The 139,538-nt window shown below is 42.0% G+C and overlaps 5 protein-coding genes across 9 annotated transcripts; 3 read left to right on the top strand and 2 right to left on the bottom strand.

Moving 5' to 3' along the window:
* Nucleotides 1–17,950: 17,950 nt before the first annotated feature.
* LOC119654464 (hyaluronidase Tab y 2.0101-like) lies at nucleotides 17,951–55,998 on the top strand. Of its 3 annotated transcripts, XM_038059879.1 has the most exons (6): nucleotides 17,951–18,460; nucleotides 22,274–22,347; nucleotides 49,439–49,585; nucleotides 54,589–55,194; nucleotides 55,259–55,555; nucleotides 55,620–55,998. In XM_038059879.1, exons 3-6 carry the CDS (start codon nucleotides 49,491–49,493, stop codon nucleotides 55,714–55,716), a joined length of 1,095 nt encoding a protein of 364 aa, XP_037915807.1. In that variant the 5' UTR covers nucleotides 17,951–18,460; nucleotides 22,274–22,347; nucleotides 49,439–49,490; the 3' UTR covers nucleotides 55,717–55,998. The 3 variants fall into 3 exon arrangements, with proteins under 3 accessions (XP_037915807.1, XP_037915808.1, XP_037915806.1); XM_038059880.1 differs by lacking the exon at nucleotides 22,274–22,347 and having other exon boundaries at nucleotides 17,951–18,247; XM_038059878.1 differs by lacking the exon at nucleotides 22,274–22,347 and having other exon boundaries at nucleotides 17,953–18,460.
* Nucleotides 48,082–74,369, bottom strand: LOC119654465 (snRNA-activating protein complex subunit 1). Of its 3 annotated transcripts, XR_005249824.1 has the most exons (8): nucleotides 74,197–74,369; nucleotides 63,729–64,022; nucleotides 63,250–63,670; nucleotides 63,072–63,187; nucleotides 62,959–63,005; nucleotides 49,210–49,260; nucleotides 49,065–49,148; nucleotides 48,082–48,982 (listed from the first exon to the last, which is right to left on the bottom strand). XR_005249824.1 is itself a non-coding variant. In XM_038059882.1 (6 exons), exons 1-6 carry the CDS (start codon nucleotides 74,325–74,327, stop codon nucleotides 49,223–49,225), a joined length of 1,047 nt encoding a protein of 348 aa, XP_037915810.1. In that variant the 5' UTR covers nucleotides 74,328–74,369; the 3' UTR covers nucleotides 48,082–49,222. The 3 variants fall into 3 exon arrangements, 1 of the variants encoding a protein (XP_037915810.1); XR_005249823.1 differs by having other exon boundaries at nucleotides 48,082–48,693; nucleotides 48,749–49,260; XM_038059882.1 differs by having other exon boundaries at nucleotides 48,082–49,260.
* An 84-nt stretch (nucleotides 74,370–74,453) lies between these two features.
* Nucleotides 74,454–75,223, top strand: LOC119655480 (protein Dr1). Its single transcript, XM_038061380.1, has 2 exons — nucleotides 74,454–74,658; nucleotides 74,709–75,223. Exons 1-2 carry the CDS (start codon nucleotides 74,563–74,565, stop codon nucleotides 75,153–75,155), a joined length of 543 nt encoding a protein of 180 aa, XP_037917308.1. The 5' UTR covers nucleotides 74,454–74,562; the 3' UTR covers nucleotides 75,156–75,223.
* On the bottom strand, nucleotides 75,164–76,290 carry LOC119655479 (DNA-directed RNA polymerase II subunit RPB3). The gene is made up of 3 exons (XM_038061379.1): nucleotides 76,096–76,290; nucleotides 75,476–76,038; nucleotides 75,164–75,416 (listed from the first exon to the last, which is right to left on the bottom strand). Exons 1-3 carry the CDS (start codon nucleotides 76,179–76,181, stop codon nucleotides 75,238–75,240), a joined length of 828 nt encoding a protein of 275 aa, XP_037917307.1. The 5' UTR covers nucleotides 76,182–76,290; the 3' UTR covers nucleotides 75,164–75,237.
* A 42,753-nt stretch (nucleotides 76,291–119,043) lies between these two features.
* On the top strand, nucleotides 119,044–119,677 carry LOC119655500. The gene is made up of 2 exons (XM_038061401.1): nucleotides 119,044–119,194; nucleotides 119,270–119,677. The coding sequence occupies exons 1-2, from the start codon at nucleotides 119,113–119,115 to the stop codon at nucleotides 119,569–119,571; spliced, it is 384 nt and encodes a 127-aa protein (XP_037917329.1). The 5' UTR covers nucleotides 119,044–119,112; the 3' UTR covers nucleotides 119,572–119,677.
* The last annotated feature ends 19,861 nt before the right edge of the window (nucleotides 119,678–139,538 follow it).

Below are 139,538 nucleotides of genomic sequence, written 5' to 3'. Positions count from 1 at the left end.
TCTCGCATCAACACCTGCATCGCGGATCACTTTTTACAGGGCCAGGCTAATAAGGATGCCAAATTTCAAGGAAATCTAGCTATTAACGCCAAAGTTATAGCAGTTCAAACTTAGCAATTTCGCAGGAATTTACTGCTTCATAATGCGTCATAATTAACGAAAATAATTGACATTCGCGTGAAATATTAAAGTCGCATTTATAGAGAACCGACTTCTTCCAGCCCTTTTTAAAGTTTGTGTGAAACAAAACCTTATTAGAATCGAGTCGATGTCTGTCTGACCGTCTGTCTGTCTGTCACACGCGATTTAGTCGGAAACGGCTTGACCGATTGTCACGAAAATTGATACCAGTGTGTGATCTACTGTTCCCTTTACATGCAGTAAGTATATGTGAATGGAGGGTGCAACATTTGTTTTCATAAAATTTGGTCTTGGGGTATCAGATGAAAGGTCTCAATTAGTACTTTTCAAAACCGGTTCCATATTTGATATTGGGTGAAACATAGGAGAGTGAGGACTCAAAAAATGATCCATAAAAAGTGTAGCAGGTCTTGTTCTCAGAATCTATCCAACCGAAAAATCTGAATAAAATCACAGTGGTGAATTTCTACGAAATCTAGGCCTCAAAATACATCCGATTCCGATATCTGCACAAATAAAGTTAATAATAGCATATTTTTTTATTTTAAAAATTTAACCTGCAACCACCCAGAAGTACAAAATTTGGCAAAGATGTAAGGAATAATATAGTGCACAATTTGGTCAAGTTTGAAGAAAATCCAACTATTATTAAGAAAGTTAAAGGGGGCGAAACTGTCATTTCTTGTGAATTTCATGCACTCTACAACCTGCATGACGTCATCATCGTATATCAATTCCTCAATACCACAATGAAATCAGTTCTTATGAATGGGGTCGCAAAGAATTATTTTGTTTTAGGTTTTAGTCATTTGTATATGAATATCAATTACTCCAAACAGACATGTGTGTATGTAGGTATATAATATATGTGTGCTAATGAAGTTTACGGGTAGTGTCTAATTATATATATATATATTTGAATATTAAACCAGCCATATTTAATATACGTACTATATATGTACATATGTATCCTTTTGCGCATGAAGTAAATCGGAAAAATGGGTGCGATCAATGTGTGTACGTGCTTATATATGTATAGTATTCGGAAATAGGCAGTTTGTTTGTTTGGGGTGAGAATAATATCAATGTCTGTAATATGTAGGTATCATCATCATCAACGGCGCAACAACCGGTATCCGGTCTAGGCCTGCCTTAATAAGGAACTCCAGACATCCCGGTTTTGCGCCGAGGTCCACCAATTCGATATCCCTAAAAGCTGTCTGGCGTCCTGGCCCACGCCATCGCTCCATCTTAGGCAGGGTCTGCCTCGTCTTCTTTTCCTACCATAGATATTGCCCTTATAGACTTTCCGGGTGGTATGTAGATATGGCTTGTAATTAGGAAGGATTATGTTGGATTTGTAGCTATATACGGATAGAAAAATGTGCATTGAAGTTTCTTACATAAGACGAACACAAAACCTTTATATCCGAAGCGCGAGCTTCCGGTATTCCTACTTGTTTGCATTATTTGTATATTGTAGGTTAAGTTCTTCACATTTGCTAATAATATTAAACTCCGAGTGTGAAGCGTATGAAGTTGACTATCGTCAATACAGTATTTCCATCAAATGATTTATTTATTTAGGGCAATGGAATTTTTAGCTATGTGACACGGAACTGTCATGCACTGAGCGCTCCTCACATCTTTTTCTTCAGCTTTTGTCCCGTTCACAAGCGGGGTCGGCTCGTCATGATTGGTTTCGGCACTTTATCAAATGGCTGATCTGGATGTAATAGCGAGGCTTTTAAATCCCAATCAAGCGTATTAAGCCACCGTTGTTTCGACCGGCCTTTTGGTCGCTTAACATCTTGACAAGTGAATTCTCGTTAGCGCGAATTGCGTGACCATGCCATCGAAGACACTTCCCCCGCAGTTTTTCCACGATCGGTGCAACCCCATGTCGATCGGGGGTATCGTTATTTTCGATGTGATCAAAGCATGCCGCGCCACTAGTCCAACAGCAACATCTTCGTCTCCATTACCGCAAGACGCCGTTTATTACCCTTCATAGTCGACCAACACTCAGAACCATACAGAGCGACAGGACGGACAACATTGCAGTAAATTTAAGATTTGAGATGTTCGCTGATACGTCGATCGCAAAGAACACCAGTTGTGGAACGCCACTTCATCCAGCAGCAATACGCAGTTCTCCATTGGCTGATAGCATTGACCCGAGATATTTAAATCGCTCAGTGCTGGGCAGGTCACTGCCGTTGAAAGAACTAAGCGATTTAAATATCTCGAGTCAATGCTGTCAGCCAATGGAGAACTGCGTTATGCTCCTCACATAGGGAAACACAAAACTTTTTATACCTAAAGCGTCAAGCTTCCAGTTTCCCGACTTGTTCTACCTGTAAAGTCGCTTTTGTATTTCGACGGAGTTCGTGATAGGCCTCTGCGCGTGCCCGCGTTCTTTGAGTGTTTGAGTATGCAGCATTCTTCCGTTTCGTTGTTAGCTTACATTCATCGTTGAACCAGCCGTTCCAACTTTTTTTTGCGACTGGGGTCAAGTATGTTTGTGACTGTATCAATGATAACGTTCTTCAGGTGATTGATCATTTGTTGATGCTTCATCTCCAAGATCTTTGTAGGCGACGGTTGTTGCGGCATCTATCCCCCGATGTTACGGATTGCCTTGTTTTGGATGGCTTCAATATTCACTCTGCCCTGGTTGTCAGAAACGATCCTAGGCGGTGTTGTAATACGGCCCCCCTATATGTTCTGAAATTCATCAAGACTGAGAGCAAGCGGCGTTCGATTAGCACGTGGTCAATTTGGTTAGAAGTTATCCCGTCTGGAGAGTATGTTCGTGGAACGCTTTCCATGCAAACCAGGCACTTCCAACGGCAATTTCGTGTAACACTGTTAACTGAATAATCCGCAGTCCGTTATGATTGGTGTTTTTATGTAAGCTATGGGATATCTATGTAAAAATTCAGTCGTGCTAGTGGTCAGTTTTTTTAAACGAAAATTGAACAGTATTGGTAGCCTACCCATGTATTTGTCTTCCAGTGGAACTTCTGATTGTGGGGCTGTTGTTTCACCGCCATCAATCACCCTTTAAAACGAAACGAGACATATTGATTTCTGTATAGTTAGCTGTTAGACTATTCAAGGTCTTCCACTGGCTGGCCAATCATCACAATTTTTGCTATTTGGTTATCGGCCGTGTTTTGTATTTGATAGATACATTGAAGACCTTTACTCCAGTTCTGTTACCTTTATTTCTACCATAGTTAACATGTGCTCTGTCGGTCGCAAATTATTAAAGATTATTAAAGCACAATCACAATTTTATGAGTTTGTTGATTATGGCTATTTTACAGTACCGCGGTTCCTTTGAAATCGTAAGCGTTTTAGCCCATTGAAAGTTTCATTTTATATTCTCCTGCTGTTATCTCAAACTTGTAAATAAATCTTTTTAAGTTGTCCTAATCTTCAGTAATCAAAACTACATTCTTTGATCATCTTTCACCAGCAATGATGTAGGCACCGTACATATTTAAATATTCTACAGCCCTAACTGCTTTGTCATGCACTTTACGACGAAATCCATCAACTGCTTTGGGAAGATCGGGAAAACAAATGTTGGACAACTCACCAAATTGAACTAAATTTAATGACTTCGTATAAATTTGTGCGAACTTCAATCTGGCTGTCCTTCTGTCTATCTCTATGCAGCAATATAGGCCACGGCATAATGTACCACACTGGAAAATCTGGTAGTAAGTCTCTATTGTTGGAAGTAATTAGTAATTAGACAGCCCACCAATCGAAAAATTAACTTTTATTTTCTAACCTTCTTTGCATAATTGCAGAACATATTCAGGTAATTGACAATAGATAAAGGCGTTCAGATTAAATTAAGATAAAGATCGAATTGAATAAAGCCACTTTTTCGTAAGTATTTTCCCTTTCTATCTTCATTGTGAGCTTCTTTACGCCTACTAAATAATACCTTATCCTGTTGTGAAGGCAGGCAGGACTTTTGGATCAAGATCAGAATGATTTCCACTGTGCATCCTATTGCAGTGATCACATCAACACTTTTTGGATCATAGTGGAGAAAAATGGGGAGATCCCGCTCGGCGTGCTCTTCATTGATTTCAGAAAAAGTTTAGATAGTGATATTCAGCAGCATATTTGAAGTGCGGTACGCAGGAAAGACTATAATGAACACCAAGGTTCAACACACACACAGGTGCTTCAACACATATTTGGAATATTAGCAATTCTTGACCGGTCAAGTTTACTCGAATCTGTATGCAGTTCTATTAAAGTAGCCGAAGGTTCGCCGCAAATACTGAAGCTCAACTGATTTGTCATGTCGGCACACACTTACACGCCTTTGTGCTAATCATCCTCAGGAATATGGGAGTTTCCTTTTAGCCACTTCAGTTTCTCATATGTAATCTTACAAACTTCCACATGTCCTTTAACCAGAAGGAAAGCGAAGCTAAAATTGAAATATAATATTAGAAAATCACGCGATCAACCGCGCGCATGGAGCTATAAAACTCGAGATTCGAGTGTCGCGACCGAGAGAAAGGACGAATCACATTCTCGATCGATGCTTCCCCGCCTCAAATCTTCATGAGGCACGACCTTTGGGGTTCGTACCCTTTCTTGGTATCCTGAGCCCTTAAAACTGGAGGAATTTGGAATTTGCAGGACTTAGGGAGGATAAGATTAATACAACTCAAATGGAATCGAATGTTGAACGCTTCATACGAGATATGAAAAGTTTTGTGTTTCCTTACGCGAGAAGCTTTGAGTATATGACGCTAGCACACAGTTAGTCATTCAATTATGTACTCAAGAGCCATCTACACAGATACCTTTTCAGCAAATTTCCTCTCAATAAGAGCAACAGTAACTCAGAAAATACGTGTAAAAGCAAGGCAGGATAGAACAGGGAAACAAATAAATAGAAAACGGACAGACAGATAGACAATGAACCGATTTTGATAAGCTTGTACACAAAAGATTAAAAAGGAATGGTGAAAAGTAGCGTCTTCATATATGGAACACTATTATGATATTCTTATGTCAATTATTCTTGTTAATTATGACATCAGCATCTTATTTCTGTGACTTTTTTTTTCAAATTTTTGGTTGCGGTTGTTTTCCTGCCTCATTTAAAGTTTGTACATTTTGACCCTTTACTCCTCTATTTTGCAATTTCATTCGAAACTAACTCTGTTTATGAAAGTACTAACTGCGACCTTTCATTTGATATCTCACACGCGCACATTACGAGAACAATTGTTACCCCTTTGTATATATGCAGATCCCCATTTAAGCTTTACACAAATTCATATCGACTTAAGGTCATCGCGCAAACTGGTGACCAATAGTCGATGGTGCAAAGGCAGCATAAAAAAAACCTCACCCCGCTCTGCGGGCAACAGTTTCAGTACTCGCCGAAGCACTATTCTTCACCATTCGACTGAAATTTCCGTTTCGTGACGAATTCCAAAGAGCGTGTTTATATATTTCGGAAATAGACCCTTTGCGTAGACCGGACATTCTTAGGCTCTATGCATTTCCAGCAACTCAGAGAATTCAACCTTACACCAATGATGACATTGTGGTGATATACCACTACTGCAACTACAACCACTTGTGTATTATGGTAGAGTTGTGGCTGTCATGTTGCACGGTCAGAAGATTTGCTTTCGTGTTATTGATTTGAGTGATCCAAGAGATTCACCACACTGGAACGTCGGCGCGAATCGCTAAGGCAAGACATTGCTAGACTGACTCAAATCAGCACTAGCAATGTCAGTAGAAGGGGACAGAGCAGAATCCTATCGCCAGCGAAATACCCTTAGTTGAGATTCTGGACATACTAAAAAAGAAACTTTCTGTCGTATCCAGTGTGGTTGCGATGATATGGACGTATTCAGAACAGGCACGAAGAACCAGCCGAGCCGTTTCAGGACACTCAACCAATCTCAACAGAGAGTTCAGACAGTACAGTTTTAGGTAACATGGGCAAAAGAATATTGAAATATTGACTGCCTAGCATGCTAAGCATACCGATTAAATTACCGCCAAGGGTATCCACCATGCCACTATCCCGATCATAAACTTTGCGGGTATTAAAGATGAGGAGTTTCGACGAGCCATAAACAAGTCAAAAAACTAGAGGCGCCTTGGTCTGGATCGGATGTAGATTTTCTGGTAAAAAAAGTTCACAAGTGCACACTATCGGCACTATCACATAGCATAAACCAGGCTATTAATCGGTCCAAGGAGATTTCACCTTCCTCATTGTGGAGATTGCCTATTAGGTTGTTGCACATGAAATGGCCGATTTGGCAATCAAGTGAAGTTGGTTCCGATTTTGCTGTATCAAACCACCACCAGTTGGCGCTATATTTAATCAAGGAGTCATTTGTTTTGACCATCGTTGTAATAACAGTGAATAGAAAGGAAAAAAGGATAGAAAAGTGCCAAGAACGTATACTTTTCCTGTGTGAGTTCAAACTCGGTCATAAAGCAGCGGAGGTGACCAGGAACATTAACAGTGCATTGGGAGCTGATACAGTAAGCGAACGAACCATACAGCGGTAGTTCGAAAAATTCCGGTCAGGCGACGTAAACCTTCAAAGTGAGCCACGTTGACATCCAGGACCATCGATTGACAACGATGAGCTGCGTTTGCTAGTCGATTCCGACATACGTCAGTCTGTGAGAGACATTGCAGAGAAACTGGGTCTACACTATTCGACAGTTTCCCGGCACTTGCAATAACTTGGAAAGGTGAAAAAGCTGGACAAATGGATTCCGCAGTTTGCAGTTCTTTACTCTCCCGCAACAGAAGCGATTCTTTTTGCACAAAATAGTGACATAAGATGAATATTATACAACAATCGTCGCCGATCAGCACAATGGTTAGATGCTGATAAGCCACCGAAGCATATGCCGAAACCGAGCCTCCATCCGAAGAAGGCAATGGTGACTGTTTGGTAGTCTAAAGCTGGAGTTATCCACTATTCTTTTTTGACACCTGGAGAAACGACAAATGCGCGGAAATACTGTGCCTAAATCGAGTATTCAACGGCCGAGATTAGTCAAGAGAGATGGTGTGATACTCCTTCACGACAATGCACGACCCCATGTATCCAGAACAACGGTTCAAAAGTTGAACGAATTGCAGTATGAGACTCTGCCTCATCCACCATATTCACCGGACCTTTCGCCAACCGACTACCACTTGTTTAAGCCTTTGGATCATTTTTTGGCGGGAAAACAATTTAGGAATGAAGAGGCTGTCAACATTGCCTTCGACGAATTTATTAACACCCGACAGTTGGGCTTTTACAAAACTGGCATACATCCTCTTGAATCTCGCTGGGAGAAGTGTTTTGAATCGACTGGCACCTATTTTGATTAAATAAATAAATTTTGTACAGTTACAGTCGTTTGAAATTTAAGTACCGAAACGGTCATTTCAGTTGCAACAAACTAATACCTCGTCCCAAAACAGACAAGGTGCAGGGTCCGAAGACGCAGGACCAATTACTTGCTTATCATCCTTCTACAAATTCATAATGTCCTTTATTCATTGAAACAACAGTGTAAACCTCGAGACCAACAACATTCTGTCCGAGGAACAGATGAGCTGCCAAGGTGCAGCAAGCGGTTGGCGCATTATCTAATCGGTAGTTGACAACTAGAGACCAAAGAAATCTCTTTAGTTGCTATATCTATTACGCAAAGGCTTTTAACAACGTCCGGCACAGCTGCCAGTGTGGCACCGATCCGCATCTTATAAAGTTATTGGCGACAGTCATGAATGAGTGGCATACCACCTTTCTAATGCGTTCCTCATGGTACCATCAATTCAGAGCCGATCCGCATGCAGAAAACCCCCTTTCATGGCTACTGACTTTTGCTAGAGTGCTTGCTTTCGAAATCCAATATAGTCTACGTAGTAAATGCGACATAATTGATGTATTATACTTAGATGTCATCAAGTTATATGCTGATACTTATGAGTATTTTAAAAGTCTCTTTCACATAGTAGGCATCCAACCGTGATGCTCGGGCGAATTTTGGTCTATTCAAGTGTCGAATTCAAGCGATTCGCAAAGTCATCACGAACCGCATGCCGAAAATAGCAAGGGTGACCTCCACATCCACGTTATAACCGAGATAAACTATTATAAATATTTACTAATTTTGCAAGGAAAACTCCGCCATGCTACTTACATAGTATGCTGGTCCCAAGCCCAGGTAAACGAAGGGGGTTTGAGACAACGTACTCTGTACTATCCACAGTAAAACAAAAATAAATTGCTGAGATCAGGGAAAGAGGTAAATAGAGTATAGTTGGAGTCATTCCACTATGTTAAATCCTACCTGATCTCTCTTGGTGACAGGTCCCGCGACAGGCCGACCATGCATACAATGTCATTACAAACAAGATGATTGGATTGAGTCACAAGCCTCGGAGAAATGCTAGGGCGTCCACCTCAGTCAACGCGGCAGGACGGGCTCCGGTCCTGTCGAAATCGAAATCAAGGGTTCTTGACGCATGGACGGCGTCAGGACGTAAGCAAGTTAATCCGAACAAAACAAATACGTGTCTGCACGCTAAATGTTGGTACCGTAATTGGAAAGACCGAGGAACTCGCAAGAGCCATTCGGAAAAGGCGCATTGATATCTGCGCTGTCTAAGAAACTTGATGGTCTGATGCGAAAAGCTGTGACATTGGACGCAAACGCGATAAAAATGTCTACAAATTTCTCTATTTTGGTAGCCCACACACTCAATATGGTGTTGGCATTGCCATCTCAGCGGGTTTCCGTAATGCCATTAAAGGAGTTGAACGATTTGATGATCGGCTGATGAAGCTCACCATTATATCAGCTGATCACACTATTCACTTCTCCACCGCGCACGCACCACAGACAGGTCAACCTGATGCCGAAAAAGATGCCTTCTGGCAACTTCTCGATGAAAAGACTTGTCACGTGCCTGCTGACAACTATATCGTCATGAATACATGGCTCATCAAATGATTGTCTCATCTTCCTACATTTTATAGTGGGAAAAGTAAAACGCAAATCGACTATATTCTCATAAGATGCCGACATTTTACTACTGTCACTGATTGCAAAGTCGTTCCCTATGAGACCATCGCACCTCAACATGGGCCGTTGATTGCCGTCCTGCGAATTAAGCCACCGATAAAATAGCGTGAGGCACGCACTGGCCCGCGGCGCATTAGATGGTGGTGATTTCGTGAGAAGAAAGAGCAAATGATCTCACTTACGCGATTACCGACCATTACGAACGTGGAAGAATCTGGATGGGGATTTAACAGCCTCGAGATTGCACCCAGATCAGGCATTCGATAGAGCCAAATGGCGAAACCGATCACCACGAGTTCGAGTTGGTGATTTGAAGAATCTCTCCGAATTGCTGCAATGTATGAAGCTTGTGCTGAAATCGCATCTCCGGGGGAAGAATAAAATAAGCGCACTGCATGTGTTCGCTATCCCTTCACTTCAAATTCCCAATTCTTCACCCAAATTCTGCTGTGGAACGGATGAACCCGCGTGGTGACATCAGAAGTAGGAGCGTGGTTGACGTTGCCACACTACATTGCCCAAGTCGCGTGGCTGCCACCAACGCATATGAAAAGGTCATAACGAAAGAGCAGGTAGAGAACGACCAATGCAGCACGTTAGAGACGTTGAACCATTTCGTTAGTGACTGCACTGTTATGGTACCGATGCAGTGCACGGAGAGCACAATGTTGCATGTAAGGTGATACATCAAAACCCTACATACAAGCATGGGCTAACCATGAGAAAATGTCTGGTCTACCGGTAAGAATCGCAGGCAGTACTCCATAGATCCCCTTACCGCATGTGTTGGGACGGAGGTAGCCGGTCAAAGCTGTGCCATTCCACTCTCAATATTCTCAATTTGTTCACGTAATGTGAATGAATTCTCGCATTTTCTTGTTTGATTTTGGTTATCTAATATTTTGCGACGGGGAACGTCTGACTAATGAACTGTGCTGGCACATTGGAACACATGCTTGTCAACCAGCTCACTGGGCAACTAGGTTTTCAAAACATGTTCAAGGAAAGACCAAAAGACCAAAATCAATGCAATTCTTACAATCCTTTTCAGGATTGAATTGAGTTTCTCATAAATTAGAAGTTACTATAATTGATTCATAAGAATATACAGATCAGATTAGATGGTCGCCAATTTATCTCCAGGGGCTGCATTAATTATATGGTATAGAAAAGCTTTAGTTGCTATAAATTTATTTGCACGAATGTGAACTACTGACTTTGTTGATCTCCTCAAAATTTTAGTTTAAAAACGGAAAAATTTGTTAATGATTGATCTTGAACTTGAACCGTGTTCAATTTTTAAAACATTTTAGGGGAGTTCAACGTCCCAACGTTTATTTTTTTACGCAAAAACTTAGACATTTTACAGGTGGACAGTGTCCAACACTTTGCGGAGGAACCTTGACTTTGATATGCTAAAAAGTTTAAACAGCGGAAAAAATACGAAAGAAACACTGAGCAAGCTACGATAAATTCCTTACATAAGGTCGAGTAGTCAATAAGTCTTGTGATTGAAACTTAATCTCCGCACTAAGCACCTGGTAATGTGTCATGTTAGTTTGTTTGAAAGCACAATAATGCAAACAGTACATGTATGTTCATTCCAACCAATCGAGTACTGAGAATAAATATGTGCGGATGGGAATATGCTCCATGGGAATGTTAAACCGTTCTTAGTACTCGCACGGGATTATAGACACCACATGAAATCTAAACAATAGGAGAGTGACTAGTTGAATAGCGAACATTCAAAAGATGATGTCAATCAATCTTAGAGTTATAGTAAGAGTTAACAGATCAGACGTTATCTTAATCGATCTGCGTTAAACTGCTTGACTTCGGCACAATCTATATGGAAAGCCGTAAATACTTGGCGTGATCGAAGTGTCATCGGTTACTCAATCGATAGGAGCTCCTAAGGCTGCAATAGTTGAAATACCGGTTTTACTCGTATTTGACTCATGCGTGCCACACAATTAAGTAATTTAGTATCAAATGCAACAATCTGTCAGGAACGCAGCTCAAAACATATTAGTAACGCAAAATATGTAAGTTTTGCATTACTAGAGTTTATGTGGTAAACCATTCCTTAAAACAAGCCAATGCAAAAATTCTGAAAAACTAGTGGTTTTATATAGTTTTTCGTAAGAATGTAATTGGTATACTTCGGTAGAAGGGAAAATATTTTACATTTGCAAAATGTTCTGGAGGGAAAAAAACCATTCACATTTCATTGAATCAAAGCGCCTGATAGGATTTTCGTCCATTCTTCTAACAAAATATAGTATTCACTAGCAAAACACGCCCTTGACCATCGTAAGAGAGAGAAGGAGATTTGTGGAATTCCGCAGCTTCCACCACCTCATAAATGGTGACACATTGTTCGAGCACAGAGTCTGACAAATGTGAAGCGTGCACCGTAATAAATGAAATTTGTTGCCGCTCTAGTCAGAGGAGCAAAAACTGCCATAAATAATTACGATTTTGCCATCGTATACTGAATCATAAAAAAAGTGGCCGCAGATCTTTCGATGGTTATGCAAGGCACCTTAACGGCAGACTCCTCATCCATGACGACGAGCAGCTTAAAAAGTGAAGGAAACATTTCACCACGGCTCTCAGTCACATCGCATCCTCCCAGGCTAGTCAGTCTTATCAATTTGGTTGGGATACCGAATTTTCTCATGGTCGTGTACAGTTTTACCCTGGCTATCATAGGCATCCGTCCTAGCATGCTAGCGCAGAATATCTTATAGGACTCAGCAACTTGATACTTCTAAAATTCCTGCAATGCGTAATATCTCCTTTTTTATGTATGGGACAGATAATGACCCTTGCCAATCGTGAGGCATTGATTCGCTGTCCCACATTTTAAGTATGAGGTGATGAACTGCTTGGTATAGTTGGTCGCCTTCATATTTAACCAATTTGACTGTAATTCCATCGACTTCCGGCGGTTTATGATTTTTAAGCCGTTGAATTGCACGGACTGTTTCTTCTATACGTAGTGGCAGTATATACCCGTTGTTTTCAGTTGGCGGGACCTTCAGCTTGCGATATGCCTGTTGCTGAGCAGTTTCTCCCACATTGCCTTTTTTATCTATGAAGTCGCTCCTCCACTCGAGGGAGTTCGTGATACGTCACTGCGCGTGTCCGCGTTCTCTGAGAATGCAACATTAGTGGATGTAAAATACCATGTGTTTCTTCAAGGTAAAATTCCTGAGGAATTTGAAGTACAAACCGGAGTTCGACCGTGTCGCCGACACTTTACTTCTTGTTATCGGTGTCGTTGTCCGGAGGACTTCCATAGACCACCACATCCTTTGTCCAACACCTCAATTACGCTGATAGCTTGTGCTCACTCTCACCGAGTCATGGGCCTTGGCCAAATGACGCCGGATTTGAAAAGAGAGAGGTAAGTAGAGTCGGAATGAAAATAAACACCAACAAAGCCAAGGTTCTCATTTTCATGGGTCAATGCACTTCTCCTATGCATTAACGGGCATAACATCAACGGTATCAATCAATTTATATGTGTCGTTTCTACCGATGGTGACACCTAGCTTGGTGTCGTCCGATGTATTAATAGGTCTAAATCTGCTTTCACTGTTTTGTCTAAAATAAGGAAATGTAGATACCGCAACATCAAGTTGTAGCTGTTTTGCGCCAATATTGTCTCTGTGCTGTTATCTGGGAGTGTCACATGGCACCTTCGTTAATACCTGTCTCCGTCGTGCCATCGGTGGCACCTAGCATGCGAAAATTTCGAACCGGTAGTTCAGTGTACGGCTACTGGTAGATGTATTAATTAGGGGACCATAGTGGCAGCGGATAGGTCACATCCTATTAAAGGGCGACGTATACATTGCTGGCTATGACATGCTATACAAACCATTCTTCTCCCAGAGTGGAAAACGAGTGGTTCGCCCTGGAATCACACCTCGAACATGGCAAGTGCAAGCTTCTCGGAAAGAACTGGAGAGAGACAAGGTGTATTTAGTCGACTAAAGAATGATGGCGGGTAGGCGACGAAACGCGAATTTACCGGTCCGAACGACATCCGAATGACTTCGTTAAAAGATCGAAAATTGAAGTCAAGGCTTTGCATATTTTTTTGAAGAAACCGATGGTTTATGGACGATATATAGCAGCTGAATGGTCAATTACAATTTAATGGTTAATTATCACATTTTAATAATTGCGATTTTCTCGAAACTGAATGTTGGAAACCGGCTGCCACCGTATCCAACGAAATACTGTGAAATTCCCAGAACCTGTTCAGAGCATATGTATTTCTGCGGTTCGCAAACTATGATAATTGCATTGCATCATTTTGTGTGACCCCTCTTTGTGGAGGAATATTAGACATTTTTCGTTGAAGGCCAATTTCCTCTTGGTGAAGTGTGGGTAAAGTTTGTTCAAATATGAATTCAGATGAACCCCGCCACATACTATGTCACGATTATGTAAAGGATATTTCGGAAAGCATTGAACGTTGTGGGATTCTAACTGGATTGATGACAAGTAATGTCTGTTTATTCATAATCCACTGCAGAAGACCAAAGGGCGGTTAATCGCTTTCAATAACGTGAGATTATCAATCGGTGTCAAAGGTACTGCCACAGTACCCTACTTCACCTTTGATGTGGCGGACAGCCCCAGGAGTTTCCAGATCCTGGGGAATCTTCTGTGCAGAGTTGATGTGATTCAGATCACGAGTAATTAGTGACGTGTTTTCTGCGGAGGGAGAGGAAACATATAAAACTTCCCCTTGTTCTCAGAGGAAGGTTTTTTGTCGCAGCGTAGTCATGGAGGCAAGTCAATAATCGTCCGAGTGCCGTTTTAAAGACGAACCGAAGCTGAAAAAGCAGAATGCGACGAGAGAACTAAAGGTAATCCCTTTGGCGGCCTACCAGCGGTGCATTGACGAGTGGGTGAAACGCTGGCACACATATGTTGCTTCATATGGATGTGATTTTGAAAATAAAGTCGTTTTTATTTCATTTATAAATTCCCGGTTCTTGTTTCTCATAGTGTATACAAGGTTTGGTGATTTTCTTATGTCAAGAACTCTGACTGTTCCACTTTAATATGATGTTGGCAATCTCTGAATACATATAAAAAACTCGCTCTGACATACTAGAATTTGTTAACTATAGTAAGCTTTGAACCAACATTTTCCAGTATCGTGGCCTCTGTTACGATTTGTATTTTTGAAAACTAAGTACTAATCCATACATTTAATTTGTGCGATTGAAATACAAACAAAAAGTCAACCACTTTAAATAAGGTTTCTTTTTTTTAACCTTAAACAGATGATTAAGCAAATGTTTTTGAATGGTAGGACACGTATCTATGTTAGCACGTTTACTGTCTGTTCCGAAATACTGACAAAGTTACAGTAGTGCACAAGTCTTTCCTGTTCCCCTGCCTCGAATTGGATGGAATTTATTTTATCGAAAGCATAAAAGTAAAGACTCCATCTTTCAAAACTACTAACCCTAGCAGAAACCTCAACAATTAACTTTATCTAAGACTTAAACTAATAATACTATATTTCACACTTGTTGATCGGTATTGTGGCCTTTGCAGGAAAGATTACTCAAGAACCTCCTACCGCCCTTGCTAATTTATGTTAACAGAGGAGTGGAGCTTGGACGACGGGAGAAGAGTGTGATAAGTGTGTATTTGATTTACCAAAATTATTCTGCTACAAGTCCAGCAATTATTTGGAATTAGTAAGTTCGAAAAGTGAATAATAAAGTAGATTGATTGTAGTTTGTGATTACTAGTAAGTAACATTTTTTCTCCATTATGCCCATCCTTACGTAAATGTAAAGAATCAGCTCATAATGATTAATATATTTTAATTTTAAAGAAAATGATTAGTGCAAGCATTTATATATCACAGAATAATGATAAAAATTGTTGAATGCTAAAAACTCAAATAGAAAGTCATGGAGGCTTTACAACTTCATGACTTTCTATTTGAGTTGAAAAAGTTACTGGCCGTACAGAAGCGGTAGCACGAGGTTGATTGTTGATATCACTAGCAGATACGCTACTTTATTAAGGCACTAACAGAGTGGAACACCCAAGCTACAAGTAGGAAAGCCATATTGGAGAAGTTTGATAAAAAAATAAGAAAGCCCTTGGAATACCAGAAAACGGTAAAGAGAAAAAAACGTTGTCACCAATTCATTCATCATCTGTATTTTTGCTGAAAAAATGTCTTAACACCTGAAGAATAATACACTCAAAGGATTCAAATGGGGAAAATATCCAAACACTTACATTTTGAATTTTGGCGTAATCGCTCTTTGTTTAATGCGAACATACCAAGTTAGCCAAATGAATTCAAGATTGACTTGAAATTTTAACCATATATGTGTAATTACATTCTGCACAGAAGTAAATGATACATTCGTTAAATTTCTTTGATAAATCCCGACGATATTCGGCCGCAAACCTTCTAAAAAGAAAGCGTCTGAAAAGAAAAATTGTGTAGCCGTCATTTTCTTTTGCAGTACTTTCAGAAAAAAAAAATTATTCAGTCTATTATATATAAAATTAAGCCCTTTCATCAGAAACCCCCCAAGCCCCTTTATCCGAATTTTAATTTATTTCATTGTCACGCTGCAAAAAAATGCGGTTGTTTATTAAGCCGCTACAATCTAACTCCTTAAACTCAACGAAGAACAATGCATGTGCATGTGATTTTGTACCAATAGGTGTAACTATTTCTGAGAAAATAATTGTGACAGACAGATAGACAGTAAACCGATTATAATCAGGTTTTGTTTTACACAACCTTAAAAAATTAACCGGTTCTGACAGAATCCATCAATACTCAACCACTGCAATGCACACTTTCCTTTGTGCTCAAATCCAATATCTTATTAGACCTAAACATCAACGCTCCAATTATTGTCTATTTACAGAGTATAAACAGGCTTTCGAATCAGTGTGGCAGTACGGGCTAGTCCATAAACCCATTCCACTGTCACTTTCGCAGTGTGATCAAGGGTGTTAAATGTGGCCAATGCAGAGGGATGCAAAGCGGGAACTAACCTACCCTCTGTCGATCAAGCCTTCGAGGTGTCTCTTAATGTGTTCCAGGATTATTTGAACCATTATTTTTGCAACGACACGGAGCGCGTAGATATCCCGCCAACTGTCGCACTCAATAGAGGTGGCTTTCCTTGAAATATTAACGAACGGTTTTCCATGTGAGTGGATCTCGCAGATCTACAGAAACTGCAGGAGTAGCAATAAATAGTTCCACAAGATGACGGTCAAGCCCAGCGGCTTTACTCCGTTTGAGTGCATTGATGGGCGAGATGATTTCTTTTCTGTTTCGAAGAGCAGTTCGTATCCGCATCTTACGGTAACTAGCCAGTTTATCCACAAGAGACGGAACTACACATAATGTGATATGGTCAAGGACCGGGGTGAAGTGAAGTGTTCCTCCTCCTGCTCATCATTCTGGATGAGAAATCACCGTTCACTACCGTCACAGAACCATCGAACCACATACAAGTTCTTTCGTGATGCAGTATACAGTTCTGAAATCACTGCTATCCGCAATACGACGCCACGCTCGTCGTGGCTCGCAGTGATCAATAAAGCCTTAAATTCCTTCCGTTAATCAACCTGCATGCTCATAGATATTCTCAGGCGAGTTACTTAGGGTATCTATTTGGGTATCCGATGAGCAAGATATCTTTCCCACTGTCGGTCGATAAATAATGAGTCAAATTTAATTTTTATTATTTTTTTTCCGCCACTGTATATGAGCTTTATGTTACTAACCGTCCAATGCAAACAATAGAGAAAAACAAAAAAAAGCAAAGGGTCTCTAAGGGACCCCATCTTGGTAAACACCGGTAGGAGCTTGATATATTAAGGGTTAACCAGCTCACCTATAGGAGAAACTCTGTCAAAAATTAAAACACAGCGTAGAGCAGCGCGAGGGGCTTTTATAGTAACCCCGTATTGGTAAAGTGAAGTAATCTAAAACAGTTAGCAAATGTTATAAGGTATTCAATTTTATTAGCATTTCAATAGTAATGAACTTATTTTTATTAATTTGTAAAATGGTTTTAAACGCATACCTGGTTTATAGAATAAAACTTCCCTGTCCCATAAATTTTTCCCAGATCTAGGTTAATAAGGTTTTATTGTCTATGTCTACAAACGCGGTACCTGATTTCCTGATAATTCAGTCGATTGTGTTCATATCTTAGTAGTAAAAGACAGTTGATTAGATTAGGTCTTGCCCAATCTATACAATAATATTTACTTGTACACTTCGCAAACAAATCGTGGAACGCTTTACTTACACATTGTGTATACTATAATATATGTATGTACGTAAGCAATGTATTCGACGATTCGTTAGCTTTTCCTTCAATCAACCGTAACTGAAAAAAATTCATAAATGACGTGATGCGTCCTTGAAACTCTTCCTCAAGGCCTCGGTTGATGCGTCGTTGTTAAACTTTTCCATTTCACTGCATCCATCATCAGATGCAATACCTGCCCCATTGATTTGTGCGTTCCCACATGAAGTGGATTGCGCGCCAAGACCGCGTAGTAAAAGCGAATTGTCCAAAAGCCAAAGCATTGCAATACCCCATTGTCTGGGGGCTTTGTGAACGGATGTCAAACACATGGGGACAGCGACTTCGGCAATTCTTTGTTTGTACTTTGTTCTGCTCGAAGCTCATAAGCACTTAATCGCGTTAATTATGTGGAGCTTTTCCCAGTAACGAAATTCAGCAACTTAACTCACCTATGAGCCTACTGGGACTGACCACGGAACTATGGGGTTTCGGCGACAGCTAACGAGCTGCCTCTAGCATACCATGCTAGACAGTAAGTAGTCAACGGCCGTAAAAGTTTGAGCGTTTCATATTCGCTCCAGCAAAATTGTTCCCTTGTACATTTACGTACAATTAGTTGATTCCGGATTATCTTTGAGGAGCATATAGAGGTAAACAGGTGTGACAGAAAAGTTTTGCATTCAAATTCGGAAAGTATTGTTTGGCCTTCCATACTGAAACCCGATAGTGCGAACGAACTATGTGGTGCACATTTTGATGCATTTTTGTATAAAATGAAATGCAAATGAACATTGAGTGGCAGTTTATAAAAAAAGTGTTGTGAATCAAATATTGGAAATTTACTAGCCTAGCGCAGATACAAGGTATGAAAACATGTTTCTAAACCAAATGGATATTATGCCAGTTTTTCTATCTTGAATATCTCTTGATAATGCACTCGTTCGCTTCTTTATAACTTTAGTTGGTGTAGAGGAAACTCTTTTATAATGTGTTAGTGTTTTTCGAAATGAAAGGGAATCTTCATTCCCTCCCCTCAAGTCAGTTCCAATTCTGAATAGTGTCCGCAAGATCTGAATTCTTAACATGACTAACTTACCTTCAATAAATAGATTTGCTCATTTTCCATGAAGCAGAAAAAATCACAGTACACACTTTGAGTGTTCGTTACCACCCCAAAACTAGCAGGTTAGTTTTAGTTTTCATATATGCTGCTAAAACTATTACTCCCAATCTTCAACTCACTCTTAAATCAAAATTGAAAGCGGATTAGTAATTGCTTCAAATACGGTTTATTGAATGTAATTGAGATACAAAGTTCTTTTAGTGAAATATTTAATTTATGTGGTCCTTAAAGCGAAAACCAATAAAAAGCACTCAAATCAATATGAATATACGAGTAAATGATGGTGCTTGAACTACGTTAAACCACCTAGATGCACTGGTTTGTGAAATTCTAAACGCTCATTGCAGCAACTAACTGTTGAATATATCGCTAGGCCTAGTGGGCCTGGACAATCCAGATGGGAGAGCTAGTTTAGTTTGGTTGAGTTTAGCTTAGTGTAGATTGAAGGGCTAACTTTGTATTTCTATTTAAAAGCCGATACCTCCTTACCGCTTGCATCCCGCCGTCTATCCAAATGCATACCCTACTGAAAAATCTTTCCTCCACTCACTCATGTGATAAGTTAATTGGTTTAGAGTCAGAGTAAAAGGACAACAATGATTTCTGCCTATATGAATTCCCTGTTTTTCAACAACATTGTGTACCATTCCTCCTGGGCAGTCTGTTTTTAGTCGGTAAATTCAAATGGCTGAGGAGCCAAAGCGCCAGTTCTACTGCGCTGTGATAGATTTAATCTATCCGTCTAAAATTGCTAAATTGCTTGCTAAATCGCAATCCCATCTCTAAAAAAGTTTCCTACTTCTGTAGGGTAGATATTTTGCCAAAGACTGTAATATTATTTTTAACCCTTAACCGATATCGATATTTTTAGTTACGTTGTTGGTATCGTAGGACCAAAATGACCAAAATTAAAAAAAAATCAAATAAACAGTATTTTATGTAAAAATTAAGAGTAAAATCTGCATTATTATTATAATAAAATAATAATCCCTTTTTAAAATACAAACCAAATGTTTGTTACTTTATCGTAGATCTTTCATCACATATTTACTTATTACTGACAGTCTTCGATTTTGAGTGTGTACTTCTGATAGATGAAAAATTTTAGCGAAAACGAAGCTTTAACTTGAAATCTGGAAATTTTAGCGAAAACAAAGCGATTTCCTTTGAATATTCTTAATAATAATAATAATCCTTGGGACAACAATTCATACTGGATGGCCTTGAAGTGTGTTAGAGCACTTCATTCATTCAAGACCGTAACGGTACACTACAATAACACTGTAGGAGGCAATGTGATCAGCACTGTGCTCGACTGAGATTATTACCCTAATTTGACTCTGGTACTCATTCACAGCTGAATCGACTGGTGTCCGACATCAAATCACGATACAAATTTCACTGTCACCAGTGAGATTTGAACCGCGACCTCCCGTACGACAGCCTTGTGCTCTACTACTCAGCTATCCGGATCTTAAAACTACTTTTATTTAACATTTAGGACATATTTCCGTCTTCACTAGCATACACGATTTTTTGAAATATATTTGTATTTGCATCATTTTGGACATTGTGAGACTGTTTTTTGTCGTTTTTGCGGTTACATACTGGCGGATGGTAATGCCTCCTTTTTCGTTCAGTAAAATGGTGGATGGTAGTGCCTCCTTTTGCGTTCACTAGTTGGTAAAAGTGAAAACCAAAACAAGTACAATATTATAGGCCACAATTTACTTGATATAGTTTGAAATTATTGCTAAATAAAGGATGTGTGCTAATAATTATTATATATTTTGATATCCTTTCGCTTTAATAACAGCTTGAAGCCTATTTGGCATGGATTTAACCAGCTTTTGTGTAAAATCCTGAGTAATTTTCTGCCATTCTGCCAGGAAGTCTCAAGAAAGTTTTCGTTATTCGAAATCTTATACTTCCTTATGCTTTTGTCCAAAATTGTCCATAAATTTTCGATTACATTTATATCAGAAGACTATGCCGGTGACATTATGTGCGACCAGTTCCAAATCAACCAAGTTTACATATTTCCGGACTTATGCTTCGAATAATTATCTTGGTAGAAGCCGAAATCTCTCTGTACGCCCAGTTTTTCGGCACTTTGCAGTATTTTTTTTTAGTATAATACATCGAGGTAGTGCAATTAGTTCATTGTTCCCCCAACAAAAACTACGCTACCAACTGCGGCTGCTAGCATTTAGGCCCAAACCCAAATATGAACATTCCCATGCCTTACAGTAGTTTTGAGGTTCTTTTTGCTCAGATCGGTAATTGCTTTGCGTCGGTCATAAGACATTCCATAGGAGCCGAAAATGTTAAAGTTTCACTCCGCAAAAATTGCGATATTTTAAGACGAACAATCATTATTTATGTGCTCCCTTGCAAAGGCAAATCGGTTTTTCGTATTTATTATTGAAATACAAGGCTTCTTTCATGCTGCTTTTCAATCATGGTGGCACAGCACAGGTCGGACTGTTTCAGGACTGAACGACTTTCCCGGTTCATCGCGAACTTCACTAGCCAACTCCAAGAGCAGATAGCTTGGGGTTTACTCTGATTTTTCGGATAATTCAACGCTCGGCTGGCTCGCTAAAAATGTTCTGCCCTTATTTTCCAATAACGTTTTGTATACAAAGTGCTCAATTATTTATTATTTAATTATTAATTTATTTAAGTATTTAGAAATACTTAATGCTTAAATTCAGCAATTTTGGGAACACTGTATTTTTCAAAGCGGTGAATTACCAGTTCACGATCCTCCGTTGTTGTACGACGAAAAAACTTAACAATAGCTGTACTGAGGGTTCCCAAATTATTGAAAAAGTGTGATGTTATAATAACAAACAAACACAACAAAAAACTGGTTAACAGAAAATACCTCTGAAGTGCTGGACAAACGAAAGCTTTTTTACACTGAAGGAGATTGTATCAAAAAAGCTGTGAGCTGAAATTCGCCAATCTACCTAGAACATCGATCCTGCATGCCATAAATAACAATTTTTGCAATTCCCTTTATTCGAAACTCGTCTATTGAATATGTACCTGCACATCTGCATTTAAAATTTGTCGATAAATCTCCTAGCTTCGATGTTACAGTAACATGAAATTAAAAACAGTGACGGTATCAAAAAAACTGGAAGCCACGGTAGATGCGACTGTAACGGTTAATATACTGATCGCTTTTCATAGCTTTTTCTAAATTAAACGCTTTTTACAAAATTAACCATTTGCATCAATTTTTGCCTCCAAAATACCCTAAACCGACTGGACGTGTTATTTCCCTTTTCCACAGAGCTAATTGTACTGTAAAAGCTATTCACATGGATAATTACACCGTCTTCCGACCAACTAACTTTTTCCATCTCTTCTCTATCACTAATAAGTTGATCGTCACATAATCCCCTTCTACCGAGGTCATTATCGCTCTCAAAATCAAACTTTCCAGAAATGCACACACTGCGTGGGCATTTAAATTTCGTGACATTTTTGTTTCAAATTAATGAAAAAAACTAAAAAAAGCCATTTGTATTTCTGTTTCTAGCAAAGCCTAACCGCCCTACGTTGGACAACCATCTCAGCACGTGCTGTAATGAGATTACTTAGATGAGTTTGGGCGTAAGTTAAAAAAATGTCAATACATATTAAAGCAAAAATGCATACGGTGGGTCCATTTGGATGGTTGGTCTCATAGTGGGAGTACCATGGGGGTTGTGGTTATGTTCAAGCTAACAGAGGTCTTTGGGCGTCGCCGTAGTGTTGCGTTGCCGTACTCCTTAGTTTGGTAAAGATTTAGGTAGGTCTTCCATCCACCAGTATGAATAAACTGAACCTTGCGACCGCACGATTTCAGTTAGGGGTTAACGTTTCTTCTTTCTTTTGAAGACTAAATGGATGTAAAGATATTACGTTTATATCATGTAATTTCGAACATAACAATATTTTTACGACTTTTGAGTCATCTTGCGGTTATACATCTCTTAAAACTTAAAATTGTAGCAAATCTCGATGTGACAACATCCTGTTACTTCCGTTTGTTAGCTAGCCCAGCAGCTATCTTCTATGTAGTTTTTATGGAAATGTCCCCATGTCGTCGTTAGATTTCCCAGCTAAGTGATGAGTAAATCGGTTAGCATTCGTGGTAGATGTTGGTGGCGTTGTTTTTGTTTTGTTCCTTTGTGGAGTGTAGGACACCACCACAATCTTTTTTCATTCTTTTATTTTTTTCCTATTTAATATTCAATTCAGACTGCAGTTTATTTTCATTATCATAACACTTAAGGGGGAAGGTCTCTTTAAAACCTGAAAAAGTAGTGCAAAACATAAGAAATCACTTTAATATATACTTAGGGTATTGTTTAAAGGTACAAACAAACAAACAAATGTTTACAACATTGAAAATCGAAAACTAAAAAAGCTACTCAGGGTGATGTACGTGCGTGTCGCCGCAGACGTCCTAATTGATGAGCACGATCTCAGCCGAAATTTTCATCCAAAATCACAAAACCAACCACTTCTTTTGTCGTCGATTAACTAGGATCTTCGCGAAATTCGAAAATTAACTACGAAAGCTATGAGGCTCTTAACAAAAAAATTGAATTTTCACGACGAATTTTAGATTATTTGTGCGTTAAAAATGGTCTATAAATGTTCAGTTTTCAAAAATCCTAGTTTATATAGAGTGGTGTTTTATATCCTTGAAAATGAATGCTACATCATGCAAATCCGTTCACTAGTTTTCAGTAACCTTGCACGCCAATTTAAAAACAAGTCGGAATACCGGAAGCTCGCGCTTCGGGTATAAAGGTTTTGTGTTCATCTTATGTAAGAAACTTAAATGCACATTTTTCTATCCGTATATAGCTACAAATCCAACATATTCCTTCATATTTTTCCAAACTCGAGACATACGTACATATTACAGCCATAGATATTACGCTCACCCTAAACAAACAAACTGCCTATTTCCGAATATTTTACACATATATGCACGTATATAAATTGATCGTACCCATATTTCCGATTTACTTCTTATATCTATTTGAATTAGGCACTACCCGCAAATTTCATTAGCACGCATATATTATATACCTACATACGCACATGTCTGGTTGACAAATAATTAAAAAAATAAAACAAAATAATTCTCAAACTTGACCAAACTGTGCATTATTCATTACACGCATGCCAAATTTTGTACTTCTGGGATGAACATAAGAGGGGGGGGGGGGGGCGGCGGAGTGCCGGGTAAATTTATAAAATGTGGAAACATACTATTATTATCTTTATATGTGCAGATATCCGAACCGGATGTATTTTGAGGCCTAGATTTCGTAGAGATGCACCACTGTGATTATTTTCAGATTTTTCGGTTGGATAAGTTCTGAGAACGAGACCTGTTACACTTTTTGTGGGTCATATTTTAAGCCCTCACTCCCTTATGTTTCTCCCAACATCAAATATTGAATCAGTTTCGAAAAGTACTAATTAAGACCTTTCATTTGATACCCCACATGGCTACATTCTGTGAAAAAAAATTTGCACCCTCCATTCACATGTATGGGGAGCCCCCCTTAAACTTAGCACAAAATGGCGCCACTTACTGCATGTAAAGGGAACACCAGATTACATACTCTCAACAATTTTCATGACAATCGGTCTAGCCGTTTCCGAATAAATCGAGTGACAGACAGACAGACGGACAGACAGACAGACAGGCCAGTGAGGAGTGGCCAGACCTCCCATCAGGCGCGACCCCAGCTGGCGGATAGGGGCATACCTATTGATGTGTAAATACGTGTTCATGCACTTTTCTTTTTTGATTGTGCATGGGCTAGTGTTTGCTCATCTCTGGTGCGCGGACCAAAATGGCTATGGGAAGGATACCCAGAACATAAAACCACCATGGAAGACGAGAGAAGGAGGAAACTTACGGTGCAGGGGCTCGGAACCCCAGTACCGGCGGCTTTTGGGAGTGAGCAAGCGGGCTCCCCGTCGTCGATATCCCTCGACCGCAGTGCCTCGGTGGTGGACAACTTGGCCACCTTGGCATATAATGCTACAAGTGATTTGGATCTGGAGAAGGAAGTATTCAAGTACCAATAACAAGACCAAACAAAGATGAACTAAAAGCAGCTTTTTGGACAACAAGAACCGTGACAACACCCACCGCACATGTTCAAGATGCTCGACAGCAGGAGGTGCTCCAGGAACAAGGAAGAGATCCATTCAAAAGAAGCTCATCAACTTTGAGACCTCCACCAATGCCAAAGACGATGAAGGATAAAGTACAGGCCAAAAGTGAAGGACCATGTAAAAGGAGTAACCCTGCCGGGACTTATAGGGAGCAGAGTCCCGATCCGGAGGAATTACCCTTCACCCAGCTTGGGGCAAAAATAGTTGAGCTGTCCGAGTTTATCAAGGACAAGCACAACGTGCACCAAGCCATAAAGAATATGGTGAGGGCCATTAGAGTTCTCTATAATATATCACAGATGGAGGAAAAGAATAATAAGAACACGCCGAACCCCGCTGTGCCAACAGTATCACAAGTGACGCCTAACCGTACTACCATCGAATCCCAGCGAAATAAGCGAGTACGTGAAAAAGAGGGGGATCCTTTAAGTAATCAGCAGGCGCCTAAGAGAAAAAAAGGCGGACAGGACATCCGGAAAACCAACACCAACAGGTCAGAAGGAGGAAACCGTACAGCGAATCTAGGAAACTCGACCAGCGTTGCGAAGCCTAAGACCAGCGAAAACGATGGATGGACTAAAGTTACCAACAAAAAAGCGGAACGAAAGGCAAAAGTGCGAACTCGTCCAGATGTAATTGTTATCTCCAGTAAGGGCAATCTGTCCTACGCGGAGATACTCAAAAAGGTCAAAGCGGATCCCGACCTAAAAGATCTGAGCGGAAACGTAAACCGAATCCGAAGAACCCAAAAAGGGGATCTCATGTTCGAGCTGAAAAGATCCAGCGTGGGCAAAACTGATGACTTTCGCACTCAAGCGAAAAACTCACTTGTGGAGAATGCCGCAGTGCGTGCCCAAAAACATGAGATCTACCTTCAATGTAAGGATCTCGATGAAGTAACATCGAAAGAAGAAATTTGTATTGCTCTGAAGGAGCAATTCAAGTTGAAAGAACTCACCGAGGAGTCTATTGTGGGCTTACGAAAAGCCTATGGTGGTACTCAAACAGCCACAATACGAGTACCAGCGGAGGCAGCACAGATGTTATTGGCTGCCGGAAGGGTTCGGATTGGATGGGTTGTCTGCCGTTTAAGGGAACAAATTTCACTGAAGAGGTGCTTTAAATGCCTTATGTTTGGGCACTTCGCGAAGGCATGCACCAGCAGCATTGATCGATCCGATCGATGCAGAAGGTGTGGGGAGAAAGGCCATATTGCCAGAGAGTGCAATAGGGACCCCAAGTGCCTATTGTGCGAAGTAAAAGAGGGACAGGATAACCGGCATATTGCCGGGAGTGGTAAATGTCCAGAATTTAGGAAGGCGCTCACTGCAATGAGAAAATGAGGTTTATTCAAATAAACCTGAATCATTGCAGGGTCGCTCAGGATTTACTTGAGCAGGCCACGTTCGAATCTGTGATGGAAATCGCCATCATAAGCGAACCGTATAGACACCGTCACGGTGGCATATGGGTGAAAGATTCGACTGGTGGAGCGGCGATATGGGCTTGCGGTCGACAGGCCATACAATGTACTGCAAGTCAGGCAGGCAGTGGCTTCGTGTGGGCGAAAATAAGTGGTGTATATGTATACAGCTGCTACGCCCCGCCAAGTTTGACACTGTCTGAATTCGAGCAAATGCTTGATAATCTTGTTCTCGTCGCGAAGGGACGAATTCCAAAGGTGATTGCTGGTGATTTCAATGCTTGGGCCCTAGAGTAGGGTAGTAGGGAATCAAATGCTAGGGGGCGCAGTTTATTAGAAGCTTTTGCGCAGATGGACATAGTTTTGGCTAACGAAGGTGCTGTAAACACCTTAGAGAAAGGGGGATCAGGCTCGGTTATAGACCTGACCTTTGTCAGCCCTTCGCTGGCGCGTGGTATGTCCTGGTGCCTCAGCGAACGCTACACCCACAGCGATCACCAGGCAGTTTTCTTTGAGACATGTGTCGAACCTCAGGGCAAAGAGCTATCATGCCCGAAACCGAGAAAGATTTCAGGCTGGTCTGCAAAATCTTTGGATGAGCAGAGCTTCTTAGAGGTGTGGTTGGATCAACCTGATATAGCAGGCGCCTCTACGGAAAGAGCTGTCTATCTGGCTCAATGCATCGCCAAAGCATGTGACGCGTCCATGCCTAGGAGGTGCGCATTCCCCTGTAGAAGACCAAACTACTGGTGGAATGATGAACTGACCGGCCTTCGATCAGCCTGCCACCGAGCGAGAAGAGCGGCTCAGAGGGCGGTAGATAGAGTCGATCAAGGGCAGAAAGAGTGCGCCTACAAGGCAGCCCGCAAAACCCTCAAGCTCGCCATCCAGCGAAGCAAGAGGAAGCTCTGTTCAGAAGCGGACGTAAATCCGTGGGGGAGAGCTTATGGAATCGTGATGGGACGATTTAGAGGCCGTTCGTCTCCGCAGATCACGTGCCCCGCTCTCTTGTTGAAAATCATCCAGGGGTTATTCCCCCAGCAAGAGGAGAACACCGACACATTCCAACCACCTCTGAATGTGACGGCAATCCCGCCAGTCACCAGAGACGAGCTCCTGGAGATCTGCGGCAGAATAGGAGACAATAAAGCACCGGGTCTGGACGGAGTACCGAATAAGGCCCTTAAGCTTGCCGTGAAATCCAGGCCGGACATGTTTGCTGAGTTGTTCGAAGCGTGCATGTCCGAGGGAATATTTCCAGCGGTATGGAAGCGGCAGAAGTTGGTGCTTCTGCCTAAGCCTGGTAAACCACCAGGTGAACCATCCTCATACCGACCCATATGTCTTTTGGACACGGTGGGGAAAATGCTAGAGCGGGTAATCTATAATAGATTACTCCCAGTAGTTGAGAGCCAAGGCGGCCTTTCAGATCGGCAGTATGGATTCCGTAAAGCCAGATCAACCATTGATGCCATCAAATTGGTTACTGGCTTGGCCGAAGATGCAATCCACGGAAAGGGTAGTACCAGCAAATATTGCGTGGTAGTAACCCTGGACGTGAAAAATGCATTCAATTCGGCCAATTGGAATCTAATCCGGAAATCCCTAGCGAAGGTTGGTATTCCCGCGTACCTCGCCGCGATTGTCGATAGTTATTTAACTGAAAGGAGGCTCTGGTATGACACTGATGACGGACCGCAGGAGTACGTCGTTTCCGCGGGTGTCCCGCAGGGCTCCGTATTGGGCCCACTACTGTGGAACATCATGTACAACGATGTACTTAATCTTCCCCTTCCGGAGGAAGCCACAGTGGTGGGTTACGCTGACGACATTGCACTGGTTGTTGTCGCAAAGCATCTCGAAGATGCTGAGTTATACTCAAGCGAGGCAATCAGTGCTGTCAAATGCTGGTTGGAGAGCTCTGGTCTGACGCTTGCGGAGGAAAAAACAGAAACGGTCCTCATCACCAAGCGCAGGAAGAGAAATTACGCCCGTGTTAGAGTCGGGAATCATATCATCACTTCCAAGCCGGCCATCAAATACTTGGGGGTGGTGATAGACAGGAAGCTCAGCTATAAGCAACACGTACAGTATGTTTGTGATAAATCATCCACTGCCAGTATGGCCCTGGCCAGGATGATGCCGAACGTGGGAGGGCCACGGCATACCTCTAGGTTGCTTATAGCCAGGGTGGTGACCTCAATCATGCTCTATGCGACCCCAGTTTGGAGCGAGGCGTTGCGGATGTCAGTTAACACTAGCAAACTGAATGCAGTCTACAGGAGGACAGCTCTGAGGGTATGCTCTGCCTTCAGGACTGTCTCAGATGATGCAGCATTCGTCATCTCTGGAATAATGCCCATTGACATCTTGGCAGATGAGATAGTGAATATATACCATGCGAAGCCAATCTCTCCCTTATTGCAGATGAAGAAGGCTGAGAGGGAGAGATCCATAAATAGATGGCAAGAGCGGTGGAAACGCTCGGGAAAGGGTCGGTGGACTCACAGGCTCATTCCTGCCATCAAGGAGTGGTTGGAGAGACGACACGGTGAGGTTAATTATAATCTCACCCAGTTTCTCACGGGACATGGAGGATATCTCCAATACCTTCACAGGTTTAAATTGGAGACCTCACCCGACTGTCCAAATTGCGATGGAGTCCCAGAGGACCCAGAGCATGTATTCTTCCACTGTCCGAGATTTGTGGAAGAAAGGAGGAACCTAGAGGAGACTCTAGGAGAGGTGCTGGTACCAGAAAATCTGGTGCCGAAAATGCTAGCACATCAAGAGAATTGGGATGCGGTCAACTCCATGATCGCATCAATTCAAGATAAATTGCGAAAGGCAGAGGAAAGGAGAAAAACGCGGTCACGTGCGCCGCGTATAGAAGAAATGGGATTAAGCTAGAGTGAGCTGACTCCGCCCCGTGATGTAATACCTTATGGTGGTTCCGCGGGGCAGGGAGGGAGTCGGGGGTGGTTTTAGTGGGTAAAAATCCCACACGCTGGTGTGTCCAGACCAGTGTCTGTTGAAGATTTCCACCTCCTCAAAAAAAAAAAAAAGAAAGACAGACAGACAGACAGACAGACAGCGTCTCGATTCTAATAAGGTTTGGTTTCACACAAAACCTTAATAGTAATAATTTATGCGTAGTAGGCTTAGTGTATTGTTACGCATGTTGAATCCAGGCCGAAAGGTTAAGTGGGTATATATTCAGAACAGCTAAGCCGGGTAGACCAAGCATTGCGCCCCCCGAATGTCTGCCAGCACAAGTTCCGTAAAGTTTCTATAAGCTTCTGCAACAAAAAAAAATAAGCTTTAGACTGCGAAGCGCTAAATCACTCGTCATTCGGCCTGCATCTTGGTCCATCTAATGTTCACCTATTCATATTGACGCAAAATTCATTGATGGAACGAAGAAGAGAGAATGCTCACCAATTCATATTTCGGTTTAAATTCCTTTAGTGAATTTTTTTTTGGGAAGCCGTTGGTGTTTTACGTGCAAAGAGGCAATAAATCGGGAAACCGGAAGCTGGGCGCCTCAGGTATGAAAGGTTTTGTTTGCTTCTTGTGTGAGTATATTTGAGTGTAAAACTATCCCATTTGTACGTAGCCCTTTAAGAATATGCATTTAGCATATCAGATTTAGCACTTCGAATTGTAAATTTACACAATAAAGACAACTTTGAGCTACTGTAACTTTGTTACTAATAGTATGATTTTGATTAAACTTGGAGATAATATGCTTCATATTATATTTTATACTACTAGCAACTTTTATAACTCCGAGATAAACTTAAGGGGGGTTTTACTCAATTTTCCCAAAAATATGGTAATATACTATTATTAACTTAATTTGCACAGGTATCGATATGGAGAGTATTTTGAGACCTGGGCACCGTATAGAAGCAGCTGCATGATTTTTTCCAGATTTTTCGGTTGTGTAGTTTCTCAAAATGGCTCCGTTAAAAAAATCATCACTTTCCACCCCTCCCACTCTCCGCCTTTTTAACAAATCTCAAACTAAGACCGGCTTCGAAAAGTACTAATCGAGACCTTTCATTTGATACCCCACATGACCATATTTGGTGAAAAAAAAATGTAAACCCCCCCTTTTACATGTATGGGACCCCCCCTAAATCTCAACGTAGGAGGATATCACTCCCTGCATGTCTGGAAGTCCACAGTTCCCACCTTCTCACCAAATTTCGTGTCAATCGGTATAGCCGTTTCTGAGAAAAGTACCTGTGACAGACAGACAGCCAGACGGACAGACAGACAGACATTGAATCGATTTTTGTAAAACAAAACCTTAAAAACCAAATGGCAAAAACAGAGTTTGGTTCAACGTCTCAATTTGTAAAGTTTATAATAGAGTTTATCACATAGAATACATGAAACGCGCATTTCTTTCCAAGCAAATGATTACTTCTCCCAAACAATTTCAAAAGTACAAAATTGTTTGGGGAAACGTGTCAATGTAGGCAGGCAGCTCAGTGTAAATACTATCATAGATACATTTTTTTGTAACGACATTTTTATTTCATTTTATCTTTCTGGAATAGAAACTAACAATAAATTTTCAATCATACAACTAAAATTAAGATGTATTCCTCTCCAATGTTGTAGAATACGGTATTTACAAAGTGAAACTGTGGCGTGTCTACATAATGTCCTGTTGCTTCATCTATTTTCCAGACAATTTAGTGTCTGTAGTGGACTGACAATAGGCTGTTGAAATAACCACCTCGCTAAGGGGTTAGGATGGGAAGCTAATCTTCCTTTATACTTCATCACTTGCTATGGATTCTCTTTTTTTATTAACCCTGAGTAGACTTTTTAATACCAATTTAGTGCCTTTGTAAGTTCAACCGCTACCTCAGTACTTTTTCTCATTTTTCATTACCTATTAATTAAGTAGATATTTTCCAGTACGTTTCAACATGAACTGAAATGAAATTGCCAAATATTAGAAAAGTTACGTTTTCTGAATTACAAAATGACCGAAAAATTGATCTGGTAAAGCTAAGCTGACTGTCGCCACTTCATGAAATAGGCCGAAATTCGCATATCGCAAGAACAAAGTAGTGGTTTCGGTGAATGCAGTCCACCACATAATTAAAGGTCCAAATTAACCCCCCAAATTGGTCATATTGAACAACCCCCTGCGGAAGGTGTTTAAAATCCCATGATATTGGAGCAGAACGTTGCGCCATGCATAGACAGATTCACTTTAGAGTAGAGTATTGTGATAGCGAAGTTTCGACGGGTCGGAACAAAACCGAAAATAACCAAGAAAACAGCCTACCTATGTAGAAGAGCGTGCCACAAAATTCTTAAATGTTTAGTATTCAGTTTTCTGTTCTGGGAAAAGTAAATACAACATGTTAGAAAGCAGTATGTCTATAGGTAACTACGGAATTTAAAACCCGTGACATACATGCAAACGTCAATCATGGTGACGTCAACTTGGGCCGCCAAAGCGACCAGAGTGAACTGATTGGCATTTATTGACTAGAACATGAGAAGGAATTATACTTTATTATGTTATGCCTTAATTAGTTACCTTAAGCATAGAACAATCATTTGTCTGTCAGCAGGAAAACGACCCCAAATACACTTCCTTCTCGGCTTGTTCTATACCAATTCTATATGCTTCTCCAATCGGTAAACCTTAACCTAGTTGAACATCTGCAGCATTTGCACGAACGGCCATAAACGGTACAATTACTCAAATAGTAACTTCTATAAAGCTTTGTAGGAAGCTGGAAACGAAATTTCCCCCGATGTAATTCAATACCTTTCTAATCCGATACATCGTTGTTTTTACAGCGGTAATTACAGCGGTATACATAACATTAAAATTGAAATGGAAATTCTAATTTGGTTAGTTTTTGATTAGAATCGGTTCATTTTTTTCTTGTTGTGTTAATACTTTTTTTTCACTCAGTATGTTCATTTTCTTTGCCTTCTTTGTGTGATCTGTATTAGATGGGAATATACGTTTTGGTCTTTTCATCGTATCGTATCGTATCATACGGTGCGTTTTTCAATCTCCTCTCTCCTAGGACAAATTTTCACAGTGTATAAACAATATTGTTAGTCACATTTCTCGATGTGCATATATATGACACAAACTGCACCAACCACTGAGGTGAGATTTTTTCTTTTCGCTTGAGCCTTAGTACGCTCATGTAAAAGCATCATTTAGTGCCTTATTGTCACATTTTTTGATACCATACTTTTTCGGCTTCCAGCAACACTGTGCTGAACTCATTTTGAAGTATCCGGACGTGTTAACATTTTGCAAATACCAAATTGCATCAGCGATCATTTGTAGTATCCTCAATTCAGTTCGTTGTAGCACCTCGATAATGAGCCCCAGATTTAAATTTTGGCATTATGACAGCTATCTAGAACAGGTGTTTGTACTCGAATTGCAGATTAGAGACTTCATTTAGAAGCCAATGCATGTTTTTATTTCCAGTAGAGTTGCAGTATTTTTGTCTCGATGTTTCCTCTCTATATCCAGGTGCATATAAAGATACTTCACCTCATTCTGTTGGGGGATTATTACACCACTTATTGACAACTTAGCGCAATTCAGTCGTTTTAGATAACGCGACAAGCCCTTCTTTTGCTCATGCGGATACTCTAACTTTTAGAAAGACCTTTTCAATATAGATATTTTGATGCAACCTGAGGATCGGAGTGCTCAAAACGCTAGTATTATCTGCAAACATCGAGGTTGTCAGATTAGAGTCAGTTGGTAGATCCAAAATGAAGCCCTTGGTGAACTGCAACTTAGATGTTGTAGTCGCGAGACGTGAAGTTTTTGTATTTCACACTGAATTTCGGCGTCCAGAGGAAAAATTCCAAACTTCCATGCAACTGTTCTGCAAGCAACTTTATTTAAAAAATCAGTTTTCTGGGCTCCATTTTGTCGAAGGCTTGCGCCACAACTAAGAAGACCACTGAGCAATACTTTCAATTCTCCAATGTACTCATTACCTCAAAAAATGTTGTAAACTTGTTGATTGTACCACAATTCTCTCGAAAGCTAAACTGGTGCTGAGGAATCACTTTATTCCCACTATATATTATGTGAATTTCAAAACTGGTAGTTTTTCCAATACTTTGAATAGCAGAATATAGCCTGTAAGTTGCAACCTTCAAACATTTAGGAATCATTGTAATTTGTCAAGCCTTGGATTGGAAATTCCCTTTATTATGTGAGTGATTGCCATCCCCGATATTTTTTTCAATATTTTTCCCGTAATGATGATATGCCGTGGAGCTTTCTTTTGATACAGTTGCTTCTTAATGACTCAAACTTGGCTTATGATCGAAATGAGAAGCTTCTCTTACTTTTGGAAGTACCGTTTCTGGGTGCTTTGCAAATGCTACCCTTTTTCGGAATTAGTTGCCGTCTGCTGATCTTAGTGGCTCATACTCATACTTTAAATAGCTTTTCACAGGGAAAAATCAGTTCATCCTTGAGGACTTCATAGACTTACATGGGACGATTGTTCTCTTTTTTTTGGTTTCAAGATAAGTGCGCATGCCATAGTCTTCTCAACTTGCGTTCGATTTGGACCAGTTGTAGTATTCTATGCGGTGTACTACTATTTGGCAGTTTGACGGAACGGGGGCATGAAGTAGAAAGCTAAGCAGTAAAGTCAATATTTTATTGTATTCCAACAGGGTTTTGTCAATTTTACCATTGGTTTTGAAGAGAGTGTTGATTTATAGATAATAGATAAGTATTTATATATAGAGTGTTGATTTATAGATAAGTATATATTTGTATTTTCAAATGGTCTGAAAATAGCTACCCTGAACTTTTTCTTTTAAATTGAAAATTTACAGTATATATTTAATTCAAATTGGTTGTTTTTTCAACTGTTTGGAAATGTTAGAACCAGTTACCTTATTGAATTTTAAACGAAGAAAGCAATAATAAAAAGACCATTGCAATATTGAATTAGTTTCTCAATGCTATTGGTACATGCTGGAAAACTAGAAACAAGACTTTTGATCGCCCAATTTTAACCCAGGCATTGCCGTTTTCAACTCTTCAAAGTTGTTAAAATCGTCCATCCTCATGTAGGGGGCCACACATCCTTCGCAGGGTTCTTCTCTCGAACGCGGCCAAGAGTTCGCAATTTTTCTTGCTAAGAACCCAATTCCCCCCGGAATACATGAGGACTGGCAAGATCATAGCCTTATACAGTAAGAGCTTTGACCCTATGGTGAAACGTTTCGAGCGGAACAGTTTTTGTAAGCTGAAATAGGCTCTGTTGACTGCCAACAACCGTGCGCGGATGTCGTCGTCGTAGCTGTTATCGGTTGGGATTTTCGACCCTAAATAGGCGAAATTATTAACGGTCTCAAAGTTGTAGGCGCCTATCTTTATTCTTCCCGTTTGCCCAGTGCGGTTTGATGTTGTTGGTTGGTTGGATTTTAGTGCTGACGTTGCCACCATATATTTTGTCTGCACACATTCATTGATGTGCCCAAGATCTCGTGCCGTTTGCTCGATCTGGATGAAGGCAGTTTGTACGTCTCGGGTGGTTCTTCCCATAATGTCGATATCGTCAGGATAAGCCAGTAGTTGAGTGGACTTAAAGAGGATCGTTTCCCTCGCATTTACCTCGGCATCACGGATCACTTTTTCCAGGGCCAGGTTAAAGGGGACGCATGATAGGGCATCCCTTTGTCTTAGACCGTTGTTGATGTCGAATGGTCTTGAGAGTAATCCTGCTGCTTTTAACTGGCCTCGCAGATTGGTCAGGTTCAGCCTAGTCAGTCTTATCAATTTCGTCGGAATACCGAATTCTCTCATGGCTGTGTACAGTTTTACCTTGGCTATACTACCATAGGCGGCCTTAAAGTCGATGCAAAGATGGTGTAACTGTCCATATTCTAACAGTTTTTCCATCGCTTGGCGCACAGAGAAAATCTGTTTTGTTGCTGATTTGGCCGGAGTGAAGCCTCTTTGGTATGGGCCAATGATGTTCAGGGCGTATAGAGCTATCCGGCCTAGCAAGATAGCGGAGAATATCTTATAGATGGTACTCAGCAACGTCATACCTCTATAATTGCTGCACTGCATGATATCTCCGTTTTTATGTATAGGACAGATGATGCCTCGTTGCCAGTCGGCAGGCATCGATTCGGTTGAGCATAGGTTGATGAACCGCTTGGTGGAATTGGTCCATCCATATTTCACCAATTCGGCTGTAATTTCATCGGCTCCTGGCGACTTCTGATTTTTAAGCCGATGAATTGCACGAACTGTGTCTTCTATACTTGGTGGTAGCAGTATTTGTCCGTCGTCTTCGTTGACGGCACCTCCAACTCGTCGATGTTGTTCAGCAGTTCATCAAAGTGCATGCAACCATGAAAACCCCAAATATGTTCAGTTTAAATATTCACAAAGTTATACCTGAAGCGCTAACCGTCCGTTTGTTCACTTCTCTTTTCTTTCACATGATTCTTATAATTAGTTAGACCGTGGACTAAATGTTCTATTATCGTTAGAAGAGTACTATTGAGCCCAAATGGTACAAATTCACCGATCTTCTTAGCTTGTTAACTTAGATGATAATTTGGATCACGCGAAAACTTTTTGATAATTACATGCCCCGGTTTCAAATTCTGGGTTCATCTTACTATACAGCACCAAGTGTGATAATTATAAAATTAAATTGAAAATAAAATAGAAAAAAGAATATCTATAATAAGAAAAGAAAAGATAAAAACCTCCGTTGAAACCTTGAAACCTAGAATTGGAATTTTAACCAAAGTAAGAGAGAGAGCGATTCGACACTCCTTAGACTGATTGATCGGCCTCTTTAATAGTCTGTCCATCAATGAAGAATTCAATGACTTATCAGACTGGAAACCAAGATTTTGTTGCTAATTAGCTTCAGTCGGGTTTATATTTATTTTTCCCCAAAACCATGGAGTTGGCGCCAGAATCTGGAAACACCAGACACACACGACCCATCATAAGAAGAAATAACGCCGGTGTTTTGCTATTATAGTATTATATATCCACTAGTCTCGCGCGTACACATCATGCAAACAAAAGTGTTCATCCATAAAATTGCCAACTCTTTCCAGACAAACATTGACACACATATTTAGCAACTATGAACGATCCGATTTAATACTTATTGCTGCCCAATAAGAAACCCATCGATTTCATGGTACGTTCTTTGTTTGATCAATGTGCCTCCATAGATAAGTAAACGGAAGCCGCAGTCACCACAATGTGTCTTTCCATCAAACCTTCAAATAAGGTATCAATAAGGTATCACATTAGTTCTTGTTCTCTTCAGCCTAGACTGCTAGCTAGTCTGAATTAATTTCAGACACAATATGGACCATGTAAACTGTCTATATTCGTATGCCTAACTGACCACTGCTCGTCTACGAGAATACACTAGCCTTGTGGAGGTTTTGCGGTATATAAATAAACTGCGTTAACTGAAGAACTTATTACGACTTCATAAAGAGTTACGTAGTAGAGCGACTATATATTGCAGGAACCTAGTAACGAATTCACTATCAATTTGCCTCCGATTGTAATTTATAATCAACGTCAAAGCGCGTTGCAATTAGCGAAGTTCAGTCCCTTGAGTGTTATAATGACAGATGTTTAATATGATTATCTAAAAGGAAACGAGTTATGATTATGAAGCCAAGATACTTGCAAGAAGTGGAAAAGCTTGTTTATTTATTAACCCTAGGTTGGTATGTGGCATAGAAGAGCTCATTGAAGCACACTGAATCCTTCAGGCGTAAACTGATATATAGTATGGACCTCTAACTTCTCCTTTCTCCGGCGAGGAGTTTTGCAAGTTGCCTCCGCCTATCGTGCGGCCTTACAGCAATAATGGTGTAGGAGTTACTCTAATCACTCTACAGGCTACTGAAGAGAAATAAGGAAACCGTCGCTTGTGAAAAGAGAGGCATTAGAGCACATCATTTCAACGAGGCAATGTGTTCAGCATTGCCCTCGCCTGGAACCATTACTCTGATTTGACTCAGATACTAATTCACACTTAAGTCGAATGCAGTCACCACAAAATCTTGCATCGACCAAGGAAATTTAAAACGGTACTTTCTATTCCAACAGATTAATAAACAACCCACTAAGCTAACCGGACCCTATATCCTTTTTTATATCTACCTTTTAATTAGTTTCATTGAAGAAACAGCTGAACCGTAGGTAATAATAATGCACGCTACTAAGTTTCTAATACATATTAGTACTCTGAGTTAGCAGTCTGAGGTGAATGGAGTTTTAAAATTGATTTCTGTTTTTATACGGTATAATAATGTATTTTATTGCCAACTCTTCCGGCCCAAATTGTTAATTAACTTGTCCCTATGAATAACTAACTTTCCAAACCTGTGACGGATTCGAAGTAGTCGATTTCATACAATTTACCCAGTTAAATTAGCTGAAAACCGCTTTCAGCACTATTGTCACTGTTAATCTGATTTACACTAGAATATTCCTGGCCTCTTTATTATTATAAGTGTGACCAATAAAATATGAAAGCATCTGCATGCGACTGAGACGCTTACGTAGTATGAAATCGCACATCTTAGAGTGATTAATCAGGTGCTAACTACCATAATGCAGTCTACTTGTATGCCTCAGGGAGTATCAACAAATTTAGCGTTTCATTCAGAAAGAGCCGAATTTAAAAACAGAAAGCTGTGAATGAATTAGCACATTAAACTTTTGGAGAGAGAAATGTGGGTTAAATTAGGAATGTACATATGTATGTACATATCGTAACCTCAACATGAAAGTGTTTTCGATGGCCAGAATAGCGACAGCTATTTAACCTGGAACTGCATGTATAATTTATTGGTATTTTATGGCTCAATTTCTATCTCCAATTAATTAAAAGAGAAATGAAATTCTGCTTTGAGAAACAAAAGCGAATTAGAACATAAAACTTGTATCCTTAACAAAGTAAAGAAATAAGACACAGTTATAAAATAACTAAAGCAAATTTTACGCAGCTATCATTCATTCTTTAAAACATTGTAAACATTTTCACATGCAATTATGTACTTAAAGTGAGAAATAGAAATATATGTATGTTTTTAATTCTGCTGCTGTGTATGTTGTTTTGTGCAGTTTGTTTTAAGTTGTTTTCTAGAAGACAAAATTTTCCCAAAACGGCCAATAAAAATTTTGATTCGAGGAGCAATTGTCCCCTTCCTCAGTTAGTTTTAGCCTTTGTTAGTAATATTACCTTTTCTTTTAAACTTTTGAATATCAGGTTTTGGGTTATGCTTTAGGTCTCTTCATCATTTTATGATACTAGCATGCATCTAACTGTTTCGTAAAGTACTAATTAATACCCTTCGTTTGATACCCCATCCGACTATATTTGGAGAAAAATAATTGTGTCCTCTCTTTTCGATTGTATAGGAACCCCCTGTCCGGATAGCAGTGCGGTTAGAGCACAAGACTGAAGCTCGCGGTTCAAATCTCACTGGTCGCAGTGGGATTTATATCGTGATTTGAAGTCGGATACCAATCGACTCAGACTCATGAGTACCTGAGTCAAATCAGGGTAATAATTTTGGGCGAGCGCAATGCTGACCACATTGCCTCCTACACTGTACTGTAGTGTACCTTGATCCAATATGGATTGTTGCGCCAACGATTTTTATTATTATTATAGGAACCCCCCGCCTAAATTCCGCACAAAATCATCCCCTATACTTTATGTGTTGAATTTCATAGTCAGCATATATCTACGAAATCTCACCTCAATAGGTGTATTCGTTTCCGTGTATGCTATTAGAGAGCCTTACCGATACCGCACTCCGGTGAGATTTCATACAAAGAACCACTTAAGATGATTGCCTTGGAGACTTCGGTTTGATCACCCTCCTTGTGCGCGAGGACGATATTCCCCCACGGCTTTATTATATGACTCGACAGTCAGACTAACCTAAGTCAGTTTATAAGAATCCGGAAGCAGGGTCGACGTCGACATACTGCTGGCAGTAGCAGATGAAATGTAAAAGCAATAATGAGGCTGATACAATAGTTTCTGAGAAAAGTGCATGTGACACGTGGGTGCATGGGGGTTTAACGTGAGTAGCTGCCGTGCAAGCATAATTCCACGATCTTCCTGGAACACGAATTGATTTGGCCACCATAATCGGAGCCCCGTGGTGACTGGCGCACTTGTAGATAATGTAAAGCTTTATCTTTCTGATAATTAATCATTTGTTTAGATGTTAATTCACTTTATTTTTGTTCTTTAACGGTCGGCCGCAACAGTCCACCCCCAGGTGAAATCAAAGGGGATTTCAGCGAGGAACCAGACGCATAGCTCTCTCAAGTCGGCTACTGCAAGTCAAAATGGACGCGTCGCGCGCCTCTCCTCCTGCTTGGGTTTTCTTCCTGGAAGAAGGATTTTAGTCGACCGTCTTGACCATGCTACTGACGTTGAGGCTGGGCACGTCACTCACAGTTTTCAGAGGTTGGCGAGTGGTGTTGTGTGTGAGATTTGCAACAAATTCTTCTCGATTGGCTGTCCGGAGGGGAAATAGAACGAATGACAGGACCTGCGACCAAAAAGGGTTGTCTTGGGTCATTATAGCGGCCTTCAACGTCCCGTGCCACGTTTCGAGCATCCTATTGCACATCGAGTAGTATGCGGCTATTCAGTGGAGTTTGAAGCCAAGGAGTTTGCCTAACTATTAAAAAAGGGAGGGCTCAAACTGCATTTCCTGTTCGGGGGCCGACAAAGGGCCTCAGCAAAAGATTGTAATGTCTTTCAGAAATATAGCCTCAGACCACCGCTGAACCCATCAATAATTGTGAGGCAATATCTGAAACCGTGAGAGTCTTGCAAAGGGTCAATTAAATCGAGGTGGCTTGTGTGGAAACACTTGGTGGACGGAGGGAACATGCCTACCCCTTTCCTCATATACTTTGTAGTCTCACAATTCTGGCATGCGCATGCGCCTGGCCCAAAAATTATCTGAGATCTTGTAGTATATACTGGATGTTGAGACCAAGATAGGAAACTCCCTAAATGTATATTTGCAGTTGGTCCTCAGGCTCTGCAAAACTGCGTAGTGCTTCTGTGCCTCGACAATTGCCGGAAAATCGGCGGTGGCGGAGATCTTGACCTCTGTAACACGTCACAAAGCGTCAGCAACTATGTTATATTTTCCAGACACGTGTTGAATGTCGGCTGATAAACCTCAAGTGCCGAAGTTGCCGAGAGGATGCTTTGTCGGCTTCTGTATCAAAACAAAAGTGAGTGTTACTTGCCATTAGGAGGAGAAGAAGTCAAGAACCTTAACCTATGCTTAAAATTACTTAAAGAGGAAAATTTTTACGTTATAACTTTAAAACGAAGTTTATTGCCGAAAGTAACTCCGAACTCTTGGGTGGAGTTCTGATATGGTAAGGAATGTCGGTTAAGAAAATAGAAGAAGGAAATGAATGAGGATTTAAAGGGGTCATCCTGTGTGAATGCTATCTTTTTCGCTTTTTTTTAGAATTTTTTTGTAAAGAACTGGATAAAGATACAAATACGAATTTTGCACCATACATTTATTGATATCTTGAGCGTGCATAGTAATTTTCCCAGGCCGGTAACATAGTTCAGTTATTGAAATACACAGCGACTTATACACCCTTCTCCAAAAAATATGTTTTTCTGCTGCCGTGGTAGAGGGCGCTGTGACCATCTTAAAGAGAAAAAGTAAACGGCATTTTAACGTGCGGAATTAACCACAGTCCACAAACTAGGATTATTAGAAAATATTGAAAGCTAAATTTTTGGAGCCTTGTTAAACTTTTTTTTTGTAAATTTTGGTGTTTTATCAACATCCAGTTTCGAAAAAAGACGCATTTAAAAAGTAAAATGTAATTTCTAACCATAAAATCATAACTGACCATGAATCTGCTATACCTCTTTAAGAGTCACATGTAAATCTTGTCCCTTTTAAAGAATTCATTCGAACGCAATTCGGGCCGAAAGAAACGCGCTTTATTATAGCGATCGGCATAAACCTGGCATGTGACATATTACCTGTTTAACACTGTAACTTCCGAACGACTCCGAATATAAAAAAATTACTTTGCCCATATTTTCTACACTATATATAGACACAATGGATGCAAAAAAATCGTTTCTTCAAATCCGACACACGAGATGACCCCCTTAAGCAAGAAGCACGTAGAGTAACACTTTTTGACGATGAGCGCTAACCCATTAGCAGAGCACCAGCAAATGAGAGTGTCTAGATTTGATTGATTATGATGAGTCTCTCTCCACAGCCAAGAAAATGATTCTTTTCTAGGCATTTGTTGAAAAAGAAGAATGGGGGAAAGGAGTTGCACTGACCAGTTTTACGCAAAAAGGGGTTTGGAAGAGCGTCCTAACCGGGTATGACACAGCAGGATATATCCACTAATGGGAGGGAAGAGAAAGGAGGAAAGGAAACAACAACTGAGGAAAAGTAGCAGCACAGCAAATCACAAGATAGTTGAGGGGAGTAAGCAGAGAAACCAGAGAATTTAATGGACCGAGGAAATAGCTGGACCAGAGGACCAGAAATGTTTGAGGGTTTCGCGCTCCAATGAGTCTTCAACACTTTTCAGATATTACTTTCTAGATTAACGCAGAGTTACAAAAAAACCACGTCAGCATAGGTTCTAGAGGACTTCAACTTCTTCCACGCAGTGTTTTTGACGAAGTTTTCTGCGGAATTCACCAGTGAGTGCGAGGCCTATCCAACACAATTCCTGAAATGTAAAGCGCAACTTCACGCATTGAGCCAAGGGGGCCAATCGCAAATAACTGGGCCAAGAGCAGTTTGCAAGAATCCGCAATCAGGGTCGACGTCGACATGCTGCTGGCAGTAACAGATGAAATATAAAAGCAGTAATGAGGCTGGTACAATAGCAAACTACTGTGAGGCAAGACTTCCTCTCAAAAACCATCTATGAAAAGAGAGATGAAATGCCCATAATCACTGAGTCTTGTGTCAACAACAACCGCGAGCCCTGGGCTAGGGATGCAACTTTTAAGGCGACAATATAAACGGGTGAAAATCAAACCATCCAAGAAATTATTAAGTTCCCGGGAATCGGATTCTTCAAAGCAGAAACAGCTGTCTGTGTTCCAAGCACGACGATGGTATAATGCGAGCGAATTCTAGGTGTGGTACTTTCGAATGAAAGAAGTCGAAACCCGCAAATCATATCGGACAATATCCCTAAATTATTTATGACTTTCTCTAAACCTTCCGGCAATTTTTCAGTCCCGTGATTGGTAAAATTGGAAACCAATTTTGGAATTCAAAAGTCGCCGAAATAGGTGATAATCGGATGGTGTGAAATTCATTGCTTGCTAGCCGACCTCTTGAATGCCCTTTTTTGTCACATTTGCTATGTAAGGTCACGCATTGTCATGCTGTAAAATCACTTTGTATGTCCGATCTGATCTGTTGTGAATTCCTGTTTCAAGCCGAGGGAGTCGTTAACAGTGAAGTTGCGCAGACATTCAATAATGTTTCGAAACAGTTCTTAGTAAATGACACCGAGTTTATCCTACCATACGCACAATATCGTCTTCTCTAGATGAGGATCTTGTGCACGAAGGTGAATGAGCAAAAAGGCGCTTCGATTTATTATTTTCGTTTAAAAGTTTGGTGATATCAGCTTGATATTTCATAGTTCTGAACCAAAAAATTCAATTTGCTTTCTTCAATTCGGAAACTTTAGGCTTGGTGCTTGCAAACCCCAGAAATGCACCCACTTTACGGAGGGCATACTCGGGCTTTATAGCCGACTAGACATATGCCAGTGCTACTTTAGCGATGCAGGTTCATAAATAAATGAAAATGGGCTATGCACGGGGTGCGTCCTCATGGATAGAGCTGGAAATCAACTTTGATTGGTGAAATGTAGGACAAATAATGAGATGCATAACGAAAGCATGTGACGTTGCCATGCCGAGACGGCGAATTCTCATTAATAAGCCATCAAGCTACTGGTGGGACAAAGAAATGACAGATTATGTACAGGTTTTCAAACAAAAAGGCTCTGCCAGTGTAGAAATAGGAAGCATACGCGAATATTTAAAATAAACTAAAAGGAGCTATAGTACCAATAAGTGGGAATACTTGAAACAAGTTGCCGTAAAGGCAACTAAACCCCTGAAAAATACCGCATCTTCTTCTCGATATAGTGATGGCGCTCTTCCCACCGCATAAACGAGACCGCACACAACAGAAATAAGCTTTGGATGCCTGGTTCTTATTATGTGTGGCAACTGAGGAAGAACTTCCGATATAATAAAATCCTTCCCCCCCTTCCGAAATACGCTGCTAAGACCAAACCCGTAGAGTTCCCCCCGGAAAAGTTGCGAGAGAGGTGTCTTCGATGGTATGGTCACGCAATTCGTGCTAACGAGAATTCACTTGCCAAGATTGGTCTGAACATCGAAGTCGATGATAAACGACCAAAAGGCAGGCCTAAATAACGGTGGCTTGATATGCTGGATAGGGATTTAAAAGCTTCGAGATCAGGCATTCGATAGAGCCAAATGGCGAAACCGATCACGATGAGCCGACCCCGCTTGTGAACGGGACAAAGAAGGATAACGTTCCTGAAATTGAAATCGAAACTCCCGGTTGGACAACAGATGCGAGTAATTAATGATTACAACAGAACTTGGATCATCCTAAACTTTGGAAATCACATAGTATATTATCATCATTTTTACTTGCAGCACCGTACTTCTAGCTTCCGGTTTGTACATGGTAGTTTACTTTTCTTTTAACCGCAATGTTTACATCGGTTATGTACACCAAATAAATAAAATTCCGGAATAACAAAATAATTTTATGGGAAAAAACTAGAAAGTAGTAATTCAAATGCATCTAATTTGGGACAAAGACGTTTGGTGATATTTTTTTTCCTTCCGACTTTGCTAGACAAGGGAATCCCGTTTTCTTTCCCGTGCGCGTAATTGAGATAACAGCTCTACTATAGACGTGTTTTTATGTGAGTCTTTTTTTGCAATCACTGGAGCGCTATAGAAGTAAGCAGCTGATATATGTATGTATTATGCCATATCAATTGGATTCATGTTGTTGGTATAAATTGATGAAGTGCTACGAACCGTTAGTGTTCTTATCATTATTCACTTGCCTAATAGAGCAGGCGATCTAATCGAATTATGTTTGCACTAACACGGTTTCCTTGAGAACCTCGAATAAAAACGTTTCGGGCTTTTTGAACATCAATCACATTGTTCGTTTTTTGGCTTAATCGGTTTGGATTGCAGGGCAGGGGCGATCTCATCAGACGCTAATTCGAAACCTGACAAGGGTATGATTATATCGATCGAAAACGCCTAGCTTGCACCTAGACTGGCCTCAGCTTATATTGGGTTGGGGGGAAAGAAATGTCGTATTTGTGAGCGAAATTTGACGCTTTATTTAACATACTTAGAATTAACCGATTTAAGTCAAATATGCGCTGTTTTGTTCGCAAACTTATTGCTATTTAGAAGGCAACTTCATTATCCCCTCCTTATAAAACCCTCCTCCTTATTTTCAAAAAACTCAGACAGCCAGTTTTCGCAAGCCTCTTTTGAGGCCAACTTAGTAGCACCGAGAGCGTTTTGCATGGACCGGAAGAGATGGTAATCACTGGGTGCCAAATCCAGACTGTACGGTGGGTACGATAGGACATCCCATCTGAGCTCCCGTAGCTTCTGGCGGACCACCAAAAATGTGTGTGTGCGTTGTCCTGGTGGAACAAAACACCATTAGTATTGACCAATTCTGGTCGCTTCTGGTCAATCGTCTGCTTCAAACGGTCGAGTTGCTCACAGTAGAGAAACGAATTGAGGGTCTGGCCATAGTTGAGCAGCTCATAGTGGATGATTCCCTTTCAATCCCACCAAACACACAGCAAAACCTTCCTGGCTGTCAATCCGAGCTTGACGATGGCTTGGGCCGGCACGCCGTGCTTGGACCACGATCTTTTTCGCTTGAGGCTGTCGTATGTGATCCACTTTTCATCACCAGTTACCATCCGCTTCAAAAATGGGTCGATTTCTTTCCGTTTCAGCAGTGCATCGCAGGCGTTAATTCGGTCCAAGAGATTTTTTTGCGTCAACTAATGTGGCACCCAAATATCCAGCTTTTTGGAATTCAATCTTCTGCAAATCGTTCCAAACGGTTTTATTGTCTATACCCAGTTCCTGGCCAATTCAGCGAATGCTCACGTGTCGATCTACTTGGCTGATTTCGACGATTTTATCGGTTTCTACGACGATTGGCCTACCAGTACGGGGTGTATCTTCGACATCCATGACACTAGAACGAAATCGATCGAACCAACGCTGTGTTGTGCGAATCGTTACAGTATCGGGCCCATAAATTTCACAAATTTTTTCGGCCGCCTTCGTTGCATTTTTACCTCTTAGGTAGTAAAAACGTAAAATATGACGAATTTCTTGCTTGGTGGACTCCATCTTTGACGAGCTATAACTTGAGACTAAAACATACGATCACAACACTGTCAAAGAGATACTTATAGCACAGATTGTCGTCTTCAAATCGCCGTATAGTATGACCCGATGCGATACATACAACACAAGATATGTTTAACTGTCGCCATCTATTGACAAAATATGACATTTCTTTTTCCCCAACCGTATACAATGAAATTTTGTTTGGGAATGGCTTAGTCTGAGCCCGCCATTTGAGTGCTAGTTTGAGAAGCAACTTGCTTCTTCTGTTTAGTGCACGAACCACTCTTTTTTGGGTATATGCCCAAAAAAAACGAACAATTTTTAAAAGTATGGGGCACATCCTCAAGAATGTGTGCCCGTGGGTTAAACAAAAGACAAGTTGCTTTTCAAACTAACGCGGCCGCAGGACAACTCATTTTTAAACAAAATTTTATCGATCACATTACTCAGAATTCCTTTTACTTTAAGAGCAGCTGCAAGTAACCTGTTATTATGCGCAGTACCATATTTGTCCGATGAAAGACTGCACAGGCTCCTTTCTTAACGTTTGCAACCTTCTGAGCCACTCAATGTACGCAGAGTGATAGTTGACGGGTGCAAAGGTTCGTTGAGGTTCTCCACCGACTCCAGTGTCATCCTCAAATGTTCCAGGAGAATTCCTAGGAGATGTATTCCCAGCCCGATAATTTGCGGTTGGCCCCCTTGCGGGAATTCCGTGGTAGTTGTGCCCATATCGCGGGCAGAGCTTCTTGTAGGTTCAAACGTGAAGTTGTGTTGTGCAGCTCTGGGGCCGTACACTTTAATTACAGCAAGATATGTCATAAAAAATGCTCTTTTCTCGGGTGGAAGGGGTTCGATGAACGGACGGGATTTATTGCTAGTGATGGTGGAGCTCCAATACTGGGCGAAATACCGGGAAGTTCAATGCTATATGCGACGTGACAAAAATGGGTTGTTGTGCTGATCAAGGAAGCAGAGGCTGGAGCAGATGACAATGATTACAAAACTGTATACCGCATCACAGTGGTCCTGTGCGGAGCGTTAACAGCCGGCTCCCTATCCACGATGGCGAGCAGCTCAGTTCTTAACCATATCACATCAAGGGACAGGGACCGCTCGTCCAAATAGAACAGAAATCATCTCAGCTATCAATGAATTTAAACTAGTGGATGAAAGACCTACCTAAATCTCTACCGAACTAAGAGGTACGGCACCCGTGTTGAAACGCCGAGGCTCGAAGATCTCCGTTCGCTTGAACACAACCGCAACCCCCATGAAACTCCCATTAGGGGGCCAACCGTCCAAGTGGACCCACCGTCCGCATTTTTTTGTTCTAATATTCATATTTTTAAGGTTTTTTTACGGGGAGGTTCAAAAGAGGGGTGTAAATTTTTTATATATAGTCATGTGGGGTATCAAATAAAAGGTCTCGATTAGAACTTTCCGAAGCCGGTATTAGTTTTTACATTTGTTAGATAGGTGGGGAGGGCGGAGGGTCGAAACTGATTATTTCTTTAACGGACTCATTCTCAGAAACTATCCAACCGAAAAATCTGAAAAAAATCAAGAGGCTGCCCCTATATGGTGCCTAGGCTCCGAAATACCCTCCATACCGATATCCTTTCAAATAAAGTTAATAATAGTATACTAACATAATTTTTAGTAATTGGCTACAAAAGCCTCTTAACTTCGTCCTTGCAACAATATAGGGGGTAATATGGAGCCTGATCTTACCAAGTTTCGTGGAAATCGCACTACTACTAACAAAGTTATAATAGGTCAAAGTTGTTGCTTCTTTGCAAATTCGGAACTTTGAATGTCAATATCACCTGAATGTGGATATTCTCACATAATATATACATATATGATATTACGTGCTAAGTACTAATGAGGCAAAGGCACACGTCAATGTCTTTATAAAAGAAATATACAAAACCTTCCTTACCTGAAGCGTCCAGCTTCCGGTTTCTGGACTTATTTCTAATTGGAGTCAGTTTGGACTCAGGACACCAATTACTTAGCTAAAAATATCAGTTAAGCGTTAACACCATTACTTTGATATCAAAGTCTCTTCGATTTTTTTTAATAATTGAAATGAAGTCAATGACATTTTTTGTTTGAAGTAGTACCAAGGAAAAAGCCAAGGCGTACATTCACACAACCTTAGTGCTGAATTAAAACAATATCCTATTCGAATCACTTACCTAGCTAGAACAAACGCTACATTATCATATAATAGCCAATCTCCCACCACGTCCTTGATGTTTTCTGCATTTTCAACTTCTACACGATCTAGTTAGTGAAAATTCAGAAAGACCTGGGTTGGATTGAGTTCTTCAATTAACTGAAAATTGTACGTACGAAAGCGTCAGCTAGAAACTTTAAAAGGCCTGTAGCACATTTGGTGAAGAGATAATAATAGAGACTTTTTTCAGCATTGGTAGCAACGCCAGAAATAGCTAGCTAATTCAACTTAAGACATAATCCAATCCACCTGTCGAAGTTCACTGCTTTTGTTGTCTTTCACACATTTTTAAATAAATTGACACTGACCTCACAGTTTCTTCTGTGTATATAATTACAAAATTCATAAGGTGTATGTACGCAATATACTTCAAAATTTAATCCATTTCCAAACAGTTAACCTACGAGTCCATTCATGATGTGATAGATACCTAGATACATGTCCAGCTGATGTGAATTAAGTATTTGAATTGACTTGGGAACGTTGTCGTACAGAACGAATTTTCTTTTCAAATCACATGTTGAAAACCATAATTTCCCATGCTGCAACGTCAAAGTAAGTCGATTAATTGTAAACGTAAACAAGCAAACATACAACCTCAAAACCTGCAAATCATTTAAAAACACGCGCACCTTAAATTTCAACAATAATAAAAACATATTCCGCACTGTAAACAATGCAATGAGCAAGAACAAGGAACGTCAGTTATTAATCTATTTTTGATTACAGTCTAAGCCATTCACCGCTTGTTTCGAAACACGAAACAGAAGCCATTGACTGGGTTTTTGTAGTACTATCCACTCATGTTTATCTCCGATAAGAAATTTCATGCTTAGTAAAAATGAAAACAAATTATTTTTTTGATAATTTCTTCCATATCGCACCTGTATCTTTACAGATTGCATAGAACTACCTTTTTATCGCTATTTTGTTTAAATGTGATGCTGATCGAGTTAGGTGATAAGTATCCCTGATGGCTTATGTACGCATAGAGGACCTACAAAACTTAATCATTAATCTATCTAATCACGTATGCAGATCTATGTAATTCTAGTGACCGACAAAAAGACTTCATATCGCGGGCATAGCTACGTCGCTCGTGCTTGAATCTGCAATGAAACACAATGAACACTTTATTTTTTCTGTTGGGGCCATTAGTCACTAAACAAGACATGTCTATTGATATATTATAAACAGTATTAGCGAAGTAACCTAGTAAATATGAAATATATAACATTCTAGTTAATAGAAGAAATAAACATATTTTTTGTCAATTATTTTTTTCAGCTGAAATAAATTAATCGCTGGAAACTTACTGGATTCAATCCATCATAAAGATATGAACACGAAATGGTATTCAAGGCGTTCTAGACCGGAACTTTTAATCAGTGTGCTACTTTTTATGACGGTCGAACCTGTCCTAGGATATGGAATGTGAGTAGATGTCCAATCAAGATATGTTGACGAAATTAGGTCTTTGAATAGAGTTCGATTCAATTAAGCTAATTACGAATTAGTGCGACAAATTTGAAAAGGTGCAACTAATGACAGTTACAAAGATATCTAAAGCTATTAGTTTTTCCTAAATGCTCTTCTTGTTGATACAATTGAAGTCCTTCTCGAAATTAATGAATGATATGCAGAGTGTTGGAATGCTCAATTCAGGAGAATTCAAAGCGGGATCTCGTCCGCCCTTTTGATCCGTCTTTAACTTATCACATTGGCCAGAAATTAAAATGTTTCGATGATCTACACTACTCCACAAAATTATATGAACACGTTGTTAAAACTAATTTCTGTTAATTTAATTGAAGTAGTTGGATAATTTTTGTACAAGTTTAGCACAATATACAAACATAATTACTATAATTATACGTCGAATTATACGTCCGAACAGTCATATTTTAATCAGTCAGATCTTTTAGTAACCTTGCTTTACCAAATCATTTGTCTTATAGTCTCAGGCAGAACAGCGAGCTCGAAATTTGCATTGAATGTGACATTTACCGCCAATTTTTGAACCCGTAATAACTGTGGTACTTTGCGAATTCGTTAACAACATCATGACTGCTTTTCTTCACAATCTACTAATTAACACGTTCAGATTCATGATAAACAAAAATCTCAGCTTTTTCAGCATCACTGAGGGGCTTACCTGTTCCTATCTATCTTAGTACCAAAGGATATATAGCCAGCCCCAAGCCCGGTTCCGAAAAGAGTAAAGAGCTTCAGTCTCAATAGCTGGACGTCACTGCAGCGTCTCAGAGGGTAAGTGATGATGGTGCACGAACTTGGCAGTCTTGCAAATTACTCACTGAGAAAGGTGTTACCACACCTGGCAGTTAGGTATAAAATGCAGGTCTATCAGATGAAGCGAAAGAGAAATCTAAGGCATGGTACGGATAGCTGGTGGGGATCGTCTGACTGGGTCGGGTTCCCGTAATAGACAGCACGGCGTCGAAATCGCTGATCATGAGGCGGTCCGACGTCTAGCCGCGACAATGACCAGGAGCATAGCTCCGTCTACTGTAGCTATTTCGGGACCACTTCAGCAGGTTCGTGTGGAATGAAGTGGATTGACGGAATGAACCTCTTTATCATCCGCCCCTAAAACGAAATAACAATGGTGAGGGCACGTACAGCATCTTACCAACTCTTGTTAGACCAAAGATTCGTCAAGCGCTTCCCACAATACGCACACGTGACTGTGTAGCGGATTGCAATCCCTGTCGCACAAAATTATTGGTTTGAGTGACCGACGAGATCCACAGTGCAAAATTAATCTAGAATTTGTGGGTGACTCATTGTGACAGCAGTTTTTTTCAGATCACTCAACGATCCCCAACCGAGCGACCAAACAGTACAATTTTTTATGACGGAAACAAAAGAGTATTGGGGAGGAATCCAGAGATTACCCACCCAGCATGCTAAGTGGAATCCTGCCGAAGGCACTCGCCATACCACTATACCGGGAATGAGTTTGGTGGATGTTACCGAGGTTCGATGAGCCATAAATAGCTCGAAGAACTATTGGGGCAGAATTTATAATGTAAAATGTTCACCAGTACACATGGTCGGTTGGCACATAGCATAAATCAGGTCAAGAACCAGCCTGAGGAATTTTCACCTTTCCTCACTGCGGGGATTGCCTTGCCCCTAAGAAGGATACGATGCAGAACCCCACAGACACAACACCGATTACTTGCTTACCAATACTCTACTAATTGACGTCCATTATTAGTGGAAGGGTCAATGTGCAACTCGAGACCAACAATATTCTGTCTGAAGAGCAGAAAGTTCTGAGAATGTGTCTGTGAAAAAAATGACCATTTTTCAACCCCTTCCCCCCTTGCGAATTAAATGTCAAAACTGAGACCAATTTTGAAAAGTACATATGATACCCCATAAGGCTATATTTCATGTAAATTTTTTTTTACATATGTGGAGACTTCCCTATAAATTCGACGTAGAACGATGTAATTCACTGTATGCATCTGTGTTCACAGTTTCCACTTTCACCCAACCCCACCTTTATTCTGTTCAGCAGCAGAGTCGGCTTGCCTTGATCGGATGCGCAATTTTGCTCTGTCAGAGGGCTGATTTGGATGCAGTAGCGGGGCTTTTCAATCACCATCTAGCGTATCAAAGGTATAATGGAAAAGGATGCTTTCTACGAACAATTGCACATAGTTCAGGGAAGGCTTAATAACGGTGATATTGTGATTGTGATGGGAGATCTGAATGCCAAGCTGGGCTCTGATAACACCTTGCTCGGACATGTGATGGGGAAACATAGTCATGGCAATCGAAACGACAATCGTGGCAGGTTTGTGCAGAGAGGCGCTGACATTGTCCTCGAAAGGGATCGGCATCCGATGGTCGCTTATGTTCCTTAGCGTGTTGCGTCGCACAGAGTTGGAGAACTGCGACCGCCCAAGTTCAATATCAACCGCTTGTACGACCCCTGTGTCATTCGACAGAGGGAGAGCCACCATGCTGGTCGGACGGCATTGGGCTGCTATCGTAAATGCTCTTTTCTCAGGTGCTACACACGTCATCGGCCACAATGGCTGGTAAAGCCGCCAGGCTTCACGACCTCTCCCCAGAATTATTTTCGTTATACCTGCAATTACTGCAGATCTACCACTTCCACCCGTACATAAATCTGGGAAATTCAAGACCTCTCACAGAGAGTGGATAAAGTGGAAGATCGTTAAGAATCAAAGGGCATTCGTTTTGAATGTGACAACTGGAGGGGTATCTGCGTCTTCACTGCCGTTGCAAAGATGACTAAAATAATCCTGGAACGCATCAAAGAACATTTCGAAAGGTTGACCGATAGAGAGGAGGCTTTTTTCTGCTCCGCACATTAACACCCTACTGATCATTTTAGAACAGTGCGCACAGTTTAGATCTTCACTGCACCTGCTCTTCATCAATTTCGAGAAAGTGTTCGGAAATGTGAACAGGCAGTGTATTTGGAGTGCTCGATGTAGGACGGGAATTCCGGAGAAACTAATAGCTATTATCAGAGCAACATATGTTATGATAGCGCAAAATGTCACGTGTTGTACAGGGGTAAAATCTCGCAGGATTTTGAAGTCCAAAGCGAAATCCGCCACCTCTCATTTTGCATATTTAGGAAGCGATGTTGCCCGACGCATTAACAGCGCTAGATCCGCTTTCGCTGCCCTGTATAAAATCTTGAAATTCAATTATCTCAATACCAAGATCAAGTTTAGACTATTTTGTGCTAATGTCCTTTCTGTGTTACTATATGCGAGTAGCACATGGAAAGTGAACTCCAATGTTACTCAAAAGCTCTAGGCCATTGTCATCACCTGTCTGCGTCGTATCATCTGAATACGCTGGCATGGTACTATCTCAAACCAAGAACTTGGTGGGCGCACAGCCCTGGTAGTCGTACGCACTGTGATCGCAAAGCGAAAGTGGCAGTGGCTAGATCACACATTAAGGAGGGGCGACAATTGCGTTGCTGGCTACGCCATGCAGTAGAATCCACTCTCCCAAAATGACCGATAAGTGGGTCGCCATAAGGGCACTTGGCCTAGAACAGTAGAGGAGTGAGAGCGTCTCGAGAAGTCGTGGAGGAACTTTAAATATGAATTATGAATAATTACAAAAATAAAGTGTCATGAACATTTACGAAAACAGAGAATTCAAGGAAAATAGAATGTAGGTGTTTGTGTCTGTGAGCGTATTACCAATATACCCCATCGGAAAAATTATCCTGGGACACTTAAAAAGTTTGATTGACTGAGAGCAGGCTGTAGGTATTTCGAAGAAACTAATAGCTATGATCGGAGCCACATATGATGGTGTAAAGTGTCAGGTGTTGCATTGAGGTAAAATTTCTAAGGAATTTGAAGTTCAAAACGGAGTCCGGCAAAGTTGCATTCTGTCGCTGTTATTCTTCGTTGTGAGCAGCAAGTGAGCCTGTTTGCATAATTAGCAGCAACCTGAGTTACCTGCAAACGGCCTTAAAAGGAGTTCAAAGTATGATTAAGGAAAAAGTCAACTCCAGAAAGACTCCAGGGTATGATTTAATCACTTCTTTCATGTTGAAGTCATTGCCAGTAAAAACCCTTAAATTGCTGTGCTACATCTTCAATGCAATCTTGGGAATCGGATATTTCCCAAATTGTTGGAGGAATGCAATTGTAGCTATGATTCTAAAACCTGGAAAAGATGCCAGACGCTTCACAAAAAATCACCACTTCCTCTGAATTGTAAGTTGTTGATGTACAAGCCTTTATGGACTTATGGGATTCAACTATACTGCTCTGCCAAACCATCTAACATTAATCAGATTCAGCGGTCTCAATCTAAAATTTTGAGATGTATATCCGGCGCTCCGCAACGTTGATGTCCATAAAGACTTGGAGACCAATACAATAGTAAAAGGAATTGAGTGCTGAGGTGTCTGCACTAGCATCAGTTTGAAAATATTGCTCTTTTTTTTAAACAATTGAATTAATATTGATCACCACTCTTCGCAAATTTGATGTCTAGCTTAATTTAAATTTAAAGAAAAAATGCAAAAGTAAAAAAAAGAAAGTTATACTTTTATGCTAAAACATAAAATTCCCAGTAATGGCACGGGAATATGTAAATAATTTGTTAGTTTCAAAAATTGAAATCTATTTGAAGCTTCCAATGTATAGTTGGAATTAAATAATATTTACTCAAAAAAAACTACCTTGTCCACTAATTCCAAAGACAAGATAAATTGCGAAGAGTACTGATTGGGTCCTTCTATTTGATATTCCATTTATTTAAATAGATATATATAAAAAAATAAAATAAATTTAATTTAAACTGTGAAATATACTCCCCATTCTGCATGTATGAGCATTCCCTCAGTCATCTATTTACGCCGAGTTATTTCACTAATTTTATATAAATTAATTTTTCAGTGATTTCAGAGTGTACTGGAACATACCGACATTTATGTGTCTAAAATACAATATGTCCTTTGAGAATAGTACAAAATCTTATGGAATTATACAGAACCAACATGATGATTTCCGTGGAGACCAGATCTCAATTCTTTACGATCCCGGAGATTTTCCTGCAATACTTCAGAATTCGTCCTCTGGGGAATACTTCTACCGGAACGGTGGCGTACCACAAAGGGGAAACATTGCCGAACATTTAGAAATATTTAAGCAGCATGTCAACGAATTAATACCGGATCCAAAATTTCGAGGCTTAGCAGTTATTGATTTTGAATCATGGCGACCAACATATCGACAGAATTTCGGCACATTAAAACCATACAAGGACCTTTCAGAAAAGATTGAGAAGCAAAGGCATCCCTTCAGACCTGAGAATAGAATTCAGCGAGATGCTGAGCGGCACTTTGAATCTGCCGCGAGACGATTCATGGAGGAAACTTTGCGGTTAGGACAGAAGTTAAGGCCAAACGCAGCATGGGGTTACTATGGATTGCCATATTGTTTTAATGGACGTTCTAATAGCATAGAATCCTGTCCAACACATGTACAGCGGGAAAATATGCAGTAAGCATGCTTATACTTAGAATACTCATATTTTCTATTAAATTGTTTTGATTAATATTTTCAGTTTGAGGTGGCTGTTTGAATCAGTAGATGCCGTTTACCCCTCCGTGTATTTACGTGAACAAACTCCAGTACAATATCGTGTTCCAATGGTGCGCGGTCGAATCGAGGAATCAAAGAGGCTAATTAGACGTTTGCCACTTGCTGTACGACCTGATATTTTAGTATATCATCGATATCTTTATACAGATACATTGAAATTTCTGACCGAATCTGAAACTTTCCAAGTATTCAAGGCCATCAAGGACACCGGTGCGGATGGCATTGTCCTTTGGGGAAGCTCAGACGACCTTAACACAAAGTAAGACCACTTCTGCTTACACTTAGCTCATAAACTCTCATAAGATATTGTTTCCATATTTTAGGGAAAAATGCACAAATTTTAACGAATATCTGTTCAATATCTTGGGACCTGTTATTTCTTCACTTCAACCGACCTACTCCGTTCAGCCCATTCAGTAGTAAACTGAATTTTAAAAACTTAATCGACTTAAACTTAAACACTATATAGTTACCAATCTAAAGTAGTCATTTATGAAAATGCGCTTTTGAGAAACGCTTAACTTTATACAGATTATTCAGGTACAATTGAATAACGGACACATAATATCCCTATAATTTTTATGGATATTCTTCGAATGATTTTTTTCTTATTTAAAATTGTGTGAAAATGCGTGTGATATAGTATTTACTATTTTTGCAAAGTTTTATTGGATGATATTAATAAAACGAAACTCAAATATTTTATTAAAATGAATTTAAATCGGCTGGCCTTTACAGGTTGAATTAACAGTCCTTGTCACGAAAAAAAGTTAGCGACTACTCGATTAAATTCTGACTTAAAACTCTCGTCAATCAGATTCCACAAAACAAACTAAATATCGTCGCAATTCAGAAACGAAGTACTATGTAGTGAGATATGGAATTTGAAACCATTTACAGCTTTTGAAGCCTTTAGGGAACACGGGGTTGGGAGTTCAATTCATTGGTACCAAAATACTTTTAAACCACACAAATTATATTATCAGGCGAAGACAAATCTGCGTATTACTAACAACCAGGATAAAAGTTCGAAGGGAAGTGAAGCTGGAGAATCAGGCAGCGGCACCAACTCCAATATCAGTCCGTTGCGAAGACCACCACTGGCCATGAACAGTGAACAAAAAGCAAAGACCAGTAAAACTATGCCTGAGTTAGTGATAGGTCAGAAGGAAAACAGACAGCTGTTAGGGGGGCAAAAGCCAAATGATACCGATGAGGTGCCCTAAAATCAGAAGAGATCCTTAAGAAGACTCAGAAATGATTCTCAGACAGAGCGTAAAAGGGGATAAATGGTAGAGATTAGACTGCAAGAGTAAAAAACTCGCTAGAAAACCTAAAAAAAACTGGAACAAAACTTTGCGCTTGTTATGCTAGCGCGGTCAAGAATTTTAGACTGACAACTCTCCTTTAGGCGTACCTAGAGGTGGAGGTTGAACGATCTAACATATATGGCGACAATTTACCTGTCAAAACTCGCAGGGGTAGATTCAAAGGAGCTCATAGACCTTACTCCCCAAAATGAAGGTCTCCATCCATAGCTATGGACAGTGTTTGGATGCAAACGAGTCCAAAACCGGAAGATCGGCCTTTCAGGGATAAAAGATTTTGTTGATTTTTTATGTAAGGATGCTTGGGTTCACAATGTTTCCACTTATACATAGCTCGCAATGTATATACCTTGAATATACCAGATATTCAATTCGTGTAATAGGGCTATCATTTTGTTAATAATAGTAGGATTTCCACCGAATTTGCAGTATGATCCCTCATATTACAACTTATATTACTGCAAAATTTTATATAATTTGTTTCAGATTTTTCGATCGGGTAGTTTCCCTTTCAAAAAACTGTCAAAATTAACACATGTCTCTATTCGTTAAAAAAAAATGCACCCCTGTTTTACGTGGGGGGACCCCGACAAAGGTGGAGAAAACATAACTACTAACTACCACAAAACTGATAACAACAATAGAATCCCGATAATTCTTATGGTGAAGGGACTGATGATTTGATATGTGATTGCCAGTTATTGCGAGTAATAAATAAGAAAATTAACTCCGGGACCGGTAAATTCGAATTAGCAGGAAATATGAAGAATCAGGATACGAAATATCGGAAATCCACTGTATTAGTTTCTAACTAAAAGCTGTAAGCTGAACCTGGAATACAAACGCATATTCAAAAAAAGCTGTTATAATATCAATTTGAGCTTAGAGAATTCAGCGCTGAAGTTCAACATGTACATTCAATTTTGAGTTGCTATAGAGAGCCCAGCCTAGAATACACTGAAACACCTTGGTATGTGAAAAATGTAAATGTAAACTAAGGGTGTCCTATCCACGTGAAAAGTAAAGTAACGGATTTTAACCCTCCAAATGGTAAGGAGTCGCAGACTTTGAATCCACCCGCGACTTTGAACTATCAAATCGGGCCGAGACACGGATTTTAGAGACCTCACCAGATTTATGTTCCCCACGGAGAAATCTGTGGATATAATGCAGGTTTTGGAGAAAAACCTGCACCAAGTGTCTACGACACGGTCAGTCAGAAATGAGAGTACAGCAACTCCCATAAGGAGAGGAACTGGAAACGACCGATTTGTCGGTGACACTCTTGCCTAATTCTAACAGAACACGTGAGTGGAATTCTCGACAGAATGAAACTTCAGCTCCGAAGGCGAGGGGACTACAGGCTAAATGTTGCTGTCATAATCTTCTCTACCGTGAACCTAGGAAGACTCCCAGCCGGCGACTATGGAAGGTACTGCGAAAGAAGGCGCAGTTTCTTAGGAATGAAAACATGTGAGTTACAGCACCAACACATATGGCAATATCAAGAAAAATCGGAAGAAAGAAAGCGGAACTTCAGGCAAAAGGTGGGCACAAGTTGGTAACCCTAGAGGGATCTACACTGGACCCAGCAGACTCCTTGGCACCAAGTGGAGCTCCCTAGCGGTAGAAAATAAATTAGAAACTCTTAATTGCACACTTTTAGAGAAGCGAAAAGTCTTGCCCTATTTCCCGATGCAAAAGCGGAAAAATTGTACCCTCGAGGACGACTTGTGAATCGGGCTTAGTTAAACTTTCGGAAGTCACAGCGTGAATATAAGAAGCTCGTAAAACGTTCAAAGTGAGACTCCTTAAGATCATATACACTGCGCGGAACTGGAAGCCGAAAGTGAGGGATCAACGCTGTGCAGAGTTCTTAAAAGGAATAAGTTGGCCAATTTAGACTTTCTTGGAAAACCAGATGGAATTTTTACGAACTCCACCATTCGAGAGAACAGGTAACAGAAGCGGAAGGGAGAGAATTGCCAGCTTCTGGGAACCTTTTAACACGAAAGTGTTACAAGCGGAATTGGAACACAGGGAGAACGGCGGTTACCACCGAAAAAGCGGTAGCTGTTATACTGTCTCTGAACATTTCAAAACACCTGGTGTGGATGGCATCTACCCGTGACCTATCGCGATGCTAAGGGCGAATCTAGAGCACTTAGAACGAGTTCTAAGAAATGTTTTTCTTGCTCTTGGCTATGTGTCTACCTCTTAGCGGAAGGTTTAGATAGATTCGTACTTAAGCCTGGGAAAGACGACTTTTCAAATCCCAAGATCTTCAAACAAATCAGCTTAGCTTGGACATCATATTCTCGTTTAGTGGGTGCCAACACTAAACGAGAACCAATATGCTTGCCAGAGTGGAAATTTTATGAGTAGGCTCTTTACTTTTCAAAGATACAGGATGCAACTCTGAAAGGCGAGTACGCGATGGAGGTGTTTGTGGAAATTGAAGAGACCTTGGAAGGTGCGAATTTCTAAAAGTTTTGTGATGGCGCCAAAGAGCATTGTGCCGATGAAACTTTAATTAAGTGTATTTATGCTATGTTAAAATAAAGATTCCTGTGTGATGAAATGGGTGTTGATCCCGACCTGACAACAGATGCAACGAAAGACTCTGTCCAAGGAAGTGTGCTGTCGCCACTTCTGTGGTATAGTTATGTTGATCGACTCACTGAACTGAAAAATCTGCCAATACACGCTCAAGCTTAAGCATATGGCATGGCTGTGCTAATTTTAGATTAAGGTGAAGCAAGAGAGTTTTTAATTTGTGCCTCACTGCAAAAAGCTATATATATAAATATTACCGGCGACATTCGGCGCAGCTCTAAATGCAGCAATTGGGTTTTATTTATTCAGAGCACTGCAATGAGAGCAGCTCATAGACTACTGGTTGTATGAACCAGAAGAATGCGTGCAAGGATATAGTTACGTGTTTCACACCCATGGTTCAAAACTAGGACAGGGTTCTGGAGCCGCATTAATTAATGTTGATATCAAAACTTGGGAACAAGCTTCCTATAATGACAGACGGCAGAGCCTTAATCCTGCTAGGCACACCGAACTTTTCGTCTCAGAACCAAACATTGTTGCATTTTGTCTGGCCATATTTCACTACCTAAACCTATGTCCAGAATAAAGATACTCCAATATGGTACGTCTTCATCCCATAATGAGGGAGTGGGATCCATGGAACATTTTCAATGTGAGTGCCCCCCAATGGACGCATCAGATATCAGATTTTTTGAACTGATGTGCTGTAGATGGGAGAATTGAGTATAATGGAACACAAATGTTCTCAGAGGCTTTGCCGCTCCCCATCTCATACACACACACTACTAAGTCCAGGCAGTTCAAGAATAGTATGTGCCCTAGCGTGGTAGACCGTGGTCACCATTAGTTGGTGGGGTAAGTTCAAATGAACCACACCTGATTAGAGCTGATCCGACTCTGAACACAAGACCCCCAAGAAACGGATAGCGCAGAAGGCCAAAGAACTCAAAAAATCGAGACCCGACGCCATTTTGATTACCCGAAATTGGAGGAAATAAGCAAAATGGTGCCCAAGATTAGAAAAACTCAAAACAGTGATCTATTTCTTAAATTTAGCGAAACAGAAAAAAAAATCAGTTGAGTTCAGAAGGACCTTCGGAAAAGCCCTGGGCGTACAAGCAGAGGTTGGAACCCTAACCCATAGTATTACCGTAGTTGGGCTCTCAGTTCGAAATCGGGGAAGCAGTAACTTAGAGACGGTATCTTTGCGAAAAGCGTACGGCGGCACTTCTGCTTCTTGCAAAAAGCGCGATGAAGCTTTTGGAAGAAGGAAAAATAAAAATAGGCTGGGTTGTCAGTCACATCCACGAATAGGCGAGGATTACAAAGTACTTCAAATATCTGGAATACAAACACTTTGTCAAACATTGTAAAAATGAGAAAGATTGTTCCAAGCTATGTATTAGATGCGGGAGTGGAGGCCACATAGTGAGCGACTGCGATAAAACACCATCATGCATGCTCTGTAGAAAAGACCAGACAAAAGAACCTAGCCAGATAGCTGGCAATATTAAATGTCTGATGTTCAGGAGGGTCTTGAATACTAAGAAATGAACATGAAGGTAATACAGATAAACCTCAATCACTGCGAGGCGCCTCAGGATCTCCCGATACAAACTGTAGTAGACGAAAGAGCGGACGCAGTTCTAATCAGCGAACCGTGGATTCATGACAAGAGCAAAAAGACCGCTATGAGCGGAGAGCAAGGGTTCCTAGAAATCGAAGAGCGATTAGAGGGTTTCGTCCGAACTAAAATAAACGGTATCAACTGTTACAGCTACTATTCTAGACCTAGTTGGACAATAGAAACATTCCAGACAATGGTAGATAATGTGTCGGCAGACGCAAACACTGGAGGTCCACTAATTTTCGACGGTGACTTGAAAGTGTGACTAGCAGAGTGGGGTAGCAAGCATACTAACGTCAGAGGTCGTAGACTTTTGGAATTAGGAATGACAAATAACCGTGAGGCAAAAACAAATCGCAAAGCCAGTATGGGTTCGATCATTGACATCACTTATCCGACAATATTGGCATCGATAATGAAGACATTGTTCCCGCAAAAACCGAGCACAGCAATCGATGCAGTTGGTTTGTAGATCATACCGCATATCATCGAAGATGAAATGCTTCAATTATGCAAAAAAAAATAAAGGACAAGAAAGCACCGGGACCGTATGATATTCCCAATAAAACAGTGAAAGCTGCCGCCCACGTGAAACCAGATATGTTTATACAAGCAATGCAAAAATACTTCGACGAAAGGATGTTCCCTAAAAATGGAGACAGCAGGGAAACAAACCACCTTCTAGATACGATGGAAAAGATACTGGGGGAAATAATTGCCAACTGATTACGCGATACAGCTGAATATGAAAGGGCTCTTCAGGAAAGATCGCTCCACCGCCGATGCAATAAAAGTGGTGGTAGACACGGCACCCACTGCCATAGAAGATGAAAGATGGCGAGGGGGGTCAAAACAGTACTGCGCAATGGTGACGTTGGACGTAAAAAATGCTTTTAAGTCAGTAAACTATGCGGCCATCAAAACATCCCTCATCCGAATGAACACTCCACGATATCTGAGAAACATAGTATCTAACTACTTTACAGACAGGGAGCTAAAGTATGAGAGTAAGAAAGGCACAAATCACTACCGTGGCTCTACTCTTGTGGAACATCAGGAATGATGAAGGAGTAAACATAGTAGGTTTCGTCGATGATATTGCTGTGGTTGTAGTTGCAAAACACATCCACGAGATCGAGGCAGCAGCCAATGAAGTGATCTGCAAGATCAAGAGCCGAAAGACTCTGGAATACATCAAAATTCGACTTAGAAGCCAGACCTTAAGAAACAAACATAAGAAACAAGGGAGCGGTTAAATACTAAGGTATGATGCTTGACAATAGACCCAAATTCAATGTATGTAGAGTACGTCTAAAAACGGCAGCACTGTTGGAGACAGCACTCTCGTGAATGTTGCCAAATATTGGTGAACCCAAATACGTCAGTAGGGTGTGTCATCTCGAGTCATTAGCTTAGTCTTGTTCTATGCCGCTCGTGTATGGGTTGCAGCATTAACGACTAAGGAAATCAGGAGAAGCCTATTGCGCTCGTACAAATTGTGTGCCCTGAGAGTAATTTGTGGCTTTCGAAAGATATCAAACAACGCGGCGTTAAAGCCGGGCTGTTGCCGGTAGATACTTTGGCTGAAGAGATGTCATATAGTGGAAAAAAATAGCCATACACGAATGACAGCATAATTGCTAACCGATCCCGTGAAGTAATATCTAATGGTTGAGTAGTTGAAGCACGAGTGTGGTTTTTTACGCAGGCGCGGATTTACGTACACGAATCCTTAAGAATCACTTCTTCTTAATTCCACCCAGTTTCTGGTGCAGTGTTACAAATCATCAAATTGTTAGAAATAACCTATTTATTTTTTTTCTTTTGCGAAAATTACTTTGGCAAATACGAATTTGGCTAGGAAAATCCGAGTTTGACTAAAGGAAACTATACAAGGAAAAGCGTGCCAAGCTCAACAAACATTTATCAAGTATAATAGTCACTACTCAAGTGCAGCTTTACAGAAGTGGCAAGCGGAATATGACTTTCGGTCAGGCATTTATCCCATGCTTCGTTATTAAAAAAATACTTTTACTGTCAATCAAAAAATATTAAACTGAATTCAGAACCTAATGTGAAAATGTTGCAAAGACGTTGAAATAATAAACCTTATTTAAAAGCACAAAATAAATCGAAAAAGCTACTCACCATTCAAACTTTGTTCGTCTTCCGCATAAAGTTCCTTACGAGTGTCTCTGAGAGAGAAATAATAAACTCTTTTTATTACCAGACTCATACCAACAATTTCGTTACTAACTTACTCAGGTAAATCTTGCTCAAATATTTGACTGATTTTTTGATTGTTAACACGAAGCCTTCTATCATTTCTTGCAATCTGAATCATATCCCCATGCAGTGAGACCTCGTATTGAGCATCCTTTGATGTGAGAACGACTAATAAGATTAAAAGAACCAAAAGTCAGCATATGTTCAACAAACCTCATCATTGCCATCAGTTCGAAAAGCTTTTCTTTTAAGGCTTCTTCTTATGTCTTCAATTTTTTCCTTTTTTACATTAGGTTTTGATGCGTTAGAATCTCGTTCTTCTCCCATGTTGGGTTTCAGTAAATCTGAAATACTTTTGAACGAACTTTTGACTTCATCCATAAATTGCGACATCGGTAGAGGCGCGAAGGAACTATCCCCGGATTGTTGGGCTTGCGAATTGAGAATTGTCTTCATTTCATTGTAGCCACCTTCTAATATGCTAAGCGATTCGATCAAGCCATTCCTCGGATGACCAAGCTCACTAACATCTGTTTGAACCGTATTCCAAATGAGACGATGCTTCTTTCTATTTTTTACTTTAGCATTGTTGAAAAGATCTTCAAAGCCATAATCATTTTCCATTGCCACAAGCCTACAAACAAAAATGCAAAAATATGCAAAAAATCTTTCGGCCCAGAAGTAATGCTTACCGGAATGCATTCACTGTAATAAGTTTATGAAAAATGTATCGAACTTGGATAGTTGTTGGATCGTTTCTCAGTGACTCGACAAATTCCTTTAATATTTTCCATTTTTCCAATGTTACTTTGAATTTCACAAACTGCTCCGTTGGTTGTTTGAAATAGACTGCGTAAATTAGATATAAAGCTCCAATTTTTCGCTCCTTTCGTTTTCGCAACGACTCATTTTCAAACATAATTCTCGAAACCGCTTTGAAAATATGTTCTGTCATTTGGATGATCTCGACATTCCAGAGTAAAGCTCTGCAACAAAAGTTAATAGTGACCCATAAGTGTAAGCTCCAAAAAACATTGAAGCGAAAAAATACTGTTTAGTCAAAAGGATTAAATTTGATTGTAAGAATTGACTAGAAAAGAAAGTATGTAGAATTAATTTGGAAATCAAAGTAAGCAAAACAAAAATGACTGAGGATTAACTTTACGAAAACCAATCCCTGCAGTCTCACCGTTTCTAAGAAAAATTAAAGACAAGCAATAAGATCCCACTAAGAGGGTGCAGCACCGATAGAAAATCTCATCGAGACAAGAGCCCTACATCTAACAGCGCAAATGCGACTTACAAAGCAAAGGACGCAGCAAAAACAGCCAAACGATAACGTAACCAATAGCGACGCAAATCCAATCAAAGCGGACGAGTTACACGGCTGATTCATATCAACCCGAGGAACAATGTGGAACAGGCCATCAAAAAGCGAGCGTGAACCATCACAGGTTTCTATCATCATCAACGGCGCAACAAACGGTGTCCGGTCTAGGCCTGCCTTAATAAGGAACTCCAGACATCCCGGTTTTGTGCCGGGGTCCACCAATTCGATTCCCTAAAAGCTGTCTGGCGTCCTGACCTACGGCATCGCTCCATCTTAGGCAGGGTCTGCCTCGTCTTCTTTTTCTACCATAGATATTGCCCTTATAGACTTTCCGGGTGGGATCATCCTCATCCATACGGATTAAGTGACCCGCCCACCGTAACCTATTGAGCCGGATTTTATCCACAACCGGACAGTCATAGTATCGCTCATAGATTTCGTCATTGTGTAGTTCGCAATTTTTCTTGCTAAGAACCCAAGTTTCCGAGGAATATATGAGGACTGGCAAGATCATAGTCTTGTACAGTAAGAGCTTTGACCCTATGGTGAGACGTTTCGAGCGGAACAGTCTTTGTAAGCTGAAATAGGCTCTGTTGGCTGACAACACCCGTGCGCGGATTTCATCATCGTAGCTGTTATTGGTTGTGATTTTCGACCCTAGATAGGAGAAATTGTCAACGGTCTCAAAGTTGTATTCTCCTATCCTCCAAGTTTCTATGTTGTTATAAAAACGCTACCAAAAGAGACGGTGATGGAAAAGATGACTTAAACATCCCCAACTTTACTGCACTATAACTATAGCATATGGTTTGGTGCTTAACCTTCGGACACTTCCGATAGCGAAGGGTACTCTGTAATTCGAATGAAGAGTCGCAAATGTACAATATAACGACAGGTGTTCCACAGGAGTCGGTTGCGGGCCCCTTCCTATGGAATAAAATTTATGATGGCGTTTACAACTCCCAATGCCCAAGCGAGCCGTTGGCATCGGATTCTCAAACTGAGTTGGCACTCAAATATCTAGCATTAGCATTAAACATCTTAGAAAATCTTAGACGGTTTGCGCCTACCGGAAAGTCTGATGAGCTACTTGCTGGAATCGGATGCACCAGCGATTAAAAAAAGCGGAGGCATAGATGGGACACTACTGCTATTAATACCGTGCAAAGCAGCAGCTAATTCATCTAGAGTGAACAGTTAACAGCTGAACACCTCGTGGAGAGAGCGTGCAAAAAATATGCGCGATTTTAATCTTTAGGAGTCCGGCATGCGCCTCTTCATTACAGATCAATAATGGCCATTCGAACGCGATTGTTATCGATAATAAGGCAGACCTTTCTTACGTTGAGATTCTGCGGAAAGTCAAGGGTGACTAAAAGAAACAAGACGAAGGACAAAAGTACGCTCATCTACCAGAACAATAAGGAACTTGCGATACATATACGGCGGCACGCAAGCGGCAATCATCAGTTTGCGGGCTACTCGGACAAGCAAGTTACTAGAAGCTGGCAAAGCCAAAATAGGATGGGCGATCTGCAGCATTCGATAGCAAATATTTCCTACTATCTGTTTTAGATGTCTAGACTACACTCATATAGATCTTGTACAAGCAAGCATGATAGATCGGATCGATGCAGACGATTTGGAGAAAAAGGATACCTGGCAAGGAATTGTGAGAAAGACACAAAGCTGAAGTTTTGACGACCGATCCCCATGAAACAGGCACAATCACTATCAGCCAATTTCAGCCAATGGAGAGCTGCGTTATGAAATTTCTTCACGCATTAACGCAACCTGGATGAAGTGGCGTTCCACAACTGGTGTCCTTTGTGATCGACGTATCAACGAACGTCTCAAATCTAAAATTTACCGCAATGTCGTCCGTCCAGTCGCTCTCTATGGTTCTGAGTGTTGGCCGACCATAAAAGACAATGAACGGCGTCTTGCGGTAATGGAGACGAAGATGCTACGTTGGACTAGTGGCGTCACACGTTTAGATCACATAAGAAAAGAGGATATCCGCGATCGTTATGGGGTTGCACCGAACGTGGAAAAGTTGCGAGAGAGGCGTCTTCGATGGTATGGTCACGCAATTCGTGCAAACGAGAATTCACTTGCAAAGATTGGTCTGAACATCAAAGTCGATGGTAAACGACCAAAAGGCAGACCTAAACAACGGTGGCTTGATACGCTGGATGGGGATTTGAAAGCCTCGAGATTGCACCCAGATCAGGCATTCGATAGAGCCGAATGTCGAAGCCGATCACGACGAGCCGACCCCGCTTGTGAACGGGACAAAGGCTGAAGAAAAAGAAGAAGAAAAAAAGAAGAATTGTGAGAAAGACACTGAGTGCATTTTGTGCAAGGATGCAGGTTTTGGTAGTAAGGAACACGCCATAGGAAGCGGAAAATTTCCACTGTCTACGAGAACTCAAAAAGCAAGGAACAAATGAGGTTTATTCAAATAAGCATGAACCATTATGGGGCGCACATGATCTTTTGAGCCAGCCTCAAGAACGACGGTGATTTTTAACGAATTACTCACAATACAAAGAGTGGCATCTCCGATACGTCCGAACAAGTAGTATTAGCCCTAAGGTGGTATTATACCTGTGCTCTAGACAGTAACCTTTAGAAAGTTTCTCGGTGAGTTCCGGAATCAGCTAAGGTGAGGCCCCGCGGAACTGGAGCAGGGGCTTTGTCCCGGAGGGCGGGATCTTAATTATTGTGGCCCACACCCTTGCACACGGTGCGCTGGTACAATCTCTAAGGACAATAAAAATTATAAAGCTGAAGAAATAGAAGGGAAGGAGAAAGAGTTGGTTGCGTTTGGGCGCAACATGACATTGCATCGCTCACCGCAGCGCATACCGAAGGAGGCATCAGGGGCTTAAACACCCAACCAGACACCACAGTCTCGCAAAGTGATATGGCGAGCGAGGCCCAAAGGAAAGCGTTGAAACTGAGCAGGTGGCTTCGGATATAAGCTGTCGATTGTTCTTGCTAGAGCCGTCAATGTGCGGCAGTTTTGAAGTGGATGCGGTCAGTCAGAAAAACTCAGCAAAGGCGTAGAAAACGGACTGATGAAGTTGGAGGAAGTTCTGGATCGCATTTCCTTCTATAGACGGACATGGACAGAAACAGGAGATGCGCGAAAGGTAAAATCAACTCGGCTTCCCGCTAAAAAACATCATAAATGCAAAGCCTCTGCAGAAGTCCTCAGCGAAATCAGCTATAAAATCAACCCCGAAGACAGTGAAACAGAAATATCATCCATTCAGAAAATAAAGTGTAAACATAGTCTATGTTCTGAAAGGCTCTGGTTTCTAGCCAAGAACCCACGAGCTCTCTGGAAATTCGAGGTTTTCCGACCATGTCTTCAAGCGTGAATGTGCAGAGGTGACCAATGCCCCCCTCTAAGAATTCTCGAGGCCAAAAACTCGCAGTAGTGGAAGCTGCCGAGCAATACGCAAGAAGACTCTTTAACACCGGGAAAATCAAAATTGGTTGAGTATTATATAGGATAGGAATTTGAGTAACCCTAACATAATGTCATAGATGCTCAGAAAATAGGCACCCGTCTATAACATGCTGGGAATCTGACCGCAGGGCAGCATGATGCGGCCAGGTAAGTCACAATGCAAAGCTCTATAACGAAAAGAACGTTGTGTTCCCTACAGGGATCATGGCACATCGCACATACTGCGGGCTTGGGACGGCGCCCGATCTTCAGGGCGGAAAGTTAGAGTTGGAAAAAACTAGAGTACGGTCAATATGATCCGAATCATAGAAATCAACATGCTCACGAATTACTAGCGCAGTTCGCTGTGAAAATAAAAACTGATCTAGTGTTAATCAGCAAAGAGTACAGACCCAACTTTATAGCATCTCGATTCGAGGTAGCACCCGGCTCCGAGTTCTAGCCCAAGCCCGATGGAAGGCTTTTATCGGTATTCGATATTCAGGGATAATGTTTTTAGCATCCATTTAACACCAAATGAGGCGACGGCGGATTTCAACGCAGGCTTGATGCCCTAAAAGACACTGCCTTGGAAGGGAGGAGGAGAGGCGTTTGCTGATTGTGGGTGAATGCAATGCCAGGGAACTTTTCCAAATAGCTCATTGTTTTAAACACCGGAACCACGAGAAAGTGTTCGCAAATCTCATCAAAAGTAGACTTGCTCCTGAGGAACAATCTCCAAGGGAGGTTAGTTTCATGATGGATAATGTCTTGGAAATCTTATAAGTGGTTCATCTGATCCGTTGCTTTTTGGTATAGGCCAATAATGTTCTGGACGTATGGGGCTATCCGACCAAGCAATATAATGGAAAATATCATACAGATGGTACTCAGCAACGTGATACCTCTATAATTGCTGCACTGCGTGATATGTATGGGACAAATAATGCCTCGTTGTTGTTGTTGTAGTTGGTCGCCTCCATATTTAAGTAATTCGGCTGTAATTCGCAGTGTGTCCTGCTTTAAAGCACGGAGGTACGGACTGACTGACTGACTTGATAAGAAGGTGTATCATAAGCGCCTTTCCCAAATAAAGAAACAAGGAGCCTTGCGGGTGGCGTCTGCCTGTTGCACTGTCTCAGAATGCAACGAACGCACAACCATGGACGGGCACAAGGAAGAAGCCTTAAGAGAGATGGTTGTTCGTGAAGGACGGAAACACACAATAAATCAGTAGCAACTCTCTTGGCAAATCGACTCTAACTCTGTATTCTGCAAACGAATTGTGGACGATGCAATTACACCTTATTTTCTTGAGGAAGGCGGGATGGGATTCGTCAACAACTTTATGTAGCCACAGCCCTCTCTGAACAACACTGTCAGAAAGGTGATGAGGGGCGCTGACAGACGCAGCCGTGTTACGCATTACGTTCAGGTTCTTCTTGTTGCACAGAAAATATACCGATAGGGGGACAGATGACAGGTATCTTCTCAACACCACCAATTCCCATCCTCCTATTCCTTCCCGTTGGTGAAAGCAGTTCCCTGACTTCAAGACTCCCTAAGACGAAAGAACGGGAGGACTAGTTCGAAGTTCGAAGTAATGTATCAAACGCTTATAGGCTACCGGCCACGACATTTGAATTTCACATCAGGACACGCGTTTGTTCCTGCAACGTGCATACGCTCTTAGATAACTGTATCAAAGGCCTCAAAATGACATGGGGTTAAGTGAGATTAAATGCTTACACAAGAGTATGTAGGGCCGGGCTGGGAGTAGGTACATCTAACTGACGAGGATCCGTTTGCCTGCTGGTCATGTGTTAGAGCAAGTGGATCTGGCGGGGTGAAGGGCTGGAGCAACAGCACGAGGATCATCCACTGGAGAAAGTGCTAACAAGACCCCAAGACAAGGTAGAGTAGCATACGTCGAGGCCAATTGGGAGCCTGGTCCTTAGTATGAGAACTCTGAATACCTTAGGCACCTTCAGTTACCTTACCGAGTCCGCTAGCCGGGGTGAACATTCTTCTTCTACTACTCGTGAGACCAAGAAATGAACACAAATAAAAAACAAAAAAAATAGACAATAGAAGAAGAAATGGTGATACCAAACGCATAATCGGAGGACGAGCTTTCAACCAGGAGACTGGCGCTGTGCTGAATCGAAGCGCAGGAACCTCCCAGAACGAGGCGGCAAAACGACTCAAGGTTTCCAGCTTCGAATCCACTGTCGGCGAGCTGCGTCTAGCCAGTACCAGCTATAGTACCCCTAACCCGAAACCGTCGACGTTGGGGCCCCCCTCAAAAGCAAAGACTGACAAGAATTTCGGTCACCGGAAACGGGCTATGGAACGGAAGTCCACTGGAGTCCTGCTCAAGAGCCAGTACCAGAAGACCATACATATTCTGAGCAGGATTGCGAAGAATAAAGAGGCCAGTACTGTCGATGAGCAGAATGAAAAGAACCATGTTGAATACCAGGCGATTGTTGAAAAATATATCAGCAAATGCCTGGCAGACGAGCAGAACGCCTTCTGCCACCGCTCTCAAACGCAATCGATCTCAAGACGAGGTCGAACAAAAACACAAGCGGAGCAGAGTGGGCAAATCATCGGACGATAAGCAGCCTCTGCAAACAGATAAGCACCAACCGCCAGCCGACGAGTCACGAACTGCGACGTGGCTAGGAGTCAGTGTTGAGACCAGGTTGTCAAAGTTGGTCATCGAACATCTCCTGAACAAAGGTGAACACAAGGAACTCACCCCCTGCTTGATTTGCTTTCAAGTGGTCCGTGGGTTCCACATTATAGCATGCGAGGACCAATTCTCTAAGGATTTTCTTTTCCTAGAGGAAGACATCGACATCGTACTAGTAAAGAAGTCCTGGATCGAAGCTAACCGAACCATCAAAGGGCTTCAAAGCAAATATTATAATTTATTCCACAACATAAGAGATGCTGATTGCAACAGACCTAGAGCATGTGTCCTCGTGAAGAAGAGGCTGCACACTTTTCTGTGTCCGGACCTGAGCTCCAACAACCTAGTCGTGGTCAAACTGGAGCAGGCAGAGGCAGAGAATGTGTATATTTCGTCAGCTTACATAGCTCACGACCGATCAGCTCCGCCAGAAGAACTAAAACATTTGACGTCCACCATAGCAACGAAGGCCAACCTGTTGATACGCTGCGACGCCAGTGCAGCATCCCCTTTGGGGCAGCTCGGAAATCAACGAAAGCGGTGAGTCATTCTTTGATTTTATTATTAATACGAATCTATCGGTGTGTAACAGGGCAGTACACCAACCTTCTATTTTTCCAACTCGGAGAATTGTGAAGGCTGGGAGGAGGTCCTTCATATTAGAAATCCTCCTCAGATCATAGTTGGATACTTTTCAGTCTAGACCTCGCCGCAAAGGTCTCCAAGCCTTGCACGGACGCCAGTGGGATCGGCGTGAGGAAGTTTGATCTTGTTATGAAGAACAAATTCTCCGGGTCGCAAATTGGTAAGATTGACACAACAGACGAACTTGAATCAAAGTTCAGCGCTCTGGAAAAGGCATTCGAAATCGCCTTTAAAATCTCGTTCGCTGCTCAATACAGCAAGAAGACACTGCCATCCTGGTGGTACGAAGATCTGTTCAGCCTGAAGCTGACTAGAGAAATTGTCAACATCTGCTACAGGCACAAATATTGGCAGCTATACAAGGAGTGCCTGAAGAAGTACAAGTTGGCTATCAAGACAGCCAAGAGGTGGTCCTGGTTGGAGGAGGTCATCTTTTCTTAAAAAATCGGAAGGCTCCTGGACGGAATATTCTAGTGAAACCCTGGAGTTGCTGGTTCAGAACCACTTCCTCGCCAACGAGGAGAACTGTGAGTCAACCATGCTAGTTAGATAGAATTTTATCTCTACCTTGAAAAAAATATAATTTTTACTACTTAATAAAGAATACTTCAAGCCATGCATCAGGTGGTTTATATTGTAATAATTCACACGTTTTGCGAAGAATGTGCTGAGCCGGACACCCGATTTCGGTGTTGGGTTGCAATTTTTAATGTAGTCTGGTATTTAGACTGCTGCATCACTTGTTTGGAGCGTATGCAGCTGCCCTAGCCGTGCGAAACTATCAAATCGGTAATTACCGAGGATAAGATCGGCTGGGCTATAAACATAATGCAGAAGCAGCAGGAAAGGATTGTGTCTTGACTTCTCGAGATTTGCCGGAGCTCCATCTCTTTGGGATACGTACCATAGTACTGAAGACGCGCATGAGTGGTTTTCATACCGAAAGTAGGCGCGCTCATGAGTCCCCGAAAGACTATCCCTTTCGTGTTGAAGATCTTAGAGTGCGTCCTGGATATCCACTTAAGGATGATTATGTAGAGAACGCCTTTCTCTAAGTCCCAGCACGCCAACCTCAAAGCCACAGAAACCGCTCTCCACGAGGTAATTGGCACGGTTGAGCGGTCATTGCAATACAAACAGTATACTCTAGCTGCCTTCCTGGATATGGAGAGAGCATTCAACAACATTAGTACCAACGCCATCACCAACACCAGGAAGCCTTGGCCAATATTACATTGGAGAGATATCTTGCGCATTGGATATCTGTGCTTAGAACCAGAATAATCGAGTCGGATCTGGGAGGTAGCCACTTGAGCTGTGAACAGAGGCTCGTCCCAGATTAGAGTCATCTCTCCGGTGCTCTGGTTAATAGTGATGTACTAAATTTCACGGATATTGGATAGGAGCGGGACGAAGGTGGTGGTGTATGTCGACGTATAGCCTTCTATGCCTGCAAGGAAAAGGAGTATCCGGGCGAGGATGTACACAGTTGTGATGCATCCCATCCTAACGTACGGCTCTATCATATGGTGGCTTTGAGTAAAAAGTACAATAGAACGAAGCCTAATAGGATTTAAAGAACACCGTGTGCAGGTGCTACCGGGGCGTTGCAGATGCACTCAATGTACTCCTATACCTCCTCATCCTAGACTTCCACATTAAATACATTTTAACGTGCAGTACTGACAGACTACGCGAGTCCGCATGCTGGACAGCGAAACCCTACGGCCACAGTAACATCCTAGACGAAGTACCCCGGGAAATCTGGGCATTCCACACGGACTACGCCACACGCAAGCTGAACTTTGCTGTGGACTTTCCAACCAGGGCAGAGTGGACGGCAGGCAGCGTGTTGTTGCAAGATTACGATACAGTATTCTTCACTTTTCTCGAATACACACAGTATATCCGAGTCGTACAAAGTTTCGCCGGTGTATTCCACGTGAAAATAGTGGCGATACCGAAATCCTGTCCATGGCTTGGGCATGATCCGAACCCCAAGCGTAGCATAGTCATTCTGATCGACAGTCAAACAGCTATCAACGCCTTGTACTCAGCGACTACATCCTCCAGGCTGATGAAGCAGCACAAAAACACGGCGATAAGTTTTGGAGGCACGTCTGCTCTGGGATCTCCATAATACGAACACAGAGGGGAATGAGCGCCGCCGGCGACTGTCAAGGGTGGAATCTACTCACACTACTTAGCAGTCACGGACTTCAGATGGCGAAGGTTCACTACCTGCGCCAAATCAAGGAGGATTTGGCCCGTTTATAATAAAATCCCGGCCGCGAGAGCTATTGTGCCAGATACGTGCAAATGCATACAAGATTACGTCGCTCCGCAAGCGGCGCTGGTCGCTAGGCTTGGCATACCCTACAATTCACTTTGCCGAAGCTGCAGAGAAAAGGGGAAACCCTTAGGCACTTCTTTTGTGACTGCCCAGGTACGTAGAACCAGACTGGACACTAGGTAAACCATTCTTTGAGGAGCTCAGAGAGATCTTTAGCTGCAGGGTGGGAGAGCTTCTTTCCTTCGTGGATGCTGCGAGCTAGTTCCGAAGATCTGTGCCGGCTGGAATCTGCCTCCCTGCTCTCATAACAGCAGTCAGGTATTAGGAGTTTGTGGTATCAAAACGGCGCACCGCAGCACCAATTGGGATCCTTCGAACGCCTACTTTTACCAACTTACCTACACAATCCTATTCTTTATTGAAAGCAGATGGTTGAAGCTTTTTCGATAGTTTCTATACTTGGTTTGAGATGATTGCCAAGCATTTTAACATTGGCGCCTTTATATTCTTCCTCCAAAAAGGTAAATCTCAAGGCAACTGAGGAGCCGGCTCATCACCAATTTGGGAAACTTCCACTTTTGACAGGCTTCGATCACAAGTCTTGGTGTTAATTTATAACATTCCTTTAATGACTTTAACTAAAATCATTGTTTTCTGATGAGGTTTCTGATACCTATCTCTCGCTCCAACCGAACCAACAGAAATTAAATTGTGGACCAGAAAAGTAAACTTACGAGTACATGTGCTGGAAAAACTGCTTCTTCCAGATCTTGCAGAAGACTTCAAACTCATGGGTCTCGTTGTTCGCAAACGTCTCCACTAATCGTTCGCAATCCAGCGCGATTGCATGTTTTACTTTATCCATTTTACACCAATTTACTCCGATAAACTATGTAGTAACAGCTGTTGATAAACATTAAATGACAGTTGATCAGCTGGAAAACGCTTGCATTTTGGAAATCGGTTTTGAAGCACCCTGCCGTGGTGGATGTGAACATGACAGCTGCCATCGTTATGTGTCAAATGTTGTAAATTGTTGCTTTTACCAACAATCGTCTGTAGCCCCGCGATAAATTAATGCAGTTTGAGTTGCGAAGATCATGTCAAGTCCTCACGATGAACTCTGTCCACCTCCGACAGACGATGACGAGCTAACGCTACCACGAGCCAGCATAAATAAAATAATTAAGGAATTGGTAAGTCAATTGTAGTCGCGTCAGGAGACACTCTTAACCCCTCGTTGCAGGTTCCGTCGATCCGCGTCGCGAACGAGAGTCGCGAACTTATCCTCAACTGCTGCACTGAATTCATCCATCTCATCAGCTCCGAGGCGAATGACGTGTGCAACTCGCGTAACAAGAAAACCATAAACGCGGAACATGTCCTGGAAGCCCTCGATCGTCTTGGCTTCCGCGACTACAAGCAGGAGGCGGAGGCAGTGCTGAATGATTGCAAGGAAGTAGCCGCGAAGCGCCGCCGTCAGAGCACCCGCTTGGAGAATCTCGGGATCCCAGAGGAGGAGCTACTGCGCCAACAGCAAGAATTATTTGCAAAGGCGCGGGCAGAGCAAGCTGCCGCGGAGCAGGCTCAATGGTACAGTATGCAAGCAGCCGCTGGAATGGAAGGTGCCGACCAGTATTGGCGAAATTTGAAGAAGGCGCAAGGAGATGACGACGACGAAGATGACTATTGAAAGCAAACTTTCAACTTTTCATGTCTTTATTTTTAAATGAGGGAAATAAAATACACATCACTAAAAAACTGAAGTGCTTTGTCTAAACTAGGAGTGCGTCATTCTGGGATTCGTGGCTGAGTTGCGTCTGCAAGTTGGAGAGCTTGTTCTTCAGCACCTGCACACCCATGACGACGATGTTCTCTGGCTTGAGTGCGCCCGCCGACTCGACGTTGAAGAAAAATTTGTTTGGTTTCGCTTCCCAGTTGAACGGTGCCTCAACTGAAACGAAAAACAATGTGTTTACCCCCGTCTATTTACTATTGCACGGCGGTTCTTACATTGATCGTCATCCAACTCGGTGTGCTCACTTTTCGGCCACTCATCCGGTTTCGGGTACAGAGTGTGCCTCATGGAGTTGTCCGGATCATACTCGAAACACACTCCGGCGGTGGGGTTCCACTTTGCGTGTTCTTTTCCGAATCCTTTCTTCGCGTACGCCCGCAATTTCAACTCCTGCCCTTTACGCAGCTTTATGATGAGAATTTCATCAGTACTTTCTCCGTATTCATTGTCCTCGTCGTTGGAGTGTCTGGAGGTGACGGGCAGAACTTTCGGGTTAGATGACTTCAAATCTGCCGTTGTGACATGCCGCGTTTGTTCCTCAAGGCATTTGACGTCCAAGGTGAATTCCACACTGCACTCAGGACAAAAGTCTAGGCAGGTACAGTCGCGAGTGTACTGAAGGCGCTCAACAACTTCGTCGGAGATAAGAGGAATCAGCCCTATCCTATGGGCCAAGAACTCATCAGAAAGTACAGTCGAGTTGGCTTCTAGTTGCACCCAGTCAATAGCCAGCGTTGGAGTCTCGGCAATGAAAACACGACGCAAACTATTCGCTACGCTAAAAATACAGAGCGCGTTCAACATAACCTCAAAAGTTAAATTTATAAATTTTTACCTCAAATCTGTGTCCTCGACCACGAACTTGACATTATCGTCGGTCAGTTCAGTTATCTGAACTGATGGTTGATTAGCGTACGGCATATTTCAGGGTAGATACAATTCGACGGAAGAAAACACAACCAAAAACGTAAACAAACGGAGCAAAAGGCGACTTGAGTGACTAGCGGTAGATGAAATGTCAAAACTTCCACAAATGCACTGAACCGTCGCATCGGTGTGGGTCTCGAATGCGAAATTTAAGTGATAAATTCGAAATTCACGAGAGGGCAGTATTCTTGTTAAAAACGAATTTCTTTACAATTGATCGAAATACAAGGAGAGAACTTAAATACGGGGAGCCCCCATTTGCATTCAGGGGAAATTTTAATATTTATTGTTAAAGTACTAGTGCCGTAAAATTTTTTGAAGAATCGATTTTTTTCTTTTCGTATTTTTCGATTCTATTAACCTTCAGAAATCATATCCTCCTAAATTATTAAATTTACGAGAATATCACCTACCTTAAAATGACTGAAAAAAACCCATAATGATAATTTAATTTATTTTTCCAATTAATTAACTTTAGTCATAAGAATATGGCGTAAAAAATAAATTCAACTGGTCTTATTGAGGCGCAAACATGAAATCATTTACCATGTTCAAATTGCGGAAATCGATCCCGAATGAAATCAAATTTTTTTGTCTTTGAGTTCCCAGGGCCGCAGGCAGATTTCCCAACAGAACTTTTATGTGTGTGCCATTAAACAAAGCAATGTCATCTACTGACGGCTCCACGAAGGTGTTACATTTTCGTTGTCGTCGGAATTTAACCTCATGGGGTCAAGCAATGAACAATAGGGTAGACTGATGCGGATGCAGCCTTTTGGGAACCAACCAATTTCTCTCTGGAATTGGTATGTGGCTCCCCAGAAACCAAGCCTCTCGTCTGCCGTGACCGTTAATGGGTGGTAACGGTCACACTTTGTACGAGGTGACTCTACTATTAACAAAACGCCATGGATCTAGACCGAGGAGTCGAAAAACTCCTCCCCAAATCCAGAGTGTTATGCAAACCGTGCCCATTGGATAATTTGCAGTCGGGAATCAGAGAGGTTATGGAACGGCGGACTACCTAATCTTCACACTTGTGGGATTCAAATGAGTACAAAGATAAAGACACAAAAAAAAACAGCGAAACCCTATTTCGCACATAAACTGGCCCATTAGGGGGAGGCAAATCTCTGCAACATTGAGAGCCAGTGGGAAGTCAAGCAGTGAAGCCAAGCTCAACACTGGTTTACTGTAAAAAGTAGGGACGAGCAATAGTACGTCTCAGGTCAAGATATCAAATGTCAGGAAGGAGACAGGTCTTAGTGGTGCAGGTGGTAAATGGTATCTGCGCTATCTGAAGGAAGGCCTCACACCAGAAGAGGCTCTTAAGAAGGCTCAAGGCAGACCTAAGCCTTCAGTATCAGAGCCAAGAAAGCGGGGAATAGCAGAAATCAGTCTGCAAGACGGAAGAAGGAGAAACCTAAATCCGAGCCCAAGGGGAAATCTCGGGGTGATCAAGGATGAAGGCAGGAAGCAAGAGACGGGGGGTTAGCTATGCTCATGCGGTAAAGAGCACTCGATTTATTCGTCATGAGGATGGGTAAGGGATGGAATAAAGAGCTTATGTTTACCGGCATACGACGGAGGGCACAGCCGACTGGGTTATGACTATAGTTCCTGAACTGCCAAGGAGGAAGAGAACGAAACTACCAACCTATGCTGAGGATGACATACCACTGATATGACACTCAAAGTATATAGACAACAATTATGCAATTTTTAGAAGTAAGAAGGAGGGCAAAGGTAAACTCCTCAAGAGTAGACGACTGGTTCCTGGAGTCAATTAGATAACGTAGCTGGCGATCTGGCCGCTATACGGGCCGGAGCCATTCTGTGAAGCTGGAAACGGATACATGGCCACGATATTAAAAAATAAAGAAGATCGGCTAAGGGAACTTTACTGGGCGAACTCACCAGGAATTTAACAGCCCAGGGTGCTCATGGAGGGATACGAACCCAAATGCTCGAAAGATTGTTTAAACCTTACCAAGAAGAGCCTCCGGATAATAGTGGGAATACTCGTTGGTCACTGCAAGCACTATCATCTTTGGAAACTAGGGATATCTATGGACAATATCTGTAGATTCTGCGAGGAAAGGGATGAAACCTCCGCACATGTTCTAGGACAGTGTCCAGCACTTGCGCAAAGCAGATTCAGGCACCTGGAAGAATACTTAATTAGAAAATGATAAGGTTTCTGCCGGCTGTAGGTTTAAACGATATACTTACTACAGTTTATAGATACACTACACAGTAAAGAAGTACAATAACTCTCTTAGGACGCAATGTGACTTCTCTTGACAATATCATTATTATTATTAGTCTCCCTCATTATCCTTCATCTCGCTAATTTGGCCAACATAGAATTTGAATTGGCTTCTAGTTTTGAATTCAACTAAGATATAATCATCCAAACCAGGAGTGTGTGTGTGTTGAGGTGGGGGAGAGGCAAAGCCTTTGAGCACTCAGACCTTAGTGGTCCATTGTACTCGATTTCCCCGTATAATGGAATATCCCGGATTCGTTTATGTATCGCAGTGGATGTGATCCTACCCGCTATAGTTCGAGCACATCCGCACCAAAAATCTGATGTCTAATGCGTCCGTAGGCGGAGCCCTCACATAGAAAATATTCCGTGGATTCCACTTCCTCATTACAGGATGGACACGTATCATCTTGGATAAATCCTATTCTGAACATATGCCCAGCTAGAGAAATATGGCCAGCCAGAATGCCCACAATACTTCTGCAAGTCTTCTTGGTTTTCGACAGGATAAACTTTGCAGTGTGTTTGTTTGGTTCTGACAGGAAGAGTTTGGTCTGTCTAGCAGCATTAAGGCTTCGCCACCTATCATTATGGGAAGCTTGTTCCCAATTTTTGATAGCTCTACACCAATGACCATGTATTGAATCCAGAAACAGAATTCAATCGGTTTCTATATTCCTGAACGATTTTTGAAGTGGTCAAAATACTACGCTACAGCCTGCCCTTCAAGCGCTCATCAATCATCCAGGTTGCCGTCCTTAGGATCGCATACACTTCAGCCTGAAAGACCGTTGTGGATTTCCCAAAGGAAAAGCCCGCTTTTTGTCTAGAATAACTCCCAGATATTTCACTTCTTCGGAGAGTTGAAGGGTTGTACTCTTCATCTCTGGAAGATAAATACCATTCAGTTTCCTCTTTTTTGTAAATAATACCACTGTTTCATTTTGATTTACTGAAAGTCCATGCTTGAAACACCAACTGTCAATCAAATCAACCGCGCGTTGTTTATTTCTACACACCATTCCGAGATCTCGACCAACATCCATCATAGCCAGGTCATCCGCATAAGCTTGAATGTAGATTGGTTGATTTTGCAGCTCGCATAGTAGTGAGTTGATCACCATACTCCATAGAAGTGGCGATAGCACACCCTCTTGAGGGCTGCCTTTTTTCGCTTCTGTTGTTAAATAGCGATCAAAACCCCCTTCAGCATACAACAATCGCTGCGTTAGCATAGCGTAGATTCACTTTATTAGAGTTTCATCAACACCATGCTCTCTGGCAGTATCAGAGAGCTTTTGGGAGAGCGCACAAAAGCTCCTTCAATGTCCACAAACACCCCCATCGCGTACTCATCCTTCAAAGTTGCATCTTCTATCTTTGAAACCAAAGAATGAAGAGCAGACTCACAGGACTTTCCACGTTGGTAAGCATGTTGGTTTCCATTTAGGGGGTGCGACTTTAGTGCCTTCTCGCGAATGTGACGCCCAGCCAGCCTCTTCAGACATTTCAACGAAAATGATGTTATGCTAATTTGCCTGAAACTATTTGGATTAGAATAGTCATCTTTCGCAGGCTTTGGTATGAAGACTACCTTCACCTTCACCTCACGTTATGTTTTCATCAAATATTAATATGTTATTATTGGTTTCTTTTTTCAAATATTTGAAGCTTTTGAGCCGTTGCGTTTTGGGGTTTCCTTTGCCAAACTGTGGGGTTGAGTTGTCTGTTTGTAGATGTATTTTCTGGTATAGGCCGCAATCTCACGCAAGACCGTGTGTATCAGTAACAGAGATCTTCAGCTTCAGCTGGTTATTTTTGACACGCCAAGGGACCCCTGTAATTGTACGTAGAATTCTGGATTGCGAGTTACAATAGATATTTTCGCAGAGCCCCATAATTGGACCCCATATGTCCAGATAGACTGACTTCCTTGTACAAATGGTCTTTGTACCCCAATTTAAGCACAGAGCGCTTGTTCAAAAGCCAATATAGACTCCTTGCTTTAATGGTCATCTGTTGCTTCTTGGCTTCAATATGCCTCTTTCACGTAAGTCGTCTGTCCTAATGCAATCACAGGTATTTAGCACCACTAAATTGGGGAACTTGGGTTCCATATAAGTTGATTGGAGGGTAGCTTTCTCGACGGAGCGTCAATCTTATATAGATGCATTTCGACTCATGATCTGCCACGTTAGACGCAAATTCTAATCGTGATTCAACACGGGTGGCCAGAAACGAAGTATAATTCACAAATGTAGATGTGACTATATTATTGCTATTTGGTATGTCTGATGTGTAAATAAGGTTCCTTGCGGTACGCCAGCATTGATGTTGTGGCCACGCTTGGTAAAACTTTTCTGCCGAATATTGGATAGGATTCAAGAATCTTGTGAACATTAGCCGGAGAAAGTTTCTTAATTTTGCATACCACACCTTCGTGCTATACTCTATCAAATGTCGGTGGTATGTCCAGGAACACTACAGAATAATACTTCCTCTCCTCTAATGCTCAGTTAATTTCCACCACAATTCTATAAACTTGCCAATTTGATGTTGGGAAATTAGTTTTCCGTCGGCAAGGAAAGGTGAGAGTTTTGCGAAAAGGAGGCTCTGGAAAAGCTTTGATACTACGGATAGCAAGTTGATTGACCGATATGAGCTTGCTAGTGTTAAATCCTTGCCAGCCTTGGGGATCATTCTAACCAGCAATGTTTTCCAGCTCTATTGACTAACTGGGTGAGATACTTGATAGCGATAGGTGGTAACTATTTGCCAAGGCCGGTAGCCTTCTCCAAATTTACTTTCTGCAGTAAACAATAGAGGACATCTTCTGGTTGAAAAACACCCTGCAGATGTGTCGTAAGCATGGCATAGCTCCTCGCCCAGTTCCTATTAGCAAGCCTTAATGGTAGCTCAGTCTGTACTGTTCGCTTCAGCTTCTTGTTGTCCCTCCGTAGAGAGTAGTCGTTGCTGTAATAGGGGCTGGGACTGCGCGTGAAGTACTGGAAGTTACTTTCTGTTTCTGCTTTCAGAATATTTCTTAAATTCTTGGTGATTTTTGCAAGCTCCTGCTGCAGTTTCGGGGATTGATGTGCCTGACATTCCTGCCCCAAATTTCATTATCAGCTGTTGGATTCCAGCCGACGAGATTTTCCTGAACCCCTACTCTGCTGCTCAGCGGTGGAAGAGAGTGTCGAGCTGCGACGATGCATTGATTGAATTGTTTGACAGCATTGTCGATGTTATGGCAAGTTTTCATTGGAACTCTGACGTGACCATATACTTTGTCTGCCTTCATTGATGTGCAACCCAAGATCTCGCCCCGATTGCCGCCTGCTCGATCTGGATGAAGGCAGTTTGTACGTCTCGAGTGGTTCTTTCCATGATGTCGATATCGCCACCATAGGCCAGTAGTTGGGTGGACTTAAAGAGGATCGTACCTCTTGAATTTACATCAGCATTACGGATCACTTTCTCCAGGGCCAGGTTAAAGAGGATGCATGATAGGGCACCCCCTTGCCGTAGATCGTTGTTGATGTCGAATGGTCTTGAGAGTGATTCTGTTGCTTTTATCTGGCCACATTGGTCAGGGTCAGCCTCTCATGGCCGTGTACAGTTTTACCCTGGCTATGGAATCATAGGCGGCTTTAAAGTCGATGAATAGATGGTGCAACTGGTGTTCATGTTCCAACAGTTTTTCCATCACTTGCCGCACAGAGAAAATTTCATCTGTTGCTGATTTGCCTGGAGTGAAGCCTCTTTGGTATGGGCCACTGATGTTCTGGGCGTATGGGGCCATCCGGCCTAGCAAGATACCGGAGAATATCTTATAGATGGTAGTCAGCAAAGTGATACCTCTATAATTGCTGCACTGTGTGATATCTCCCTTTTTATGTATGAGACAGATAATGCCTTGTTGCCAATCGTCAGGCATTGATTCGCTGTCCCATACCTTGAACACAAGTTGATGAACCACTTGGCGTAACTGGTCACCTCCATATTTAACCAATTCGGCTGTAATTCCATCGGCTCCTGGCGAATTATGATTTTTTAGCCGATGAATTGCACAAACTCTTTCTCCTATATTTGCTGGTGGCAGTATTTATCCGTCGTCTTCAGTTCGCGGGACCTCCAACTTGCCGATGTTCTGGTTGTTCAGTAGCTCATCAAAGGTCCAATATGCCCATTCTGTCGGAAATCAGATTTCCCTCTTTGTCTCGGCAGGATGAGCATCGAGGTGTATAAAGCTTCATCCTGCTGACTTGTTGGTAAAACTTCCGCGCCTGGTGCGGTTGCTCCCTGTACTTTTCTAGTTCACAGACTTGTTAGTTCTCCCAGGCTTCTTTTTTCCGTCTGTGAAGTCGCTTCTCCGCTCGATGGAGTTCGTGATAAGTCTCAGCGCGTGCTCGCGTTCTTTGAGAATGCAACATTACTCGGTATGCTGCATTCTTACGTTGCGTTGCTAACTTACATTCATCGTCAAACCAGCCGTTCCGACTCCTTTTGCGGCTGGGGCCAAGTATGTTTGTGGTCGTATCTATGATACCGTTCTTCAGGTGGTTCTGAAGATCATTTGTTGATGCTTCATCTCCAAGTCCTCTGTTAACTGCGGTTATTGCGGCATCCATTTCCCCCTTATAGGTGTCACGGAGGGCTGTGCTATGGATGGCTTCAGTGTTAACTCTCACCTGATTGTCAGAGGGTATTCTGGGTGGTGTTGTTATTCGAGCTCGGAGGACCATGCCAACGAGATAGTGATCCGAGTCTATATTGGCCCTCCATATGTTCTGACATTTATCAAGGCTGAGAGGTGGTAGCGTTCGATCAACATGTAGCCAATTTGGTTGAAAGTGGCCCCGTCTGGCCAATGGGATCAGGGCCTTGAAATGTGTTAGAGCACTTCATTCAGGATCGTAACGGTACAGTACAGTACATTGTAGGAAGCAATGTGGTTAGCATTGTGCTCGCCCAAGATTATTACCCCTCTAAGTTGACTCAGGTACACATTCACAGCTGTACCGACTGGTATCTGACATCCAAACACGATAACAAGTCCTTCTGCGTCTAGTGAAATTTGAATCGCGACCTTCCGCTACGACAGCCCAGCGCTCTAACCATTTGAGCCATCTGAACATCCAGACAAGGAAAGCGATTTTAGTTGATAAAAACCTCATACACTGGCATATCCAGGTCAGTGTCTTCTGAAGATTTCTACCTTCGGACAGACAGACAATGACAATAGGCAGGGATGGCCGGGTTACCTAATACGTATGGGTAAGGATGATCCAACCTGGGAAGAAAACGTGAGAGACGCTGCTTCATATGGAACGTTGGCGTAAGCCACTAAGCCGGACTAGGGATATTGAATTGGTAGACCTCAGCATAAAAACAAAATCTTTAGAGATCCTCATTAAAATAGGCCCAGACAGGGCACTGTTTGTTGCGCCGTTGATGATGATGATGGCACGTGTTAATTTTCCTCTGTTTAAACGTTAAAATAGTAACAAATTATTATTGCATTACTATCATATTTATGGCCAATTTATCAAGATCGTGCTTATGGTGAGTCTATTGATTAATTTTACTAATGATTATGCGTGCATGTTCATTGAAAAAATCAGCCATTTCTGTTGAGTAGACCAATTTTACTAGAATTCTCAACATACGCATCCAAAAATCACCAAATCTACACACCAATCAATATCGATGCCTCCCAAAAACACGCTACACGCATAATTGATTCCCTTAATTATACGATGTGGTCTACCAAATTGTACAACTCGAGATAAAGTTCGCCTAATCCGATATCCAGCCAGTAAAAAAGGCAATCATTTGGCTTCTAACCTTGAAAACCGATACCTCTTTCGACAATCGTTAACATTTTGTATGTTGCCCAGTATCTTTTTAGTCCCAATTCTATGTAAGCATTCTATTTTTTCTTTTCCGTTGAAAGTGTACATTTCGGATTATGTTACGAACTAATTCAATCCCCCGGCTCGAAAATTCGTCTTGCAGCCAGCCCCCAATGATAATTTCCACCTAAAGGCCTTGTGAATGAATCAAATTACCATCTTAATCGAAAAGGCTTAAAATTTATCATCCCGAGACTAAATTGCCTTTCCGGCGATGAGAGTATCAGCCAATTTATCACACGGCTGCCTTCAAATGAACATACGAACATTCATACTTATATGAAGATTAAGAGAGAAGACGGTGTACAGCGAAAGGCGCAGGTGAGAGGGCTGTGCGGGGGGCGGCAAACATAACATAATATAACACCTTGCCTACAAGCACTTAAATGCAAAAGGTAGAGAATTGTAGGTATTTCGTGTTAACACTGAAGGCGGATGGTCCAGTCATTAATTTTGCAAGAAAAACCCCAAGACAAAGGCGAACAACAAAAACAAGTTAAGAGTAGGACATGGGGAGGTACGTGAAAGTGATGTTGGAGGACTGGAGTCGAAGCCTTTCAACTGGGATGAGAACGAGGCGAGCAAAGATAGAATAATAGATTTACATGTTGTCTGGGATGGGTCATTCTTTGAATTGAATTTAATCGCGAGGTGTTCTGAAATTGGGAAAATATTGCGGCCATGGTCAAAGTTCACATGAATATAAGTGTTTTGTTTGCACCGCTGATGTTAAAAATCATATCCTTTCACGTAAGATTACTTAAAGCTAATCTACTCTGTTAATTGAAAGGAGTTTTAGGGGCTCGAATGTATAATCATCCCGGGTAGATATCAGCGGCAAAAGTCGAAATGACTAAATTACCCGTACAATTACGTTCGCTGCCTTACGTCCTCATCCCCCAGCTGCGGTTACCCTTTCCAGGATGCATAAGCACATCCAGCCCATTATGCTCGACGTTTGTGGTTCTTTCCTTTGCTACCAGAAGACTATTGCCATTGTCGTTGCAATTAAAACCCTTGAGAGTACACAGCGGCGAGAGTTTGCAAATGGTAAACACAAAACGCTCTGAAGGCACAAAGACGCTGGCGAAGGTGCAAAAAGTGGTAACCCCACACGACACCGTCATTTAGTCCGCATCCAGTTGACAAAAGCAGAGCAACAACACCACTGGCACATGTGGGGACGGAAAGGGTTCGCTGGTGTATTTTCTCAAATCATTGCAGCGTCCCCAGGTGGGTTGTTTGTTCTCCATATGCTTGTCGACGACTCTTCCTCACACGGGAGGAACATGGATGGTCGGACAATGAGGCTTGCTTACAAGGTGTAGGCACTCCACTCCATCCCGTACGGCTGGGAACCTTTCGAGATTAAGTACTTTGTGGGGATTATGTTGTGACGAGCGAAAAAGCTGCACAGGAAAAAAGCACAAAACATAATACGAACAAGGAAAATGCCAATAGCGTGGAGAAGGAGCAAGTCAGAGGTAAGGTTGTCGAGGGCCACAATAACGAGAAGAAAAAACACGATGGCACTTTTATGTTTTCGACAGAGCTAAAGCGTTTAATACGCAGACAGGGGCTTTTAGGAACACATAACCCATGAGATGTGATAAAGGCGGTAATGTTTCAAGGTTGTATAGCTAATGGCTCTATAGTGGCCGCAGTGTTGCAATTGAGGTAATGTACGGCGATATACCCATTACACCGTACGACGACCACACGTCCTCAATGGCTTTACAGGTTGCGGTAGTTATTTGCATAAGAATTTAGTGTAGTTGATTTTCAAATTAATACCTGGGATCTGGCATGGGCGGAAACCACTTGAAGTTGTGTTGTCTGCGTTTAAAAACATATGAGGGATAAACATTGAATTTGTGATCCCTTAACCATGAGACTCATCAAGGAAACTTCAAGGTGTGTTGATATTTTACATGAACTCTACTCTTCGTTGGTGTTGCTTTTTTTGGCTTTTAGAAGACCCCATTCAGTCAAACTTATAACATAGCTAATAAGTTCTCCTATTCTTTAACTGTAGATTGTATATTTCTGTATCTCCATTGAATCCAACCTCACGATTGATCTAGTAAGGGCACGCTAGGAATACCCTACACTCTGAATGACCGAGAAATTTCCATGTACTTCAGGTAGCGGATCGAGGAAAAACACGTGTACGGATGATTGGTTTTAGTTTGGTCAGTTGAGTTTTGTGGGTGGAGCTGTAATTCCAAGCAATTAAGCCTTTTGTTAGGCTAATTGCCCTATCTTCCAGAATCACCTACTCCATGGCCTCCCGACTGCGACGTTCGATGAAGAGAACCTTGCCGAGGTACCTTTGTCTAAAATCTGAGAGCTACAAACAAAGTGCAGGGCCACCGCATACTCTTCCACACATTGGCGACATAAAGAGATAAATAAAGTATAGTTAGTTATTCTACTATACCAAATCCTAAATTATCTCACTTGGTGACCGGCCGCGACAGGCTGGACAAGTAAATGCATCAAATATCGTTAAAAACAAAATGATCGGATTGAGTCACAAGCCTCGGAAAAATGCTAGTGCGTTGACCTCAGTCGAGGTGGCGGTCCTGTCGAGAAATGGATGAGGATACTTATGGATGGCATCAGAACGTACGTAAATTAGTTCGAGTAAATCAAATACGTGCCTGCCCTCTACTTATTTGCGCCCTCACTGGAAAGAACGAGGAACTTGCAAGAGCCCTTCGGAAAAAGCGCATTGATATCTGCGCTCTGCAAGAAACCTGATGGTCTGGTGCCAAATGCTGCAACATAGCACACGAATGCACTAAAATTGGATGTAACCTTCTCTATTTTGGAAGACCACATACTCTTATGGTGTTGGCATGGCCATCTCAGTGGGTTTCTGTGATGCCATTAAAGAAGTCGAAAGATTTTATGACCGGCTGATGAAGTTCATCGTTATATCAGCTGACTGCGCTATTCACTCCTTCACTGCGGAAACACCACAGACAGGTCGACCTGATGCCGAGAAAGATGCAACTTCTCAATGCGAAAACCTGTAACGTGCTCGCTGATGACTATGTTATCATCGCAGACTACCTTAATGGTGATGTGGGTGAAAAGGCAGACGGCAACAGGTGCCATGAGCGAAAAGGGTTTGGAGCGCGCAATCAAGGTGGCGGGTGTATAGTTGATTTTGCAGACATCAATGACCTTGCATTTATAAATATAATAGATAGTTCATCAAACAATTATCTCATTTTCTTACATTTTATAGTGGAAACAGTAAAACGTAAATCGACTATATTCTCATAAGACGCCGATATTTTACCACCGTCACTCCATGTAAAGCCGTCTTGTGAATGAAATTACCGATAAAAGACCGTGAGAAACGCATTGGTGGCGATTTCGTAAGAGGGAATGGTCTCACTTACCCGATTACCAACCATTACGAATGTGGAAGAATCGTGGAACCATATTAAAGACACAATTCACAAAACCGGCCTATGCAACCCTGGGGGTCACCAAGTCAGGTTCATGAACTGAGATATATAGCTTTAGAATGACGATGCTGAAATAAAAGTCCGTCAAAAGAAACGTCTCTAACCACAAGTTTCGCAACCCCAACCGGGAAGCAAAGAAAGCGATCGTTGACACAAATTGGACACTCGGGATGGGGAAAGCGATCGCTGACATAAATTGAACCTTCGGGATGGCGAGAGAGATCTTTTGACAAATCGCCCCGAACGCACGCAATATATCGAACACTTCTGTTGCATTAATGATCATGCTTAGCGACGAAAAAGTCGCGACGCATTGCCAATATTTGGAGCAGTGCCACCTGTCAGTGCCACTGAAGTCGAGGACGCAATAAAACGAATGAAAACGGGGAAAACAACAGACCTGACGACATCGCATCTGAGCTCTGGAAAGGGAAGGGACGAAGAGCTGGGACCCAACACGATGGCCCAGGAAGCTAGAACATCATCTGACTGCCAGGAAAGTACCACAGCTCCAATATGGAAAAAGAAAGGTAGTCCAGCAGAATGTTCAAATTACCGTCCGATCCGGCTACTGTTCCTTTTACTGTGACTTTTAAACAGATTCATGACAACCGTATTCGCCATTTCGTTGAGATAATCGTGAATCAAGGTGGGTTTGTCAAGAACTGCGGAACTACTGACGCAATTCGTTGCTGCGGGGTTTTTCATGGGGAAACACCGTGAGAAACATTTCCCTCTTTATATTGCTCTGCATGCGTTTGACTGTTGTACACATGAACTAATTTCGTATGGTCTACGATAACAGCTAGAACGTGCGGTAGGCTCAATTGCTCCACCACGATCCGAAAAGTAAAGTTCGAAGTGTGGCGAGTATAGCAAAACCGGTTCCTATTTCTGTCAGCGTCCATCAAAGAAACGTGCACTCATCCCTCCTCTTTGTTTTTGTTGTAGACACTGTCACGGAACATCCAAAGTTCAGCGCCCTATACATTGATTTACGTAGATGATGTTTTCCTGTCGTTTCATAGAAAAAATGATCTTATGCAACTTGTCCAAAAATGGAATGATCGCCTCATGCAACACGATCGCAAATTAAATCTGAATCTAAAGTTTTACGACCGATCCCCATGAAACAGGCACTGTCACTGCCAATGGGAGCGACCTGCGTAAAACTAAGTGATTTAAATATCTCGGGTCAATACTATCCGCAAATTCACGAAATTTGGTGGAACTATGAAATCCAACGCATACAGTGAGTGACATGAATTTACGTGGAGTTTAAAAGAAAGAATTTTTACCGAATAAAATCATTTTCAGAAACCACCCAACCCAAAATTCTGAAAAAAATCAGGGTGGTGCGCTCAAAATACGTCCCATTGCGATATCTGCTCAAATAAACTTACTAATAGCAATTTACTTCATTTTGGGCCATGCAAATCAGATACAAACGTCATATCATAATTAACGAGAATAATTGACATTCGAGTAAAATCGAGTAAAATATTAAAATATTATTAAAATATTAAAAACATTTGTAAAGAATCTGCTTCTTCCCAGCCCTTACTATGTGTTGATTTTTCACTGAATATAGGTCATGTGTCCGGATAGCTGGGTGGTTAGAACACAAGGATGTCGTACGGAAGGTCGTGGTTCAAATCTCACTGGTGGCAGTGGAATCTGCATCGACATAGAATACCAGTTGACTCAGCTGTGAATAAGTACCTAATTCAAATCAGGGTAATAATCTCGGGTGAGCGCAATGCTGATCTCATCGCCTCCTATACGGTATAATCCTGTAGTGTACATTAACGCTCTTGAATAAAGTGCTCCAACACATTTCAAGGCCCTGATCCAATATAGAATATTGCACCAACGATTATTATTATAGGTCATGCGGGGCATTGAACTAAAGGTTTGAGTTAGTAGTTTCCGAAGCCAATATCAGTTTAGACATTGGTTGCAAAGGGAAAAATTACGGGGGTCCGAAAAGGATCAGTTATTTCAAGGAGCCGTCGCCCCCCGTTCATTCTAAGCCTTCCTTCATTCCTAAGCCTTCAAAGCAGACTTGATAGTGGACGGAGAAATTTAGCTGGTTCTCGTCCCACAATTTTCGACCAAGACTCCTGGCAATCTAGTCTGTGAGCCTCTACTTTTCAAGCAAAGTGCCAACATCAGAAACTTCTCATTCAGCTAGCCAAGTTTCAGCAGCAACTAGTGGCAACTCCAAGTCAAACGACTAGATATATTGTTGCGATTTAACGCTGATAGTGCTACTCGCCTGGGGGAGCCGTTTCTAATGATGCGATGTCGCCATTTGTGCGGCTAATGAAATGGTATATATCTCCGCCTGGAATGTAAACGTCATACCAGCTTCATACTTCGCTTTTCCCAGAACACTCTTGAAAAAAGTCAAGCGACGACGGCTTTACGGTTTCTTACCAGGACAGAGGCAAATCGCCAGACGCTGCCTCACCTCTGCCCTGGGAGCAGCGTGACCATAGCGGCTCGCACGACATGCCTACGAATTATATTGAGCGCAAATCCGCCTTATTGACCAGAGCTTGGCCAGAGCCGAGCCGCTACGGTCACGCTGCTCCCAGGGCAGAGGTGAGGCAGCGTCTGACGATTTGCCTCTCTCCTGGTAAGAAACCGTAAAGCCGTCGTCGCTTGACTTTTTTTAAAAGTTTGGGGGCAAGCCCTAAGCGAGGGGTCCGTGGACCAGGAAAGAGGGAGTAAGTTGCTCCCCATTTGGTCCAGTCCTGCATTAAGTTGATGCGGACTTAGGACCCCCTTCATTCTCAAAACGAATACTCTTGAAACCCATCTGTTTTCCACAACTGACCCGTCGGTGAAAATGATTAAGTCTGTAATCTCAAATAAGGAGGATGAAGCTATACATATACACCTCGATGCTCTCCAACCGTGGTAGGATCACTTTCGAAGCCTGTTACTTTCAACATCTGTCTAAGATAAAGAAATGAATTATCATGATGCAGACATAAATCAAGAGGTGATATACTCGTCAAATTCAACAAACTTGTGGCCTACCCCAGCAATATTGCCACAATGGGAAGAACAACTCGAGATGTGCAAAGCCTTCATCCCGATCGAGCAGGCGACAATTGACGCGAGAACTGAAAGCAATGAACGTAGGAGACTAGCCTATATACCGACGAAATTTATGAGGGATACCATACCAAATTTATGAACAATACCACGACCGTGTGGTTGTGGATAAAATCTGATTGAATAGACTGCGGTGGGCGGTCACCTAATCCGCATTGGTTAGGATGATCCTACCTGGAAAGTGTATAAGAGCAATGTATGTAGTAGAAATGGCAGACGTGGCAGACACTATCACAAATGGAGCGATGGCGTAGGCCAGGACACCAGGATGCTGTTACGGATATGGAATTGGAGTACTTCGGCGCAAATCCGATATCCACGATTAGGCTGGCCTGTCAGTTACGCCAGAACAGTCTGCAATCCGATCCGAACGATTGGAAAACGATTCGGCCATCCGATTAGCGGGGAAGGTTAGGTGTAGGCTGTTTAGACAGCGGACGAGAATTTCATGCATATTTCGGTAATGACCAGAAGTTTGACATGTGTTTTCATCGCTGGTAAATACTTTTTATGAATGCTTAAACACAATATCTCAAATTTGCGCTACAACGCCATTCATGACATGAATCGAAGTGATGGTGTCGTCCATGCTGCAGGATGGTGTTTTCAATACAACAGGCGGCTGGGTGAACTGCAGACTGTTCAGACCTGACTAACATCCCTGCCTGAAAGTGCCGACTTAAGTCAGGACTAGATCGGATACCGGTTGTTGCGCCACTGATGATGAAGATGTCTTCTCAAAAACATCGAACCCATTTTATGTGTGCCAAGAGATTTCCACATGGACGCATGACCGAACGATCAGTTGTTTTTCAGCACCCAAATGGTGTCGAGCCTGACTGCTTCGCCTCCAAATGTGTGGCGGTAAGATTTAAATAGCTTCTAATACCGTTGTTGGGGTAGTACTTTTTGGTTCAATAACACTTAGACAGCGAGGTTTTTGGATCTCTTGCAACAGCTTCCTGCTGTTAATAAAGTATAGGCAATGCAAACACACTCCAAAATTGCGATAATATGTACATCCAATGTTGCAGTGAAAATTCCTAGGTCTTATCTATCGCAGCCTTATAGCACCAAAGTGATTGATCATCTGTTCCTGGTTGTGATGCTTGCATGTATATTTCGAGTTGAGATGTGCTTCTAAATACTTGGCTGTTAAGGTGGTAACTAAGTAGTGGCCACAATTAACCTCCTAGTGAACAAAACTAATGAACTCTTCCTAATGTTGACCATGATTCTGTAACGGTGGCGCCAACTTTGTCAGCACGCCTGGGCCGTATCTGGCCGTACGCCAACCAAATTCTTCGTTAAACATAAATTGGTTAAATTTTTGAGCTTTTGAGTAGCAGTGGAGACCAGTTTGCATGTGCTCTTAAGTAATACCACTGACGCGAAATAGCAGCAATTTGATGTTGGTGTTGAGATAGTTGCATTTGCAAATTTTGAACAAAACAGCAAAAGCTGATTCAGCGCTGTTAACACGTTCAGTTTGCGAAAACAACGATTCCTAGATATATGAATTGATCAACGCCGGTTCTATACATTAATGCAAATAAGAGGAGTACGATGACCTGCCAAATTAAGATCCTCGGTTTTATGGTGTTTATTTTCAATTCAACTATGGTTGCCTCCTTTTCCTAATCTAGAGTTATTTCGCCAAGGTTCATGACTCTATAAGAAACAGATATCATTAACATAATTAGTGTGACATAGTTCATTCAATCCTTCCACGTCCTCCAGTCAAACCAGTATGAAGAACGTCAACGATAGCGTAAAGAAAAAGTATCGGTAATATGGTGCAACACGGCCGGATTTCCTGTGGTACGTGACATTGACGTCTATTAATTTCTATGGAATACCCCTCAGCATGCTAGATACACACCCTGTTGATGGATAGCATCAGAACCTTCTTGAAATCGAAGATGTTAATGTTTGCCAGGATAATTTGGCTAATATCGTCTCTTAGAGCAGGAAATCCACAAGTACCCCTGCAGCTGTCGCACTCAAGACGGGTATCCTATTCCGGAATCTTGACGATCATCTTCTTCTTCCACTCAATAGGAAAGATCTCAAATTCCCATCCTTTACAGTGGAAACGACAACTCTACAGAGACTGCAGAAACTGGAATTCCAGCGATATAAGCTGCACATTCGGGGCATAAGCGAAGTGAGATGATGAGACTCTGGAAAGCACTACTATCCGTCTTGCGGTATGGAAGGGTTCCTCAGGGAGACCGTTAAGACCTGGTTCTGTTCTGTGCCAAATGCTCTTAGGACGGCCCACTTATCGATCATCTTGGGAGTAGGCAGCAATTCAATTGATGTCCCTCCTTAATGCATGACCTATCCCTTACCACTTTTGCCTTCCGATCATATCGCGTACGGGTGACAGCCCTGTCGGTCTACCAAGTTCTTTGTTTTACGTATTATTAGACCATATGACGCAGACAGGTGATGACGAAGGCTTGGAGCTTTCGAGTGACAGTGGTGGTAACTTTCCATGTGCTACTCCCGTATAGCAATACAGAAAAAACACTAGCACAGAACGGCCTAAACTTGATCTTAGTGTTGAGATAAACGCATTTGCAGATTTTAGACAAGGCAGCGAAAGCGGATCTAGCGGTATTAACGCATTTTGAGCAATATCCAGATCGGTGCCACCGACGGTAAAAGCCACGCTTCTAGATGTACAAGGTGATCGACACCGATGCTCTGCCTATTATTTAATCTCGGCGCAACACGTGAAATTTTCCACCATCATATATTGCTGTGATAATAGCAATTAGTTTCTCCGGAATGCCCCTCCTGTGTAGATTACTCGAAATTAATGAACAGCAGGTGAAGCGAGATCTAAACTCCGCATCATCAACAACTGATCGTCAATACTGGAAGATCCGGAAGGCTTGCACTTTGTCAATAAAGTTTTTGAGGTATTCTTTGACGCGTCCCAGAATAATTTCAACTACTATCTTTGCGATGGTAGAGAGCACGCAAATATCCCTGCAATTGTCATACTTCAAACGGGCGTTCTTTTTTGGAATCTTCAAGGTTATCCCCTTTTTCGGCTCTCTGGTAAAGGTCTCAAATTTCCAGGAACTTCACTGGATCTGATGCGATTAAGAACTGTGGTAAGGTGTTCTTTTCACTTCTTTAGACAGATCCATTCAAACATTTGCGACCACACGTGATGCGGTACACACTTCCGAAACCATTGCGCGTCATGCACGCCATCACTCGCAGTGGTCAATAGAGTTATCAATCTCGTTCTAGCAGTGATAATTTCACTTCTTTCTAGACAAGCAGTCCGTATCCGCACATTATGGGGATTTGCCATATCATCCACAAGAGATGGGACTTCACCGGATGTTATACAGTTCAAAATTGTATTCAAGTCCTCCTTCTACATCCTGAGTTACTCATCGTCATGAAAAAAGGCCTACCATCCCTCACAACACCACCGAAAGATGCGGTTCGTTAATCTGCCCCCACATTTCCGCAGTCAACCTGGTCCTGTAACATCCTTTTTGGATGTAGTCTTTTCATGGCGTATGTCAGCATCTGTTTTGTTAAGCACGTTCAGAAGAAAACTTCTAAGTCTATTACTGATCGCAATATGTCGTTCTGGTAAACCTTGTGCACGATCGCAACGTCATCTTTAAGAACTTTCCTAACACCGACACTTGACTTTCCAGAGTACAACAACACATTTCTGCAAGACGGATAGTAGTGCTTTCCAGAGTCCTACCATCTCACTTCGCTTAAGCGCCGAATGTGGAGCTTATATCGCTGGAATTCTCGCTTGAGTTAGAGAAAGTGAGCATTCTAGGGGTCCTCGATGTTATTGTGGAGGATCATATGCACATTTTAGAAACTAGTCATTAGCGGTTTTCGATAGCCAAACGATAACATTGAGGTCTGTCCCTATTCAGGGCGTTATGGCCAATTCGGTATAGCATTATGAGCCTAAACTTATATTTTAAATTGTCTATTCCTTATATAACCTCTTTCAGGACTTTACTCTGCCCACCGTATCTCAGAAAAGAAATGTTAGGGGAAAACATTGTTCATAATTTTCAAAGTTCTAGATAATTTACTGTATTATCTGGCAAGTTATCTTTTATCATCTCTGACAGCAATTGCAAATATTAGTGTGTCCAGATATTACGAAACGGAGTAGTAAAAGTTGGAAATTTTCATAAACCACTACGACTCTTTGCCTCATCATCTATTCTACCGGCTTAATCAAAACTAGTGGCAATGAAACCCAGCTATACACTAGATCATAAGTACTACCGCGTGTCAACTCCCTCTCCTACCCTGACATGAAGATGCATTTGCAACTCATCTCACTAGTTTACGTTTCATCCTCGTGTGGAGCGCATAGATATCGCGTTAGCGAATAAATTTCATTAGCGTGCACTTGTATGCACAATCCCAGTCCAGTCCTTACCGCTGGGTACAATTTATGTGGTTGAAATGGTAGCGGCAGGAGTCTGGTTCCATTACAGGATATTGGTTGAATTAGTGAGTTTCTGGCTGGGGCAAATGGAACATTGACAACCAGGACATCAAACACAGACAAATTTCAAAATGGAAAGTGAACGAAACTGTGTGGTTAATTATTTCATTGCCACTAATTGGATTTAAATCGAAAATATAATGAAAAATAGCCCCAGGAAAAAGTGGAAGAAGATTTTCTAAGTAATAAATGGTAAAAAGAATTGAATTTGTGGTAATAAAATTTATTTTAGGTTCAGGATCATTGAGCTATCTTCAGTCGAAACTAAACTAATCGAGAAGTTTTAGATAACTTATTAATCAATGCAACCGCAAAGGAGTTGTGAGGATGTACCTGAAAATAAAGAGTATGGTAACTTAAACGAAGAAAAGACAGGTTTTCCACGGACGGAGCAATGATCGACATGGTAGAGTGTTAGCCTCTTGATCTTGTTGCCCCCGATTCAAATCTCAATTCGTTATTGATGTTTTTATCACTTACACATCATTAAGTGTGATGATAATGAATTTTAAATGGTACTGTACCATTGAAAACTAAGATAAGGGAGTTAGGGCCAAAAATAATTTCTAGACAACCCACCAAATCGGTTATTGGTAGCGAATATATAGTTTCATGTGAGAAAAATGTTCCAAACCGCTCAAATAACTTTTAAGTTCATCTAATCTAAATTTGACAAATTGTTTCTTGGAGGGGTTTTCAACCGTTTATTAAAAACGCTTTTCACGATTTATTATTTTGTTTTTACAAGTAATACTATATTCAAATTTTCACAATACCCGCATTATATTTTGCCTTATAGTATTTTTATATGAAACAATTGCGAGGTGAGCAGTACTAGCTTGTTCGTGTCATTGTTTTTAGTAATAAGATTGATATCGTAAAAGCCTTTAACAACTGTTAAGTGCATGAAAAAACAGTGACTTGGAGAATTGTGGAGCGATACACTTCACGGTTTGATTTGATCGCACGGTAATCCGCGTAAATAAGCATATATTAACGCGGGGGCCAATTCCATCCCAAAATGGGATTGATTCTAGTGCTGGGAACCTTAGAGAGATCAGTTATCTCGCTTTCCCGCCTTTGGCTTTGGAAAGGAAGAAGGAGGTTTGTTAGTTCGAAGAATTCCCACCATCAGGTTTATCCCCCGATTGAACGCAAAGAAAGGCCCCCAAATGTAATGTGCAACTTAGCTCCATCTGCCAATGTTCCTCAGCATCTATTAGACAATGTTGTCCAAAGGGTTCTCACCTGTGTCTCCATAGATTTACTAGGGAATCCTATCCACCTTCCATAAGAAATAAAGATATGATCGGAGTCGTTCACCACCCCATTGCAGAACATAGTCACACTGACTCCCCAATCTTGTTCAGGTAAGACTGAAAACTTATATGCCCGTTTTGCGTGGAGTGGGGAAATAAATTGAAAAATTTGACAACGGATCTAATTTTCCGATTAATTTCACTACTTCAATTTTTTCAAGAACAAAACTGACACCGTGGCCAATCACTCATGCCTTTACTCGTTCCATGAAATATGCCAAGCCTACTTTGCAGCTGTTGAACAATGCGTCGGGCAACAAGATCACAACGTCACCTGAACAGCCCAGCAACTCTTCTGGCACATCTTAGCAGACTATCGTAAGAAGCGTTTCAAAGATCCGACCCCAGGGTAGACCCCTGTGCCACCCTCAGCGTAACTTTGATCTTCTTCTTGCAATCCAGAATTTCATAGAACAAGGTGTGGCTTTTCAGATAATGCCTCAAAAGCTACAAATTTTATGGAATTGAATTCATTCCTAATATCGTGCGTTATGAGAGACACTACCCATTAAGAGGCTACATCCACGTTCTCAATAACAGCATCCACACGAAATCTCCCCGTTCAAAAGGCGAACTACTTTCGAGATAAGTCCACGGCTGCACGTGTCACTTCGATGGATCCACTTCTGATCAGCTTTTGGAGCACATTTCCGCATGTGTCAAGCATACTGAGTGCTGAAATTGTGGAATGTTCCACTTCAGGTAAGAGTTGAATGCACCAAACAGTAGCTCTGGCCGATTGTGAAACACCAGTTTGTGTATCTCTGCCGGGATACTGTCGGGCCCTAGCGTTTTTTTATTTTCTATAGAGGCGGATTCCCTCTTTCATGGCAAAAAGTGGACAACTCTCGGCGCCTTTCGCACTATTGTCTTCAACCCGAACGCTCTATCTATTTGACATTAAGTGAGCAAAGTTTTCCTAGAGCGCTGCAAATTTTAAAACTCAATCCCCATCCACAAATCCAGTAAACAGTAAGTAAACTTTACTTTTATTAATCGCTCTGAGGAGTCTCCTTTTAGCTAATCTATACTCTGTCATTCCTGCGTATGAATCTTCCCGGTAATTTGAATACTATGCCGAACGGCAGAGCGTATGGCGTTCTCCATCGCCCATCAACATAGACAGGTGGATGCCCTCCGGAAGATGGTAGCCACGCAAACCGTTGTTATCTGATTGATCTTGGTATTCAGATAACTGCATTTCCAGATTTTAGGCAGGCCAGCGAAAGCGGATCTGTTAATGCGTCGGGCAATATCTTGCTCGGCGATTTAGTCAGCAGAAACCACGCTTTCTAGATATACAAATGGATCGACGCTTTTAATGCTCTGTCCATTAATGCAGATGGAGAAAGTGCGATAATCCGTCAGACTGAGAACCTTGGTTTTGTTAGTGTTTATCTTCAGTCCAACTTGCCTCTCTTTCTAAATCCAGAATCGTTTAGCCAAGATCCATGACACGGTGAGAGGGCAAACAAATATCATGTGCCAGTCGCGGGCGGAAGGAATTCTCTCACCAAGTCGACGAGTGGTCTCCGTCTTCCTTTCCTCTTCATGGGGGCCCCATGACATGGTAACCCTGCGGCACATGCCAACCTAAATGCTCGCCGTCGCTTAAAATGCAATGGGGGGGAACCCTAAATACAGGGGACGACTGACGCTTCTCGGGAAAAAGTTAGGGAGAAATTCAACCTCAGTTGAACGCATGGTTATAATTTATATTACGGATGTCACAGTCTATTGAATTCCCCCACGTCCTCAGACAGAACAGCATGAATATCGTCACCGGTAACTAGAAGAAATAATATCCGTGATAGAATGCAACCCTGGTTGAGCGGAAACCAACCTGCTTTCTGTGGATCAAGCTTTTGAGATGTTCTTTGATGCGTTCCGGGATTAGTTTAGATATTATTTTTGCGATTGCAGGAAGCATTCATATACCCCTCTAATTATCACACTCAAAATAGTTGCCCTTCTTTGGGATCTTGACGATCATCCCCTTCTTCCACTTTCTGAGAAAGCTCTCAGATTCCCAAGATTTCCATTCAGTAACTGCAGGGAGAACGGTAAATAACTCTGTGGAGAAGCCCTCAAGCCCAGTGACTTTACTTCGTTGAGTGAATTCATTCTCGTAATGATTTCTCTTTGTTTGGAGGAAGAGTCCGTATCTCCATGTTACGGTGACTAGCCATTTCATCCGCAAGAGAAGGAACCTCACCGTCAAGAACCGTGGTGAAGTATTCTTTCCACCTCCCCAGTTTTCTGTCTGCTACTACTTAGCTTTCCAAAGTACAAAATCACATTGCCAGTAGTGTGGCAAGAAGGAGAGGACTTTCCATAGTCCACCCAGAATATCTAGCTTATATCGTTGGAATTCCCGATCAAGTTGGAGAAAGCAAGCATTCTGGAGCGCATATTCCAGAAACCACTCATAGTTTTTTTTCGCTAGCCAGAAGCCTTCGGCGTGAGATCAGTCTCTGCTCGAGGCTTTGTTAACGTTTCAGTAGCAACAAAGTTTCAAATTTTTCATGTCCATTGTCTTCAGTTCGCAGGACCCCTCGGACACCGCCGCTGGCGTGGTGGGGGAGCCTTTAGTAGTTTACTATTACACTAAGGGCATACAAAAACATGAATATGGAAGCTATGAACTTTAACTCTAAGTGGTTATAAGTCACAAACTTCGGATTCACCCACGATCATGAGCAATGAGGTCGCAGGTTGCGGCCGAAGAGTAGATTTTGGGGGTTTCACCAAATTCATGTCTCCCTATGGAGAAATCCATAGAAGGCACGCTTTCCAACTCAATGAAAAGTTTGCATTTAGTGCCTACGGTATCATAAAGGAAAGAAGCCATAAAGGAAAGAACGGCAATTCTCATCTTGGAAGACACTACTAAAGCCCAAATTTCCCCATAAGAGGAAGAGGAAGGCTCAGCAGAAGGAACTGCAGGCTCAATTCTGGTTGTCAGAATTCTCTCCTTCACCCTCACCAGGAAGAGCGGATGAAAGGTAAGCTGGTGACGTGGACCCTACTGATTTAACGCTGGTACGTGAACATGGAGCCAAGTGGCCTGGCCACCATTAACCTGGAAGAGCTGCAAGCTGGCGGCGGAGGAAGGTACTACGGGGGGGGGGGGGGGGGGGGGTGGGAATAGGACCATTGTGTCCCCATAGGAATATGGACACGAAGGCGGAAGGAAGACGTGCAAGCTGCACTGGGAGTTTCTTCCAATGATAGTAAAATTTCAAAGGAACAATTTATCATCTTCCAGGAATGCCTGCAGTAAGAAAATTCTGGGGCTTGGAATTAGACCAAGATTTAACAATCAATGTTTTCGCGATGGACTCTGTCTTAAAGTGGCTCCAGCAGGTAATTCCAGTCTTGAGTTTTGGCGGCCACAGGACAAAACATGTCTGATAGCTGGGGCTCGAAGGAAAGCAGAGGACATCATCCGCGTGTTAGGTGTACAGAACCTGGGCATCGACTTCGGACATTGGAGGGTGAAGTTAAAGAATGCAAGGAAGGATCAATCTATAAACGTGAAAGGTTTCAGCTTTGTATTCGAACTGGTCCAAAAGAGTCTGAAGGCGCTCAGGGACAATCACCATATGGTACTTCACTTTTTCCTCGATAGATTGAAATTTAATTATCTCAGGAAACTGTAGAGCATTATCTCCATTTTGAGAACGAAGAATAATGATAGTCTTCGACTCACAGAACATGAAGCAAATCTGTATCTTCGGTGCGCTTTCCCACATGGCTGCGCGTGGAGGATATTGTATATAGTGGCGGAACCCCCGTTTGGGGCTCGCATTAGTGAAGGGATTACAAAGTAAATCCTACCTGTTAGTAACTTATCGTACATCATTGACGGAACAGGCGGAAGAAAGGGAAGTCAGAGACGAGAACGGAACTGGTTTGATGTTAGTTTGTGTGATCATTACACCTTAGATTGAGCTTACCCTTATGCATAAAGATTAGTCAAAATAACCTGCAACATGCCAAAGTCTACTCCTATCTGCTGGCAGCGAGGCTGACAAAGCTGCAGGACTATCCCTACAAAAGCCCTTCCAAAAGCTCTATGATACCACCAGAGAACATCGTGGAACATCGTGATGGAACTTTAATTAAGGGGGTCATCCCGTGTGTCGGATTTGCGGAATCGAATTTTTTTTTGGCATCAATTGTATCTAGATATAGTGTAGAATATATGGGCAAAGTGATTTTTTGATATTCGGAGTCGTTCGGAAATTATAGTGTTAAACACGTGATAAGTCACAGCCAGATTTATGTCGATTGCCGTAATAAAGCTCGTATTTATCGATCCGAATGACGTTCAAATGACTTCGCTAAAAGGACAGAAATTGAAGCCTAGGCTGTACATGTGTTTCTTCAAGAAACCTAAGATTTATGGATTAGGCATAGCAGATTAATGGTCAGTAAAGGTTTTATGGCTGAAAATCGTATTCTACTTTTTAAATGCGTTTTTCTCGAAACTGCGTGTTGAAAATCGGCTGCCACCACAGCCCAAAAGCTATCCAACGAAATTTTTTGAAATTTTCACGACTTATTCAAAACATATTTCTACGGTCCGCAAACTAGGATAATTGCGACTCGTTTAGTAGCTTTTTTTTATTCATTGAAGAATCCGTGAAAAAACCCAAAATTCGCAAAAAAAGTTTTACACAGCACCAAAAATGTAACTTTTACTGTACGTTAAAATGCCGTTTACTTTTTTTTCTTTAAGGTGATCAAAGCGCCCTCTAGCGTAGCAGCAGAAAAACACCTTCTTTTGGAGATGGGTGGAAAAATTACTATGTACGCTCAAGATATTACTAAATCTATGGTAAAAAGTTCGTATTTGTATCTTTATTTAGTTCTTCACAAAAAATTTCTAAAAAAAGCCAAAAAAACGGTCTTCACACGGGATGACCCCCTTAAGTGGATCTACACTATGCTAACGCTGTGTGCTGAAGTGGGTGTCGATCGCTACCTAACAACGGAAGCAACGAAAGACTGTCCTCAACGAGGGGTACTATCGCCACTTCTGTGGAGTATGGTGCTCGACTCGCTACTATGCGAGATCTCGAAACGGTTGTGCAGAAATATACAACGTGCCGTTGATTTGATTGACAGTTGGTGCCTCAGACATGTGAGTCCAATCAGTAAATCCAAATAAAACCACAATGGTATTATTTACAACAAGGAAAAAACTCCCAGAGATGAGGAGTACAACCCTTGAACTCTCCGAAGTAGTGAATTATCTGAGAGTCAGTCTAAATAAAAGCTTCTTTGGAATAAACATGTAGAGAGAAAGTTGAAACGGACTCTCATGTGCTATGCAGATGGATCTTTGCCGCTACATGGTAATGTGAATATACGTTGCTGTCATTAGCCCATGTTCGCTCATGAATCCGTAGTGTTGTGGGTTAAGCTGGAACAAAAAGTTTTCACTGTAAACTTGCCATTAGTACGACATCCGGCGCAGCCCTAAATGCACTACTCAATTTGCGGCCCCTTGGATATATATATTCAAAGTACTGCCATGAGAGCAGCTCATAGAATAATTCGCTTAGATCTATGGGCAAACAACGAACGTGAGGGTACAGAGCAGTGAAAAGTTTTTAGCAAAACTGAATCCAGTTCTTACGATGCCGTCTGACTTTCGGGTCTCTATACATTTGTTTGGTAGAAGATATGAAGTTATCTTGAAGCCTCTAGCACACTCACGCAGGATAGGTGATCATTTCTGATGAGGCATGAATCGCTGAGGTCATGGGCGGGGACCATTAAAAATTTTACTAGGATTTAATCTAAAATGCAGGCCAAAATGCCCATATATGTGTTTTGAAGAATTCTTTGAAAAATAAAAGATTTATTGACCATAGACCTCTTCCTCTAGTTGAGAGCTGTTAAGAAATTGTACGCAAGGTCTCACTTTGACCAGGAGAGCCCTACGAGTCGTTCCAAATTGACAAGGGAACAAATATGTAAGTGCATATACGTGATCGGTTTTCGTCAATTTTTCGATTCAGTGGTTAGTCCCGATAGTTAACACTTGTTAAATCCTGAAGGTCATCTGAGATCTACCAACACACCTAAAACACGTATTTTTCTGCATAGAAACTATTTCTCTGGAAGCAAATTGGCAGTATATGTATTCCCCTAACTTTTCATATTGCAATAATTTAGGGCGGTTGACGATTAATTCCGACTGGCAAAATAACATTTTTAATATTCCATGCATATAAAATCAAATTTCCATGTCATCGATCCCACAGCGTGAGCATAATTAATGTTCGGTAATTTCACAAATCAAACATATATTAATTCACTGAATTGCATTTATATTTATCACCGACAGCATTATTAAAATAGCCAAGCACCGAAAAGCAGCAGTAATTTACATCCCCCTGAGAACAACTGCGATAATGTTATTGCTCCGTAAAAGCAAACAAGGAATGCAAATCAGGAAATTATGCTTTGGGCGCAATATCGACGCTATAAATATCAATGTTTGACATTATAATTAAAAATACGCTTATTTTAAAATAAATATAATTACCGATTGGTTTACAAAGTGTGCAGTTCAATTTCCACCTATTTGCCCTCAATACTGTTGTTGTTGATATTGTCGATGCCTGACTCCCCTGAATGCTGGCAGACCCACCAGCCCCACTTTTACATCCCAGCGCGACCCAACCGCCGATGATAATTAAATGCATCGCCGTCGACGGTGTATCACACATTGTCGGTCACAGTTAAGTATCAAAGCAATCATTTGCATTGGTTAATTGAAAAATGAAAAATTATTAATTCGATAACCTGGCAGTAATAATAATTAATAAGCGAAAAAAGAGAAACTAAATGAGTGATGAGTGAAGGGAGGGACGCAGAAGACCTTCTCCCCTTGGGACCTCAAAGAATTCCCTCATTTTTGGCTTTTAGAATACAATCCCAGAATGGTCGTGTGTGAATTTTGCAGGGAAGTACTCCTTGTAACCAAGCTCCTGTTCTAGCTTCCGGAAGGCATTGCCTTGTAGTGGATTAAATCTCCCCGCAGCATTTTCTCTCTACTAGCATTCGAAAGAATTGTATAGACCTCGAAGTGTTCAATGACTCCCGAATATTCATTTCGAAAATCATTCCATTCACTATAAAGCCTAAAGCATTCTTCCATCGATTCCATTTATTAGCTGCTCACCACAATCTGCGTGAAATCCGGCAATATTTAATTATTAATTTTTGTGATTTAAAAAATCAGCGTATGTTTCAGTACTCGGGCAAATTTCAAGTATACATAACAATGTTAATATTTTCCAGCGGAAAAATTAAACGGGCAGGGAAACTGATATCTGGAAAATATGCACTTTGTCCAGATCCAACACAATGAGGGAGCAAATCATCGGAGCGAGATTGCAAAAAATATTAAATTAAGCCCCGCAATAAAAAAATGTAAGGGAAACCGCATGAAAAAATTGAAATGCATAGCAGGACCGTGAATGCGATGAAATTGAATGCATTTTGGTTTTTCACACGCTTGGTATCCTTTTCATGTAGTCGACAATGCCGCGACGAGAAAGGCAGTCGTTGGAACGGGGCAAGGGTTTCGATATTAAAATTTTTCGTTTGTCACACGGATGGTTTATTTTTTCGCGGTTTCGGTTCTCTTTTATTATAAATGGTTGAATTGATTATTTGCGCATTTTCGTTTGCTATTTTTTTTTTAATTTGAGGAATTTAACAAGCTAGTAATACAATTTTAGTTGTTGTTGGAAATAGAATTGAACTGGATAACTTGTAAGATTAAGGCTAATTTGAATCTCTTGCAGTGTCCGTGGCACTCAGCGTCCCTTTATCCTGCGAAGAACGGATAGGAGATTGATTTGTCTAAGAACCTTCATAACCCTCCTTTCAACATCCTGTTTTCATTCCAATATTCAATTTTAAAGCAACAATTCTAAAATGATCTTTTCAACGTTGAAAGCAAAACTTTATTAAATTCGGTTCACTGTCTGTCTATTCTTTTTTACGGTAGGTAGAAAGATGGAAAACTGCAAAAGCTACAGCTAATTCGTGCCATTCGGATTTGTGGGACTTTTACCACCTAAACCAGCTCCTCCATTCACTCTCTTCCGCGAGACTGTGATTATATTTGAGGGCTGTAATCCGCGAATGAATGTTTTTTTTGTCGAAGGTTACCATCGCACAACATTTGTTTCCTTGAATAGCCAATTTAGCCAGGTTTCGCATCAAACTGACCGCATCGATAGTTGATTCCGCTTTCGGAAACCTAAACTGCCTCCAAACCACCTTCCCTTGTAGCAATTGGCATCTATTATAGATTACCCGCTCGAAAAATTCAAAGCAAGAGGCATATTGGCCTATGCGAGCGTGTCCCTTTGTTTTTCGAAGGAGAGAGTTGATTGGATTCGGATCAATCAATGTTAGTAGCTAATGTGGACAGATTGGTTAAGTAAACTGAAGCATATGAATCTCCTTGAAGGAGCTATTTCCTAAACATCACCGGGAGGTCGAAAGAATACCATCGAAACGCTCCGGAGTCTTCTTGGGCATGTTGAGTTTCCTGGAATAAGCGACGCGAGGTGGCGCGCACATTTTCAGGAACATCGTCATATGCCGGACAGGATTTTAGGGAATGAAGACTATCCCAGAAATTTACTTTTGCGAAGATGAATGACAAGGAAAGCGAATTCGCTGAAAATAGATGTTAGTGTCGAAGTATATGCAACAATGAATCCGAAGGCCGCTCTCGAAAGTTTATGTCCTGAATCGAAGGTGGCATTGGTCAGTCTTTCATTATCAGGACGCAGCAAGGCTAATGTAGTTACGACTATTTGCACATTGCTATTTAATAATTCTTCTAGTTTTACAAGTGTTTACTTGGGGAGTTGAATTACATCGCTAATGACGGACGTTCGTACGTCGAGTCCTTTTTAGGAGAGACTGTAACGCTAGATCCACTTTCGCTGGCCTGTCTAGAATCTGTCTGTCTGTCAAAATCAAATTGAGTCTGTTCCGTGCTAGTATTCTTTCTGTGTTGCTATATGGGAGCAGGGACAGCCATCGTATGGTGCTCCACTTTTTCCTGAATAGATTGAAACTCAATCATATCAAGACACTGTAAAGCATCGTCGCTATTTCGAGAGTGAAAAACGATGATGCTCTTCGACTCGCACAAAATAGAGCAAATTGCTGCATGTTCGGTGCGTTTTCCCACAATGGAGCTGCACGCGGAGGATGGTGTATGCAGTGGCGAAACTGGCGGAGGCCAATTTGTGTGATCGGATCTATGCAAACCGGACACCGTAAACCAGTGAATGTGTTAAATGGAAATTAGACGAATGCACTGCGTGATGAGATCTTTCATGGATGATCATGGAAACTGCTGTAATTCTAAATGCGATTATTGTTAGAGAAATCAAACACGAGGGGATCGAGTCCCTGGTCGCATGGTGTGATGGATACCTGATCACACGCCAACCGCGGCATACGCTTCTAACTGTTTTCCATTACACATTAGACTAAGTTCATATTGAAAAACATAAATATTGGTCAAATTAACCGTCAGTATGCTAAAGGCCCCTCCAATATTGTACAAAACACATGGGTACGATTTAATACAGTTTGTGGTATTAGGTCAGTTAAGCGGGTTAGGATCTTCTACTATGCAAGACCCATAAAGCTGAGAACTTATGTCCTGATATCAAGGTGATCTGAGACAACCATGCTGAGAAAGTTCTGCTCCCAAGACCTAATTACGTTCATCTTATAATACCAGATTAATGGTGATAGGAAAAACATCATAGTTGCCTCTGCTTATTTACCCTATGATTCTTTGTGACTTCCACCAACGCAAGAACTAACGAACCTGGTAGCATAAGCACAATCAACTGGTCTCGAACTCTTAATAGGTTGCAATGCGAACCCTCAACATATTTGTTGGGGCTATAGCAAATGCAATCCCAAAGGAGAGAAGGTATTTCATTTCATCACTTCAGCTGGTCTCATAATTGCAAATGTAAGGCATGTGGCCAGCAAGCAGTGAAGTAATTGACCTAAGAATCGATACTACAAAATTATTAGAATTGATTACAGACTGGCGAGTGCTAGATGAAGTCTCACCCTCAGGTCAGGGTTACTTAGAATCTATTCTTATTATTGCGGGCGAACAGTCTATAATACAAAAAAGGAATCCTATGCAAACGAATTAGATGAAGTTCAATGAACCCGTTAGCAACGAAGTGGACTCCTCTGGTGATAGAAAATCAATTCGGAACTCTGAATAGCACACTTTTAGAGGGCTTTGAATTGGCGTGTCCAATTTCCCGAGGGCAAAGCGGTTCCATGCAATGCCTCAGGAAGTGAACTTTAAACTTCCGGAATTTACATACAATTTGAATACAAGAGGCTTGTAAAAAGTTCGAAGCCAGACTCCTTTAAAGCATACTCTGACGAACTAGAAGACGACAGGGAAACTTCCAAATCATGGAGGGTTCTTAAAAAGGATGAGTCAGCCAAGTTAAATTCTCTTAGAAAACCGGATACAACTCCAGAATTGAGTCTATATAGCCTCTCTGGGAAGTTTACCAACCGAGAAAATAGGTGTCAGACGTAGGAGGAGCGGTTTCTGCAAACCTTTCAACACGAAGGTGTTGCAAAGGGAATTGGAACCCTGCCAGAGCGGTTAACGTCAATAAAAAGGTGAGAGTTGCTATACCATCCTTTGAACACTTCAAAGCACCTGGCATGGATGGCATCTATCCAGCGATGCTAAACGAGGGGTATAGAACACTTAAAGCAACTTTTAAGAAATATTTTTCGAAGATTGTGGATAAAATCCAGCTCAATAGATTTCGATGGGTGGGTCATTTAATCCCTGTGAGTGAGGATGATCCAGCTTGGAAGGTCTATGAGGGTAATATATATGATAGAAAAAGAATGCGTGGTAGGCCCTGCTCTGATTGAGTGATGGCCTAGGCCAGGGCGCCGGACAAATTTTAAGGATATTGAATTGGTGAACTTCGGCGCAAAATCGGGATGTCTGGAGTTCCTTACTAACGCAGGTCTAGACCGGGCACCGGCTGTTGCGTCGTTGGTGATGATGATGATTTTTCGAGGACGTCTTGTTCTATACAATGTGCCTACCTCTTGACGAAAGGTTAAGGTGGTCTCCATACCTAAGCCTGGGAAAGATGACCATTCAAATCCGAAGAACTTGAGGTAAATCAGCTTAACATCATTTTCTCTGAAATGTCTGGACAAACTGGTTGAGCGCACATTCATAAGAAAGCGCTTAGTTAGGACTCACTAAATGAACATCAATACGCTTAGTAACGTGGAAAGTCTTGTGAGTCTGCCCTTTACACTTTGGTTTCAAAGATAGAGGAAGCAACTGAAAGGTGAGTAGGCGATGCGGGTGTTCGTGGACATTAAAGGAATGTTTGACTGTGCGCGTTCCAAAAACGTTGCGATGTCGCCAGAGAGCATGGATCTATGCTAAACTAACGCAAAGAGCTATGCTAAAGTGGGTGTCGATCGCTAGCTAACAGCAGAAGCAACGAAAGCCTGCTTTCAAGGAGGTGTGCTATCGCCTCTTCTTTGGAGTATGCTCATTACTCTGCGAACTTCAAAATTTGCTAACACACTCTCAAACTTATGCGGATTATGTGGCTGTACTAGTTGTTGGCCGAGATCTCGGAATGGTGTGTAGAAAAACACAACGGGCCGTTGATTTGATTGACAGTTGGTGCGTGGTAGCTCTGGCACGGACTTTCAATAAAGCTGAATAAAACCATACCGTTGTGGTTTACAAAAGGGGAAAAAACTGAATAGTCTTTGCCTTCGTGAGATGAGAGATACAGACTTTCAACTCCCTGAAGAAGTGAAATATCTGGGATTTATTCTAGACAAGAAGCTTTTTGACAACAAGCATGTAGAGGTAAAGATGGAAGGAGCTCTCACAGTTTATGGGCTGTGTAGGCGGACTTTTGCCTCGACATAGGCACCTAGGCCTCAGGTAGTAATGTGGAGATATGTTGCTATCATTAGGCCGATGTTTGCTTATGAATCCTTAATGTGGTGGATTAAGGTGAAACAAAACAGTTCTCGCTCGGTGCCATTAGCACGACATCTTCCGCAGCTTTAAATGTATTACTCAATTTGCAGCCCTTGCATTTGTTTACTCAAAGCACTGCAATGACGTTTTCTACACCGATGTCTCAAAAATATTACAGAATTCTGGAGCAGGAGCCTACATCTCGAATAAAAACGAGAAGTGGGCTTTTCCCTTGAAACAACATATGATCGCATAGATCATAGGCAACTTGGATGATTGACGAACGATTGAAGGGCAGGCGTATCGAAACCTATAGCGATGGTCAAGCTGCACTGGAAGCGTTGTGCAATCCCTTGATTACTTCAAAAATCGTTCAGGAATGTAGAAACCAATTGAACTCTGTTTCTAGATTCAATCTCTGGTTACCCGGTCATTGCGTGATAGAATGAAATCTCATATACTTCAGCGAAAGAGGGTGCAATTTATCCAATGCCGCGACCGGAACCAACAACTGGGGTATCAGTAGCACTGGCCAATGAGAGTCAGCTTCCTATAATGGCAGATCCTTAATGTTGCTAGACTCACCAAAATTTTCCAGTCAGAATCTAAGAACCATTCTCCAAAGTGTACCCTGTGGAAAAGCAAGAAAACTTGTAGAAGTATTGTGGGCATTCTGACTGGCTATAATTCGCTAGCTGAACATACGTTCAGAAGAGAAATTATCCAAGATGAGACGTGTGCACCCTATAATGAGGAAACGGGATCCACGGAAGATTTTTTATGTGAGTGTCCCACAAATGGGCACATCAGACATCAGATCGTTGATGCTGATGTCTTCCATTTGCAACGAGTAGGATCACATCCCCTAACGAAAATCCTGGGATACATAAACGAATCCAGGATATTTCTTTAGACGAGGGAGACGTGTACAGTGAACCACTGGGTCTAAGTGCTCAGAGACTTTGCCTCTCGCCCACCTAGTAAATCTTAAAAATACTGCGCTAATCTGCCGCCTTAGGTATCAATAATAATCAAATATTGAAAAACAGAACACAATGATATATGTACATACATTCATATGTGCAGGCAATTGTAAATTTTCATTTCAGAGATTGAAGTCGAGAACGCAGTCCAAAGCTGAGAAGCATATCGGCACCCAGAAAGATGTTCTTGTAATAGTCCTCACACGCAATCAATCAGTGGCGCCGTCATTACACCATCTTCATCATTACATATCATTAGAGTTGTTCACGCGATTGCCTGGGTAATTTGATTCGACGTGCTGCAATCTTGTTGCCATTATCGTCTGTGACTTATCTCGCGAGGCTTACAATGATCTCTGACCGTGGTACCCACTTTTCCAGCATCGCTCTTAGATTGCCTCAGCCTCTACTGCCATACAATCTACCCACTTTGAACTTTTATACGGGCTGTCTGCATCAACCTTTTAAAATGAACGATCAATTCTTCATTCGATTTCAATCTTCAATTATTTTGCTGTTTGTATCGATTTTTTCTTTTATTTCGGCTAATTTTCCTCCTTTGTTTTGGAGCTGTTGCAGAGATCTGGTTGCCCAAGTTTCTGTTCGGCAAAAGATCTTCCGAAGGAGGAGAGAACGAATAACCCAGATAAGCGTTGTCTTGTATAAAATATAACCATTTCCTCCGTTTCGAGTTAATGGAATACCTGAAATTTCATTTTTACGGTAGAAATGTAGCTTGCGGAATTTTATGCAATCTTTGAGATGTTACATGGTCGATTTGCGGTCGATGAGCGTTGATTGAAGTGAGGCAATTATTTGCAGATCGTTTGTAGTCTTTGCAACCGATTACTGAAAATGTATGCAATTAAAATCAAACCTAATTGAATATAGACCTCTCTTGACGCTTATACTTATGTAACTCACCTAAGCTTGCAACCCCTTACTGAAGGACACTGCTTCCCATGTTTTCCCATCAACCACTTGAAGTTAGTAATGTGGGGAAAAGTTAGTACTTACATGAACGATAAAACTTAACCATTACCTCATTACTTTGCCATCTGCAATTAGTGTGATCTCACACATATAACTTCACACCTACCCAACATGGCAGACCACATATAGTTTTTATGTGCATAATGACTATCCGAATAATGTGGCCTCGGCAGAACTAACTTGATCTTCCTCCAATTTGTCTAAAACTATACACATATCAGGAGCGTCATCCCATCTGCTTACTCTCTGTCCTCCTGTGACTTGTTCTTATCTGCACGAAAAGCGATAACGAAGGACATAAGCCACGAGGATGATAGTCAAGAATTTCGGTCCATAAAGAGCAAGTAATTTCCACTTGACTAACCATCCGAGGTTCAAGAGACTTTTCCTGTACGTTTAACTGTAGTCAAACTCATCCCTTCAATTTAGTTGATAGCCTCCATTCCTGCTAGCGTCATTCGTGTTCATCCCCTTTCTGCTGACTGTCCTAGCACTCGAACGAGTGAACTAAGAAGGTAAAACTGAGCTGTTCCTCCTCTACTCCTCCTAACCAATTTGATACCAGTGAAGCTTCCACTCTTATTCCGGTCTTCCCATCTCATGCACTTGCTGGCAATTTTGTTTTATGGCCTTGTTAGTATCGTTAGATTCCCTCGATCTGGTATGTGAAAGGTTGAGTTAGCATAGTCCCTTTTCCATTCGTTGTATTTGGGGAAAGCATAAGTCGGAAAAAGGATATTAAGTGGAAATGAGTCTCACATTTGTGGGTTTGTATGTGTCCTGGCGAGACGGTAGACATTCCATGGATTCTGGCTTTCTGGTTTGAGTATTAACCTTTTTCCTCTGTAACTACGTACGTGGAACTTTTTCTTGGGAAATTTAAAACTCGACTGAATATTTTTTTAGGTAGCTTCATTTCACTTCGTCTAAATAATAAATTATACGAATAACAGAATAAAACGGTGCAATTAAATGGGAAAATGTTTTGAAGGGAATTTTGTAAAGAATCGTAAACCAGTGTTTTGTTATGGGGTGTGCACGAGAGAACCGAAACTAATCATCAAATTGTAGTTTTCAATGATTGAAGATAGAGGTTAAGCAATAGCCTTATGTAGGATGGTATTCTCCTTCTAATTCTCAAGTCTTAATCTCCAGAAATTTACAATACAAATTTAAGTATTTAGTTCTGTACCGTAGATATGTGCTCCTTTTGCGCCGAGGTCAACTAATTCGATATCCATAAAAGCTGTCTAGCGTCCAAGCCTATGCCACCATTCCATCTCAGGCGAAACCTGGCACGTCTTCTTTTCCTACCATAGATATTGCCTTTAGACGGTTTCCGGGCCGGATCATTCTCATCCATACGGATTTGGTGACCCGCCCACCGTAACTTGTTGAGCCGGATTTTATCCACAACCGGAAGGTCATGGTATCGTTCATAGATTTCGTCGTTATCTAGGCTACGGAATTGTCCATCCTCATGTAGGGGGCCAAAAATTCTTCGGAGGATTCTTCTCTCGAATGCATTTTTTTTTTGCTAAGAACCTAGGTTTCTGAGGAATACATCAGGACTGGCAAGATCATAGCCGTGTACAGTAGGAGCTTTGACCCTATGGTGAGATGTTTCGAGCGAAACAGTTTTCGTAAGCTGAAATAGGCTCTTTTGGCTGACAACAACCGTGCGCGGATTTCATCATCGTAGCTGTTATCGGTTGTGATTTTCGACTCTAGATAGGAGAATTATCAACGGTCTCAAAGTTGTAGTCTCCCATCTTTATTGTTTTCGTTTGGCCAGTGCGATTCGATGTTGTTGATTCTTTGGTTTTTAGCGTTGATATTGCCACCATGTACTTCGTCTTGCCTTCATTAATGTGCAGCCCAAGGTCTCGTGCGCCTGTTCGGTTTGGATGAAGCCAGTTTTACGTCTCGTATTATTCTTCCCATGATATCGATATCGTCAGTATGGACCTGTAGTTGGGTGGACATGAAGAGGATCGAATTTGAATTGACCTCAGCATCACGGATCACTATTTTCAGGGCCAGGTTACAGAGGACGCAGGACCGTTGTTGATGTTGAATGGTCTCGAGAGTGATCCTGCTGCTTTTATCTGGCCTCACACATTGGTTAGGATCAGCCTAGTCAGTCTTGTTAATTTCGTTGGGGTACCAAATTCTCTCATGGGCATGTACGGTTTTACCCTGACTATGCTATGATAGGCGGCTTTAAATTCGATAGATGGTGCAACTGATGGTCATATTCCAACAGTTTTTCCATCGTTCGCCGCGCAGAGAAAATCTGATCTGTTGCTGATTTGCCTGGATTGAAGCCTCTTTGGTATGGGCCAACGATTTTTTTGGGCGTATGGGGCTATCCGGCCTAGCAAGATAGAGGAGATAGATGGTACTCAGCAACGTGATACCTCTATAATTACTGCAGTGCGTGATATCTCCCTTTTTATATATGGGACCGATAATGAATCGTTGCTAGTCGTCAGATATCAATTCGCTGCTCCACACCTTCAGCATAAACTGATAAACTGCTTGCTGTAATTGGTCGCCTCCATATTTAACCAATTCGGTTGTAACTCCATCGACTCCTGGCGACTTCTGATTTTCAAGCCGGTGGATTGTACGGACTGTTTCTACCATGCTTGGTGATAGCAGCATATGTCCCTCGCCTTCATTTGGCGGGACCTCCAACTAGCCGATATTTTGGTTGTTGAGCAGTTCATCAAAATACTCAACCCATCAATATGCCCATTCTGTCAGAAATCAGACTTCTCTCTTTACCTCGGCAAGATGAGCATTCGTATTTTTGTGTGTTAAGTCGCTTCTCCGGATAGCGTGTCCGGATAGCTGAGTGGTTAGAGCGCAAGGCTGTCGTACGGAAGGTCGCGGTTCAAATCTCACTGGTGACAGTGGAATTTGTATCGTGATTTGACGTCGGATACCAGTCGACTCAGCTGTGAATGAGTACCTGAGTCAAATCAGGGTAATAATCTCGGGCGAGCGCAATGCTGACCACATTGCCTCCTAGTGGACCGTTACGGTCTTGAATGAAGTGCTCTAACACACTTCAAGGCCCTGATCCAATATGGATTGTTGCGCCAACGATTATTATTATTATTATTATTAAGTCGCTTCTCCACTCGGCGTAGTTCGTGATAGGCTTCTGCCATCGTTCTTCTTTTCGTTCCGTTGCTAGCCTACATTCATCGTTAGACTAACCGTTCCAACTTTTTTGCGACTAGGGCCAAGTACGTTTGTGCCGTATCAATGATAACATCGTGATAAGGTGGTTGTGAAGATCCTTTGATAATGATTCATCTCCAGGACTTCTGTTAGCTGCGGCTATTGCGGCATCCATTTCCCCTTATAAGCGTTACGGAGGGCTTTGTGGTAGATGGCTTCAGTATTCACTTCCACCTGAGATTTCATTCTTTGGCTGACTAGGGAACCTACTCCGAGCACATGGTTTACTGCATGACCGCTACAATATATGGTGCAGTGGCTCTTCTTCAGGAAATCGGTCCTGTCCAGCGTATCTCTTGCAACGCTGTTTCATCAGCCTTATATTGGTACGGGATATCCGCTAGCTGCTGGGCAGCATTCGGCATATACAGGAAGCGCACGTTCTATAAGAAAACACAACAAATCCGCAAATGCGCGTCGAGGCTTCTTTCGTTTTTCGAGTAGGGTTGTCAGCGCTACCCAACCCCCACCTTAGAGAACAAGTTAGTACAATTTGTTCCGTTCTCGGAAACAAGGGACTCGTCTTCATCCTTCTCTGTCCGCAGTTTTTCATTATGAAAGAACTCCCAGCGATCACCACGTGGAGATACGGTTTGATAGTAGAACTATTGATGTTGGTTCAGCAGTCGTTTCCCAGGTGTTATGCTCTATCGTGAATACCAACCCACGTGTCGCCCTGGGACCTATTTGATAAATCGGTGGGTGGAATTTCATCTTCCTCCTCTTCTGTTCATGCGAATGTTTTTAGGGGACAATCGTTCACCATGACATTTGCAAACTGTTGGTTCCAAAAAGTCTTCTCGTATTACGACAATGCAAGAAATGCGACAAATGTATACTACTTAGCATGCAAAACTGGCGACGCAATGAGTGAATCCCAGCCAATCATTAGCATCTGGATCTCATTACTCCGCATTTCAACTCTGGTTGTCATGGATGATTGTATTTATCTTTGAATTTGTCTGGTTGTTGCAGGTTTACTATTTGCGAAGAAGTAAGTGCGGAATAGAACTGAGATATTGTTTAGTTAAAAACAAAGTAGGAAAAGATGATGACAAAAAGGGAAGGCGGTCCAACTGGCCCCATAACTAAACTTAAAAGCCAGATTAAGGGCTTTATTGGGTTTTTAATGATGAAGCCCATTTTTTTGTGTGTATCAACAAAAAAACATGCACTACTGACCTGACACCTGCCCTTGAAAATTGCATGGCTTTTGCATTCACCTTCACTTTCCTTAATTGAAAATTAAAAGGAAGTCGGTATGTAAATATGTTACAACTATTTTTTCCCACGGCTAGATGAGTTTAGGGTCGATTTGGAATGACCTACCTGCTCTTCGTCACCTGGCTGATATGATTTTCCTAACTATGTAAATCAAAACTTTAAGTATGAGCCTGCATAGTAAAAATATTGAGTTTTATTAAGTTTTGACAAAAGGAAGTGATGCTGCCGCACCTTGTATTTTAGTGGGCGTCGTCTCGGCCTCACATGAAAGACTCCACTGAGGGTGAACCTACTAGAATGTTCTGATCCGACCAAATCTCCATTATTGTTTGTTCATCTACTTAATCCGCAGACTATCTAGGTATGTAGATCTTCCTGATTCGGATCAGTATTCACGTTGGTCTGTCTTCTAAAGCACCTTTCCTCAAGATCCGTGCTTGAGATGGCAAGTGTATCGTGTCAAATTGTCGTCTTTCGATCTTCAATTTAGCATTTTTTGGCTTAATTTTAGTTCAACCATCAGGCATTCTCAGTTTGAACGAGAATTAGTTTGTTAAGACTTTCACTTTTGGCGCTATTTTACGTCTATCAAATTTTTAGCTTTCTTCCTTAGAACACATTACCCGGGTCTTTAGGCACTCGTTAGTTACACGAATATTCTTCCCACTTTTCTTGCATTCTTTTGTTGAATCACACACCTAAGAGTACAGTGAGTGGGCAATTTTAGGCACTTCCTTTAGTTTCCTGCTGTCAGGAAGAACTCAAATGGATCTCACGTTAATGTGCTTGTTTTTGACTCTTTAATTTAGACTGTTTAACAACTTTAGTTAAAACAGTGTGACATCTGACCCCTCTAAATCAAAGTTCTGTTCATTAGCCATTTCTTTACCAGAGTGACCTTTTCTACTTCCTTGGATTTCAGGGTGTGCAAAGAGCTTCCTCTGACCTATATCTCTTACCACCCTTGGCATTCACACACACGAGAGATATCCAAACTGATGCGATAGTTGTTTCCTAAACGAAATTTAAATATCATTCACTCAGTGATTCTATTAAGTTCTGAAACGAATCTTTAAGGAAGCTCTGTCTTTGGTTACCGCTGGGGTGTGGGAAGCCATAAATAGCTGTGCAATGTCTGTTGTTATGATGCTGCCACGCAGCAACTTGTAGCCCAACCATTCGAACGCCCACTAATGCACTGCATCACATACGCGGCACTAACACCTGCCCTTTTGCGCGGAATTTTGTTCGCACAACTCCAGTCACGGTTGAACGTGTGCAAGGCTTTCCCGTCTCCATAAAATTTCAAGGATGTGCTGGGAGTTAATTCTCCTGTGTATAGTGTTCTTAGTTCGAATATACATATCATAACTGGACACACCAGGTTTTCATCAGGCGCGTCAAGGTGGCGCTAGTCTTCGGTAAGAAAAACGTATTGGGGGAATATCAACGGCTCATTATTGACAATAAGATGAAACCAAAGGAAATTTGCCTGCATCGTCGAAGCTCGACCTGTACCGGCAACGTGCAATAGAAGGACCGTCTCTGAATGAGCTCGCCATCGATGAAAGAGAGAGAAAGTCAAATGTCACAGTCAACAACAAAGCAAACAAAGTACCACTGGCGAATATACGTTTTATTTGAGGGTACTCAACGAACAACAATAGGGGCTAATGTATAATACTAAAAACGCAGTTGAAGTGAAGGCACTATCTTTTGCACGAAATCTCAATTCCAATTCACCTGCCCGATCCTGTGGGTATTAGATTAACTTCCACCATTTGTTTTTATGGCCGGATAGCTGACTGGTTAGAGCACAAGGCCGAGTTAGTTTCGATTCAAGTTCTGGATCTTCTTTCCTCGGGTTCGAATCCTGTTTGGATATGGATGTTTGTCTTGTTCTGCTGAAGGCTTATTATTTGCACGGTGTTAATGTGATGCTGATCATCAAAAATCAAATAGGAAAAAATATCATTTGAAACTCGAGCAACCTCAAGCTCAAGTATTATGAATTTGATTTGCCAGATACCCCGCATTTTAAAGCATAGATTTCAGATAGATACACCATCGTGATTGATCGTAATTGATATCTAACACCTCTACAACTAAGGGGTACGGGGCCCGAATTATACCGCGCACCTCCATTCTTGAGCCTACTAGGACTTCTGGCAACAATATGGACGCCACCATGAATTTCTCAGAAGGCGCCCGACTGAAAATAAGCAGGCCGAGAGCATATCTTCTAGGAATTCGTCTTGAGCAGTTCAGATTAGTTTCCTTGCACACTCGGATCTGATCACCCTCCTCGACTACATGTGGACGGAACTCCCCAACGACTTAACTAGAAAACTGCAACGAAACCTTTCCACCAATCAGATCCATAGCAGGGAAAAAATGGGGATGCACCTCGAACATGCTGCACTGGAGCAATAGTAAGGCCAATGATTACCTATAGGGCTGGAAAAGCATGGCAGTAACCTACGACTTAAACCAGCAACTGATTAACTGGTACACTGATGGATCCCTCACAGCAGAGGAATCAGACGCCGGGATCACCAGTCTAAGGAAAACGTACTTTAAACCAATGTCCACTAGTATATTTCAGGCAGAAATATACACCATAGATAGACGTGCCTCCTTCAACCTCAAAAGAAACTATAGCGACCGGAGCATTGCTATTATAATCCGACAACAACAATACTCAGGTCCAACCTGGTGAATGCCTTGACAGGCTGAACATGCTCAGCTACGTCAATAAAGTCTGAATACTTTGGGTTCCAGGCAGCATTGGGTTAGAAGGCAGCCGAACTGGTCAGGAACGAAGCAGGGATGCGCAGTCCAGGATGCGCATAGGGGGATACAAACCCAAGTGCCCGCAAGATTGTTTAAACTAAATACTCACTGGTTACTGCAGGGTAAATTATCACCTGGGAAAGCTAGAGATATCTACGGACACCGTCTGCAAATTCTGTTAGCAGAGTGACAGAGCCTCCATATATGTTCTGGGACAGTCTCGGGAATTTGTGCAAGGTAGGTTGAGGCACCTGGGAGAACAGTTAATACTAGATGGCATGTTGAAACACTTGGAACTAAGGAAAGTACTTGTCGGTTATAGGCTTGAACGATACTATGGTTAATAGGTATACTATAACCAGTAAAAAGTATAATAGTTCTTTTGGGATGCAGTGGGACTTCCTTCGCACGGTTATTATTATCCTGAAGATGAGAGTAAAGTACAAAATCTGCATGAATGATTGGCAAAAACTACATATTATATTGCAGAGCAATGGAAATGTATGTACATATATGGCAAATAAGACTAGCAGAACGACTCAGTTTTCCTTGGAAATAAATTTCCAATAATGAAATTATGCCCAAGTTAATTCTCATAAATTTATGAAAAAGTTGTATATGAATGAAAGTCCATCAGTGTCGGGGGAATTTCTAATTCATCTTTTAATTTAGGTTTGAAGAAAAAGAAACATTAAAAACAATCCTAGTTCAAGTGTTGTGGTACTCATTATCAGTGCAAGAAGTCAGGCTAAAGATTAAAATTTAAATATATGGAAAAATGGTGTAGCCTTCACTAATGATAGTTACGATGCATGTGTTTTTTCAAATCCATTTCAATATCATCCCCATATTGACAGCCATAAATGGCTTTCCACCCTTGAAGGCAATTTGGATTCCGAAATCAATATGTTACGTTTCTACTAGCAAAAGTCAACGTCAAGGGATGACATCGATTTTCATGCGTTTATTTTGCCATGAATCGTAACGTCGACAGAACCAGAATATATCGCAGCAATTCATGGCGTGGCGAAGGAAAATATCGCACTCAATCCAGACGTAAGTTTATAATTCTGCTTTAATTAGATTGATTAATGATAAACTAAAGAATTAAACGTGGGTTTGACTTTGCAGTGTATGATTGCTTTCAACGCTGGCGCGCTGTCAAGGATCAATGTTGGGCAGATTGCGTAGGAGATGGAAAAACGGTAGCAGAAGCGCAACAACAAACAGCCTTTCAGGATTTTCCTATGAAACTTCCAGTCCACGCAACATTTAGCTGGGTGGAGCATGACGAGGATCAACTGTTTGGTCGGACTATCGTTAGCATGCTCAGGTCGCTTCCGCTCACAGAAAGGAACCGTCTTAAGGTTCACATATTTACGCTAGTAGCAAAGGCGCAGTGTGAAATAGAAAATACGGAGTATTTGGTGTGACCTCGAATTTTGAAAGTGTTAACTGCTGAGAGGGATTTGTGTTCAAATAACGCAGATATAAATAGATTTAAAAGTTAATTATGAATAATTAAAATTGAAAATTTAATGTGTGCCTTTAAAATATTATTTCCCATCTATCAGATTTTATTTTTGTATGTGTCGTTTTGTCTGACTGGGTTATAGTTGCAAAAACCAGTCTGAAAACCAGATGCTGGACACTCCATATATCAAAAGTTTTGTGTTTTCCATAAGTGAGAAAGTTTCAGTGTCCGTTTTCCCATATTCGTACATAGCCAAAACTTCAAAATATTCCTTCCCATATTTCTAAACTCTGAGATATCTTAAACAAACAAATAGTGCTTATAGGATATAATATTAACATATCTAAATGTTTGACAAACTTCGATGAAAAAGGTCTTACAACGTCCTTAAGATACACGAGGGCAAATAAGACCTGTGATCTTTTCGGAGTTAGCCGATAATTACGCTTATTACAGAGCAACGGCTTAACTCTTCCATTAAAACCCCTCCAACTTTAAAATTCCCGCCGAGGTCTTCACAGGGAAACGGAGCCTGCAGATATTGAGTCTAAACTAACCGCGAAACACCCGCAATTGAAACTATGTTAGGTTGAAAACTTTGTGATCAGGAAGGGCAAAACTCTTCCCACGCTTCTAATCTAATCTTGATATTCATTTAACGAATCGTTTGTATTTATTTTTACGGTTAAAGCAGGGACCTTTAGAAAAGGTGGATTGCTAGTGGGAAGCACATCTCCATTTGTAGTAATCTAGAATCAAAAATGCAAACGTTTTCTTCCTCTCCATCGCCCGTCCTATACAAAAATTCAAGCTTTAAGGTGAAAATTCCCCTTAGTCGAAGCATATTTTGTAATTTGGGGAAATTATATTGAAGTGAAATCCGTCGTAGGTTCAGACCTAAACCAGGCCGAAGTGAATTTTTTGTTGAGGATGCTGCGAGTCCTGAGTCCGCATCCACTTGATCACGGACTGGGCCACTTGGGAACTTACTTCCTCTCTTGTGGTCCACGGGCTTCTCTTTTTTGGGTTTAACACCCAAGTTTATCAAAAAAGTGACTGATGGTTTCGTCCACGGCAGAGGCAACTCATCAGACGCTGCCTCACCTCTACCCTGGGAGCAACGTGACCGAAAGTATCGACAGGAGGTAATCGCTCCATTTATATATAATGGTAAACACGACATGAGTCCGAATTATGTTGAAGTGAAATCCGTCGTATATTCAGAACCAGGCCGAAAAGAATTTTTTGTTGAGGATGCTGGGAGTCCTGAGTCCGCATCCACTTGGGGAAATATCTATTAGATTACAATTCTGTTGAGTCGAAGGATCGATTCCACTGTGAAAATCAAACTTCTTTCTATAATTATGAATGTAGGTGTATAACGTGAGACAGAAATTTCAACAAGTCGGAAACCGGAAACTCGGCGCCTCAAGTATAGAAGGTTTTGTTGCCTTTAATGTAATAATACAGGGTGCAGCAGCATAACTTCCTTTTTTCAAAACTTAATAAAAACTATTGTATGCATCGGAAAATATTTATTTAGTTTTTATAATGTAGGTACATGTCTAAAGTTTTTATTTACATTGTTTTGAAGATCAAATCTGTTAGGTGACGCAGCCCATTCTCCATACATTGCGTAAACCGATTTCTGGCATTTGTCATGACTCTTGTTAGAGCAGGTGTTATATTGGCAATTTCTTCTTGGATGTTGGTCTTCAAATCTTATAGGGTTCTTGGACGGTTCACATAAACACGGAATTTCAAAAAACCCCATAGAAAAAAATCACATGCGGACAGATCGGGAGAGCGTGCCGGCCATTCCAAATCGCCTCTACTTGAGATAAGGCGCTCTGGAAAGTGTTCCCTCAAAACAGCCATCGATGCTCTTGAAGTGTGTGCTGTTGCACCGTCTTGTTGGAACCAAGTGTCCTCCAAATCCAAATTTTCTAGCCGTGGGAAAAAAAATTCTGTAGCATGTTTACATACCGGTCCGAATTCACTGTCACTGTAACCTCATTTTTCTCAAAAAACCAGGACCAATAATTCCAGCTGAGGAAATTGCACACCACACTGTGACTTTGGGTGAATGCAAAGGCTTTTGATGCAATTCTCGAGGGTTGGTGTCAGCCCAGTAGGCATGTTTTGTTTGTTAACCGACCCACACAAATGAAAATGGGCTTCATCGCTAAAAAAAACAATAGTACCCTCGGGAACGACATCAAGAAGAAGCTCACACGCGTTCATCCGAGAATTGAAGTCACTTTCTGAAAGTTCCTGCACTATCGCCATCTTATAGGGATGAAAATGAAGATCATCACGAAGAATTCTTCTCACAGAACGATCGAATAGTCCAAGGGCAGATGCGTGTTTGCGCGCAGAACACCGTGGCGATCGCAACATTGACGCTCTCACTGCTTCAATGTTCTCAGGTGATCTAACGGGCCTAGGGACTCCAGTTCTTCCTTTTGTCGCACTTGCAGTTTGTCTGAATGTAGTGTAACAACAATGTAACAATTGATTTGCGGTCTGGGACGGGAGCCAACGGGGCTAAATTAAAACGATTCCGAAATGCACGCTGTGTTGCAATAACCGAACATCCGCTTGAAAAGTAAACCTCAACGGCAAAGGCACGCTCCTCACTATTCCAACGCATGATGGCGACTGAACCGTGTCGGGACAAAACTTTACAGTATCCCCTCTTGAACGAGACCACTAGCGCTCCGGTCATAGCGGATCAACTAACTGAGTGGCGAGCATTTTAAAAAAGGAAGTTATGCTGCCGCACCCTGTATTAGTATGCACGATGGTGCATCTCTTAGGAAGTACCCATTTGATACAAAAGAGGCAACATTGGCCTATTGTAACTTTGTTAATAATGGTAGGATTTCTACCAAACTTTCCAGTATGCGGCTTTATATTAAAGCTTATATTAGTGCATCTACTTTTGGGTCTAGGATGCAAAGGATGCAGCAAATTTTAAAAATATATTAATATACTATTATTAGCTTTATTTCAGTAGATATCTGTATGGTGGGTATTTCGTGGCCTAGATGTCATATAGAGACATTATCATAATTTCTTACAGATTTTTCTGATGGGTAGTTCCTCTTTCCAAAATAATGTCGCAAGTACGAAACAGATCTTCCCAATAAAGGGCCTCAGTAGGTCATCGATGATCCGTTGGAAAATAGCATGTGCATTTTTAAGATCGAATTTGATATTAGGTCTAGGATAGTAATGTATTTCGATCTTCCAAAGCTAACAGGCGTACTGGTAATGAATACGTATCCTAAATGATAACGTCATTATGAGGCGAAACACTTGTAAACAGTAAACAAATGAGAATACCGGAAGCTGGACGCTTTAGTTATAAAGGCTTAGTGATCATCTTATGTGAGGAACTTCCTATACATGTCTTTCTTTTCGCAAATAGCTACAAATTCAAAAATTCCTATATAAATGTATTTCCAAACTTTCAGATATATGTACATATTGAAGGCTTTGACAGTTCTAGTTCTAGTTTTAGTTCTCTCCAAGCCTTAGAAAAGTAAATGGAATAGTGCCTTCCTGTGACTTTTAAGCACTTTTCTCGGCCATATTCATGACAGTGGTATCGGTACAGTGATTCTTCTTCTACGATTTCAGAACAGTTTTTGAAAATGAATCCCAGCATTTTAAAAAGTGAATGCAATGCAGAGTGTAACTTTAACTTCAATGTCAGAATAATGCCTGATAATGGCGACGAGTACGAGCGACTAGAAAAGTTTAAACATCGGATCCACGCCAATGTTCCGGTTTCCTGACGGAACTTTTGCATCCGAATCGGTGTTGTCGGCAGTGTTGATCAGCTAAAGGGATACTCTGCAGCGCGAAAAACAGAAAGCAAACCCCGCTGAAGCTGGAGGTGAATGGGTATCCGTGGGGAATCCCTGTCCACTTAATGTCAAAAAATTTTTCGATTCCGTGAAATTGCATATATGGTAGGCACACTAGAAAATTGACTGCCTCTTATAGATATTGCGATACTATCTGGAAGACGCTAGAGGGCGAGAGATAAAACGCCGGGGCTAACATGGTGGCCCATCCTAAGCCCGAGCCTCGCAAATGCATCTTACAATAGCCTACTAAGAGTCGACATGCCATAGCAGCCGCGCTTAGTCGGTTATGCAGATGATGCTGTGGCACTTATTGCTGGATGCACTGTTGAAGAAGGGCACAGCAAACTTGGCATATTGACCCGATTAGTAAGGCTGCTCATAGTTTCAGCATTACTCTGACAAAAACCGAAGTAGTCATCTTGACTAAAAAGAGAATCCCGACCCTGTGTCGTGTGAGAGTGAAAGGGAATCAAAACGAACGGCTAGGTATTGACGCCTAACTCGCAGATTAGCTTTTCGGAGTAAACCAAAGCAGCAGTGGATAAGGCCCCAGTTGGAATTTCGCCCTAAAGTCATAGCCTAAAGGTTTGAGTTGGCATTCTTCACAAGAAGACTTCAGAAATCAGAGTTGGGCCAAAAGTCGGCTGCTCTATGACGCGAAAGTTTGGGCTGATGCCCTTCACAAGAAGGTGTATCATAAACTCCTTACCCTAATACAGCGGGTGGCATCTGTCTATCGCGCTGTCTCATTATGGGTTGCGATGGTGGTCACTGGAATAATGTCGCTTACTTTCCTTGCTAAAGAACGCAAAACAATTGACAAGCACAAGGGGAGGGACTTAAGGAGCGTGGTTGCTTGTCAAGAACGGTGACTTACACTAAATGAGTGGCAAATTTTTTGCAAAAAAAAAAAGAACGAAGAGGCAGATGGGTAGCGCGACTCATCGCCAACTCAGGCCCATGACAGATCCGAGAGCATGATAAGATTTATTATTTTTCAGTGCACACAATAGGGAAGGCGCGATTCCCTGATTTTGTTTTTGAATAAGGTAGCGGATGAGCCGACTGTACCTTTTTTTCCTGCGGAATGTGGGACGAGATACGCTAGCAGATACAGGGCAACTCTCTCCGGACAACACTGTCAGAGTGAAGCCATGCTGCGCTTAGGTTCGGGTCGGTCTTATTGCGAAGAAGATCAACCTCGAGCTCCTTTGAACTAACAATTCCCTTCCTCTTCCCCCCTTCCTTTATAATAATAATAATTGTTGACGCAACAATATAATTGGGTCAGCGCCTTGAAGTATGTTAGAACACTTCATTCAAGACTGTAACGGAACATTACAGTATACTGTAAGAGACAATGTAGTCAGCATTGCGCACGCCCGAGATGATTACCCTGATTTGACTCAGATACTCATTTACAGCTGAGTCTGAGTGAGATTTAAACTACGACTTTCCGCTACGATAACCCAACGCTCTAACCACTTGAGCCATGCTGACACCCCTCCCTTCGGTGAAGGGAATTTATTAACTTGAAGGCCTGAGAATGGGAAGGCTAACCCGATATACTGTGTCAAATAGGTCAAAAAGATTCTCTGACAACAAGAAGATGTTTAGTTGGTAGTCCGAAGGCTTACGTTGGAGACTTTCCAATACTGAGGGTGTAGATGCATTTAGTTACCCTACATATGGGAAAAGGGGAAATAAAACATGAGCAAATATTTACCATGTAACAGAAACCGAATTTTTAAGCTCGCAAATTAGAACCACTTATTCTAATTTTAGAGCGGTACATGTATATAAATCGTTTACTCTAATTTCTAAGCTTTTCTAATTTCTGCGGGCTCTTATTTTCGAGCCATCAAATAAACTCCAAAAAATCCACTTTTTGGGCCATTTAAAAAAATTTTCTTCACAAAAATATCTTTTGATATAATTTTTGAATAGCTATGCAAGCATTTTAACAAATGAATAAGTCGGGATACCGGAAGCTGGGCGTATTGCGTATAAAGGCTTTGTATTCACTTTATGTGAGAAACTCGCTGAGCACGAATTTCCATTCCTATATAGCTAAGAATGCAAAATATTCCGTCACATTTTGTCAAACTCCAAGATACACATATGTACACAAACCCTGTGTTCATCCTTAATAAACATTGTCATTTGCGGCATGACGATTTCTCCCTCGGACACCACGTTGTCGTGATGGGCGATGTGGTAGTTTACTATTACACTAAGCTTGTCAAAAAACACATGAAAATGGAAACAACGGATTGTAACTCTCCAAGTGGTAAGAAGTCACAGACTTAGAATCTACCCGCGACTTTGAGAAATCAAGTCATGACCGAGGCACGAATTTTAGAGGCCTCACCTAATTCATGTTCTCCCACGGAGAAATCTGTGGAAGACACGCTCGCCACTTCAGTGGAAAACCTACACCCGGTGTCTACGGCACGGTCAGCCATGAAGGATGGTACAGCAACTTCCTCAATTGAACTCAAAGAAACTGGAAATTTGACTACGGTCGTCCTGTTGGAGAGAGGAACAGGGAGAAAGAGGAACAGGAGGAGGACACCGGAGAGGAGGGGTCGGCAGAAGGAAACTTTAGCCGCATAGGAGAAGGGATTGCAAGCATGCCTGTCAGAACCTTCTCCTCCGCCTATACCCGGAAAAACGGAAGAAAGGGAAGCTGGTAATGTGGATGTAACTGGTTTAACGCCGGTATGTGAAAACAGATCCATGCAGCCCGGACACCGTGAACCTGGTAGGTATTGGATCAGTCTAGGGGACTAGGATCTTCTTCGATGAAAGATCCTCGAGACCGAAGGCCTGCGTTCTGATGTCAAAATTGCTAGAGGCAACCATGCTGAGACGATTCTGCTCCCAGGAGTTTGTTGCGAAGTGAAGTAATTGAACCAACAATCTGCACTTCAAAGTTGTTAGAGTTGTCTCTTAGAAGTACACCACCTGGGAGAACAGGTCTCAGAAGTGGGAAGAAGTGAATTGGCGGTCTATGCAAACCGTTCAACACGAAGCTGGTGCAAGGGGAATTGGGACACTGCGAGAGCGGTTGTTACCAATGAAAAGGTGAAAGCTGCTATACTATCATTTGAACACTTCAAAGCACCTGGCATGGGTGGCATCTACCCAGCGATGATAAAGGAGAGTATTGAGCACTTAGAGCAATTTCTAAGCAATATTTTTTTAGGATGTCTTGCTTTGCGTTACGTGCCTTCCTCTTGGCAGAAGGTGAAGGTAGTCTTCATACCAAAGCCTGGAAATGATGTCTATCTATCTAAATCCAAAGAGGCAAATCAGCCTAACATCATTTTCGCTGAAATGTCTGGAGAAACTGGTTGAGCATCACATTCGCGAGAAGGCGCTAAGGTCGCACTCACTAAATGAAAACCAGCATGCTTACCAACGTGGAAAGTCCTGTGAGCCTGCTCTTCATTCTTTGATTTCAAAGATAGAAGATGCAACTTTGAAGGGTGAGTACGCTATGGGGGTGTTCGCGGACATTGAAGGGGCTTTTAACTGTGCGCCCTTCTAAAAGCTCTGGGATGCCACCAGAGAGCATGGTGTTGACGAAACTCTAATAAAGTGGATCTACGCTATACTAACCTAGAGATTGTTGTGTGCTGAAGTGGGTATTGACCGCTACCTAACAACGGAAGGGACGAAAGGCTGCCCTCAAGGAGGTGTGCTATCGCTACTTCTATGGAGTATGCTGATCAACTCACTACTATGCGAACCGCAAAATCTGCAAATACACGCTCAAGCTTATGCGGAGAACGTGGTTGCGCTGGCTGTTGGTCGAGATCGCTGAATGGTGTGTAGAAATAAACAACGCGCCATTGATTTGATTGACAGTTGGTGCGTGGTGCCTCCGGCATGGAATTTCAGTAAATCTGAATAAAACCACAACGGTATTATTTACAAAAAGGAAAAAAACTGAATAGTCTTTGCCTTCCTCAGATGAGAGGTACAAATTTTCAACTCTCCGAAGAAGTGAAATATCTGGGATTTATTCTAGACAAGAAGCTTCTTTGGAGCAAACATGTAGAGATAAAGATGAAACGAGCTTTTACAACTTATGGGCATTGTAGGCGGACCTTTGCCTCGACATGGGGACTTAGGCCTCAAGTAGTAATGTGGACATATGTTGCTATCATTAGGTCGATGCTTGCTTATGCAACCGTAGTATGGTGGGTTGGCTCCACAGCAAAGAACTGTGTCTGGGTATTACTGGTGCCATGAGCACCACATCCCGCGCAGCTCTGAATGCATTACTCAATTCGCAGCCCTTGGATTTATTTATTCAAAGCACTGCAATGAGAGCAGCTAATTGGCCAATTCGATTAGATTTATGGGAAAACAATGGACATGGGGTGCACAGAGCATTGGAAGAATCCTTGGGAGAACTGAATCTAGTTTTCGCATATATCTGTTTGGTATCTTGAAACGAAGAGAAAACTGGGACGAACCAGAAGAATGCGTGTCAGGATAGACTGACGTCTTCTACACTGATGGCTCAAAAACTGAAAATGGTTCTGGAGCAGGAGTCTACCTCTCGAATAAAAGTGGGTTTTTCCTTTGGGACAATACACAACGGTCTTTCAGGCTGAAGTATATGCGACCCTGGATAATTGATGAGCGGTTGAAGAACAGGCGCATCGCAATCTGTAGCGATAGTCAAGCTGCATTGAGGGCGTTGAGTAGTACTTTGATTACTTCAAAAATTGTTCAGGAATGTAAAAACCAATTGAACTCTGTTTCTAGATCCGAAACGGTGGAATTACTCTGTGTACCTGGTCATCCTGGTGTAGAGCGAAGTGAAATCTCGGATGCCTTAGCAAAAAAGACGTCAACTTTCCGATGCCCGGACTGGAACCAGCATTTGGGGTGGGAACAAGCTTCCCATAATGACAGGTGGCGAAGTCTTAATGCTACTAGAGACGCCAAACTTTCCTATCAGAAACAAACAAACATACTGCGAAGTTTATCCTGTGGAAAGGCAAGAAGACTTGTAGAAGTATTGTGGACATTCTGACTGGCCACAATTCATTAGTTGGGCATATATTCAGGATAGGAATTATCCAAGATGATACGTGTCCATCCTGTTATGAGGAAGCGGAGTGCTCCGTCTACGGATGCATCAGAAATCAGATTTTTGGTGCTGATGTGCTCCAACTTAAGGGGGGTTTTCCAGTAAATTTCTAAAACATAGTAATATACTATTATTTGTGTGAATATCGGAACTGGATTTATTTTGAGGCCTAGATTTCGTATAGATGCATCACAGTGATTTTTATCAGATTTTTCAGTTGGATAGGTTCTGAGAACGATACCTCTTTCACTGTTTCATTTTTCGCCTATTCTTCACCCAATATCAGAAATAGTATCAACTTCGAAAAATACTAAGCGAGCCCTTCCATATAATATCCCACATGACGGTGAAAAAAATTACTCCCCTTTTCGCATGTGTGGGGAGCCCCCTGGAAACTCAACACAAAATTGCGTTACTCGCTGTATCTTAAGAGACACACAGGGATACGAGTAAATCGGATGTGACAGACCGACAGACGGAAGGGTGGACAGACAGACAATGAATCGATTTTTGGGTGAAACAAAACCTTAAAAACAGTGATAAAATAAATCACAAGGTTTTAATACGCCTTAAATAGCCTCTCAGTTCACAAGCACTTTTAAGTTAAGAAAATATCTAAGCATAGCACTTCACTCGCAAAGATACATACTAGTTTTACGTTATCGACTCAAAGCCCTCGCAAGCAGTTCTGATATCACGAAAAGGGCAAAGCAACTCCCGGGAGAATGGTCCATCTATAAGTACCCACGTTAATTTTTGCCAAAGGATGTTCTCCACATACTTATCTATTAACTACACAAGTAATAAAACATTCCAAAGAATTATGAATTCTCGACCTAATAAACGCACCACTTCCCGCTGCCCTGAATCAATTACTTATTTTATTGACAACACCTAATAGATCCTGTCAATTGGACAAAGCTGGAGGAAGGGCGTCCTGATGATAACTTTTATTAGTTTTCACATCCTCATAAGCAGCTAATTTCGCCCAAAAGCTGCTGTTATTACTTCCAGCTCCACTCGCCGCCCTTCCTCGCAAATGAGACATTCCGTCTTCCAAATTGCACACAACACACAAGTGCTGGGAACCCACCGTAGCAACTCTCAACTCTGGGCTCTATCAAAGCAAATTGGCATTGGGAAATGTAAAAAATTAACCCCAGTCCTGGTGGAATGTAGCGTTTTCACGGTGTTGCTTTCTAATATCTAGTTAATGCCCGCGGATTATGAATACGAAGCCGAGGAGAGGCCTCTTGAGGGCACGGAATGATGCCCGTAGACACCCTATAATTCCGGGAGTTGAACCAGGCCATGGAGCGCGAACACGTCGAACAGGACGAGATCTAAGCAAAAAAGAGCCGCACCGGGGATGGAAGTCCTTCATTCCTCTTCGTTTGGAAATTACTTCTTTTTCACTCCTATTTTTCCGTTTTTTCTTTGGCTTTGTGTGCCTGAACTACGGCCCAGGCAGGGTGTTTCTCTCCCTTTTGGTTTCCCTTTAATCCGAACGGTCGCTACACAATGACCTACCCCGTCCCGAGCGCTCAATGATGTTTTGTTAGCAATAACCGAAAAGGACGCGCGGAGACGAGCAGCGGAAAAAACAACAAAAACACCACAGAAAATCATCCATTCCAGACCAGGCCTTTTATATTTTTCCTTCAGGTTTTTTCCCTGGGCGCACCCTCTGCCCGTCGTCTACGCCTGGATATAGAACATAATCTGTAATTCCTACTGATAATGGGTCCGAGCGAGAGCTGAGTAGAGATTTGCCTGATTGCGAGCAGGACGGCGAGCGACTCCACGTGGAGTTGATTGTTAACTGTCTGGCCCCAGAAAAGACTCAAGTGGAGACGGAAAACACGTCTGAAATGTTGCCGTGAAGGAGGCAAAAACGAGAAAGACAGACCAAGGCAAACTGTATGGGGCCACACAATAATGGAGTGGAGTGCATGACTGTACTCCGGGCGATGGGGTGCTTGCCGGAGAACGATTGGAGCTGCGGGGGGACGCCGGCGACGTCGCCTCTATCCAGCGTTCCGAAAGTGGAGACGGGTATTTACTGCGGCTGATAAAAAAGAGGGTCAAACACACAGGCGGGTACCGCACACATGTGCATCGCATGGGCGAAAACATTTTTACTGCATCAACATATGCTCCAACTCATGCTGCGTTTTGTCAGGCTTGTAATAGGCCCGGGAAGTTGATTGTCGACTCATTGCACCCAGGGGTGGCGGGCTCGGCCGCTGCAAAATGCTCTCCTTGTCTTCCTCTTCTTGTTGGATTCTTAGAAGTGTTTATACTCTGGTTGATTGCTCATTAAAAGTGTTGCAGTGAGTGGGGAAATTGCCGGCTATTATTTTTATTCACTTTTAACTTGTTGCCATAAGTGGGAAATTAAACAGTTATTTATAAAAAAATTGAAAATCCCATAAAATACGGAGGTAAGGGAGTGAAAGGCACGCAAGTCATTTTAGGAAGAGGTTTCGGATTGGCAAACAGTTCACAGTAAGCCACAGTAGAGGAGCTTGTAAATAGAGCGTTTTACAAAAAGTAGGATTATGTCTTTTCATCGATAATGCCCTTTGAGCGGAACCTTACCGTGAGCTTATCAATGTTGGCAATAAATTCAATACACAAATCGAACAATGCATACACTATGGTGCAAAAATGAGTCAATCTTGTTTGAAAGTGGAAAGAACTCCTCACCCAGTTGAAATTAAAAGGCAAAACTATTTATTATCATACTAGCTGACCCTGCGAACTTTGCTCCGCCTTAGAGGCAAAAACTAAGCAGATTTTTGATTTTATTAAGTTATTTTTTTTATTTATCAAGTATTTCAATGATTCTTTAATAGGTTGCACTCTTCAGTTAAGCACCTTGTGCTATACGACATTTTTCGTTTTATTATCAGGCGCAAGCACAAACAACGCAGATGGTCTCCGACCCATGAACATGCCGCATATAATTAATTGATCATGAGAAAATCATTGATTTTCCAGATTCAGACCACAAACTTTCAAGGATTGACCTTGTGACTTGTTAATGGTCATGGCGAATGCAAGACGGATCAGAAATTGAAGTCTTTTAAACTCAAACAGAATATCGGTTGGGATCATCGGGATCCTCGGAATGAGAACTTCCTCACCTTCGAATTTTCGCGTCGTCGCGTAAATCACATTGTTCATCAATTTACTTATCACCAAACGCGTACCATTGCAAAGTTTTGGTGGGTTTATGTTTGGAAGCATGATTACTACGGAGTCAACCTTTAGGCGTAAATTGTGCGGTGGCAAGCCAGGCACATCCAGGAGTTTAAAAATTCAATTGGAGTTGGTGGCTTCATCTTTATTTGTTACACAGTCAATGGATTTGAATGAATGCCTTGTTCCAATGATATCATTCTGAAATATGTAGTTTAGGTCATCAACGTCTTTAATTTTAGCCACTAAAATTGCTCGCTAACTCAACGATTCATTATTAAGGTTTTGTGTAAACACAAAACCTTATTAAAATCGGTTTACTGTCTGTCTGCCTGTGTTTTTTTTTTTTTTGAGGAGGTGGAAATCTTCAAAAGACACTGGTCTGGACACACCAGCGTGTGGGATTTTTATCCACTAAAACCACCCCCGACTCCCTCCCTGCCCCGCGGAACCACCATAAGGTATTACATCACGGGGCGGAGTCAGCTCACTCTAGCTTAATCCTATTTCTTCTATACGCGGCGCACGTGACCGTGTTTTTCTCCTTTCCTTTGCCTTTCGCAATTTATCTTGGATTGATGCGATCATGGAGTTGACCATGATGTGCTAGCATTTTCGGCACCAGATTTTCTGGTACCAGCACCTCTCCTAGAGTCTCCTCTAGGTTCCTCCTTTCTTCCACAAATCTCGGACAGTGGAAGAATACATGTTCTGGGTCCTCTGGGACTCCATTGCAATTTGGACAGTCGGGTGAGGTCTCCAATTTAAACCTGTGAAGGTATTGGAGATATCCTCCATGTCCCGTGAGAAACTGGGTGAGATTATAATTAATCTGCCAAGATGTCAATCGGCATCATTCCAGAGATGACGGATGCTGCATCATCTGAGACAGTCCTGAAGGCAGAGCATACCCTCAGAGCTGTCCTCCTGTAGACTGCATTCAGTTTGCTAGTGTTAACTGACATCCGCAACGCCCCGCTCCAAATTGGGGTCGCATAGAGCATGATTGAGGTTACCACTCTGGCTATAAGCAACCTAGAGGTATGCCGTGGCCCTCCCACGTTCGGCATCATCCTCGCCAGGGCCATACTAGCATTGGATGATTTATCACAAACATACTGTACGTGTTGCTTATAGCTGAGTTTCCTGTCTATCACCACCCCCAAGTATTTGATGGCCGGCTTGGAAGTGATGATATGATTCCCGACTCTAACACAGGCGTAATTTCTCTTCCGGCGCTTCGTGATGAGGACCGCTTCTGTTTTTTCCTCCGCATCAGACCAGAGCTTTCTAACCAGCATTTGACAGCACTGATTGCCTCGCTTGAGTATAACTCAGCATCTTCGAGATGCTTTGCGACAACAACCAGTGCAATGTCGTCAGCGTAACCCACCACTGTGGCTTCCTCCGGGAGGGGTAGATTAAGTACATCGTTGTACATGATGTTCCAGAGTAGTAGGCCCAATACGGAGCCCTGCGGGCCACCCCCGGAAACGACGTACTCCTGCGGTCCGTCATCAGTGTCGTACCAGAGCCTCCTTTCAGTTAAATAACTATCGACAATTGCGGTGAGATAGGCGGGAATACCAACCTTCGCTAGGGATTTTCGGATTAGATTCCAATTGGCCGAATTGAATGCATTTTTCACGTCCAGGGTTACTACCACGCAATATTTGCTGGTACTACCCTTTCCGTGGATTGCATCTTCGGCCAAGCCAGTAACCAATTTGATGGCATCAATGGTTGATCTGGCTTTACGGAACCCATACTGCCGATTTGAAAGGCCGCCTTGGCTCTCAACTACCGGGAGTAATCTATTATAGATTACCCGCTCTAGCATTTTCCCCACCGTGTCCAAAAGACATATGGGTCGGTATGAGGATCTGGTGACTGGCGGGATTGCCGTCACATTCAGAGGTGGTTGGAATGTGTCGGTGTTCTCCTCTTACTGGGGGAATAACCCCTGGATGATTTTCAACAAGAGGGCGGGGCACGTGATCTGCGGAGACGAACGGCCTCTAAATCGTCCCATCACGATTCCATAAGCTCTCCCCCACGGATTTACGTCCGCTTCTGAGCAGAGCTCCCTAAAGCATTTCCTCTTGCTTCGCTGGATGGCGAGCTTGAGGGTTTTGCGGGCTGCCTTGTAGACGCACTCTTTCTGCCCTTGATTGACTCTACCTACCGCCCTCTGAGCCGCTCTTCTGGCTCGGTGGCAGGCTGATCGAAGACCGGTCAGTTCATCATTCCACCAGTAGTTTGGTCTTCTACGGGGGAATGCGCGACTCCTAGGCATGGACGCGTCACATGCTTTGGCGATGCATTGAGCCAGATGGACAGCTCTTTCCGTAGAGGCGCCTGCTATATCAGGTTGATCTAACCACACCTCTAAGAAACTCTGCTCATCCAAAGATTTTGCAGACCAGCCTGAAATCTTTTTCGGTTTCGGGCATGATAGCTCTTTGCCCTGAGGTTCGACACATGTCTCAAAGAAAACTGCCTGGTGATCGCTGTGGGTGTAGCGTTCGCTGCCGCACCAGGACATACCACGCGCCAGTGAAGGGCTGACAAAGGTTAGGTCTACAACCGACCCTGACCCCCTTTCTGGAACGTGTTTACAGCACCTTCGTTGGCCAAAACTATGTCCATCTGCGCAAAAGCTTCTATTAAACTGCAACCCCCTAGCATTTGATTCTCTGCTACCCCACTCTAGGGCCCAAGCATTGAAATCACCGGCAATCACCTTTGGACTTCGTCCCCTTGCGTCGAGAACAAGATCATCAAGCATTTGCTCGAATTCAGACAGTGTCAAACTTGGTGGGGCGTAGCAGCTGTATACATATACACCATTATTTTCGCCCACACAAAGCCACTGGCTGCCTGGCTTGCAGTACATTGTATGGCCTGTCGACCGCAAGCCCATATCGCCGCTCCACCAGTCGAATCTGTGACCCATACGCCACCGTGACGGCTTCTGTACGGCTCACTTATGATGGCGATTTCCATCTCTGATTCGAAAGTAGTCTGCTCAAGTAAATCCTGAACGACCCTGGTTTATCTGAATAAACCTCATTTTCTTATTGCAGTGAGGGCCTTCCTAAATTCAGGACATTTACTACTTCCGGCAATATGCCGGTTATCTTGCCCCTCTTTCACCTCGCACAATAGGCATTTGGGGTCCCTATTGCACTCCCTGGCAATATGGCCCTTCTCCCCACACCTTCTGCATCGATCGGATCGATCAATGCTGCTGGTGCATACCTTGGCGAAGTGCCCAAACATGAGGCATTTAAAGCACCTCTTTAGTGAAGTCTGTTCTCTTAAACGGCAGACAACCCATCCAATCCGAACTTTTCCGGCAGCCAACAACATCTGCGCTGCCTCCGCTGGTACTCGTATTGTGGCCGTTTGAGTACCACCATAGGCTTTTCGTAAACTTACAACAGACTCCTCTGTAAGTTCTTCCAACTTGAATTGCTCCTTCAGAGCTGTACAAATTTCTGCTTTTGATGTTATTTCATCGAGATCCTTACATTGTATGTAGATCTCATGTTTTTGGGCACGCACTGCAGCATTCTCCCCAAGTGAGTCCTTCACCCGAGTGCGAAAGTCATCAGTCTTGCCCACGCTGGATCTTTTCAGCTCGAACATGAGATCCCCTTTCTGGGTTCTTCGGATTCGATTCACATTTCCGCTCAGATCTTTTAGGTCGGGATCCGCTTTGACTTTTCTGAGTATCTCCGCGTAGGACAGATTTCCCTTACTGGAGATAACAATCGCATCTGGACGGGTTCGCAATTTTGCTTTTCCTTTCGCTTTTTTGCTCGTAACCTTAGTCCATCCTTCGTTTCCGTTCGTCTTGGGCTTCGCAACGCTGGTCGACTTTTCTACATTCGCTGTACGCTTTCCTCCTTCAGAGCTGTTAGTGCTGGTTTTCAGAGTTTCCTGTCCGCCTTTTTTTCTCTTAGGTGCCTGCTGATTATTTGAAGGATACCCCTCTTTTTCCCATACTCGTTTATTTCGCCGTGTTTCGATGGTAGTACGGTTAGGTGTCACTTGGGTCGCTTGTGACACTGTTAGTGCAGCGGGGTTCAGCGTATCCTTAGTATTCTTTTCCTCCATCTGCGATCTATTATAGAGGACTCTAATGGCCCTCACCATATTCTTTATGGCTTGGTGCACGTTGTGCTTGTCCTTAATGAACTCGGACAGCTCAACTATTTTTGCCCCAAGCTGGATAAATGGTAATTCCTCCGGATCGGGACTCCGCTCCTTATAAGCCCCGACAGGGTTACTCCTTTTATACGCTGTTTCACTTTTGCCAGTTATTGATCTTGCCTATACTTTTTCCTTCATCGCCTTTAGCATTGGTGGAGATCTCAAAGTTGATGAGCTTCTTTTGAATGGATCCTTATCTTGTTCCTGGAGCACCTCTTGCTGTCGCGCATCTTGAACATATGCTGTGGGTGTTGTTACAGTTTTTGTCGTCCAACGATCCATCTTCAGTTCATCCTTGGTTGTTCTTGCTACTGGTGTTCTCGGTAAGGTCGTACTTCGCTTGAACACTTCCTTCTCCATCTGTCTGTCCGTCTGTCTGTCTGTCTGTCCGTCACACGCATTTTTCTCGGAGACGGTTATAGCGATTGACACCAAATTTGGTAAAAAGGTGGGAACTGTGAACGCTCACGCATACAGTGAATTATATCCTTTTAGGTCGAATTTAAGGGGGGGGGGGTCCCCATACATGCAAAAGGGGGGTGTAAATTTTTTTTTTATCAAATATAACCATGTGGGGTATCAAATTACAGGTCTCGATTAGTACTTTTCAAAGCCGATCTTAGTTTTGACATTCGTTGGAAGGGTGGGGAGCGCGGGGGGTTGAAAGTGATCATTTCTTTAAGGGGGCCATTCTCAGAAACTACCAAACCGAAAAATCTGAAAGAAATCAGGAGGCTGCCACTATATGATGCCTGGGCTCCGAAATACCTTCCATGATGATATCTGTTTAAATAAAGTTAATAATAGTATATTGCTATAATTTTTTGTAATTGGTTAGAAGCCCCCCTTAAGTTCATCCTAGTACCATGAAATTTTGCAGTGATATAGGCTATAATATAGAGCATGATCTTACCAAGTTTGGTGGAAATCGCACTATTACTAATAAAGTTATAATACCTCAAATTTGTTGCTTCTTTGAAAATTGAAGACTATGAATGTCAATACCACCCGAAAGTGGATACTCTCACATAATATATGGATATATTACGTGCTACGTACTAAGAAATACACAAAACCTTTCGTACCTGAAGCGTCCAGCTTCCGGTTTCCCGACTTGTTTTTGTAGTTAGTAATGTTGTTTGGGAATACTTTGTTAATAAGTTCGTCTTTCGATGATACAAAGTTACAGAAATTCTGAGGAAATAAAGTCAATCCGCTCGATCCGTCGACAGGTACTCGACCATTACCGATAATCAGCAATTGCTCAGAGAAATCTTCAGCAGATGTATCAATAAGCAATGCAACTCTCATGTTTGTTGTCAACTGGAGTTTCTTTACATACCGCCATAGATTCGATGATTTGAGGCAAGTGTTTATTTTGTCGGCAGCCGTTGATCCTGCAATTACTGGGAGTGTTTGGCAGAAATCTAAAACATCTCGAGTCATTGCGTAGATCATTCGATGTTCGGTTAAGTGGCTTCTAATGCACGTTTATGCGCCATTGTGCATTCGTCCCAGAAGATGATTTTCGATGCTAATAAAACTTTGGCCATTGCCGAGTTTTTTAAAATATTACATTTTGGTTCTTCAATAGTTTAAGTGCAATTTTAATGCTGAATGAACGGTACGGAATGATTCTAACAATGTGGCTGCTATTCCAGAAGAAGCAACCGCAAGCGTAATGTTGGATCTCGCACCAGTTCTGGTGCTGGCCGGTTCCACCAGCGGCATCCAAGGAAATATAAGCCACCATTTCCATCATCAATTGCCTTCATTAATGTATCATAAACTTCCTTTTGTTTCGGATTCAACAGTGGTACATTCGTTTGAACTACTAAATCTAATGTGGTGATCATATTCACGTTCCCGTTCCAATTCTCGATTAAATGTGTCATTCATTTCACGATTTGGCGCTGGCATTCCTAACCTGACTAATAAACTACCGCATAAGGTAACACATGTCTTTGATCAAGAGTAAAGCCCGATTATGTATCTCCATTCATCTCAAGATCGAGATTTCTGGAACTGACACGAATTTGATGTAAAATATCTTATGACATATTATCCTTGTAATGCAACAATGCAAATAATGTGCGTATCTGACTTGGAGATGCAGAGATAATGGCTTCAACGATTGTCGTATCCCAATGGGTATCGTTTTCTAGTAAATTGAGTTCTTCACATGCAGCAAGATATGTTGGGAATATTGTACCATTAACAGTCCGTAGAGACTCAAATGACGTTGGCCCACGTACATTTACCAGCAACAATCGCAAATAGAAGCATTCATCATTCTTTGGATGAACTGTATACAATCGACCAAGAGCATCAGTAGAACTCACATCCGGATAACCAGGAACCGTATTGCCTTGCTTTCGTCGTTGAAAATTCTTCGATGAAGCATTCCAAGTGTAATAACGTGGCATCTCCGAGTATAGCAAAGTTCCTGCAAACGGATCGCTTTGGCAGATCGCAAAGAAACTGGTCAATATTGTCGCTGGAGGTGTTTCAGAACGTTGAACAGCATTCGAAGCCGTGAAATATACTCGTTGACCATTCTCCAGATGCACCGCCAAATGCACAACAATAGGATGACGTTCGTAAATAGGGAACGCGAATATACGCCAAATCGCTTCATTGCAGTTCACATAACGACCAACTTGATAGCGCGTAATTTCATCGCCATATCGCTGTCTTTTGTGACATATTTGTAATGTATTTTATGGACTTTACTGAATTGCAATACTCAACGTTGCAATGTGTCTTGATTGTTTTGGAAATAAGTGGCGAATATGGAACAATCCAACTGTTGTCGACAACGAAATCCATTCTTTTCATTTTTGTTGTGACAGTTCGACCGTTATCATCGAGTGATCGACGGCGAATAATGGATAACCATCGTTGCCAGTGACGGTCTCTGCCGTTAATTTCCGTGGTTATCGTTTGGAACACTAGTCGTCGATCATATCGAAACGCTGCTCGATTCAAATCAGCACTTGATAAATCTCTTCTTGTGCGTCGAAAATTATCTACTTGTTGATCTCTGTTATTCACTCGACGATTTCGCATTGCCAACCGATTCGTTTCACGGGCTGCCTCGCTTTGCTGTTGTAATTCAGAAGCACGAAGTTGGGCCATACTAACGCGGTGCTCTTCACGGGAAATTCCTTGTGCTTCGTCGTTATCATTCATTTCATTCGCAATGTTTCGTATCCTTCTTGCATTACGGCTTTGTCGGGAAGGATTCGATCGTCTTGGTCGCGGCATTGTTAATGATGATTCAAAGGGAAATCAAATTACTGATGATATTATCAATTACGCTTAGCTATAATTTTTATAATTGTGAGATTTTTTACCATACTTAACCAAAGACAAAATTACGTTTAGCTGTCATTTGCGTTTTGTTATTCCATGTCAGATGCGTTTTCGTTATACCACGTTTTATAGTGACTTCACGGAAACGCGGTCGAACGGGATATGTCCGTCTCCTGGTTCCAAGCTACCTCTCGACCAATT

The sequence above is a fragment of the Hermetia illucens genome, chromosome 4 (genome assembly GCF_905115235.1).
Source record: "Hermetia illucens chromosome 4, iHerIll2.2.curated.20191125, whole genome shotgun sequence".
Taxonomy (NCBI): domain Eukaryota; kingdom Metazoa; phylum Arthropoda; class Insecta; order Diptera; family Stratiomyidae; genus Hermetia; species Hermetia illucens.
Note: the sequence above shows the minus strand (reverse complement) of the source record. Positions and strands in the feature narration are given on the sequence as shown.

What these genes read in the sequence shown, in the direction of transcription:
- LOC119654464 (XM_038059880.1), top strand. Translation starts at nt 49,491, where the DNA reads ATGAACACGAAATGGTATTCAAGGCGTTCTAGACCGGAACTTTTAATC. An exon ending in CCTGTCCTAGGATATGGAAT is followed by an intron (nt 49,586 to 54,588) that starts GTGAGTAGATGT and finishes TTAATTTTTCAG; the next exon opens with TGATTTCAGAGTGTACTGGA. An exon ending in GTACAGCGGGAAAATATGCA is followed by an intron (nt 55,195 to 55,258) that starts GTAAGCATGCTT and finishes TAATATTTTCAG; the next exon opens with TTTGAGGTGGCTGTTTGAAT.
- LOC119654465 (XM_038059882.1), bottom strand. Translation starts at nt 74,327, where the DNA reads ATGGATAAAGTAAAACATGCAATCGCGCTGGATTGCGAACGATTAGTG. An exon ending in TTTTTCCAGCACATGTACTC is followed by an intron (nt 64,023 to 74,196) that starts GTAAGTTTACTT and finishes CTTTTGTTGCAG; the next exon opens with AGCTTTACTCTGGAATGTCG. An exon ending in AGACGAACAAAGTTTGAATG is followed by an intron (nt 49,261 to 62,958) that starts GTGAGTAGCTTT and finishes GTTTCATTGCAG; the next exon opens with ATTCAAGCACGAGCGACGTA.
- LOC119655480 (XM_038061380.1), top strand. Translation starts at nt 74,563, where the DNA reads ATGTCAAGTCCTCACGATGAACTCTGTCCACCTCCGACAGACGATGAC. An exon ending in ATAAAATAATTAAGGAATTG is followed by an intron (nt 74,659 to 74,708) that starts GTAAGTCAATTG and finishes CCCTCGTTGCAG; the next exon opens with GTTCCGTCGATCCGCGTCGC.
- LOC119655479 (XM_038061379.1), bottom strand. Translation starts at nt 76,181, where the DNA reads ATGCCGTACGCTAATCAACCATCAGTTCAGATAACTGAACTGACCGAC. An exon ending in GTCGAGGACACAGATTTGAG is followed by an intron (nt 76,039 to 76,095) that starts GTAAAAATTTAT and finishes CTGTATTTTTAG; the next exon opens with CGTAGCGAATAGTTTGCGTC. An exon ending in CGAGTTGGATGACGATCAAT is followed by an intron (nt 75,417 to 75,475) that starts GTAAGAACCGCC and finishes TTTTCGTTTCAG; the next exon opens with TTGAGGCACCGTTCAACTGG.
- LOC119655500 (XM_038061401.1), top strand. Translation starts at nt 119,113, where the DNA reads ATGAATCGTAACGTCGACAGAACCAGAATATATCGCAGCAATTCATGG. An exon ending in ATATCGCACTCAATCCAGAC is followed by an intron (nt 119,195 to 119,269) that starts GTAAGTTTATAA and finishes TTGACTTTGCAG; the next exon opens with TGTATGATTGCTTTCAACGC.